At 49.9% G+C, this 143174-nt stretch overlaps 2 protein-coding genes across 4 annotated transcripts in view; both read left to right on the plus strand.

Annotated features, from left to right (window-relative positions):
* The first annotated feature begins 10964 nt into the window (after nucleotides 1–10964).
* Nucleotides 10965–115671, plus strand: SCARF2 (scavenger receptor class F member 2). The gene is made up of 11 exons (XM_077835281.1): nucleotides 10965–11107; nucleotides 28934–28992; nucleotides 32946–33047; nucleotides 36974–37493; nucleotides 37722–37940; nucleotides 40497–40625; nucleotides 56276–56379; nucleotides 62629–62746; nucleotides 93904–94025; nucleotides 113158–113310; nucleotides 114437–115671. Exons 1-11 carry the CDS (start codon nucleotides 10965–10967, stop codon nucleotides 115669–115671), a joined length of 2904 nt encoding a protein of 967 aa, XP_077691407.1.
* A 23941-nt stretch (nucleotides 115672–139612) lies between these two features.
* The window catches only part of LOC144275525 (protein DGCR6-like), a 10553-nt gene continuing 6991 nt past the window's right edge, over nucleotides 139613–143174 (plus strand). Inside the window, exons 1-3 of one of the 3 annotated variants that reach the window (XM_077834858.1) lie at nucleotides 139613–139810; nucleotides 140205–140365; nucleotides 141065–141165. In XM_077834858.1, coding sequence (XP_077690984.1) covers nucleotides 139695–139810; nucleotides 140205–140365; nucleotides 141065–141165 — 378 coding nt within the window. In that variant the 5' untranslated portion in view covers nucleotides 139613–139694. Of the gene's footprint in view, nucleotides 140366–141064; nucleotides 141166–143174 lie in introns of all 3 variants that reach the window. The other 2 variants (XM_077834857.1, XM_077834856.1) reach the window with 2 other exon arrangements.

Genomic DNA, 143174 nt, shown 5'->3' on the forward strand with positions numbered 1-143174 from the left:
GAAGAGACTGCATCCTGGAAGTCACCATCCAAGGACACCGAGCGACACTGCAATTCAGTGCAATCTGTTACCTGCATTTCCTGCTGATACTCAGTGTCTCTCTACAACCCCCAGGTCTTCTGGTGGTAACAAAAAATCAGCTTCCCCTACAAATTTTGCCTTCAAGTCTGTCTGCCCACAGCTAACAGTGGGTCTTTGGACCTGGGTAGACCCTTCTAGCGTGAGGCAGTGCTCATCTCCAGGGAATCCCGGGCACTGGTGAGAGGTCAGATGGGGCCATACTCAAGACTGACCCTCAATCTACCTGTCAATAACAAGACTATGGGGATGTTTTAGAGAAAAATAATGCAGCTACCCTACCCCCGCACCGGGACTACAACTGCCCCATAGATTTGCAGTCTGGGGCACAGGCCCTTTAGGGTCGAATCTACACAATGTCTGAACTAGAGCCAGCTACCCTACATATGTACCTCTTACCTCTGATCCCTGAACTGCTAGACCACGTATGGTCTTCTTGGCTATCTATGAAAATGGACCTGGAGGGTGTGTGTGTGGGTGGGGGGGGGGGCGGGGTTGTAGCTTGGGGCACATCTAGGCAGGGGATGAATGGAAGACCACCTTCCGAATCCATTACGATCACTTAGAGAACTTAGTGATGCCATCTGATCTTGTGAACACCCCTGCAACCTTCTAGCACTTTGTTTACGATGTGTTCTGGGACCTTTTGGACCAATATGTAGTCACCTATCGCGACAATACACTGTCAAACTGCATGCAGTGACTCAAGAGTGTGAGTACCACCCTCAGGGCAGACTATTAGGAGCCAGGGCACAAACACCAAATTGGTTGTGAATTCTATATGTGGATTTCATCCACCAGTTATCAAGTGTAAACTCCTCAGGCACTATAACAGCTAAACAGGGAGTCACAGACAGTCCTCCTTGGGTACTCCAGTCTATCTGGCTACCCAGGTGAGTTTACCTTTGTAATAGATGGTCTCTTACACCAAGAATCACAGAAATATTCAGGTTATTCCCAGTCCTAAAGGATCAGTCACTTACCACAGGTCAATCACACCTTAGATCTCACACCAAAGACAATGCTTGTTGCTAATTCTATAATAAACTATCTGAAGATTTATTAACTAGGGAAAGGAAATGAGAGTTATGTGCAAGGTTAAAGCAGGTAAACATCCACACACAAATGAGTTACAATCTTTAGTTTCAAAAGGTAAGAGAAGTTTCTATAATAAGCAAGCTCTATATATCTGTTTGCCAGAAGCTGGGAATGGGCGATAGGGGATGGATTACTTGATTGATTGTTCTGTTCATTCCTTGTGGGGTACCTGGCATTGGCCACTGACAGAAGACAGGATACTGGGATATAGGGATCTTTGGTCTGACCCAGTCTGGCTGTTATGTTCTTAGGTTGGCTGACTGAAAACCTGTTTTTCACCTCAGCTGAAACAGACCTTATGACCATAATTTTCAGTGTATATAGATCACTCCTCGCAAACCAGGCTTGCATGTCTTTCACAATGATACTGTGACCCCCTGGCTTTTATGTGAGACCTCCAATCACACTCTTTAGTGAACTAGAATGTACCTACCAGCTACAGAATATCTCTGTAACCCCTAAGAACTCCTCGGTGCCCCTTGCCATGTGGCACTAAGAGATGCCTGGGCCCACCTCCAGATAATGTCTGGCTCATGCCCTGAAGCAGGCGGACTTAAAGCCCTGATCCATTTGTACGTTGGGTCTAGCATGTGAATGTGGATTACCTAGCTTTTGACTGGCTCACAAGGCTTATGTGCACGCTGTCACAGGACCACCAGCTTTGCAGCATCCTGCAGCTCAGCAGCATGGCCACCAGGGGGAGGCAGTGCTACGTTCCTGTTACAGATCTCGGGCATCCTTCATGCCTGCTAGAGGCGAGCTGGGGCTATGCGGGGCGGGGGAGGTCACTAGCCCCAGAGCTGCCTGCTGGGCCCAGGCCTTCTGTACTGGGAACCTGCCCTCAGTCCTGCCTTCCTCCCTCAACACAGGCCTGCTGGCTGCACTAGCACATCGCCCCGCCCGTCCTCTGCCGGTTCTCCCACCAAGCTCCTGGACGCTGGCCTGGCACGCGTGCATGCGTGCATGTGCATGTTAAGTGTGCATGTTTCTGTCCTGGGAGTGGGGATCTGCAGCAGGGTTTGGCACATCACATGAGGAGAACAGACTAGGTATGAGGATGGGTCTCAGCTGGATACACCCATCCAGACTCACTCAGGCATGAATCCAAGCCTTCACCACAGGGACCATAAATCCCCCTCCTCCTCCTCAATACAGCATCCCCAGTGACTTCTCTGAACCCTCAGCAATTAGCCAGTGTCAATTGCTGGGGACTACCTGGTGGTCTAGCCAGTGGGCCATATGAGGACTAGCCAGAGGGGCCCTGCTCTCTCTGGCTGAGGTCCATTCTGCACAGTCCTGCAAGAGGCTCAGACCCTGTGGGAACCTCCACTCTGCAGGAATCGGACAGCGTACCAACTCCAAGCAGCCCAAATGTACTCCGGAGCCCATGGGGGAGAGACGCAGCAGGGCAAGCCTAGCCCTGAGCCCTCAGTAACCAAAGTAGAAATTAACCTGCCTCTTCATGTTAATATCTACTGAGCCATGAACACAGGGGAGCTGTATGCATGGCCCTGGGCTGGGGTGATTGGTGATTAGGGTGTGGAGAGGAACCTAGTAAATCACAGCTTCTTTTCAAACTCTTTAAGACAGAAATACTCCCAAGAGGTGCTGGTGCTGCCTCTTGGGCCCATCTGTGGTAAGCATGCCCTGTGGGTGCAGTGAAAGCTGGTGGCAGATTATAACTGGATGTAAATCTTGCCAGGGTCCTGATCTCCTGACAGGGAAGTGGAGACCTGGTGCTAAATCGGGAAAGACTGAAAACCAGGGAGATCCAGCTTGACAATGAAGGGGTAGGGGGAGAATCAAAAAGAGAAAAGAAGGGCAAACTCCAGTGGCTTCTTGCCACAGAGCCGAGGTCCAGAGGACAGTGAGACAGGCCATTTCTGGGCTAACGCTCCAGGAGCTGAGATTCCCTGGACCCATATTCAAAGGGGATTAAGGATCCAGTAAATGCTGGGGCACAAATACAGCCACCCATGGCCCAAGGGAGTTTGCCTTCTAGTACAGAAAATAAAATGATCCAAAAAAAAAAAACTTCCCAGCCAGAGAAGAACTGGCTGAGCAGTTGTCTTTTGCTGACAGCAAGACACTGCCTGAGAATCACAGCACCGATGCTCCAAGCCACTGGCACTAGAAGGGATGGGGACGCAGGCTGGCAAGGAGACAAAAAGCAAGCGTGGAACCAGGAATAAAAGGAGCGTGATTCTGCTGCCCCAAAAGTCAGTGAAAAGCCCCATTGATTTTAATGGCAGCAGGAGCCTCCAACCCTGCATGACTGGTGCAATAGAAGGAAGGCAAGGAATGCAAGCAGCCCCCTGAAAAGGACTCCAGAAATAAGCCCTCTGCACAACAAGAATTCAATGGGGAGGAAGCAGCCAGTGGGACTTCAAAAGGGGCTGCTCAAAGAATGGGCAATAATGAAAACTCGGTACTGGAAACAGGATGGCAGAAAGGCAGTCAGATACAGGGCCAGGCTGTCAGGGAAATGAGTTCATTCCCTCTTGCTGAGCAGAAGCAAGGGTCAGGGCCCTGCAGGGCAGCTTCCCATTGGAGCAGAAAATCAGGGACGCAGTGTCTGGGTATATTCTTAGGACAACTTGTTTATTAAATGCTATAGACACCAGTCCTGGAACAGAGATGGTCACAAATGACTCGCATCTACTCCCTTCTTTCATGAATCTCAGCCCAACATCAGTGCCCAATCTGCCTCCAGAAGTGACTCTAGCTAGAAGGATTAAGGCAGAGAGCACACTCCCTTGCTGCCTGCCACAGCTCCCCAAACACACAACTAACATTAACACAGCATTTCTTCAACACCTGACCAGCACTCACACTCTGGGGGGAAAAAATGCATAACATTATGTGTAACAGCACCCCGTGGTTACTCCTGCATTACAGCCCCCAAAGGACCAGGGAATAAGAAGGGATTTCATGATCTTCAGGGAGGACGCAACATGGATGTTATAAAAGCAGCTACAAAACTAAACCGCTTTCAAAAATCTAGCTTTGGAATACAGACAAGGTTGGACAGTCAGGAAGCAACAAGAATTGGCCAGCAGAGTGGCACAATCAGGCCTAAATTTACTTATCCACAATGTATTGCTCATGTAAAATCCTGGAGCATTTGGGATGTAGCACAGGTCCGGAATGAAGCAAACACAGCACTGACTTCCACTTAGGGATAGCACTGACCCTGAGAGCTCTGTCTGGACACCTTAATGCCTGCTGTGATACAAGGTACAAAAATAAAGGGGGAAATCTCTGCAAATGTGTTGAAGCTAATAGAGCCATCAGCATTAAGCAGCAGCGAGTTTGCGACTGGTACCGAGATTGGGTGTTTCTATTCACCCTGCCATCTACCTAAGAACAAGGGGGCACTAAATTAAATTGAAAGTCAGCACATTTAAAATGGCCCTGTTTTGTGCAGTGCACAATTAGCCTCTGGAACTCATTGCCACAAGATATCACTGAGTGCAAAAGTTCAGCAGGATTCAAAAAAGTATTGAGCATTGCTACTGATAAACATCTTTTATAAATAAGAGTTTGGGAAGGGATAGATGCCATCAAGCTTCAGGGCAGGAAACCACTTCTCACCGACGGGAGTTAGGGAGAAACTTTCCCTGTGGACAGGTTAGCCCATAACTGCAGGGTCTTGCACCTTCCTCTGAAGCAGATGGTGCTGGACAGGAGACTGGGCTAGATGGAAGTTGGGTCTGATCCGATCTGGGTATCATTTCTCTTGAATGCTGTGGTGCCTTGTTCAGTGGTCACAGATGACAGTCACGTCTTAGAGAGTGATTCTGCTCAGAATGATGGAATCCTGTCTGAGGTTTGTCAGGGCGTTTGTTGAAATTGGCAATATGGGCTTGGGGAATCATGGTCCCAAAGATGAACAGCACATAAATCTATTCAGAGATTTAAAGGCCAGAAGGGACCATTGTGATCATCTAGTCTGACTTCCTGCATAACACAGGCCAGAGAACCACCCAGAAATAACTCCTCCTCGAACTACAATGTATCTATTAGAAAAACATCCAATCTGGATTTTAAAATGGCCAGTCATCCACCACAACCCTTGGTAAATTGTTCCAATGGTTAATCACCCTCACTGTTAAAAATGTGTGCCATATTTTCAACCTGAATTTGTCTACCTTCAACTTCCAGCCATTGGATCTTGTTCTACCTTTGTCTGATTGAAGAGCCCATTATCAAATATTTGTTCCCTATAGAGGCACTTATAGAGTGTAACCAATGGTTTGTCAACACGGTGTTTTAGTCCACACCCGAAGGTTGTAAATGTAAATCCGTGTGGCCTAAACATGCACTAAAATTTCCATACTCACATCAATGTAGTCCCATTTCAGACAATCCTACATTAATCTGCACTGGGGAACTTTTTGTGCACACCAGCAGTGTTTGTACAGGCCAGTAAGTGTGCAACACACTAGTGCAAATTAAAATGTACACCCCTCTGATATGGACTAAAGCAGTGGTACTCAACCAGGGGTCCAGGGCAGCCGCGAGCAGGTTTCAGGGGGTCTGCCAAACAAAGCCAGCATTAGACTCGCTGGGGCCCAGAACCATAGGCACCGACTTCCTCTCTACACGGGGGGTGCTCAACGCCTCCTTTGCCCCAGCCCCACCCCCACTCCCCCCTTCCCCCAAGCCTCCACCCCACCCCTTCCCACCCCCACTCCACCCCTGCTCTACCTCTTCCCTGCCTCTTTCTGCACCCTCCCCTGAGTATGCCCTGTCCTTGCTCCTCCCCCTCTCTCCCAGTGCCTCCTGCATGCCATGAAACAGCTGATTGCGGCAGGTGGGAGGTGCTGGGAAGGAGGGGGAAGAGTTGATTGGCAGGGTCGCCTGCAGGCAAGAGGTGCTGGGGGGAAATATGGAGCTGGCTGCCAGTGGGTGCTAAGAACTGGCTAATTTTTTTCAGTGTCTATGCCCAGGGCAGAAACCTGAAGCCCCACCACATGGGGCTGAAGCCTGGGGCTCCGAGCCCAGGGGGCTGTGGAGTTTTTATAGCATGTCAGGGGCGGGTCAGAAAGAAAAAGGTTGAGAACCCCGGACTAAAGCACCATGTAGGTGTGTGCCCAAGGCACCCCGAGTCTTCTCTTTGTTAAGCTCAATAGATTGCGCCCCTGGAGTCTGTCACTAGTTGGCAGGTTTTCTAACCCTTTCATCCTTCTCATGGCTCTTCTCTGAACCCTCTCCAAAATAGCAACCTCCATCTTCAATTGTTGGCACCAGAACTGGACACAGTTTTCCAGCAGCAGTCACACCAGTGCCAAATACAGAGGTAAAATAGCCTCTCTGCTCCTACTTGAAATTCCCATTTATACAACCAAGGATCACATTAGCTCATGTTCAGTTAATTATCCACAGTAACCCTCAAGTCTTTTCAAACTCACTGCGTCCCAGGATAGAGTCCCCCATTCAGTAAGTATGGCCTACATTCTTTGTTCTGTCATCTGCAAACATTATCAATTATGATTTTATGTTTTCTTCCAGTTCATTGATAAAAATGTTAAGGAGTGTAGGGCCAAGAACTGAACCCTGCAGGACCCCACTAGAAGTACACCCTCTTGACGATGATTCTCCATTTACAATTACACCCTGAGACCTGTCCATTAGTTTTTAATCCATGTGTGCCATGTTATTTTTGTGTTACTCTAGTTTTTTAATCAAAATGTTGTGCGGTACCTAGTCAAATGCCTTACAGAAATCTAAGTATATTATATAAACATTATTACTTTTATCAACCAAATTTATCATTTGCTCCATTATTTTGCCCAGGATAGATATCAGGCTGACAGGCCTAGAGTTACCCAGGTCAACCCATTTACACTTTTTAAATATTGGCACAATGTTAGTTTTCTTCCAGTCTTCTGGAACTTCCCCAGTGCTCCAGGAGTTATTGAAAATCAACATTAACAGTCCAGTGAACACCTCAGCCAGCTCTTTTAAAACTCTTAGATGCAAGTTATTTGGACCTGCTGATTAAAGAGTACCTAACTTTAGTAGTTGCTCTTTAATATCTTCCTGAGTTAAAATCAGCCAATTGAGAACATTAGTCAAGAAATAACAGATACCCATATGAAACAAATCAACAATTCAAAGTTTCTGAGTGTGACTGCAGATGAAACAAAAGACAGTGGGGGGAAAGGAATGCATAATCATTTTGATTTAGATACTTGCACCACAATATACTCAGAGAGAACTTGTCCCAGGTAACAGAAAGCCATGGTGTGCCTTGCAGAGACACAGCAGAGAAGATATTGCCTGAGCTGCAAACTTTTGGAACTGATGATCTCAATGTATTTTTGGATTTGGGCTTTGATGGAGCTAGTGCAAAGAGCAGATGATTTTCCTGGAGCTCAGGCACTCATTTTCTGTAAGGCCCCAATTTTGGTCTATGTCCAAGTCAGTGTCTAAAATTAGTTATTAGTAAATCTAGTGAGGCTCCTGCAATTCATAACTGTTGGAGTACAATTGAAAAAGAACAACATTCAGCCAAAACGTGATCTGTCTGGGACATCATGTTGAAGGCCCACACATTCACTGGGAGTCAATGGGTTGATCAGCATGCCAGCACTATTTTCCACCACCGTTATCCCCATAGTTTGGATACTGCAGAGGAGGCCAAAGGTCAAAACGCTCCAGGAGATGCAAATATTCTCCTTCATGTTTTACAACAGAGAATTTACCATTTCCCTTGGGATTCTGGAGGCACCTTTGCATGAGGAAGTGTCAGCACTGCACTGCAGAGTACCACGATGGACGTTTTTGCCAGCCACGACCAACGATCAGACTGAAAAGGTGAAGCGATGTTTCCAAGATTGGCAGCCGAAGCATGATGAATTCAACAAACTCTGCAAAAGCCAAACAAAAGGGAAGGGATGCTGGCCAAGAGCTTTCAGTATCCATGTTGTCAAGTGACACCACCACCAGCAGAGTTTGCTCCTCTGAAGTCTGGGCTGCCACATTACAGAAGGTCCCTGTTTCTTCCATTTGTGCTCTACACAGCTAAATAACAAATCTGGAGCTTGTAGTAAAACTTTGCTTTGCTGCCTATTTATTTCAACAAATACAACTACAGTGACCTTGGAAAATGACTTAGCTACTATATACTATATTAACCTGATGACAAACATCAGGAGTAAAATCTGGCCCCACTGACATCAATATGAGTTCAGTTCAGCCAGGATTTCCACCCAAGTCTCCACTGACTACCAAACTCAGCATGACCCAATATTCTTTTGAAGCATCCAAAGGTCATTAAGAATACTGACTACTCTGCCTGTGACTGCAGCGACTAGGGGATGTTCTTTTTCCGCCCTTGCTTGCCCGAAAAACTACTGCTGCACCACAGTGAGTAAAGTCTGGTTGGCCATGTCAGATCTAGGAAAAAAGGTGTGTTTTAACATGTGTTAGCTAACACATAATTAAAATACTAATGCAGACAAGGCAAACTATACTGTTAGCACTTTAGCTGGTCAAGGAAACCTCCCTGTTAAGCCTAAAATTTGAACAGGTGCTTGAAAACTTACCCTTTCCCCCCCCTAGGGAGGACAAAATTCATTGCTCTGAAGGCAAGAAGGAATCATTTTGATTGTCCAGTCTGACTTGTCTAGGTATAGCACAGGACAGAAAATTTCACCCAGTAATGTTTGCATCAAGCCAATAACCTCTGTCAGAGCTATGACAGATCTTTTAGAAAGACTTCCAGCCTTGATTTAAAGAGTTCAGGTAATGGAACAACTTCCTTATGGATTACCAATGGTTAATGACCCTCACTCTGAAAAACATGCCCCTTATGTCTAATCTGAATTTCTCTAGCTTCAGCTTCCATCCATTGGATCGCACTGTGCCTTTTTCTGGTAGATTAAATAGCAGTCTGCTCTCAGAAATCTATTCCCCAGATAGGTATGGATAGACCGTGACCAAGTCACCTTCTCTTGGCTAAACTAAGCAGATCCAGCAGGAGTAAAGAGGTTACTTTACCTCTGTATTTGGCACTGGTGTGACCACTGCTGGAATCCTGTGCCCAGTTCTGGTGCCCACATTTTAAGAAGGATATTAATACATTGGAGGGATTCAGAGAAGAGCCACAAGAATGATTAAAAAACATGACCTATAGTGAAAGGCTCATACAGCTCCATCTATTTAGCTTAACAAAGAGAACACTAGGGGATGACTGGATCACAGTCTGTAAGTACGTAGCTGGGGAACAAACATTTAATGGTGGGCTCTTCAGTGGAGCTGGAATAGTTATAACATGATCCAAAAGTGGGAAGTTGAATCATAGAATATCAGGGTTGGAAGGGACCTCAGGAGGTCATCGAGTCCAACCCCCTGCTCAAAGCAGGACCAACTCCAACTATAAGGCATATCTTTTTAAAGGTGAGAATAATTAACCACTGGAACAATTTATCAAGGTTTGGTGGATTCTCCCTTGCTGACTATTTTAAATCAAGACAGGCTGCTTTTTCTAAAAGCTCTGCTCTGGGAATTATTGTGAGGAAGTTCTATGGCCTGCGTTTTAGTGGAAGTCATACTAGATGATCAGAACTGTCCCTTCCGTGAGCTTCTTTCATCTCTCACTAGAAGACAGGTTTGCCAGCCCTCGAGGCCGTTTTCTGAACCCTTTCCAATTTTTCAACATCCTTTTCTGAAGTGTGGACCCCAACACTGAATGAGGCTTCCCCGCTGAGACATCCAAGGAGTGTGTTTGCCCTTTGTCATGTTCAGAGTCCACTTTCCAGGGTACAGTCCCGCTTTGTAGAGCTTCGCTTTGATGTTTGGTCTGTCGGCATGCCTGGAAAGAGCTGGCTGGCTCTCTGCGATTCATCCTCTCTCACAAAGATGCAGCTAATGTGGACAGCTCATTTGAATGTTGTCTTGCCCCCCCCCCCCGATCTGCGGCTGGCAGTGACCCCCCAAGTCTGTTCTCCAGCCTCATCTCCTAGACAAAGCGCCTTTCCCCCCCTCTCTGAACTTGAACCTCTCCGTGGGCTCCCCCTTGCTATCGGGTCCCAGCTGCCTTTGCTTTTCCACCCCTTCAGGACGGGCTACAGCTAACCTGACAGGCCATCTCCGCTCCTCTCCCTCACAGCTGCTGCAAGAGCCGTCTCCTCCGCAGCAACGGACCGGCCGCCGCCCTGTCTCTCCCCCCAACACGCTTCGGACATGGGCTGCGACCTGCCTCGCCCCAGTCTGGCTCGCTCGGGCTGTGGTGAGGCTGGGAAAGGCCGGGTCATTCTGGAAGGCACCGGGCAAATCCCGCACACCAGCGAGGTCGGACCGTGCCCTCCGCACCCCCTTCGCCTGCTAGCGAGGAATCGCAGCCCCCAGGGACAGCCCCCTCCTCCCAAGAGACCCTACAATAACCAACGCCCGCGGTGCCTCCGAGGGAGAAGAGCTCGGAAGGGGCCAGGGCCGTGGCGGGGGCGAGGAGCTGCAGCCCGGCCGGGCACTGGGCGGGGAGGCCCCGGGGCGGGCAGAAGGCGGCGGCTCCGCGTCCCCCAGAGCCTGGCCCGGGATCAGGGGAACCAATGTGGAATTTCCTGGCTGGCCGGGCGCCCTCCTGCTGCTGCCGAGAGGGGCGCGGAGGAGGCGGCGGCGGGGCAGCTCGGCTCTCGCACTGCAGCTTCCGGCCGGGACCCCGCAGGCAGCCGCCGCCGGGGAGCCAGGGCTGCCGCGCTCGGGCCGGAGAGCGGACCGAGCTGCCCCGCCCAGGAGCCGCCGGGCTGCAGCAGCCCGGCGCCCGAGCGAAGGAGACGCCGATGGAGGCGCCCGGGGGCCCGGCCGCCGGGCTCCGGGGGCTGCCTCCGCCCGGGCGGGCTGGAGCGCTGCTGCTGCTGCTGCTGAGCTGGGGAGCTGCCCAGGAGCTGCGTCCCGGCGGGAGGAACGTGTGCGGAGCAAGCGGGTAGGAGCGGCCGCGGCCCCACCGCCCCCTGCCCGGCCGCGGGAACCCGCCACCCGGGACTCGCTGCCCCGGGAGAGAGCTGCCTCTGCCTGCCTCCTCCCGCTGGAGAGGGGCTCTGCGATTCCCACCCCCCGAGAGGGGCTGCTGGGGGCGAGGGTCCCGCTGGCCCTGCGATCCCCCCCCCACGAGAGGGGCTGCTGGGGGCGAGGGTCCCGCTGGCCCTGCGATTCCCACCCCCCGAGAGGGGCTGCTGGGGGCGAGGGTCCCGCTGGCCCTGCGATTCCCACCCCCCGAGAGGGGCTGCTGGGGGCGAGGGTCCCGCTGGCTCTGCGATTCCCACCCCCCGAGAGGGGCTGCTGGGGGCGAGGGTCCCGCTGGCCCTGCGATCCCCCCCCCCCACGAGAGGGGCTGCTGGGGGCGAGGGTCCCGCTGGCCCTGCGATTCCCACCCCCCGAGAAGGGCTGCTGGGGGCGAGGGTCCCGCTGGCCCTGCGATTCCCACCCCCCGAGAGGGGCTGCTGGGGGCGAGGGTCCCGCTGGCCCTGCGATTCCCACCCCCCGAGAAGGGCTGCTGGGGGCGAGGGTCCCGCTGGCCCTGCGATTCCCACCCCCCGAGAGGGGCTGCTGGGGGCGAGGGTCCCGCTGGCCCTGCGATTCCCACCCCCCGAGAGGGGCTGCTGGGGGCGAGGGTCCCGCTGGCTCTGCGATTCCCACCCCCGAGAGGGGCTGCTGGGGGCGAGGGTCCCGCTGGCCCTGCGATCCCCCCCACGAGAGGGGCTGCTGGGGGCGAGGGTCCCGCTGGCCCTGCGATCCCCGCCCCCCGAGAGGGGCTGCTGGGGGGCGAGGGTCCCGCTGGCCCTGCCCTAGCCCCCCGGATTTGGGCTGCTGGGGGCGCTCCCAATGCTGGGCGAAGCGGCAAAAGCTGCTGGAGTGCCCGTTCTGGCTGGGGGCATTGGCCCCTCCAAAGGAGGTTTTGGGTGGCTGGGGTCCCGCCTGGGATACGGAGACGGGGCAGTTCTAGCTAACGGTCCCCGGCCGGCCGGCATGGGTCGGACCCGCGGCACCTGGTAGGGCAGGGTCTGTGCACTCCTACATCTATGCACAGCTGCCCCCGGAACCACTTGGGTCCGGGGGACCGGTGCGGGGGTGTCACCTGAATCGGCCCCACTGCCACGATCGGGCTGGCCGAGCTTGTAACTTTAGTCGCACGTTTCTCGGCAACCCTGTCTGGAGTGCCAGCTCAGAGCTCCGCATGCCTTTGGCTTCCCCTCCCTCCTTCCAGCGAGCGCCGCTTTCTGGAGAATTAACCCCGTCGTGGTCTACTGCTCTCGGGATGCTGCAGCTCCCTCTTCCCCCTGCCAAGCCCGAACCCCACCAGCACCCGTGGGCCGCTCTCCCCAGCCCCTGGAGCGCAGGGCCGGCCCCAGGGCTGGCATTTCTGGGGAGATCCCGTACAGCAGGTGTGCCCCCTGCCTCGAGGTTCCGAGGGAAAACACGCAGCCCAAGTGTAACCTAAAACCCAGTGGAAAGGAGGCTCCATCTGCTTTAGATTTAAACTCTTGCAAACAAACCCTCCTAGACAAGAGGACTTTCCAATTCTGTGGAATTTCTGCACCCCCCCCCCCATGGAAGCGTCTAGTCTTTTTTTTTTTTTTTGCAAGACAAAGTCCCTTTTGTGTGGTACTGCGGGGCGGTGGGGTCTGACACCACCGTGCTCGGGTAGGGGGCTAGTCAGGGGCTGGGGTGTAGCACGATGAGCTGGGGCCCATGTGACCCAGTAGGCTGTCTGTGGGAAGGAGAGCAATTGTGCGTGTGTAAAATTAAAAAAAAAAAAAACAGAAAAAACAAAAAAGGGTCACCAGAGCTGGTGAGGAGCTCATCCTGCCCTGCCCCTGCTTGCCGTGCGTGTACATGGTGATTGGTGACTCCTGGCGCGGAGGAGACAGTCTCCTCTCTGGGGTCACTGGCCCACTCTTGGGCAGGGGCTGGATGGGGGGCGTTGGGAGTTAGCTCGCCCGTGGGCTGGAGCGGTACAGAATCAAGGAGATGTTAATGTTGGCTCCAAACGTCCTGACTCTCCTAGTCACTAGACGAGCTGCGCTGGAGCCCACGGGGGCTGGCAAGCAGGGGGTTGGCGCTGGTTCCCCTTCAGCTGCCTCACCAGAGCGTCTGACTCCTCTAGCAAGGCCCAGGAAGTCCAGGGAGTTGCTAGAGTCCCTGCCTCGCTCTCCAAACAGCTGCTTAGAGGCCACCACTTCCTCCCATTTGATCGTATCCCTGACGCTGCAGATTGTTTTCACAAGCCCAACTGCTCCACAGCACTGGATTTGAAGCAAGGTCTCATTTTCAGCATGCGGCTGGAGTGGGAGAAGGGAAGGGGGTCAGAAGAACTGCCAACAAACCAGACTTTCAAGCAGCAGGTTGGTTTGTGGGGCAGGAGCTGAGACCTGCTCTTTGCGGGAGGGAAGAGCCCCTTTCTTTTCTAGCCCCTGGCCCATGCTGGGGGTGGGCTGCTACCTCGGGACAGAGCATATATTCACCTTTTGTATCGTGGCTTGTGAGGTCAAATGAGTCCACAAGCTATGACAGGAACAACACACAACTTTCATGGGCTCTCAAGGGGCTTGGATAATGGGCTCATTGAGCAAAACTTCCCAGCTCCAGTGCCCTCTCCTCAAATTACAGGCCGCATTTTCTAGTGAGACAGTTTATGAACCAGAACAGGCATCAGAATCCCAGCCATGTGCTCACTTAGGAGTTGGCCTTCTTGCTGCAGGGGGAATAGAGAGTATCTCTCTCATTGCTATTTAGGGGGGAAACCCTCCAATTTTCTGAAAAACCTACTGAGTATCCCCTCCATCCCCCCAACCTCCCTTCAGCCACCTTCATTCCAAAAATGCAACAAGAGCCAGCAGAGAGACCATGGCCAGGCTGGACGACACTCCCCACCCCCCTTGTGTTTTTCAGAGGCACTCAAAGGGAGGGACTTGCCTGGAGCCTGGTTCCAGGTGCAGCAATAGCCATATTGTTACAAAGAACCAGTGCTTGAGAAGTGGAAACAAAATCCCTGCTCCGGAGCAGGCCAGAACTGAGGGAGCCCTGCCTGGCACCTCCCCACTCTCTGTAGGGAGGCCACGTCTCACCTGGTGCCCTCACCATCGAAGTCAACTATATTCCACAGGATGCCTTGAACTTGACCCTTCCCCTCCTTAGTGCCTTATTCTGGTTCTGCCTCCTGGTGGGCAGTGGAGGCAGGAGGGAAGGTGGATGGGTAGATGTCTCATTTCCTGGTCTTTACAGTGCGGATAACCACTGGAAGCTCTTCTGGGCAAGACCTGTTTATTGCAGAGTCTGTGAAGTGCCTGGTGCAGGGGGCCACAATCTCAGCTGGAGTTTCTAGGAGCTACCTAATAGAAACAATAAATACAGTAGGCAGGTTGGGTGGGAGTGTGGGGGCGGCACCCTGGGAAAGGGACAGCTAGTAAATAGTCATTCTATTCAACCTTCTAAAACCCCTCCCCCATGTTCTGCCCCGATCGCCCACTAACCCCCTGTCCTGCATACCCAGTTCCAGTGCCTTGTTCCCACCCCCAGCCATCCCCCTCTAGGCTGCTGTCCCCCCACCTAGTCTACCCGAGAGGGACTTGATTTGTACACTTTTAAAATCTACTCATCCTGATGTCAGAGGCACTTAGAAAACCCAGTGAAGGAGGCATACATTTCATGGGAGGTTCCCACCCCATGCACTGTGGTGGTTACTAGGGGAGTTCCTCCAGGACTGGCCTGGGTACCCATCTTATTCAATGTTGTTAGTAATGATATTGGTACAAAAAGTAGGAGTGTGACAATGAAATTTGCTAATGACATGAAGTTCAGCATCGTCAATACAGAGGAGGATGGGCACGTTATACAGGAACATCTGGATGATCTTGAAGACTGGAGTGACAGAAATGGAATGAAATTCAATAGTACAAAGTGCAAGGTCAACCACTTAGGGTCTAATATGAATTTCTGCTACCAGCTGGGGGCTCATCATTTGGAAGTGACAGAGGAGGAGAGAGACCCGGGTGTGTGAGTCGATCACAGGATGACTCTGAGCTACCAATGTGATGCAGCTGTGAAAAAAAGCAAATGCAGTCCTAGGTTGTATCAAGGCATTTCAAGCAGAGATATTGAAGTATTAATGCCATTGTACGAGGAGCTGGTAAGACCTCACCTGGAACACTGTGTACACTTCTGGTCATCCGTGTTCCATTCCACATTAGGTGTGTGCACCGCGAGCACAGTCACTGGAAATTTTTCCCTCAGTGGTACCCGGCAGGTTGGCTCTAGCGCCCTCTGGTGCTGCGCGCTCATGCGCCGGTATAAGGGGTCTGGCTGACTCCACATCCTCTCAGTTCCTTCTTACCGCCCGTGACAGTCACTGGAACTGTTCTTGTTTTGGCTGTACTGGGTGGTCTTTGTTTTACTCTATTCTCTCTGTTTTCATTCTAGCCCAGTTCTTTATTTCTTACGTGGACTATTGTTAGTTGGTTATACATAGTTAGTTGGTGCTTCTTGCTGTGTTAGCGAAGTTTCATCTGTTCCCAGTACTGGGGCATGCCTTGGTCTTTGGGCTTCAAGCCCTGAGCCTTCTGTGTCAAGGCCATGCCCGTGGGTGACCCACTCTCCAGTTAAAGTGCTTGCGTGAGACCCATATCGGGGATCACTGTCAGATCTGCTGTCCGTTCACACTGTGTATAAAGAAAGGCCCGGAGGCCAGGTTGAAGTTCCTGCTGATGGAGGTGGTGCGCCGACCCTCTTTGGAGCCGAGCCGGTCGGACTCAGCACCGAGTCCCTCGGTGGCAGTGTGGAGTGCTCCTCCCGCTGTGAGAGACTCTCAGCACTGTTCCCCATCGCTGGTGCTGAGAAGAAGCAGCTGGCCAAGAGGTGGCATTCCCCGACTCTAAGGAAGGCCAAACACGGGGAGTGCAGGGGAGTGCGACCTAAATTGGCCACTCCTCCGACCTGCTCCGCAGGCAGCACCATTGATTCCATCCTGTACGTAGGCTCCGTTGAGTCCGGTCCCCATCATTAGCACCGGAGGGACAGCGCAGCACCAGTGTAATTGCAGTGCTGTGCTCCCTGGAGGCATTTAGGGCAGCCAGAGACTTGCTGGCACGGTTGGTACCGTTGTTGCCAGCAGTACACGAGCTGTCACTGGCGGTGCTGGTGGGTAGAAGGGCGAAAGTGCCCCGTGGCCTCAAACCTCGGGCTGGAAGTGGAGGTGGTCAAAGCGTCCTCCCACAGCTTGGTCAATGTATTGACCGCGGAGGCCCCGTCTAAGGTGATTCTACCTCTCAATGAGGCCAGCATGGGACCAGTTAAAGCCCTGTGGCAAACCCCATCCTCCTTGCCTCCCACTTCAAAGAGGGCCAAAAAGAAGTACTTTGTTCCCTCCCAGGGGTATGAGTACTTGTATTCCTCTCCAGACCAGGGCTGCAAGGAGCAACCCCCTAAGGCAAAGGATTCAAAGAAACTAGGCCTCTTTGGAAGAAAGGTTTATTCTCCATGGGCTTTACCAACCAGCTGGCATTGCCAGGGAGGTACGATTTCATGGTCTGGGACTTTGTCAAAATTCAAGGACTTGCTTCCCCAAGAGTCCAGGCAGGAGTTCTCCACTCTGGTGGAGCAGGGGAAGTCTGTAGCCAGGGCTTCCTTGCAAGCCATGCTGGATGCAACAGACTCAGTGGCCAGACCCAGGGTCTCTGCAGTGGCCACGCGCAGGTGCTCTTGGCTTCAGTGCTCAGGCTTGCTGACGGAGGTCCAGCCATCCCTTCATGATCTTCTGTTTGAAGGTGCTTTGCTCTTCTCAGAGCAAACGTATGCAAAGCTCCATGGCCCAAAGGACTCCAGAGCCAGCCTCAAGTCCCTGGGTCTCTACGCCCTGGCGCTTTGAGGAAGCACTTCAGGCCCCAGCACTCCACCCATTTCTTGGCTCTACCACCCCCCAGGCAACTGCCCCCGTCTGCCTCAGCATCGCTACCCAGCCCGCCCAGATACTGGGGGGCAGTTAAGCAGAACTTTTGATGGGACACCCAAGGGCATTATGCCAGTTGCTGTGTCACTGGATCCTGTCTCCTTGTTGTTTTCAGACCGCCTGTCCCACTTCAGCTCAGCACAGTCTCATATCACTACAGACCACTGGGTGCTGAGCACTGTGGAAAGGGGTTATACAGTCCAGTATATTTCCACTCCTCCCCTCCATCCTCTCTCCCTGTCCCTCTTCAGGCACTCATCTCATGAGCAGCTGCTAGCCCAGGAGGTGCCAGCCCTCCTCTGAGGGGGAGCCATGGAGAAGGTTCCTCAGGACTTAAGAGAGAAGGGGTTTTACTACTGCTATTTCCTAATTCCAAGGGTGCTCTCTGACCTATTGTAGATCTGCGATGCCTCAACAGATACCTCAAAAAGCTGAAGTTCCACATGGTCTCCCTGGCCTCCATCTTTCCCTCCCTGCATCCAGGGGACTGCTATGTTGCCCTCAATTAGAGAGAAGCTTATTTCCACATCTCACTTTTCCAAGGCTGCAGAAGCGTTCTCAGGTTTGCTGTAGACCAGACTCGCTACCAATTTGCGGTTCTCCCGTTTGGCCTGTCGGCAGCCCTACACGTTTTTGCGAAATGCATGGAGGTAGTGGCGGCCTTCCTGAGAAGATGAGGGGTCCAAGTCTACCCAGACCTCGACGACTGGCTGGTCAAAGGCCGGTCTGAGGCCCAGGTGGAGGCTAATATCCACCTCATACAGCCAACCTTTTGAGCACTGGGCCTGCTTATAAACAAACAGAACTCTGCCCTGGCCCATGTGCAGAGGATAGAGTTTATTGGAGCAGTGTTCAATTACTCCCAGGCCAGGGTCTTCTTCCCAGAAGCCCACTTCCAGACAATGGCATCATCGACAGCGCAGGTCAAGGCCCACCCGGTCACGATGGCCTGTTTTTGCCTCAAATTGTAAGGTCACATGGCCGCGGGCACATATGTAGTGCAGTACGCCTCAGACCCCTTCAAGTTTGCCTGGCCTCAGTGTACTCGCCAAGCCGCCACCACCTGGACTTGGTGCTCATAGCACCTGCCCCAGTCCTTGCCTACCTCAACTGGTGGAGGGACCCTCTGTCAGTCCTTTCAGGCATCCCCTTCTCCCGGCTCCAGCCCTCATTATCCATAGTCTCGGATGTGTCAGAACTAGGATGGGGGGCTCACCTGGGGCCTGTCAGGTGTTCTTACCCCACATTGTGAACAAGAACATGCTAGTGCTCACGGACAACACAGCAGACATGTTCTACCTCAACAGGCAAGGAGGGGCTTGCTCTTCCTGTGTCAGGATGCTATCCACTTGTGGAGGTTTTGCATAAAGCACTGGATCCACCTCATAAAGCACTTTTGCATAAAGCACTTGATCCACCTTTTCAGCTTCCGGGAGCACCGAACGAGCTGGCAGATCATCCAGCAGGTCTTTCTCCAGTCACCACGAGTGGTCCCTCCACCCCAATGTAGTAAGGGTTATTTTCCAGTGATTGGGAACTCCCCACGTAGACTTGTTTGTGACCAAACAGAACAGGAAACATTCCTAATTTTGCTCCTGCGAGGCCACAGCCCAGGCTCACTCTCAAACATTTTCCTGGTCCTTTGGACACGGCACCTGTTCTACGCCTTCCCTTCCATTCCTCTTATGCGCAAGGTCCTGCTGAAGATCAAGCGGGACAGAGCACAGGTCATTCTCATAGCCCCAGCCTGGCCGCACCAGCACTGGTTCGCCACACCGCTAGGTCTTTCACTAGCGACTCTGATGCTGCTCCCTCTCCTCCTGGACCTGATCTCACAGGACCATAGTCAAACACTCCACCACCCTCTACCTGACAGCTTGGAAGCTCCAGGATTAAATCCCGAGAATCTGGCCTGTTTCGAGCAAGTCCACCAGGTGCTGCTACCTAGCAGGAACCCCTCTACCAGAGCTAAATACCTGTCCAAGCAGAAGAGTTTTTCCATTTGGTCTTCCCAGCAAGGTCTCTCACCTGCCTGGCTGTCACTGCAGACCGTTCTTGAGTATTTGCTACATCTGAAATAGCAAGGGCTGGCAATGTCTTCAGTTAAAATACACCTGGCCATGCACCATGGTGGATGGCTGATCGGTTTTTTTACATTAGATGTCTGTTCGTTTTATCAAGGGCCTAGAAAGACTATACCCTCGGATTTGGGAGCCCAGTCCCCCATGGGACCTAAACCTGGTCTTGTCAAAACTCACAGGGCCCTCTTTGAGCCACTGGCAACATGCCCCTTGTTTTACCTTTCTTGGAAGATGTCCTTTCTAGTGGCTGTCACTTTGGCCAGGCAGGTCTCAGAGATCTAGACCCTTACATCAGAACCCCTGTACATGGTCTTCTTTAAGAGCAAGGTACAGCTCTGCCCTCACCCCATGTTCCTCCCAAGGTGGTTTTGCAGTTTCACAATAATCAGACTATTTTTCTGCTGGTTTTCTTCCCAAAACCGCACGTGAGCAGGGAGAAGCAATGTCTCCACACACCAGATGTTAGATGCGTCCTTGCTTTCTATATTGAGAGGACAAGACCGTTCTACAGATCCACGCAGCTCTTTGTGGTGGAAGCGGACAGGATGAGAAACCTATTTCAGCTCAAGAGGGTTCATCCTGTATCACATTGTGCATCTGCACATGCTACAAGCAGGCGTGTGTTCCTCCACTGACTATACTGACTGCCCAGTCTATGAGAGCGCAAGCTTCCTCAGCAGTGTTCCTGGTCCAGATCCTGATCCAGGACATCTGCAGAGGGGTGACTTAGTCGTTGGTACATGTTTTCTTCCCACAACACCATCACCCAGCAAGCTAGAGATGACACTGAGTTTGGTCGAGCCGTGTTGCAATCAGCATGTCCATGAACTCTGATCTCAGCTCCTATGACACTGCTTGGGAGTCACCTAACGTGGAATGGACATGAGCAAGCACTTGAGGAAGAAAAAACGAGGTTGCTTATGGTCGGGGGGTGGCTCAGCAGCCCTGGGGCTCACTTCCAGTATATGTCTTATGTTCCTAAAGCTCATGCTTCAAGGTTTCAGCCAGCGACCAGAAGAGGTCAGGAAGGGATTCTGTCCCCCTCCCCATGTATTCTGTGGGTTTTTTAAAATCTCTTTCCTCTGAAGCATCAGGAATGGCCATGGCTGGAAAAGGGACATAGGATGGGAAGGGCCGGGTCTCTGAGGTGGTACTGAGCATTCTCTCTCAGGTGCTTGGCTGGCTGGTTCTTGCCCAAGGTCTAAGTGATCACCATCTGTGGGGCCAGGCAGGAATTTTCCCCCAGGTCTGATTGGCAGTGACCTTGGGGGTGGGGTGTGGGGGGGTGCCACTTGTCAAGATTCTCTCAATCATTTCCCTGCCATTGTAGGGATCTCAGCACTGGTGCACCTCAGTCCCCCCATTCTCTGCCTGTGGCACATACCAGTCTGCTCTCCTGTGTACTGTGATACTTTGGTCTCATTTCAGTTGTTTGGGTTAGTGTGTGGGTGCTGGGTGGGGCTGGTGATCCGTGCTATACAGGAGGTCAGACTGGAAGATGTGGTGGGCCCTTCTGGCCTTTAACTTTGTGACTCCGAGGCTATGCACATGGCATGATAAAACCGGGTCTCACCTGGTCAGGAGATGCCATGCTGTTATCCTGTACAGTGCACAGGCCTGCTCTACGCTACACAGTTAGGTCGACATAAGCTGCCTCATGTTGACCAAATTGTGTCAGTGTGCACACTACAGCCTTGACCCGCTGATGCCAGTGACCTATGACACTGACATCATAATTCCACCTCCGCCAGAGGCATAGCGCTTATGTTGGTCTAGTTAGGGCCACGCAGTGTCCATGTTGACACTGCATTCCTTACATGGGCTGTTGGCTGTCTTTCAGCTCCATGCTGGCTGCTACCCAAAGGCTCCCTGTTCAGGGAGCCGAGAAGCCCGGGTACCCCCCACCCTGCGCTCCTGGCTGGGAGGCGAGAAGCCAAGAGCCCAGAAGGGCAGCTGGGCTCCCGGTGGGGAACAGCACGGAGCTGAGAGCCCTGGGTCTCAGCCCCCCCCCTTCCCCCCCCCGCAACCCCTACTGCCCCTCTTCAGTTGGTGGAAGTGCTCCTGGTGAGGACGTGCACCACTGACAGAAGGACAGTAATATGGACATTCCCTAACATAGGCCTGTAGTGTAGACCTGCCCTAGGCCTCTACATTCCCTTCACTTGTTACTCTTTGGTGTTTAGCAGAGGTCCTGTCCACTTCTGCTCATTAGGGTGCCATAGCATCTTTATCGGCTGTATCAAGGCAGTGGCTGCGAGAGTGTTCGCTCTGTTAACCAAGTGCTCCTTCCATATGTCCGTAAGTTGCTTATTGATATCTTGGATCCTATGATGCTTTGTTGTTTTCTTTTTCTGAAAAGGAAAATAATGTTGTTTGTAAACCCCCTGTGCCTTTTCCTCAGAGTCGGGATATTAAACCTGGCCTATCCGAATTCTACCTGGACTGGAGTAATCACATTCTGCATCCCTAAATTCCTTCTGCAGTTTTAACTAGAGTCTTCCACAGCCTTCTGAATTCCCTGCCTCCTCTCTTGTGTAGCGCTGCAGTGCACTATGTGCAGGCCCACATTTCCGCCACAGGGGTGGCTGCGTTTCAGTGGTGGGTGAGCGATCCCTGGATAAATTATATAGTTTGTATATTGCTTTAAGTTAATGAAACCTTTTGAGGTAGCAGGCACGACATAAATGTAAAATGTTCCTTCATCTACTCCTTAGGGTTAGAACTTCTCCCTTAGCTGGGGTTTTCTGGAGCATTGTCTTTGAAGTGGGTGATCCTACAGTGGTAGGAACTAGCTCTAGTTTTGTACTAGCATTAGAGTCCAATTTTCATTATAACAAAACAAGATTAATTTTGGGGAAATGCAACTAATAATTGGGAGCCAGAGGGTAGTGGAAATTAATCCCAAACCTCAAATCCTCCATGGGAGGGAGACAGCTGGAGTGACTGCATGCAGCAAGTTCAACACCATCCAGGGGGTATTGTTTTCCAAATAGAAGGGGGCATAATGAGGAGATAGTCAGACTATCAGGATAATCCTCTTCTCAGACTGGATCAGCGCCTGCCTGGGGTCGTGATGGGGATCCTGTCATTTGGATCCAGCCTGGTTTGGCAATCCAAATTATAGAAAACTTTTCACCTTCTCTTCTGCACACACTTCCATGGGAGCCCTGCATTCCCCTCACTGAAGGAGTAACCTCCTGGATATGGCTACATCTGCTCCCCATAGAAGTGGAGGGTCAAATTGGTCCACACCAGTTAGCCTCTCTTGAAGACCAGGAAAACGGGCTGAAATGATAACTAAAAGTAGAATTACAAAACATCTGCATGACCATGATATGACAAAGATTAATCTGAACAGTTTCTGCAAAGGAAAATCCTGCCTCACTAATCTATGAGGGTAATAGATTTGCAAAAATGATGTAGTTACTTAGGGCCTTGAGTGACCCTGGTACTGAGGTGCAGCATCACAGTGCCTAACTTTTAGGCACCTAGAAAATCACAGGAACACACTACAATTCACAAAGCCTGAGCTCCTATACAATGAATGGGGGAGAGAGGTGCCTTAGGGCTAGACTATAATAGAAGCACTACACCGATGCAGAGTGTGTCCAGAAATGGATGATAAATATGATCAGAGGCTGGGAGAGACTTCTGTATGAAAGGTGAGTGAAAAGCAACTACCCTGCTGCAAGCAGAGACAGTTTGATCCTGAAAAGGAAGAAGAGCCAGAAACTCCATGAAGTCCATTCAGTTCTTCACTATTGCTGTTCATTTTTAGATTCTACAGTGATGGGTGGCAGGGTAGAACCCTACGGGACTGACATAAATGATTGTGAGTGCCTAGTTAGAGAGGAGATGAATAAGAGGGCACATATTGGGGGTATATGAAATAATGAAAGACCTTGAGATAGTAAATCCAGACAAGGGGATGTCCAATGAAATTGAAAGGCAACAAATTTAACACTGACAAGGAAATACTCTCTTACACCGAGCATTATTGACCATTGGAACTCACCACCACAAGATGCTGCTAAGGCCAAGAGCTGAGCAGGAATCAAAAGCAGATTAACATTAATATTGGTAGTGCAAACATTCACTGAGTTCCCCTATGGCCAGTATTGCTCATTAGGGGTTTACTGCCCTTTCCTCTAAAGCAGCTGGTACTGGCGTCTGTCAGAGACAGGCCACTGGACTAGACAGGACACTGTCTGATCCAGTCTGGCAATGTGTTCCTGTGTGTCTACCTCTGCCACTGTCCTGCCTATCCCACAATTAACTCCTCCAGCAGCAATGGAGGCTTGAATATGTGCCTCGAATTCTGCTGCACATGGTGCTTTGACAATTGGAGCAGGAGAGAAGCTGGCACAGGTCACATCAGATTCCTGCTGCTACTGTGGAGATGCTGGCACCAAGGAGTCGAATCCAACAAGTAAAGTCCATGCAACGTTAATGATGAGCTATTAAGAACTGATGCTAGACTGGAGTTGGTTTATTCTTCACTGCCTTTGCCTTGTATGAGGTGTAAACTGCTACAGATCTAGCCCAGAAGGGGTCTTTGAGCTGCATTAAAACAAGCTGTCCAGGTCCTGATGTTTTGCTGTGAGCTGCAGAACTTCCTCTGCTGGCCATGAGGGATTCAGTGTTTGCTGGAGCTCATTCCAGGCCCTGCACTGGTGTGCTCTGTGTGTGGAGGGAGTGGGGGGGGGTGGGGTGGGGGGGGCAGGGGGTCCTGTGGTTTAGTTGCTGCATTTGAAAGAGACAGACTTAGAACTGACTTGACATTTTCCTCTCAAAATATTTTTAACTGAAAAAAATGAAAACAGTTTTTTGTTTGTTCGTTTTGATAAAAATGTTCAGTTTTTGGTAAAATTTTGGGGGTTTGGAAACTGAAAATATTTTCTGTTGAAAAAATGAAAAATGATTCATGGAGAATTTAGAAAAAAATGCATTTAATAAGTATTTCCTTTGAGAAAAAATTTCAGACCCGCTCTAGAGAGGCTCCTGGTGCCACTAGAGACTGTGCTTCTTCCCACCTCCAAACTAGGGCAAAGAGGAAAGAGGGGAGACAGACACTTCCCAGTTGGCTTTAAATCATCACAGCAATATATTTCTGTTCTGTATTTGGGGGCTTCTCTCGGACACTTAAGGTCTGACCTTCCCCTCCTATGTATGCAGCTGTGCATGAAAAAAGTGTTGCATCCAACATGGGGGAACTCTATATTAGACCTTGCCTTGACGGATAAAGAGGAATTGATCACAGAACTGAAAACTAACGGCAGCTTAGATAGAAGCGATAATGACTTCAGCACATTTTTAATGTGCAAACAGAATAAAGTCCAGATCAATGATGTATGCTTTAAAAGGGCCTATTTCACAAAGCTGAAAACAATTATAAGCCAGATCATCAGGGAGGAAGAATTTAATCAGAAAAACGTGAATGATATTTGAGAATTGTTTACGATCACTTGATTAGATGCCCAAGAGCCTCAATTGAGGAAGAAGGCCATATTGGTTAAAAATGGCCTGGTTAGGAGGGGGAGTGAAGGCAGGTGTGTGTGTGTGTGTGTGTGTGTGTAAACAAATGGAAGAATGGAGAAGCTGAGAGTAATGAATATAGATCAGAAGCTAGGAATTGTAAAAAATTGATAACGGAGGCAAAGGGACACACAGAGAAATTATGGCCAACAGAGTTAAGGATGATAAGAAGGAATTTTTAAAGTATATTAGGAACAAAAAGAATCCTGAAAATGGTATTGGTCCATTACTAGATGGAAATGGCAGAATCATCAATAAAAAGCAGAAAAGGCAGAAGTGTCCATTAAATATTTCCGTTCTGTATTTGGGGAAAACACAGATGATGTAATCCTACCATATGGTAACACTCTTTCTGGTCCACAAATGTCTCAGGAGTATGGGGTTGGTCCTGCTTTGAGCAGCGGGTTGGACTAGATGACCTCCTGAGGTCCCTTTCAACCCTGATATTCTATGAACTACTAAAATTAAACTTTTCAGATCAGTAGGTCCAGTTAACTTGCATCCAAGAGTTTTAAAACAGCTGGCTGAGGAGCTCGCTCAACCTTTAATTTTGATTTTCACTAAGTCTGGAAGCACCAGGGAAGTTCCAGAAGACTGGAAGAAAGCTCAGTTGTGCCATTGTTTAAAAAGGTCACAGGATGACCCAAGTATTATAGGCCTGTTGGTCTGATGTTGATCCCATGATAAGATAATGGAGGGAGTGTCGCAGGACTCAATTAAAGATTTCAAGGAGGGTAATATAATTCATGCCAATCAACATGGCTTTATAGAAAATATATCTTGTCACACTGTCTTGGTATCTCTTTTTAATGAGATTACAAATTTGGTTGATAAAGGTAATCATGTAGATGTAATGTACTTAGACTTCTGTAAGACATTTGACTTGGTACCACATGACATTTTGATTAAAAAAACTAGAAAGATATAAAATAAGCATAGCACACATTAAATTGATTAAACTCAGGCTAATTGACAGGTCTCAAAATGTAATTGTAAATGGGGAATTGTCATCAGATGGGTATGTTTCTAGTGCGGTCCCGCAGCAATCGATTCTTGGCCCTACACTATTTAACATTTTTATTAATGACCTAGAAGTAGACAACATAATTACTGATTAAGTTTGCAAATGACACAAAAATTGGGGTAAAAAATGAAGAGCACAGGTCACTGATACAGAGCAGTCTGGGTCACTTGGTCAGCTAGGTGCAAGCAAACAATATGCATTTTAATATGCCTATATGTAACTGTATACATCTAGGAACTAAGAACATAGGCTGTACTTACAGGTTGGGGGACTTTATCCTGGGAAGCAGTGACTCTGAAAAAGATTTGGGACTCATAGCAGATAATCAGCTGATCATGAGCTCCCAGTGTGACGGTGTGACCAAACAGGCTAATGTAATACTGGGATGCGTAAACAAGGAAATCTCCAGTATGAGTGGAGAGGTTATTTTGCCACTGTATTTGGCACTGATGCAACCACTGCTGGAATACTGTGTTCAGTTCTGGTGTCCACAGTTTAAGAAGGAGGTTGAAAAATTGGAGAGGGTTTAGAGAAGAGTCACGAGAATGAGTAAAGGATTAGAAAACCTGCCTTATTGTGACAGACTCAAGGAGCTCAATCTGTTTAACAAAGAGAAGGTTAAGGGGTGACTTGATCACTGTCTATAAGTACCTATATGGGGAACAAATATTTAATAATGGGTTCTTCAACCTAGCAGAGCAAGGTATAACACAAGCCAATACTAGGAAGCTAAAGCTAAACAAATTCAGACTGGAAAGAAAGTGTACATTTTTAACAGTGAGAGTAATTAACCACTGGAAAAATTCACCAAGGGTCGTGGTGGATTCTCCGTCACTGATGATTTCCAACTGTGTCTCTTTCACACACACGCACAGTGTATGAGAGCTGTGACAAGGCTGCCAAATGTGTGTCACAGGAGAGGTCTCGGACATGGTCTGCAGAACAGAACTTTGCCTGAGAGAGAAACAGATGAGTAACTGCCCTGTGTGTCTCAGAAGGGGAAGCTCCAGCTACTCCAGTCTAGTGCTTAGAAGAGCAGCTGGGCTACTTTGAAATGGCCTGGCTTGTTCAGCTTCTAGATGCCAAGTTTGGTTAGGGAGGCTGCTCCCTTGTAGCTGCTTGCAGCTCCCACGTGCCCTTGAAGACTTGTACAGAGGCTAGAAGCAGTGAGAGGTCAATGCTCCCGGGGCAGTTTCTGTAACAACAAGTGGAAGCTGCAAGTGACGTTTGGGCCACAGCAGGAGATGAGTTTAGTCCAGTCTTATCTTGGTAACGAAGGCCTGGGTCACTGTCTCATGGTCTAACAGAAAATGACTGATCCCTCTCACTATGTATGGACTCAGAGGGTATGTCTACATTGCAATAAAACACCCAAGGCTGGCACAGGTCAGCTGACTTGGGCTTGCAGAGCTCGGCCTGTGGGGCTATCAAGTTGCAGTGAACACATTTGGGCTCAGACTGGATCCCAGACTCTGAGACTCTGCAAGGTGGGGAGGGTCTCAGAGCCTGGGCTCCAGCCCGAGCCCCGACCTCTATGCTGCAAATTTATAGCTCCACAGCCCAAGCCCTGTGAGCACAAGTCAGCTGGCATGAGCCAGCTGCAAGTGTGTTGTTGTAGTGTAGACATACCCAGAGTGCTCTCTCCACTGCAGCTGGTCTCCACCATGGCTCTAGCTTCAGACCTGTGTGACAGACAGCAGGGAGGGATGTTTGGCTGACCGGAGCTGGTCAAGAAATAGAAGGATTGTATGGATCTGGGCCAGGTGAAGACATTTTGGCTCCGTATGTTCCACAAAGCTCCAATTTTTCATTTTTTTGCAATTTTTTGTAGAAAAAATGTATTTCATTTTCAAAAGGGAGGATGCTGAAAATGAGATGTTTTTGGCTAACTCGGTCACATGCTTTCTAAACAATCAAAACAGGCCATGCAGAAAAATGGAAAAGCACCCCCCATTTCATTGGGCCAGGCATCAGGTGGCATTTCTTCTGAAGTTTCCATTGAATATTTTTCAAAATGGAGATTTTTGAAGAAATGAAACCGTCGTTGTAACTCCATTTTCAAATCGGAAATGTGGATGACAAAGATTTCCTGTGAAGAATGTGGACCCTCTGTTGCTGGTATCCTCTCCAGCTCTTCCCGCTTCTTCCCCCAACCTAGCATCACTTCAGGCTTGTCTGGATTGGCCATTTGCCAGCTCACACACCAGCAGGTCCCTATCTTATGCTGACACATGATGGTTAGTTTCGCTGCACCAGCTGGGCCAGGTGTGACCGAGATATGGGTGTGAGTGGTGGTAGCATATTGAAGGTATCATCCCTTGCTTATCCTCCGACCACCCGCGTACGATACATCTACACTGCAAAGAAAAACTCTGTGGAACAAGTCGCAGAGCCCAGGTCAACTGATGCGAGGGAGGGTGTGGAAGCTCCTTTCCTGGAGGTTTTAAAAGGAGGCTGGATAGCCATCTGTCTTAGATGGTTTAGACCCAACAAATCCTGCATCTTGGCAGGAGGTTAGACTAGATGACTCTTGCAGTCCCTTCTAATCCTAGGGTTCTATGATACAGGCTCACGGGGCTTGTGCTGTGGGGCTAAAATTAGCAGTGTGGCCATTCCTGCTTGGGCTGGAGCCTGGCGTCTGGAGCCTGGGGTCTGAAATCTGGGGAGGGTCTCAGAGCCTGGGCCCCAGCTCAAGCGGGAATGTGTCCACACTGCTCTTTTTAGCCCCATAAGGTGAGCCCGCGTCAGTTGACTCAGGGTCTGAGACTCCCTGCAGCTGCATTCTTTTGTTTGGGTTGCATTGTAGCTGTCAGCACCCTGCACTGGACAGCCCTTGAGGAAAAGGAGAATTGCCCCAAAGTATTCTCCAAGGGGTGGGGGGAGCGGAGCAGCCCACGAGTGAGTGCCCCAGCCCCGGTGTCAGCCAGGACTTGCAGTCACTGGCTGCAGATATTTGCCTTCCTCTCAAACAGGCCTGCCCGCTGGGTTTTAAAGTGGAGCCCTGGGTCTTCCTGACTCACTTCAAGTCCTTGGGGTGGGGTGGCTCTCTCAGAGCTGTGGCCCAACACGCAGGAGAGCGAGCTCTCTCCAGAGGAAGGGGAAACCTTTGGCAGAGGGACCGAGGTACGTGAGAATTGTAACCGGACCTTTGTGTTTTCCTTTGTGCAGCTTCTCTGGGTCTCTGTGCTGCCCAGGATGGAGGCAACAAGGAGACGAGTGTTTGATAGGTAAGCACCAGCATCCCTTCTTTAGACACTGCTTCTTCCTCCTTCCTCAGAGCCACCTCTCCTCCCGTCCCTGAAGGGCTTTCCCAGCCCCCTTGTATCTGAGTTTGGCTTCCCCAGAGCCTGCCTTGCTCAGAGCTCTGTGACTAGGGGGTTCCTTTGGGAGGGTCCTGCCTTTCCTTCCTCGGTCAAAGCTAGCCCTGGGGGCGAGGCAGGGACCAGCAGCGAAACAGTGGATGTCTGCAGGACAGTGGGCATATCCCCAAACTTCTGTTCACTTGGTAAAGTGGCATTGCAACCGATGGACTGGAGCTGGGCTTCCCTCAGAAAGTTAGTCACGTCCCTTCCCAGCACGGTGCCAGCTGCCTCCAGGAGACAGCAAAGTGCAGACGTCAGTTCCACAAGCAGTGTCTGGCTTCACCTGCGAGAGGGGGTCCCGAGCATTAGTCCCTGCCCTTCCACCCAGATTTCGGGTCTCCTCGCTGTTACTGCTGACAGCCGTTTACATCCACCATAAAGCCTTGTGAAGCTGAGCAAAGAGAGCCATGTACACTCAGGGGAAGAAGCCCACGCAGTTTGTCCTGCATGAGTCGTTTTGCAGTCTTCCTCATTTTGGGTCCTTGTCACACACTAGGTTCCTCATTTGGGCCTTGGCTGGAGAATGAAACTCAGCTTCTGGGTTGGTCACTTACTCTCTATGCTGGGGTTGAGGGGTACTTTGAGGGCAGCCGTTTCTGCCCCTCAGACGCCTCCCACGACTCTGTATTGGCCTGTGTTTGGATAGTCATGGGAGTAGATTGATGGGTTTCAGAGTGTACTGCCCAGCCCCCATGAAGAGATGATGTAACTACCAGAGGCCTCATCTCTGAGGGAGGGAAGAGAAAGAGAAGTGAAGGAGGGGGTACGGAGACAGGGGGCTGGAAAGAAAAGGGAGGCCGCATATATGGAACATGAAGAGCTTCAGTGGACGTTGCTACAGCTCCAGTGCCAGACGTTCGGCCTGAGCGTGTCTGCAGTGAGTGGAAGAAGCAAGTGATGGGGATTTGGGGCTCTGTTGTGGACACTCACTGAAGTCCCCAGTGGAAGGGAAGGTCGTAACTTAAGGCACGTCCTAGATATGGCAGGATAATAGTGCGTATTCCACAGCATGCTCTTCATTTCTGCAAGGAGAGCTCTGGCCGGGGCTGCTCCAGGGTAGGGTCATCTGAAGGTACTGTTACAATCAATCGGTTATTGTCGGTGGTTCAAAGCTCCCCTGGGGGCTGAAGCTCAGCTTTCAGTGCCTCTGTCTCTAGAGAGCTTTGTTGAGTTCAGGTCTGCAAGAGTGAGTGTGTGGGGATTGAGAATTCTTGGACCCTGGATTCCCAGAGCGCAGCTGTGAAACTTTGGGAGGCTATTTTTGGATTCCTGTAAAACTTCCCGCAGTTCCAGCTGGCCCCAGTATCCCTGACTTCCTGTTGTGTGGTATTGCTCTGCGCTGCTCAGCGGCTGCGTGTTCGTGCTGGAGGAAAGGCTTCCTGCCTATGTGTGTTCTGTGCACGGCCTCGCTTGAATGCAACATTCAGTCTGAGCGTGTATCACATAAGTCCAGGGAATTCAGAGATAACGGTTCCCGCAGGAAAATTAAGTGAGCTCCTTTGCATCTCCTGCATATACGAAGGTAACAATATAACAAACAAATACCTCAAGGTTTGCATTTAACACTAATTATGATACTTTGCATGGGTGTAGTGCCTTTTATCTGACACTCTCAAAATGCTTCATGAGGTGGGGGATAAATTAACCTCTTAGCATCTCCATCTGGAAGCCTCTCTCAAGGTCTCACACCAGTCGGGGTCAATCAGGAAGGCAATCCAGGTTTCCTCAGCCCCAGGCCTCTTCTCACCACTAGACTCCAAGCCTCCCTCAGTCTGGTTTGTCTAATCTAGCTGTCTCTTTGAGGGCTTTCAGAATCCATCACCATAGCATCTGGGAGCTTCCCAGGTAAGATGGACTGTATGGAGTCCCCTGCTCTTCTCCCTTCCCTGGGTGAGGAGGCTCTTCTGGTGACTGCCAGCACTTTACCTACAGCTCTCGTGGGCTTCGGCTGGGGCTTGTGAGCTGCGATGTGCACAGCTGTTGATCATGGGTGCAGATGCGGTCGCTGAGGTAGCTGGAACCTGGCCTTTTGCTGGCTTTACAGATCAGGACCGAGGCTGTGGACTGGGAACCAGTGGAAGGAACTGAGTACAAGGGAGATGTGCTCACGGGCCCAGCAGCCTGGCCCACTGAAGGGCTGCTACCCTGTGTTCAGGCTGCAGCTCTTGCATTTCATCCACGCTCAGCTCAGTGCACAGCTTGCAGCAGTAATGCAGCCTGGAGGTGACCACCGCACGGATCCATGCGGAAGGGAGGACGGAGGTGCCTCGCGAAGGCACACCTGGACTAGAGAGCACCATGGAGTCATGCTGGCCCTTTCTGTGAGTGCGGGTCAGCTGCTCCTGGATCAGTGAGGTTCCACCCCATGGGTGGAACACTGCAGGGATGCTGGTGGGGGCAGGCGAGGCTCCAGTCATGTCACCTTGGGAGAACAGGAGCCAGGAACAGCATCAAGCACTGGGCAGGATACCTGTGCTGCTCCCAGCCGGAGCTCTCCTCAGCCTCGGGCTAGCCCTGGGCAGTGCCATTGCCCCCTTGTAGTGGGGCAGCCAACACGCTGCTGCTGGCTGCAAGGACAGAGGAGGAGCTTCCCCTAGAGCAGAAGGGTCAGAGCCAGCTCAGGCAGGGAGCTGTCTCCAGCAGAGGATACGGAGAGCCTTTTGTGAACCTTGCTGGCTTTGCTGGACCCAAGTGGCTGAGGAGAGTGTCTGACCCATGCCCTGCCCCCTGTGCCAGGCCCCAGCCTAATCCATGTGGTGTGCTGTGCCCGGGGCGATGGAAGCTCCATGAGATGTGATGCCTCCTGGAGGTCAGTGCCTGTGACAGAGGAGGCAGGCACCCTTTTCCTCCTCTCCCTGTGATCCTCCCAGGGGGCCTGGCCGAGTCATCTGGCTCCATGCTGCCAGGCGCTGCCTTAGCTGTGTCGGCCAGAGGCTGCCTGGCACTCCCAAGGCCTGGAGACTGGCATCCCCTCATCCCCTGAAGATGGCCGGCTGATGCTGCTTTTGACTACTGTGTTCATTTAGGTTTGTAACAGGATTGACCCTAGCTGCCATGTTCTATCCAGGGTTTTGCAGGAGACTGCCGTCCTTCCCCTCTTGCAGCACCCTTGGCCTGTCGTTCGCCCAGAGCCAGTGCAGGGCCTCCCTGTCAGTGAGGCATCTCCCCCTCCGCTCCCCAGGCAGACCTCCTGCCAGATCCCAGAGTGTCATGGCACCCACTTTTGCCAGCCAAACCCTTGCTGTGGGGTTTAGTGTGGCACCCAGAGTCCTGTGAGACTGCCGTTGCCCAACTCCAGGGCAAGAAGAGGCTAAGGGGAAGCAGCCTCCTTCTCTTAGACCAGCACTGCACTGAGGGTGACCAGATAGCAAGTGTGAACAATCGGGATGAGGTGGGCGGGTCATAGATGCCTATATAAGAAAAAGCCCCAAATATCAGGACTGTTCCTATAAAATTGGGACATCTGGTCACCCTGACCGCACCAGACTGGACTCTTGTCTTCTCCCACCCTGGTGACCTTGATCTTCCACCCAAAGCACCTTATCAGATGTCCAGAAGGCAGCAGTTCGCGGAGCACCAAGGCACCAGTTGCTCTTCTGCCGCTGCCTCCTGGCTCCATCCAGGATCCCCCCCTCCACCCGGGGACATGCACTGGTTTCCCAAGGGTTGCTGGGGAGGAGAGTGGTGGTGCTGCCTAGTGCCTACTCTCCTAGACTGCTGGAGAACTTCCTCCCTTCCCTTCTCTAGCAGGGAGTGCTCAGCCCTGGCTTTGCCTTTCCCTGCCCTGTCACTGTACGTCTCTCCCTTTCTCTTGGCAGCCGTGTGCGAGGGGAATTTCACCTGTAAGGAGAACGAGGTGTGCGTGAGACCCAGTGAGTGCCGCTGCCGCCATGGATACTTCGGGGCCAACTGTGACACCAGTGAGTATCGGGCATCTGTTGGAGCTGGGCGTCAGCAGCTCTGACCTCTGTCCTGGCACCATCCCATAGTGGAGTGACACAGCCCCGCCTAGCTTGGGTTAGTGCATAAGCTGTAAAGTCAGTGAGTGCAAAAGCTCTGCTCCGGCAGTATTGGTGATAAAAGCAGACAGGGAGTGCAGGGTTAACTCACCCCCCTGCACATGCCCTCTGAGTGTTTGAGGTGATATTGGCCCTTTTGCATGTTGTGCTCTTTCGTTTAGAAATTGCACTTGGGATAGATGCCTGCTGACCTCTTTGCTTGGGACTTGCCCAGGCTTGGGCATTACAGGCTGCAAATTGTTCTGTTTGCTCCATGGCTGGAAGCTGACATTTTCTAGCTGGATTGCATCTTCTAAAGAGAAGCATGGAGCAGGGCAGCCTCTTTGCACTCTGGGAGCCCACACTGGGTCCTACAAGGGCCATACTGGTGAATGGGTGGCAGCACGCTGCTCCAACTGCTTACTTATACATGCTTCACCAAGTTACAAACACGAGGCTGGAGCCTCCAGGGAGTCAGACAGGGCAAGTTCTGGGTCTGAGTGCCCAGGAGTGATCACCCCTACAAACTCATTCCAGGAGTTGTGGGCGAAAGGGGTGGCAGGGCTAGATGTAGCAGTTGGACAAAGCTTCCCCCTTTCAAAATCCTTGTTCCCGCTCCAGCAGGGCCACTTCATAGAATCATAGAATATCAGGTGTTGGAAGGGACCTCAGGAGGTCATCTAGTCCAACCCCTTGCTCAAAGCAGGACCAATCCCCAACTAAATCATCCCAGCCAGGGCTTTGTCAAGCCTGACCTTAAAAACTTCTAGGGAAGGAGATTCCACCGCCTCCCTCGGTAACGCATTCCAGTGTTTCACCACCCTCATAGTGAAAAAGTTTTTCCTAATATCCAACCTAAATCTCCCCCACTGCAACTTGAGACCATTACTCCTTGTTCTGTCATCTGCTACCACTGAGAACAGTCTAGATCCGTCCTCTTTGGAACCCCCTTTCAGGTAGTTGAAAGCAGCTATCAAATCCCCCTCATTCTTCTCTTCTGAAGACTAAACATCCCCAGTTCCCTGAGCCTGTCCTCCTAAGTCATGTGTTCCAGTCCCCTAATCATTTTTGTTGCCCTCCGCTGGACGTTTTCCAATTTTTTCAAATCCTTCTTGTAGTGTGGGGCCCAAAACTGGACACAGTACTCCAGATGAGGCCTCACCAATGTCGAATAGAGGGGAACGATCACGTCCCTCGATCTGCTGGCAATGCCCCTACTTATACATCCCAAAATGCCATTGGCCTTCTTGGCAACAAGGGCACACTGTTGACTCATATCCAACTTCTCGTCTACTGTAACCCCTACGTCCTTTTCTGCAGAATTGCTGCCGACCCTTTTGGTCCCTAGTCTGTAGCGGTGCATGGGATTCTTCCGTCCTAAGTGCAGGACTCTGCACTTGTCCTTGTTGAACCTCATCAGATTTCCTTTGGCCCAATCCTCCAATTTGTCTAGGTCCCTCTGTATCCTATCCCTACCCTCCAGCGTATCTACCACTCCTCCCAGTTTAGTGTCATCTGCAAACTTGCTGAGGGTGCAATCCACACCCTCCTCCAGATCATTTATGAAGATATTGAACAAAACCGGCCCCAGGACCGACCCCTGGGGCACTTCCCGAGGTGCAGGCTCACCACAGTGTTTTGCAAATCTTCAGAACTGTATTTTTCCCCAAACCAATCTGTTTGACCCTTCGCACAGCAGGCTCACCTCCTCTAGTCGCCCTAGCTTCGTGGCAGGGAAGCACTGAGTACAGAATGCAAATCACCCAGACTCTCTTTGAAACTGACAGTGCTCTCTAAGTGAACAACAGAGCAGCAGCAAAGTATTCCTCGCAGGCAGAAGTGATGCAGGCTTTCCCCCAAATTCCCTGCCCCCCATCTCCTTCAGGCTGGCACCAGGAATGGAAAGTTTCAAGCCACAAGGGGGATTTCTGGGAAAGCAAACCTAGACGTTCTGCTGGCTGCTGAATAACGACAAGCTTCTCTCTTTCCTTGTCCGTACCCCAGATAGAGCACAAGAGGGAGGCATTAGCTGACCCTGTTGGCCCCCCACAGCCTCTTGGGGTCCTCGTTTCATTTACCTGCTGCCAGGGCTTAGCAAAGTGCAAAGCCTCACGCTCTGCAGTGAGATGCCCGGCACTTCTAGGGAAATGGTTGGGGCCGAAACATTTTTTGTTCATTTCGTGTGGCCAGGAAAGTGACGCTGACTAATGGTCCCGTCTTCCTCCACAGATCAGCTTCTGCTGGATTAGCAGTCAGTCTGTTCGTGCCACTAACTTAAATAGGCTTTGATTCCTCCTTACTCCGGTTATCCCTGTGGAGCCAGCCCAGCCCAGGCCAGGCCAGAGAAGAGGCAGCTGGAGTCTGTTCTGGCTTACGCATCATCAGTAGCATTGTTAACTGTGTTTGGATTGCATGGGCTAAAGTGTGCTCCCATTAAGGGTACAGCAATTAAACATCTGTGGCTGGCCCAGGTCAGTTGACTTGGGCTTGCGGGGGTCAGGCTGTGGGGCTGTAATACTGCTGTGTAGACATTCAGGCTTGGGCTGGAACGTCGCAAGGTGGAGGGGTCCCAGAGCCCGGCATTTATAAAGAGCCTAGAGGGGCCAGTCACTGCAGCGTTCATTTATTGCTTCCTGGGGGAGAGGAGGAGTTGTGTGTCAATCAGAACCCTGAACCAGTGGAAAAGTCCACGTGTCTCATAACCAGCCTATCCTGACTCGTTCCTGGTGATGGCCCCAGTGCTTAATCTGTGCCAGGGCTTGGCAGTTCAGAGCCTCGGCACCTCTGGGCTCGCCACATCAGTTATGAAAGTAAAAAAATTACTTGAGTCTCGGCACCTCTTTCATTACAAATTAAGCACTGGCCGGCTCCTGTAGCTAAGGAATGGTGAACGCACCAGACCTCTCTCCCTGAGCCTATCCAGATTCTGCTGCCTCCTTGTCTAGGCAGGAGGCCTCCTCCTCACCCCTGGGCAGCTGGGGATCAGACTCTGTGTCAGTCATAGGGAAAGGTGTGTTTGATTGATTGACCAGAGATTGCTTTTGTTATGAAGCTACATGTGCAGGATGAAGCAGCTAAGGATAAGGACAGAAGTCATGCAATAGAACAAACACGTTCACCTAAATAGTAACAAACTTCTACCAAGGAGAAGAGGCACTTTGCAGTGGGAAAGCCAGGAGAAGAGGGGAGTGAGAGGCCTGTCCTGAGCTCAGCCAGATGGCTCTTGCAATTGTTGCCTCTGGAAGCTGCATCAGGGCTGGCTCCCAGCCCCTTTCCCTGGGACCTGCCCAGGCCTGTGTGTTACAGGGTGCTTTTAGGGGGTTCTGCTGAAAATTGCTTGGCTTTCTCTTTGGTTAGAAGCTGACATTGTTTCCAAATGGAGACAGCTAGAGATGCTGGCACGGCTACTGCGTTCTTGTCTCCCTGGCCCCCTCGTCTTGGAATCGCATGTTCTGTGGCAGCAGGAACGGCAGCACTGGCAGTGGGTGCTATAGACTCCTGCAGGACCTGCTGGGTCGCTTCACCTGCCGGGGCAGATCAATGTGCAGACAGAGAGCCTGTGTGAGATGTGCTGGGGAAATGTGCCTGTGAATGATGCTTGGCTGCTGTTGCTGACTGCATGCAAGTGCCCTGCACTGCTCTTGGCGCAGAACCGGGGCTATACAGACCCACAGTCAGCAGATGAGTGTGCTGGGCAGGGCTCCTTTAAACTTGGGTTTGGAGCTGCAGACCTCTAAGGAGCTGCAGCTGGAACGTAAGCTGACAGGATGATGGTAGGAGGGGCCTGGTGACCGACCAAGGGACGTGGTGGCTGCTTAGTAAGTGCTGGTGTGTTGCTTGTTTTGCAGAATGTCCCCGCCAGTTCTGGGGTCCAGACTGCAAGGAAATGTGCAGCTGCCACCCCAATGGCCAGTGTGAGGATGTCACGGGCCACTGCACATGCAACCCCAATCGCTGGGGGCCCAAGTGTGAGAACGCCTGTCTCTGCAAGCATGGCAAATGTGACCAGAAGACGGGCAAGTGTACCTGTGAGCCCAACTGGTGGGGTCCCCAGTGCTCCAGCTCGTGTTACTGCAGTCTCAACTCCCAGTGTGACCAGCAGACGGGGACGTGCATCTGCCAGCCCGGCTGGTGGGGCCGGGGCTGCAACAACCAGTGCGTCTGCAACAACTCGCCATGCGAGCAGTTCACTGGGCGCTGCCAGTGCCGGGAGCGAATGTTTGGCCCGCGCTGCGACCGCTACTGTCAGTGCTACAAGGGGAAATGTAACCAGGTGGATGGTACCTGCACCTGTGAGCCGGGATATCGGGGCAAGTACTGCCGGGAGCCCTGCCCAGCGGGCTTCTACGGACAAGGCTGCAGGAGGCGGTAAGTGTGCAGGGCCTTGGGCAGGTTCAGGACCCCATGCTGCACTGGGCCCTGCCCGCCCGGTGTTCTTGCAAGTTGAAGACAGTCCCTGTTTCATCTGTCTTGTGCAGTCACTGCTTGGTCCAACAGCTGAGTCCTGCCCATGATGGGGCGGGAGGGAGGGGTGAGCGTGGGGGTGTTCAAATGATTGCTCACGTTCTGGGTTGTGCTCCCTGTTGGCATCCGTAGGTGTGGGCAGTGCAAAGGGCTGCAGCCCTGCACCATCGCGGACGGCCGCTGCCTGGCATGTGAAGCTGGCTGGAATGGCACCAAGTGTGATCAGGCCTGCTTGTCAGGCTTCTACGGAGACGGCTGCGAGAAAATCTGCCCCCTGTGCAAAGATGGCCACACCTGCAACCACATCAATGGCAAGTGCTCGCACTGCAATCCCGGCTGGATTGGAGACAGGTGAGTGGAGGCTGGGAGGCTGCTTTGTGAGGAACCAGGCTGCAAGCTCCTGTGCTTTTCCACTGGCCAAGGCAACTGAGGCTGTGCAGGACATTTGTGGCACTACCTGCATTAGACCTGTGGTCCCCTGACTCCTGTCCTTTGCCCACTAGACAATGCTGCCTTCCTCTGAATACCATTTAAAGCCTTCTTCTGGGATTGGCACTCCCCTCCTTCTGGGGCATCAAACATGCTGGTGCTTTGCATAGCGCTCGGTCAACATGCCCCAGTCTTGCCACGGAGCCACCCTGCTGGAAGCTCTGGCCAATCACAGACTGACATTGTCCTGGCCAGTCAGAGCATTCTGGCCCCAGTCTGCTTCCTCTAAGGTCAGGAAGTGCAAAATGCTTCCCCCAGTCCCTGAAAGCCACCAACCTCACCAGCCTGCACCCTGCTCCCGGGTGTGAGCTGATGGGATGCAGCACCCAAGGGAGAAGCATCTCGCGCTATGGGAGCACATGGTACAGGATGCAGCATCTGAGCCCAGTACAATGGAAACACATCACAAAAACCAAACCTGTTGCTCACCGGGTGTTCCTCATTCACTGGGGCCTGGCCTAATCCAGCCATAGCGCCTCTGACGGACCAAGAGAGAGAATGGCAGCCCCCTCCTCCATGCCCAGAAGCTGCCTGCAGAGGACAGAGCTGTGGCCTCTTGCCATGCATTGCAGAGGCTGTGGTGAGCTCTGCCCAGCCCTGGTGGCTCTGGCTACTCCAGGGCACTGCTCACCCCAGGGACCCCTGCTCTGTCAAGTCACTCCCTACCCCAGCCCACTGAAATGTGCCCAGTGCTTGCTGCTCCGCTGGAGCAGGCGGCCCGTGCGGCCAGCTCCCTGGGGATGCTCAGACGGACCCTTTCTTTCTACTCCATGTTGTCAGCTCTGGAATTCACTGCGGGTTTGTAAGCCCAGCAAATGGGAGAAGCGTTAGCAGGAAGACAAGCCGTGTTTCGCTGGGCTGTTGTCTAACCGAATGGGTCACTGTCTCATCAGGTTGGCAGGATATCCTGTCCCACCTCTAATCCAGGCAGAAAGTGCCATCCAAGCAGCTCCTGCTCTGTGTTCTCTCCAGAGGAATTTATGGCTGGGCCTGGGCTCCAGCTAGAAGCCAGTCTCAGAGCAGAGTATGGGCAGTGGCTGGTGGGGACGTCCTGGGGTGCTGGTCTCAGAGCATAGTGTTGCCGGCACCCAGTGCCGAGAGGCTGAACAACAGCTTGAGTTGGTTCATTACCCGGTGTGCTGCACCCAATAATCACAACGGGGTGGAGAAGCAGAAAAGTTTATTTGAAGCTTCAAAAAGGTACAGGGAGATTTGAATCTCAAATCCTGTACAACAGAGCAGGAAGTTACACAGGCTTTTATACATCCTTTTTCCCAGCATACTTATCCAATAGCAAGCTGCTCCAAGTATCCATATAGCCAGCCAATCCAGTTCCCAGCTAGTTCCCTGATTCTCTGTATCATTTGTTAAATTATACATAAAGCTGCTTTATTCAGCATTGTTCTTCCATATCTTCCCTGTTTGGCCTTGCTTAGTTTCAGGCAGTCTGACTCTGCAACATACTGTTGCAGATTCTCAGCATAACTGCTGCGAGTGCCTCCAGGCAGGAGGTGGGGGGGGGGGGTCCAAGGACACCGGGGCCTAGTGCGAGGGGGCTTCATCGACACTCGTGGTCTTCCATCCCCTCGAGTTACCTAGTGGCCATGCCCCAGTGTTCCCAACAATAGTGTGGGCAGTGGCTGGGGGGATGTCCCTGGGGGCCGGTCTCAGAGCAGAGCATGGGCAGGGAATGATGGGGAGAGGTATCGCAGGCAGATCATGGTTAGTGAGGTGAAGAGAAGGAGAGTGTCCCAGGATGGTGCCGAAGGCTCTGCCGACTCCTGTCTGTGCTGTGTGGTCTCGGGAGGTGCCTCTTTGCTGCAATCACAGCTTCACCTACCAGATAGGCCGTAATCCAGTAGCAAGAGTGCCAGGCCAGCACTAAAGCTGCCTCCCCCAATGGCTACGGGTCCCACCAGCAATCATGGCACCTGCACTCGCGATCTGGAGCTCTCAGAGCGTTTGCGGCGGCCCTGTGGTTTGAATCCCAGCTAGGGCCTCACACGGGCAGCACTGTGAGCTGTGGTTGACGTAGGCTGCTGCTTTCCCAGGAGGCCTAGAAAGAGCCCAATGTGCTGAGAGAGGCAGCAGAATCTTTCCTTTTGCTTCCTACATACCTCACAAACATTGTGAGCAATACGTGACTGAGCCCGGCACTCCCTTCATGGAGCTAAGGGTCAATTGGCTGAGGTGGAAAATGGCCTGGCAGCTCCCAGCAGCTAAACCCAGTCCTTCTGTATTGGGGACAGGGAGGGACCATGCAAGGGCAGTGGCTTTGCAGCACTCAAACGCATTTGTCTGCAGAGTCCAGCAGCTGCACCAGGCTGCCTGACCCTGCCAGCGTGGCTATGCCAGCTCTCAGGGCATGGTCTCCTCTGGTGCCTGCCCTGTAACCTGCTCCTTTTGGCCCTTTCCTAGGTGTGAAACCAAGTGTCGCAACGGGACATATGGCGAGAATTGTGCCTTTGTGTGCAGTGACTGCTTCAACGGGGAGTGCCACTTTGAGACGGGCAGATGCCTCTGCCGGGCAGGCTCTCACGGCACCTAGTAAGTGACTCTTGCGTCTTGCACTCTGTGCGGCTGGTGTGCTGGGTGTGTGGGCTGCTCCGGCCACTGCAGACCTGTCTGGATAAACACACATGGATTTGGGCACATGGGGGGGGCTGTCTCTGACATCCCCAGGAGAGGAGGCTGTGGGGAAGAGCCCAGAGGAGTATGACAGTGACCGGTGCTTAATTTGTAATGAAAGAGGTGCCAGGGCTCAAGCCATTTACTTTCGTAACTGACGTGGCAAACCCAGAGGTGCCGGGTCTATGAACTGCCAAGTCCAGCGGTGCTGGGGCTCAGCCTTAGCAAGCCCTGGCACAAATTAAGCCTTGACGGTGTCCCCTAAATACTCCCTTTGAAGCCTGCAGAATACACTGTGTGTGGAGGAGGGTGCCTTTTGATTGGAAGCACAACTCCCTCCAGGGGGAGCTAATTGATTACTGTTCGTTTTGTACTAGCTGGGGTGGCAGGTGAGGGGGGCTTTGCATGTGTCAGAACAAATGAACCCACAGTGTATCAGTGCAAAGTTATTCTTATTTCTTCATTCCTTGCTTCCATCTGCTTGAACCCCATCAATGAATTATCTGGGCTTGTTTCCTATTTTCAGTTGCAGACAGAGCACTATACTTTTCCATTTTCACAAACCACCCTTTCCAGGCTGCTCGGTGTTCATCTAGATACTCAAGCAGAATTTGCTGTAGAATATACATGGATTTTATGTGATATTTTCTTTTTGTTGTTACGCTGGTTTTCACTGTGAGATCCTTGACTTTAGCAAAGCTTTTGACACGGTCTCCCACAGTATTCTTGCCAGCAAGTTAAAGACGTATGGGCTGGATGAATGGACTATAAGGTGGATAGAAAATTGGCTAGATTGTCGGGCTCAACGGGTAGTGATCAATGGCTGCATGTCTAGTTGGCAGCCAGTATCCAGTGGAGTGCCCCAAGGGTCAGTCCTCGGGCCGGTTTTGTTCAATATCTTCATTAATGATCTGGAGGATGGTGTGGATTGCACCCTCAGAAAGTTTGCAGATGACACTAAACTGGGAGGAGAGGTAGATATACTGGAGGGTAGGGATAGGATACAGAGGGACCTAGACAAATGAGAGGATTGGGCCAAAAGAAATCTGATGAGGTTCAACAAGGACAAGTGCAGAGTCCTGCACTTAGGACGGAAGAGTCCCATGCACTGCTACAGACTAGGGACCGAATGGCTCGGCAGCAGTTCTGCAGAAAAGGACGTAGGGTTTACAGTGGACGAGAAGCTGGATATGAGTCAACAGTGTGCCGTTGTTGCCAAGAAGGCCATTGGCATTTTGGGATGGGTACGTAGGGGCATTGCCAGCAGATCGAGGGACGTGATCTATTTGACATTGGTGAGGCCTCATCTGCAGTACCGTGTCCAGTTTTGGGCCCCACGCTACAAGAAGGATGTGGAAAAATTGGAAAGAGTCCAGCGGAGGGCAACAAAGATGATTAGAGGACTGGAACATATGACTTATGAGGAAAGGCTGAGGGAACTGGGATTGTTTAGTCTGTGGAAGAGAAGAATGAGGGGGGATTTGATAGCTGCTTTCAACTACCTGAAAGGGGGTTTCAAAGAGGATGGATCTAGACTGTTCTGAGTGGTAGCTGATGACAGAACAAGGAGTAATGGTCTCAAATTGCAGTGTGGGAGGTTTAGGTTGGATATTAGAAAAAACTTTTTCACTAGGAGGGTGGTGAAACACTGGAATGCGTTACCGAGGGAGGTGGTGGAATCTCCTTTCCTAGAAGTTTTTAAGGTCAGGCTTGACAAAGCCCTGGCTGGGATGATTTAGTCCTGCTTTGAGCAGGGGGTTGGACTAGATGACCTCCTGAGGTCCCTTCCAACCCTGATATTCTATGATTCTATGAAGTGGCCCTGCTGGAGCGGGAACAAGGATTTTGAAAGGGGGAATCTTTGTCCAACTGCTACATGATATTCTATGATCCCAAAATAGAGGGACTAACTGAATACAATTCTTAATACAAGAGAGTAATTGCAAGTAAAGCAATATCTTACTTTCCAAACCCCTGTCACCTGCCACCATTCCAGAGACAACTCAGTATTGTTGCGCATTCATTATCACCTTTTGTACACCTTGGAATATTTGCTTGTAAATGGATGACTCGGAAAAGGCCTGGAGTACACCAGTGCCACTTTTGTTCCACCCAGTCCAGGGAAGGTGGGGCTTTTTGTGATTTTCACCAATCAAAAACCAGCCAAAGACAAAACCAACAACACAAACCCACTGAGAAAGTCAGCGACAAAGCAAATAAACAAGCAGAACTCTCAGAAGGTATTTGAAATGGAACAGAAAACACATCATGTGTTATTCATGTCACACGCACGTTCATCCCTCAGACATAAACAGGCACACCTCGTTCAACACGAAAAACCTGCTGTGCTGTGAGGAAAACACAAAAAGCCTAGAATCCGCGTGTGTAATTAGATCAAGCCAAATTTCTGCTGACACAATGACAGTGGTGTCATGAATCTGCCAGGTCCCACCCAAAGCACCTTGAATTGCTTAGGGAAGCCTCTCTGTAGAGCCCTTTGTTGTGGAAAATGTCCACTGTGGTTTTGCTCAAAGTCCTTCTGGTGGTAACTGGCTGATAATATAGAGACATGCTCTTCCTGAGAGTTCAACCAAGAGTCACTGGAAAATTTTCTTGTCCAGTTAAGCAGCCGGGAGGCTGACGGTGATTGTAGAAGCAGGTGTGAACTTCCACAATCTGCTTTAGGAGAGTGTTGGTTGTTTTTTCAGTGCACGGAGTGGTTCCAGCTCAGGATGATTGAACCTGATCATTCTCTCCTCCCGTTTGTTATTTTTCCATTATCAGCCCTTATGGTGGATATAACAGCCTTGGGAACAATTCATGGTCACCAATCTTTGCTAATAGTGATTCTCTGCATGTTTTAACTGTCGGCAGTAAGTGCTCTAGCCAAGGATCCTAGGGTAGGTTTCATCCAAGCCTGAAGATTAGCTGGAAATTCAGGTCTCTCTTTCAATTAATTGGTAAGATCTCTGTCTTGGAGAGGCTTATCTTGAACCCTAAGAGCGTTCCCTCTTCCTGTATGAGAGCAAATAGTGTTTGGAGGGAGGAGTATGTATTGTGCATAACAGGGAGGGAGAAAAGCCGCCATATTCCTCGTTCTGATGGGAAGAAGGATTTAGTTGTTATGCAAATGACACAAACATTAGGTGAGTGGTAAATATTGAAGAGGACTGGTCAGTGATAATTGGGATCACTTGGTAAAGTGGGCACAAGCAAACAATACACGTTTTAGTACAACTAAATATAAATATATATATCTAGGAACAAAAAATATAGGATAAAAGATTTAGAAAACCTGACCTATGAGGAAAGGTTACAACAACTGGGCATGTTTAGTCTGGAGAAAAGAAGACTGAGGGCAGACCCGATAACAGTCTTCAGAGCCGTTACTTACAGGATGGGGGACTCTATCCCTGGAAACAGTGACTCTGAAAGATTTGGGGATCATGGTTAAGGCTACATTTTAGTCTCAGGTATTTTTAGTAAAAGTCATGGACAGGTCATGGGGAGTAAAAAACAGTTCACGGCCCGTGACTTGTTCATGACTTTTACTATATACCCCTAATTAAAACTTGGGCTGGGGCACTGTGGGTGCTCTGGGGTGGAGGGTCGGGGGTGCTGCAGGTGCTGTGGAATGTAGCCCGGGACCCTTGCTGGTGCTGGGAGGGGGGTCAGGCAGTGGCTTGTGGCCCGGTGTCCCTGCTGGTGCTCGGGGTGGGAGGGGCAGGCAGCACATGAGAACCGCAGCTAATGGGAACTGCAGGGGCAATGCCTGTGGGTAGAGGCAGCGCATGGAGCCCCCCTGGCTGCTCCATCTAGGAGCTGCAGGAACATGCCGGTGGGAGCCGGGGAACCCCCCCCGCCGCCGCAGTAAGCACTGCCACACACCTCAACCCCCTGCCCCAGCCCTGAGCCCGCTCCCACACACCCAAACTGCTGCTGCTGGCCCTGAGGTTTGACGTGATTTGTTTTTGACAAATCCATGCAGGCTATTCCTTATAAGCCTATTATCCTTTAGTTTTTTTACAAATTGATTGTTTTATAATTTTCCCAGTATCTTTCCAGGTATGAAAGTAAAGTTGGCTGGTCCATAATTCTCTGAGTTCTCTTTGTTCCCTTTTTTAAAGATAGGGACTATGTTTGCCTTTCTCCAGTCCTCTGGGACCTCACCCATCCTCCATGAGTTCTTGAAGATGGTTGCTAACAGTTTCAACATTGCGTCAGCTAGTTCCTGAATTTCATCAGGCCCCGCCAACTTGAATACATCTAACTTATCTAAATATTCTCTAACCTGTTCTTTCCCTATTTCAGCTTGTGTTCCTTCCCCCTTGTTAATATTAATTATGTGGGGTATATGTTGACCTTTAACCTTTTTAGTGAAGACTGAAGCAAAATAGGCATTAAACACCTCAGCTGTCTTCATGTCATTAGTTATTAGCTCACCTTCCCTGCTAAGTAGAGGACCTACACTTTCCTTTTGTCTTTCTCCTGCTCCTAATGTATTTAAAGGGAGAAAGGAGTCCTTGAGAGCTGGCTGTATTTTAAAGAATCCTTATTGAAGTTACAGGGACAAACCATCCCGATGTGTAGAAAGAATAGTAAATATGGTAGGCGACCAGCTTGGCTTAACAGTGAAATCCTTGCGGATCTTAAACACAAAAAAGAAGCTTACAAGAAGTGGGAGATTGGACAAATGACCAGGGAAGAGTATAAAAATATTGCTCGGGCATGCAGGAGTGAAATCAGGAAGGCCAAATCACACTTGGAGTTGCAGCTAGCAAGAGATGTTAAGAGTAACAAGAAGGGTTTCTTCAGGTATGTTAGCAACAAGAAGAAAGTCAAGGAAAGTGTGGGCCCCTTACTGAATGAGGGAGGTAACCTAGTGACAGAGGATATGGAAAAAGCTAATGTACTCAATGCTTTTTTTGCTTCTGTCTTCACGAACAAGGTCAGCTCCCAGACTACTGCACTGGGCAGCACAGAATGGGAGGTGACCAGCCCTTTTGTGGAGAAAGAAGTGGTTCGGGACTATTTAGAAAAGCTGGACGAGCACAAGTCCATGGGGCCGGATGTGCTGCATCCGAGTGCTAAAAGAGTTGGCGGATGTGATTGCAGAGCCATTGGCCATTATATTTGAAAACTCATGGCGATCGGGGGAGGTCTCGGACGACTGGAAAAAGGCTAATGTAGTGCCCATCTTTTAAAAAAGGAAGGAGGAGGATCCTGGGAACTACAGGCCAGTCAGCCTCACCTCAGTCCCTGGAAAAATCATGGAGCAGGTCCTCAAGGAATCAATTCTGAAGCACTTAGAGGAGAGGAAAGAGATCAGGAACAGTCAGCATGGATTCACCAAGGGCAAGTCATGCCTGACTAATCTAATTGCCTTCTATGACGAGATAACTGGCTCTGTGGATGAGGGGAAAGCAGTAGATGTGTTATTCCTTGACTTTAGCAAAGCTTTTGACATGGTCTCCCACAGTATTCTTGTCAGCAAGTTAAAGAAGTATGGGTTGGATGAATGGACTATAAGGTGGATAGAAAGCTGGCTAGATTGTTGGGCTCAACGGGTAGTGATCAATGGCTCCATGTCTAGTTGGCAGCCAGTAGCTAGTGGAGTGCCCCAAGGGTTGGTCCTGAGGCCGGTTTTGTTCAATATCTTCATTAATGATCTGGAGGATGGTGTGGATTGCACCCTCAGAAAGTTTGCAGATGACACTAAACTGGGAGGAGAGGTAGATACGCTGGAGGGTAAGGATAGGATACAGAGGGACCTAGACAAATTAGAGGATTGGGCCTAAAGAAATCTGATGAGGTTCAACAAGGACAAGTGCAGAGTCCTGCACTTAGGATAGAAGAATCCCATGCACTGCTACAGACTAGGGACCGAATGGCTTGGCAGCAGTTCTCCAGAAAAGGACCTAGGGGTTACAGTGGACAAGAAGCTGGATATGAGTCAACAGTGTGCCCTTGTTGCCAAGAAGGCCAATGGCATTTTGGGATGTATAAGTAGGGACATTGCCAGCAGATCGAGGGACGTGATCGTTCCCCTCTATTTGACATTGGTGAGGCCTCATCTGGAGTACTGTGTCCAGTTTTGGGCCCCACACTACAAGAAGGATTTGAAAAAATTGGAAAAAGTCCAGCGGAGGGCAACAAAAATGATTAGGGGACTGGAACACATGACTTAGGAGGACAGGCTGAGGGAACTGGGATTGTTTAGTCTGTGGAAGAGAAGAATGAGGGGAGATTTGATAGCTGCTTTCAACTACCTGAAAGGGGGTTCCAAAGAGGATGAGTCTAGACTGTTCTGAGTGGTAGCTGATGACAGAACAAGGAGTAATGGTCTCAAGTTGCAGTGGGGGAGGTTTAGGTTGGATATTAGGAAAATCTTTTTCACTATGAGGGTGGTGAAACACTGGAATGCGTTACCTAGGGAGGTGGTGGAATCTCCTTCCTTAGAGGTTTTTAAGGTCAGGCTTGACAAAGCCCTGGCTGGGATGATTTAGTTGGGGATTGGTCCTGCTTTGAGCAGGGGGTTAGACTAGATGACCTCCTGAGGTCCCTTCTAACCCTGATATTCTATGATTCTGTGAAAGAACCCCTTCTTCTTACTTTTTATGTCCTTTGCAGGTGTAGCTCATTTTGTGTCTTTGTCTTTCTGATTTTGTCCCTGTATACTTGTGCTGTTCTTTTCCTCCTTTGCAATTCATCCATGGTTCCAGTTTTTGTAGGATTCCTTTTAGATTTTCAGGTTATTAAAGAGCTCCTGATGAAGCCATATTGACCTCTTACTATTCTTCCTATCCTTCCTTTGTATTGGGATAGTTTGTAGTTCTGTCTTTAGTATTGTCTCCTTGAGAAACTGCCAGCTCTCCCAAACTTCTTTATCCCATAGATTCTCTTCCTATTGGACCTTACCTACCAGTTCTCTGAGTTTGTTAACTGGCTTTTTTGAAGTCCGTTGTTCTTATTCTGCTGCTCTCACTCCTTCCTTTCCTTAGAATCACCTTCATGTTTGCAACCAATTCCTCTCTGTTGGTCAGAATCAAGTGTAAAATGGCTGTCCCCCTCATTACGTCCTCCACTTTCTGAGACAAAAAATTGTCCCCAATGCATTCCAAGCACTTACTGGAAATGTTGTGTTTTGCCATGTTACTTTTCCAGTAGATGTCTGGGTAGTTAAAGTTCACCATTACTACCAGGTTCTTGTGTTTTGGATATTATTTGTTCTAGAAATGCCTCATCGACCTCCTCTTCCAGATTTGGGGGTCTAGAGCAGACCCTTCCCATGACATCACCCCAGTTTTTCCCCGCTTTTATCTTTACCCAGATACTTTCAACTGGTCTTCCTCCCACCTCCTTCTGGACCTCAGAACACATGTATATATTCTTGACATATAATGCAGTACCACCCCCCTTTTTCCTTGCCTATCCTTCTTGAAGAAGATATACCCCTCTATACCAATATCCTAATTATGAGATTTATCCTACCACATCTTTGTGACACAGTTATGTCATAATTAGCTTATGTACCCATACGTCTAGTTCTTTCTGTTATCCCCCATACTACTTGCATTTTTGTATAGCAGAAATATACGATGTTGAGAAGTTTCCCCCACTGATTCTCCTCGTGATGTTCCTATGAGCCTCTTGTAATTTTCCATGTCCCCGCCCCGCTGCCCCAATATTTAGCTCTCTCTTTTGTCACCTGCCCCCTTTGAAAGTAATTTACAACACACCTCAGTAGGTTGGCAAGTCTGTGTGTGAAGATGCTCTTCCCCTTTTTGGTCTGGGGAATGATTAAACAATTAGAAAACCTGCCTTACAGTGATAGACTCAAGGAGCTCAATCTATTTAGCTTAACAAAGAGAAGGTTAAGGGGTGACTTGACCACAGTCTATAATTACCTGCATGGGGAACAAATATTTACTAATGGGCTCTTCAATCCAGCAGCTAAAGGTCTAACACAATCCAATGGCTGGAAACTGAAGCTAGACAAATTCAGACTGGAAATAAAGCATATATTTTAACCCATTGGAACAATTTACTAAGGTCGTGGTAGAGTCTCCATTACTGACAATTTTTAAATCAAGACTGGATGTTTTTCTAAAAGATCTGCTCTAAGTAGGCTGACCAGATAGCAAGTGTGAAAAATTGGGATGGGGGTGGAGGGTAATAGGAAAAAGCCCCAAATATCAGACCTGTCCCTATAAAATCAGGACATCTGGTCACCCTTGCTCTAGGCCTTATTGTGGGGACATTCTCTGGCCTGTATTATACAGGAGGTCAGACTAGACGATCACAATGGGTGCCTTGGAATCTATGCCAGGAGAGCCAGTGCTGACTTTGCTTTAGATTGGAGCAAGTCCAACCCGGGTGGAACCTAAAATTCAAAAATTTGGAGGTAATTTTTTTTTCAATTTTTTTAAAGGGGTGGGTTTGTTTTTACTTATTTGAAATTTGATACTCAAAAAAGTAATCTGAAATTTCCAGTTTTGAAATATTTGTTTTGAGGGTTTTGTTTACCCTCCAACCCCACGCCACCATTGTGAACATACAGTCTCTCCCTTTTTCCCCCCTCTGCTTTTCCTTTTCTTTGCCTTCCTTTTTTCCATTTTCCCACTGGAAAAGGGGGCAAAAGGGAGAAACAACAAACTGAGAAACCAAAAGAGTCCTGAAAAGGTTCTCTCCTTCCCTGCTAAAACTGGCCCAGGCAGTGCTTTCCATTCAATCTAGCTGCGTGAATGACTTGCGTGTCTTGTGTTCACCCCCTCGATTGAGTTCTGTTGTGCAGTGCAACTCTATCGCGCAGGCTGCTGCCTGCCCAGTAAGCAAAAAACTGGGGCAAGGTTAGAATTTCACGCTTTTCCTAGAGATTTTGTTTTTCACAGCAGATGATCATTCTCATGTGTAAGATGGGTGTTGTGACCATTTGTCTTGCTTACCGAGCTCACTGCATCTCCAGCCGCACCTGTAGTGAAATCACTTGTTTGTTTCAACTCTTCATTTTCCAGAATCCCCTTCAGTGATTGATGGACCTGGTAATTGGAGGGAAACTTGCTGTCTAACTAGTCACTGCCTGCTTCGCCACTGTGCTTTGCTTCCTCAGAACCACACAGCTGTGATTAACTCTGGACAGCCAGGTCGCCAATGCTAAGTGCCTCTTGTTGGCCTTTATTAAACAGAGTTGTTTGTGTATGTGTCTCCCTCCAAGGGTCTTATCAGTCAGATTGGGAGATTTACTACTAAACTGAGAAATAGCAGCCAGGATAGAAACAATCTCTCCTTATCATCACGGCAGCTGCCAGAGATCAGGGGCAAAAGCTGATGAACTGCCTCCAACCCCAGTGGAGGTTTGTGGGCCATTGTCTCCTCCTGAAGTAGGGGATGGGGCTGGTGGGAAGTTGCTGAAGGCCTGGCACAGATCAGTGGGCGCACATGCACGCACACCTATGCTGCAGCTTCGCAATTCTGATTCTCTTGACGTCTGAGGTGTGTGGTCCGATCTTGGGGCTGGGGCTAAGACGCTCATGGCTTCCCAGATGTCCTGCTGGGGCCTGCATTCCCTTGTGTCCTGTGGAAACTGTGCTAGCAGTGGGAGAGAGCTGTGCTTCCGCTTCCAAGAAGGGCTTTGATGGTTTCCTTAGGGAGCTGGAAAGCAGCTCTGTGATTGGCCAACTGAGTCCAGCAGGGGGTGCTGGAGCATCCCTTTTACAAATTGCACCATGTGGTTCCAACCCTGGCTGCAGAAGGTCAAGGCCAGAGTCACATGTCGGACGCATGGCTCCTGGCAGGGAGGGCTTTGCGGGGTGCCAGATGTTTGTTGACTCAGAGGTGCTGTCAGGCCTTTTGCTGCTGCTTCTTTTTTCAGTGGAAGGAAAGGGGAAAACAGTGATGTTTTTGTGCCAATACCCCCTGCAGTGTCACCCATCCCTAGGGTTCAGGCCACAAAATCATGAGATTGGCTTAAAAATCAGATGATTTTAAAACATGGTTTTGGTTTGTTTATTGTCTTCTGGTCTTCTGGTCTTAAGCCTGGAGGATTCACATTTCCTAGCTTTCTTCCTGACCCCCAAATACTAGAAGTGTGCTTTCTGTAAGTGGAAACTGAGAGTCTCCCATAATCACCTGACTCCAGAAGCTGGGGCTTTAAGCAAAGCACCAGCTATGACGATGATCCTGTTAACAACATGAGAGTTGGTGACACTGCCAGAGCCTTGTAGGGAAGCGCATTGGGCTCAGTCAGACGTGCTCCTCCTGGTGTAGCCACATTGTGGGGGCCCCATTTCCCTAGTGTACTCAGACAGGTGCAGGCTGCTCAGGGAGGCATGGGACACAGCGTTCACAAGCCAGGGGGTTTGTGTACACACGCTGCAGAGACTTGGTCTGTGTCGTAAAGCCAAAAGGAACAAAAGTCTCTCCTAGCTGTACAGGTCCAGGCTACACTCACTTTCATGTGATGGGGTAAAAGCAGCTTAGCCGGATTTTCCCCTTCACCTCTTGTGAACAGAGATGGCCGGGTCCTTTTTCACCTTTCACTATGCTGATGGCTGGAAAGCAGGGTGGTATCATGTGTCAGGTGGAGTTCCGTGCTGCTGACCCTTCCACACCAACATATGCTCTGTTTATGAGTGAAGAGCTAGTTTTCTTGCTGCTGTGCAGACTCACCTGGGATCTGACCCTCATGGGCTGGGTTTTCTTTGACATTACCCCTGGAGTGTAGGCCCTTCTAATTATAAAAGCATCTTAGACCTGTGTTTCCAGTTATGCCGAGCTGATGTTCTGTGCGCTTGTGTCACATGGAGGACTCTGGTAGCTGAACGAACACCCTGACTCCATAAGAGCCATCCCATCCAGAAGGCTTTGTCAGCAGTTTAAACCCCTGCAGATGGGTTAAATATAACTTTGGTCAGAAGTTACTCATTGCCCCGATTAACTTCAAAAAGGGACTTGGCTTCACTTTGCTCAGGATAGAAAACTTTGTGGTAACTTTCCCAAACAGCATGTGGGAATTTCTCTGTAGGGCACCCGGTGATGTCAGTGAGGAGTAAACCTGTATTTACTTCTGACAGTAACATTAAAGAAATACCAGTAATTACAAGAAGGGAAGTGAGCCGAAGAACAGCTGGAGACTGTTCCACCATCACGATCCCCCTGGAACTGAAAAGCAGAAACTTAGGTAAAGGGTGACACCAAGGTTACTGCAGGGGTCCCTCAGCCTCGCCTGTTGCAACAGTTCCACTGTGTATAAATAATTAAAGAGTCCTTGGAGCAGGGGGACTAGACCCGAGGTCTCCCAACTCCCACACGGTGCCATAACCAACAGACTACAGAGTCATTTGCTCTCTGGTCCGGTGAATGGTTAAGTATAGAGTGAAACAGTTTCAACAGGCAAGATGGGGGCAGGCCCACATCAGCCTATCCCATGGCCCACTGGCTAGAGCTGAGAGACCTTTCTCCCCTCAGAGAGAGGGGGGAGTCCCAGGTAACCCCTGTAACCACTGTGCACCACTCCTCCTCTGGCCCCTCCATGTGAAGTAACTCGTTCTCCCCAGAAACACCTTTGGCGCCTGCCTCCTGGAGAGGGGGCCAGGCTGTGATTGCTATAGTGGGAGGCACCTCATGGCAGCCCATACTTAGGCGCCAGTCTCTGTGAGGGGGCAGGGCTTAGCACACACCCCGCCCATTGACTAGTTTAGCTTAGTCCTGCCATGAGTGCAGGGGACTGGACGAGATGACCTCTCGTGGTCACTATGATTTTATGATCTATGATCTTCCTCACAAGTAATTCAAGGGTGTGTAGTAGTTGGGGATGGGATCCCGTTAGCAGAATGGCTAATTGGAGCTGGCACTTTGGCCTCACTGTGGCCCCAATTGAGCAATCACCAAACCAAGTACAAAGGCAGAAGTATGCTGAGAATGGGTTGACTTGTCCCATTGACTTCAATGTGATTCCTTATATGTTTAATTGTGTGGCTGGAGACATAACTAAGGGGAGGCATTGGCCATCTCAACAGATGATAAAGCCAACACTGGGTCTCCCCACCAGATTTTATCAGCCAAGGAGCCCTAGGTCCAGCCCACATGTTGTGGCCCCAGCTCCCTGAATACCCCCAGAGCTTTAGTGAGCACTCCAGGAACTTGGACATACAGAAACTGAACATTCACAATGAAGGATCAGGCGAGGCATTTCCAGCAGAGATAGGGAAGTATTAATACCATTGTACAAAGCACCGGTAAGACCTCACCTGAAATACTCTTTACATCTCTGGTCACCTGTGTTCAAGAACAATGAATCCAAACTGGAACAGGTGCAGAGAAGAGCTACTACGATGATGAAGGGAGTGGAGGGCCTGGGTTACGAGAGGAGACTGGAAGAGCTTTGTTTTTATTTAGCCTAGCAAAATGAAGGCTGAGAAGGGACCTGACTGCTCCCTGTAAATACGTCAGGAGGATAAACACCAGGAGGAGAGAAGAGCTATTGAAGTTAAGGACAGTGTTGGCACAAGAACAAACGGCGATAAACCAGCCAGGGACAAATTCAAGCTGGAAATTAGAAGAAGGTTTCTCACCATCAGAGAGGTGAGGATCTGGAACAGCCTCCAATAGAAGTTGTGGGGCAAACATCTTACTTGATTTAAGCGAGAGCTGGACAAATTTATGAGTGGGATTGTATCATGGGGTTGCTTGTGATGGTGGGGGGCACGGCTCATCAGCCCTGGGGCTCGCTTCCAGTACATGCCTTATTATGTTCCTAAAGCTCATGCTTCAGGGTTTCAGCCAGCAACCAGCAGGGTCCAGGAAGGGATTCTGCCTTCCCCCCCTCCCCCCCCCGCAGTGTATTCTGGGTTTGTTGTCTTCTATTTCCTTCCTCTGAAACAGTGGTTGTCAATCTATTGACCATTGTGGGCTGCATATGCAGGTCTCTGTGTGTTATGTGGGCCACATCCACACAACATATATGCTATCTGTATATCTACCAAAAAATCATGGTTCGTGTGTGTTCCACAGCAGCACTACGATTCAGACTGACCTGCTACCTTTTGTTTCAACACTGGCAAATTTCTGCGGCGCAGCTGGGCTGAACGTCTGGAAAGCGCAGCTTGGAGCCTGGGAGCCCAGCTAGGGACTGCCCCCCAGCCCCTCCGTAGACTGCCCCTCCAGTCAGGCAATGCCCCTCTTCACCCAACCCCGCAGGGACTATCCCCCCAGCATCCAGAAACCCAACACTGAACTGGTTCATATGTCTGCCCTGCAGAGACAGGGTGCCTTGTCCCGGGCAGAATGTCCCCCACCCAGAGACTACCCCCATGCACCCAGCCCCCCATCTAGAGTCTGTCCCCCATGCACCAGCAGCACCCCTCTCCACAGCCCCCTGCACATACCTTCCTGCGTCCCCCTCACCCCAGCCCCCTGTGCCCCTCTGCCTGTGCCCCCCCTTGGCCCTTGTCCCCTGTACCCCTTCTCCACACCCACTGGTCTCCTACTTCAGCTGCACATCGCTCAGCTGTGCAGCCCACCCCGTTGTGATACCCCCTGCTGGGGGGCTGGTGACGCGTAGAGTGAGGCAGGGATCTGCGTGAGCTCCATTCTCTCAGCACATGCGGTCATGATCAGCAGTGGCAGTAACCAGCACATTCATGCATCTGCAGGGGATGAATAAACTGGGAGCTATTCAGACCCCAGTGAGCAGAGATGAGGAGCCCAGTGGGGCCATTGAGAATGGAGAGGAATAACAAAGTGGGATTAGTTCTGGAGAAATGTGAGCAATCTCCCATGAAACACATGGGTGGGAACAGAGAGCAGCAAGCAGGGAGTTGCAGACAGGGCTCGTGTGATTTGGGGCTGCACAGTGCGGTGGAGGTTGGCTGTGTGGGGGCATACAGGGTGCTCTGAGAGGATAATAGTAAGAGAGGAGAGTGAGAAAGGGAAAGTTTAGGCCAAATCCCAGAGCACACTTTGTGTCATCAGCAGGGATCCTAGAAATCTGTTTGCTGCAGAATTTGCATTTTTACAGAGAACCTTTAGTTTCTACCTTTTGTGAAAAAATAAATACATATATTAACTATTAACCAAATTTTAATGAAAGTACCAGTGTCACTTATTCAATGTGCGCAACCTCCCCCTCTTGTGTTTGATTTTTGAATGCCCGTTAAATTTACATCGCTAAACAGACTCCAATAAACTGTTTCCGGCGTATAGAGGTTACTCAATGGCATATAGGGGGTTCGTGTTTTAATGCATCTCAAATTTCACTTCATCTTCCAGGACTAACTCAGAAAGTGAGTTATGTTAATATAAAAGGAATTTTCACTTTATTTTTTGTGCATTTAAAACAAATTTCTGAAAACATAGAATACAGACGTAGAAGTATTTGGAATCCGGAAGAAATACAAATTGCAATTCTATTAATTTTATTTTATTATAATGATTGGTGGCACTGGTAGGCTTCGAACTTGCTTAAAAATTGTAACTATATCAATAAAACATTGTGTTCAGCTGATACTGTATATATTGTGGCTAGGAAAACTAATGTTCAGCATTTCATTTTCATCATGGAAAAACAGATTTTTATATTTTTTTATCTGAGAATTTTGGTTTTTTTATCACGGAAAACTAGGATCCCCGGTCATCATAACCTGGCCTCCTGCGGGACGTGATGGCATCCCAGTGCGAACAGGCAGGACCAAGCATTGGGAAACACCCTGAGGGACCATGCAGCCCCAAGCCCTGCAGAGTGATGCTTTTTCTCTTATTTCTGGCTCATTGCCCACTCTGCCCTTCCAGCACCAGCGACTGGTCTAGGAGAGCCCTAGCCCAGGAGAGCCCCATCATCTCCCGCTAGAGGGAGGCACATGGTTGCTGCAGGCTGGAGTGGCAATGGAATCTACCTGCCAATGCCCCAGCTCCTGTCTGCTCCTTCCCAGGGCAGATGGTGTCCTGGCCCCTGGGACAGCACAGGGAGCCTTGGGTGCTCTGGGTGCTGATGTCATCATGGACTGCTGTAGGAAGTGTGAGGCCACGGCACAGCTTTTGGCAGATAAATGCCAGATGTTAAGGCCTGTTGGGTTGTGGACTATGGGCTTGGCCCATGCCGGCGATTGTGTCAGGAGCTGGGATCTCAGTCCAGGCCTGTATCCCCATTCCTCATTTACCCTGGGCCATTCCTTCACTGGCCCCCAGGGTGGGTGCCACAGAAGTTACCAGGGCTTTCCCATCTGTAACCCCCATGGCTGTGGCCCTCTGCTCCCCTGCCCCAGGCTGCTGGCAGATGCTTGTGTGTCTGGCCAGTGGTGACCATACAGCTCCTCCCTCTGTCCCTTCCAGCCCGCAGCTCAAGCCTGGAATGGGGAGTGGGGGAATGGCTGGGGCTCCTGGGACATGTCTCTTGTCGCTTGAGCCACCAGAATGTGACAGTTTCCTCCCAGCACAGCTCCACCCCCAGTCGGAGATCCAGGGCAGGTGTTGCAGCTCCAGGGGCCCTGGGGTCTGAATCCACAGAGAGGGCTGTGGGGAGCCCAGTGGGGGGCTCAGAATCGCTGATGTGGGACTCTCTCTCTCCTCTCCAGCTGTAACCTGACATGCCCAGCTGGTCAGTACGGAGTCAACTGCGCGAAGTCCTGCAGCTGCCATGATGACACATGTGACCCCCTGACTGGAGCCTGCCACATGGGTGAGTGCAGCAGTTGTGTCTGGGTGTGGAGTCGGATGGGGAGGGGGCAGGGCCCCTTTCTGCTATATTATCTAGAAAATAGGAGCTGTGGGGGTGGGGCTTTCAGCTGTCCTGGGCTTCTCTCCCCAGGCACTCCAGCCCCCCTTACCCACTGCACCCAATCCTGTTGCTAAGAGGAGCCAGGCCCACTTGCCCCACGCATAATTGAGATGCTCCCCAACTCTTCCTACACCTGCTGTCCAGGAGAGTGCCCCCTCCCCCTGCACTGGTTGGCTTGGATCAGGTAGGTTCTCCCAGCACCAGATGAGCACTACACGCGCATCTTAGAGCCACAGCCTGACCTCTGGCACACTTCCGGTACGGGGCCTTCAGTCTCTCTCCTGTGCAGACGTCAGGGCTCATCGTCCAGGTTCCATAACCAGAGGATGGCCACTGTGTCAAGGGAGTCTAGACATTGTGGGCTGCTCTCCAGATGTCAGGTTGGGCACCTTCCACCACGTGATTTATTGTTTGCAAAGCTGCCCCACCGTCACCGTGTGGGAAGGAAACCAGGACAAGCTGGTGCATGGATGCTGCAGCTCTGGTCGAGCCAGAGAGGCTCCTGTTGAGCCTGATCCAGAATCTGCAATCAGGCGGACAAGGGAGCAGGGTAAATTCTTGAATGCATTTAGTGTGTTAGACTTGCTTTCCCACTGATGGTCCTACTCTGTTAGGACCAGCAGCAGTGAAGATGTTGTTATCAGCCCAGGCTGCTGGGGTGCATGCAGTGACCATAGCAATAGGATGTTTTCATGTAGGGAACAGTCTAATTGCATTGTGTATGAACAGTATGGATTAAGCCTGGCTTTGCAGCAACTTCTCCCCAATTGTTCCACCATTGTCCAGAGATCTCAAGCCACAGCACTCTGTTGTTCTGGTCCTGGGCGCACTATCAGACATGCACAGAGCTCTGCTGATGTCCCTCAATCCCGACCTCAATCCTAGGCCAGTTCTGTTCCCTCCCACACACGCAACTCTTCAATACCTCTCAGTCCGAGCCCTGGCTCTACTGTGATTGAAATGACCAGTCATGCCAGACTCTGGTGGTATTGTAGCATGAACTCAGACCTATGGGGGTTCATCCTCGCGAGGCAAGGAAGTGGTGTTTTACTGACACGTGTTTAACAGCGGAGCTGTGGGACATGCTGCCGAGTGGTCAGTGCAGGTGTGGACCCAATGCAGTGAGCCCTGCTTTGATCCACAGCTAGTGGGCATGATGCTGACCGCGCCATGTCTGTGTCTGGCTGGCTGGCAGAATTGTGTCACCTGACCTGCCTGTTACAAATCAGCTTTAAACCCTATTTAATTGTCTAGTGAAAGGGTGACCAAAAATGAAAACCAAATGCATGAGCTCAGCCTGGCAATTCATATACCCCTCTCCCGCACCATGGAGATAGCAGCTCTATTTGCTGTCTCCCACCGGGGACTCTGTTCAGTCCAGTGGTTGGCACAGACCATCCCATCTGGAATTTGCACAGAGCAGTTCCTTGCACAGGGAGGGGAAGCTGGAGAATCCTCATTTTGGTCACCTGGGCCCTCTGGCTCTAGCTCCCTGCTCTGATCTGCTTTTCTGTCTCCCTCAAGCCCCATGTGGGAGTCCCTTTGGAGCCTGAAAGAAGCCACAGTTGGACTGAGCCCTGCTGGGCCAGAAGGCTCCAGATCTCACTTTTGCTCAGGCACAGGGACCCCCGGAGGATGATGAGAGATGCCATGCTCCAAAGGATAGTGACCAAGAAGACTGGCTGAGCTGCCTTGCAAGCAACACTGGGGAACCCGAGACAAGAGATCAAGATGGCCATGGGTTGAGCAGGATCAGAACCCACTCTGAACACCGGCAGAGAGAAGTGTTAGAGCAGGAGCAGTGCACCATTACGCACAGAGTGTCAGGGATCTGCTAGCTCGAGGGGTTGTGATACATTCTGCCTCCCCTGCACCAGTTGCTGGGAGATTCCTCTCTTTCTGCATAGCCCCAGCCCCAATGTAAGGGCCATGACTGGAGAATTGCTGCTCTCCCACTCTTCCCTGCAGCTGGAAAGGCCCCTTGGGAGCCAGCAGTGGAACTGGCTCCACCTTCATCCTCCTTCCTCCCCAGCAGGGTCCACACAAAGTGAGGTGAGGCCTTCCCCAGGAATCAGGCCCACCACATCACAGCCAAGCCCAGTAGCAGCCACTAGATAGGAGAGTATTCTGTGGTGTTAGGAAGTGAAATGCATGGAACGCTCCAACTGAAATCCTGCAGGGCCAGGAAATTCCAGTCCGTACAGTACAGACAGCAACGCCAGCCTCATTGCACCTTGGGAGCACTGCTCATTCCTGCATCTCTGGTTACACAGATGGTTTAAAATTATTCATCTTCCTGTGGGACCCATGAAATGTGCCAGATGCTTTCTCTCCAATGCCACCTGTCTCCTTTCTCCCTTTCATCTCAAAGCTCATTGGACCTGCCGTCTGCAACTGCTGATTGGAGTTCTTCTCCTCCAATGCCATCTTAGACCCTTTCCAATCCAGCATCCTCCCTCTGTACACCACTGAAACAGCTCTCACCAGAATGTCCTCTCCCTGGCCAAGCCCAGAGCCAGTACTCCATCCCCCTCAACCTGCCACCTTCCATGCCTTCAACCCTGCTGTTCTTCTTGGAATGGAGCGCACTTCGGGTTCTGAGCCTCTTTCCTCTCCCAGGTCCCCTCCTCCCTTTCTCATCACTCTGTCAGTGTTTCAGATGGAGGATCCTCTTCTTACCTGATCATCTTCTTTTACAGAGGGTCCCCCAGAGCTCTTTGTTGTTGCCTCCCCTTCTCCCTTTAACCTTGTCTGCACAATATCATTCAAAACCACACGTTGACTATTTTCTTCCTGCTGACAACCCCCAAATCTTAGGGGCAGCCCTATGAACTCTCAGGGAAGACTGGGTAGGAGCAGGGAGGTGACATGTAGTTTAGATGAGACCATGACTGAACACCACATCCAGTTCTGGTGTCAAAATTCAAAAATATGTTGACAAAATGCAGAGGATTCAGAGATGAGCCACAAGAATGATTCAAGATCTGGAAAACCTGCCTTATAGTGAGAGATGCAAGGAGATCACTGTATATACATTAATAAAGAGCAGGTTAAGAGTTATCACAGTCTACAAGTGCCCACAGGGGGAAAAGATTTCCGATAGTAGATGGCTCTAAATCTGCAGCTCCAGAGAACTTTCATCCCAGAGTTTTATAAGAGCTGGCTGAGGAGTGTGCTGTACCATTAATGTTGATTTTCAAAAGTCTTGAAATAGTGGAGATGTTTCAGAAGACTGGAAGAAAGTGAATGGTGTGCTAATTTCAAAAAAGATAAATGACCCATATAATTATAGGCTTGTTAGCCTGACATCAATCCTGGGCAAGATAATGGAGCAGCTGCCACAGAACTCGATTAATAACTAAAGGGGAGTAATGTAATTAATGCCAATCAGCATGGGTTTATGGAAAATAGATGCTGTCAGGGACAATGGGTCTTGAACACTGGTACACTGGGCTCTTAAGAGCCAATAAGTTCTGATCTGTCACTTTGTGTCCTCTTAATGATCCCCAGAACTACAAGCCCAGCACTGATGGAGAACTCCAGTTCTGGGATCTGACTGGTGGAACTCCTGCAGTCTCAATTAGTCCCCTGCTCTATTTAAATCAAGCAGAGGAACAGGAAGTTGTCTGTACAATGAGGTTTCTCCTATTTAGGATGCCCCCACACCCCGAGCTACCTGCTCCTACTGCCTGACTCTGGTCTCTTGGTAACATGACCCTGCCTGTCTCACGACACCTGATTCTCTATCTACCCTCTGGCCTGTCTTGGACTCCGATCTCCTGGTGTACACTTAGCCTGGCCCTGATTCGTGTGGCTTCCACTAGCTCAGACCACCCACAAGCTGGTCGTGCCACAAGCTAACTTGAGATTTTCTTTGGATGAGATTACAGCTTTGGTTGAAATAGTGTTGACGTAATATATTTAGGCTTCTGTAAGGTGTTTGACTCGGTGCTACATGACATTTCAATTAAAAAACTAGAGCGATATAAAATTAATATGGCACACATTAAATGGATTAAAAACTGGCTAGCTGGTATGTCTCAAAAGGTTACTGCAAATGGGGAATTGTCATTGAATGGATGTGTTTCCAGTGGAGTGCCACAAGGATCAGTTCTTGCCCCTAAGCTATTTAGCATCTTTATCAGTGCTCTGGAAGAAAACTTAAAATCCTCTTGGATAAAGTTTGCAGATGAGACAAACTGGGGGAGAGGTAAATAACAAAAAGGATAGGTCACTGATTCAGAGCACTATGGATCAATTGGTAAACTGGGTGCAAGCAAACAATATGCATTTTAATATGGATAAATGTAAATGTATACATGTAGGAACAAAGAACATAGGCCACACATACAGGATGAGGGATTCTAGCCTGGGAAGCAGTTACTCTGAAAAACATTTGGGGGATGGATTGGGTGGTTAATCAGCTGAACATGAGCTCCCAATGGACGCTGTGGTCAAAAGAGCTAACGCGATCCTAGGATGTATAAACAGGGGGGTCTCCATTAGGAGTAGAGAAGTTATTTTACCTCTTGGTTTGGTACTGGTGGGACCCCTGCTGGAATAGCATGGCCAGGTTGGGTTCCCACAATCCAAACAGGCTGTTGATAATTGGAGAGGATTTTGAGAAGAGGCCCGAGAATGATTAAAGGATTAGAAAACCTGTCTTAAAGTGATTGAACTTTTTGATCAACTTGAGTTTATCTATTTAGCTTAACAAAGAGAAGGCTCAGGGGTGATTTGATCACAGTCTGTAGTTATCTACATGGGGAACAAATATTTAATAATGGGCTCTTCAGTCTAGCAGAGAAAGGCCCAACACGATCCAGTGGCTGGAAGTTGAAGCTAGACAAATTCAGACTGGAAATAGGTTGTTCATTAACAGTGAGAGTTAACATTATTAACAGTGAGAGTCATTAACCACTGGAACCATTTACCAAGGGTTGTGGTGGATTCTCCATTGTTGACCATTTTTCAATCAAGATTGGATGTTTCTTCTAAAAGCTCTGTTCTACGAATTATTGTGGGGCAGGTCTCTGGCCTGTGTGATACAGGAGGTCAGATGAGATGATTGTAAGGGATCCTTCTGGCCTTGGAATCTATGAGCAATCTGTGTGACAAAGGCAGAACAAGATCTAATTGGTGGGAGCTGCAGCTAGAGAATTTCAGACTAGAAATAAGGGACACATTTTTAACAGTGAGGATAATTAACCACTGAACAACTCACCTAGGGGTGCGGTGGATTCTCTGTCACTTGGAATCTTTAACACTGGGATTCTCAAAGGGACATAAAGGCCTGAATTACAATGGGTATTGGGCATCTAACTTTCTGAGGATCCTTTGAAAATCCCAGTCAAAATCAAGATTGGGTGCCTCTTTCTAAGAGATCTGCTCTGGCAGATCTCTGGGTGCAGAAATTCTCTGGCCTGTGTTATAGCAGAGGTCAGACTAGATGATCACAATGGTGCCCTTGGGTTTAAAATTTATTAATTGTGCGTTTTTGCCAATTTGCCCCACTCACATCCAGTCAAACTGATGCTGGCTCATTGCTTTGGCCATGTCACTCCTCTTTTTGCATCCCTCCGTTGGTTCCACTGTATCAAACACCAACTGCCGGGCTTCACTTTCAGGGCCCTTCATGGCCATCCCCACCTACGTATCATCTCTCAGATGCTATTGACGCTGACTCTGCTCCGCCAGTGACACCAGCCCCAGGGCTCACCGTGGGGCAGAGGGGCAGCCCTGGGGCCTACCGTGGGGCAGAGGGGCAGCTCAGAAACTGTCACCCCCAAAGGGGAGAGATTTTATCATGGACTTTTCAGTGAGCACCGAGGTGTTCAGCCTCATCGAGACACATGGGACTGACACACTCCCTGCCCCTAATGATCTAAACAGCAACCTGACATGGCCAGGCAGAGAGCTCAGGACTCTGCTTGGCGGGGACTCAGGTGATTGGACTCAGTGAGGGTGTCTGAGCCGCCTGTGTTGAGGCGTTTGGTGGGGAGGGGCAGGAAACGGGAGGTGCCTTCCCTCCCTCTTTCCCCACTCCAACTAGCCAGCCCATAGGATCTGGGACAGGCCTGGGATGAGCGACTGGCTCTCTACCCGTCCCCAGGGCAGTGTGTTAATGGAGTGCCTTGGGTGTCTTTTCAGAGGCCAATCAACGGATGGGGGTGATTGCAGCAGGGGCCCTGCTGGCTTTGCTGCTCATCCTGCTCCTCTCGCTGCTCTGCTGCTGCTGTGTCTGTCGCAAGAAGGAGGAAGCTCAGGGGTAAGTGTCTGTGCCTTTGCCTCACCAGTGAGAGCCCAGTGCACGGCCTTCCTGGAGCCGCTGCCGTCCATCCTGGAGCTGCCGGGCTCCTTGCTGCTGGCCTTAGGCACTGACCATCCCACCAGGTCCCCCAGCTCTGATTGCTGGGGGAGAGTCTGGTCCCATGTGGTTCCATGGGACACGCTGCGGGGGCCTGCCACTGGGGCTGGGGGAAAACAGCCACTGAACCTATCCAAGGGAGCAACATGTTCTTTTCAGATGGAATCTGCCATGGCAATGTTCAGGTTTTGGATGGAAAAATTTTTGGGGAAAAATTTAAAATTTCCTTCAAGTTTTGGAAACCATCCATAGCCTGAGAACTCCCCTCCCCTGGGAGACACTATCCTAGATTCTCCCCCCATCCCCCCAGGAGGCTATCCTAGAATAATCTCCCCCCAGGAGAGAGAGCCTAGAATTTCCTCTCCCCAGCCCCTGCCCTCTCCCAGCACCCTCCAGCTCAGACTGGCAAAGGTCATGCACTCCTTACAAACTGAGCAGCAGCCAGCTTCGGGGATGGCTTAAGGTATGTCTACTCTGGAGCTGGAAGTGCCATTCCCCGCAGAGTAGCCGTGGCAGAGCTAGCAGCGGGAGGGGCAAGCTGTCCTGAGTACATACCAAGGGTCTTAGACAGGATCACACCCGGCCAGCTAGTCCCCCCGCCCGCCGCTCATCCAGGTGTGGCTATCCTCTGCTTTTAGGGCTGGCTCGGTCAGGAAAGAGGTGGCCTAATTGGAGAGATTCCAGAGGAGAGCGACAAAAACATTCAAATGTTTACAAAACCTGACGCAGGTGGAAAGGTTAAAAAATGGGGCATGTTTAGTAGTGAAAGAAGAAGGAGGAGAAGGACCTTGGAGTATTGGTTGATCACAGGATGACTATGAGCCGCCAATGTGATATCGCCGTGAAAAAAGCTAATGCGGTCTCGGGATGCATTAGGCAAGGTATTTCCAGTAGAGATAAGGAGGTTTTAGTACCGTTATACAAGGCACTGGTGAGACCTCACCTGGAATACGGGGTGCAGTTCTGGTCTCCCATGTTTAGGAAGGATGAATTCAAACTGGAACTGGTACAGAGAAGGGCTACTGGGATGATCCAAGGAATGGAAAACCTGCCTTATGAAAGGAGACTCAAGGAGCTTGGCTTGTTTAGCCTAACCAAAAGAAGGTTGAGGGGAGATATGATTGCTCTCTATAAATATATCAGAGGGATAAATACCGGAGAGGGAGAGGAATTCTTTAAGCTCAATACCAATGTGGACACAAGAACAAATGAATATAAACTGGCCATCGGGAAGTTTAGACTTGAAACTAGACGAAGGTTTCTAACCATCAGAGGAGTGAAGTTTTGGAATAGCCTTCCAAGGGAAGCAGTGGGGGCAAAAGATCTATCTGGCTTTAAGATTAAACTTGATAAGTTTATGGAGGAGATGGTATGATGGGATAATATGATTTTGGCAATTAATTGATCTTTAAATATTCATGGTAAATAGGCCCAATGGCCTGTGATGGGATGTTAGATGGGGTGGGATCTGAGTTACTACAGAGAATTCTTTCCTGGGTATCTGGCTGTTGAATCTTGCCCATATGCTCAGGGTTCAGCTGATTGCCATATTTGGGGTTGGGAAGGAATTTTCCTCCAGGGCAGATTGGAAGAGGTCCTGGGGTTTTTCACCTTCCTCTGTAGCATGGGGCACGGGTCACTTGCTGGAGGATTCTCTGAAGTCTTTAAACCACGATTTGAGGACTTCAATAGCTAAGACATTGGTGAGAGGTTTATCGCAGGAGTGGGCCGGTGAGAATCTGTGGCCTGCATTGTGCAGGAGGTCAGACTAGATGATCATAATGGTCCCTTCTGACCTTAATATCTATGAATCTAAGAAGACTGATGTTGGGAGGCTGACAACAGTCTTCAAACGTGTTAAGGGCTGCTATAAAGAGGATGATGATTGATTGTTGTCTGTCCCCTGACGGCAGGACAAGAAGTAATGGGCTTCATCTGCAGTGAGGGAGATTTAGGTTCGATATTAGGAAATCTTGTCTAACTAAAGGGATAGTTCAGCTCTTGAGCAGGTTCCCAAGGGAGGGTGTGGAATCCCGTCATTGGAGGATTTTAAGACCAGCTTGGACAAACACCCGTCAGAGATGGTCTAGGGTTATTTGGTCTTGCCTCAGCCCTTGTTGCCTCTGTGTCCTTGGGAGCAGCTGCTGGGCCAGCTGTACTCATGGCCCCATTAGCAAGCACCCTGATACCTCTTCTTGTGCAGCAGGCTTGTGCCCCACAGTGCCAGACTCTGACAGGCAAGTTTAAATCCCCACCCTGAACATCACCTCCCTGCAGGGTCACCATTTATCTTGCTGCCTGAAAAGGAAAAGTGGCAAAGAGCCAGTCCTGCTGGAGTGCAGTCTGGGAGCCTGCCCAGCCACCATGTCCTCACTGCTGTACTGAGGTATCTGTGCCCCTGAGTGGGGGGCAGGTCCTGAGCCCCCTCCTCTACTGCCCTGGCCCCTGGGATCTCCAGGGGAAAACGCTGCACTCAGCATGGCCGTAGCAATGCTGTGTGCACATGACCTCAGCCTCTGCTCCTCCCACCATCCCCTGGATGGCTCATAATCCTTTCCAGCATGGGCCCAGCCATGCACTGTGTACTGCCAATCAGCCTCTTGCCCCTGACCCCAAGGGGAAGCCTGACCCCCTTATGCCTGCAGGAGCTCAATGGATATTCCAGCCACTGAGGTTGGTGGGTTCAGCATTCAGGCCAGGCTCTGCCAGAGGTCGGGCTGCAACCAGAGCCCCGTGTGCCTGTGTTACCCTTCAGTCTCTAGTCACAGCTCTTAGCTCAGTCTCTCATTTTATTTACACAGTAGATCATCGAGCAATTCTTATTGCCACTCTGGATACACATGTAGCACCCACCCTGGGCGTGTGCTGCTCAGTGTACACCAGACAGGCAGAAACATGGGAGAAACAGCATGTGTCCGACTGTTAAAGAGCATGTTCAGAGATGGATGGTCTTGTGGTCAAAGCGCAGCACTGGGGATCAGGGGTTGTGGGGGCTAAGCCTGCGCTCAGCACTTACTCTGTGACCTTAGACGGGTCTCATCCAGTGTTGTAGTGGTTTAAAAAAAAAAAGTGAGTAAATGAACCTAAACTAAACTCCACTTTCCAAGAAAGAGAAGTGGATAAACTGTTTACCCTCGTCTATGCTACCAGTCTCATCGCTGCTCTGTGTCTCAGCAGACTGAGGGGAAGTCCCTGCAGGGACATGATACGGCACCATGCAATAGTGGTTGTAAAGTGCTTTGAGATCCTCCCTCTACAAGTGCTCTCAGCCTCTGGCTCATGCCCCTAGGCCAAGGGGGCATTTGGGGGCAGGAAGAGGAAAATGCAGCATTAACCAGACCAAGGTGTTTCCCGACATGTTGGAAATGGCGCCTTGCCCATCATCCAAGGAATCAAGGAGGTGAGTGTGCCCTTGCCTTAGATCTCCCACAAAGCAGCCACCTGTAGAGGGCACAGAACCCTATCAATGAGAAATCTACATGATGGGGACTGCGCTGCATGATTGCCAAATGCTGGGAGATCAGTCAAGAGGCCCATTCACACAGGGAGAAGAGAGCTGGCATAGGAGCTCGTTAATCTGGCGGACAAGGCAGAATGGGCTCCGATGGCTGGGAGCTAATGCTAGGCAAATTCAGAATAGAAACACGGCACCGATTTTTAACAGTGAGGGGAAGTAGCCATTGGAACAATTTATCCAAGGACATGGGGGATTGCCTATAACTGGGAGCCCTTCAGTCAGGACTGGGGGTCTCTTTCTAAAGATCTGCTCTGGCTCAACTAGAGGTTATTGGGCTAGACGCAGGAATCCCTGGGTGGGTTCTCTGCCCTGTAAACCCAGGAGGTCAGACTAGATCAGGATGGGTACTTATGGCCTTGGAATCTGTGAATCCATAACAAAAATCCAACTTGAATGGGAGCACTTTTGCTCAGCCAGGACCCTAGCCCCTCACCCCTCCTCCTCATTCCATTCTGCTCAGATGGGTCTCTCGCCCCCCTACCTCTCTCCTCCCCTCTGCTGCTCAGCCAGGGCCCCCACTTGGTGCACTCCCACCCATTTCTACAGTAATGCTGGTTAAAATCAATGTAAAAAGTTTCACAGCAAGGGAGTGCATTTTCCCTCATTCTCTGCAATGAGTGAACTACTTTTGCAGACACTTTCCAAACATTTTCGACCTCAGACACAGACTGAGCCTGGAAATTTCAACCAAAAAGGTGAAGATTTCTGAAAACTCTGGGTAATTGCAAACAGGTTTTTAGTAATGGCCACTCTTAGCAGCCTTCAATCCCCTGGCTTGGGCCCAACCCCCAGGGCTTTGCCATCTGCCAGTGCAGCTGTCCTCCAGTGCAGGGTGACGAGGGGGTGCAGCCACCTCTGGGCAGAAAGTCCATCTAACAATGCACTGCAAAGAGGCCCTGGAGTCAGGGAAAGCACTGCCAAGCAGAAGCTCAGGGAAATGTAGATTGGAAGAACATAGTTACTGCCATAGAATTGGACAAGACACCAGGGTCAAACTTGTGCTGTTACAAAGGCCATGAAATCTTTGATGCCCACAAGGGATCAGGTCTGAACCTCCCCAGCTGGCATAGCAGCAGAGTGACGCTGATGTGGAGAAAAGTGTACGACCTGTGGAGTAACTGGTCCCATTACGCCCTCAGCTTCCCCAGGTCTTCCTGACTAAGTACTGGCCTCCTGACTTGATAGCTGCCCCAGTACCACCCACGTGGGCAGATGGGCTCAGCCTTGGGCACCTAGCCCCAGCGCTGCTCATGCGTCTACTGCCAAACTGTTCTTTTCTCCCCAAGCCGGGAATCACACCTGCCGGCTGCTGTGCCCAGACGGTGACTGCAAGGCTGCGTGAAAGTGAAAAGGAAACAGACGCCACTGGGACTGGGACCAAACAGCTCACTGAGAGAAAAATTAAAAGAGGGTCAAAATGTCTGGCTGTTTGGGGGAAATGGACATGTTGGGTAGCTCAGTAGAGCACTGGCCCACTTGTAGCGAGAGACTGCAATGGCCTATATGTGATGACAGGGCATGGGCAGTCATGCCTAATGGCTAGAGCAGGAATCATGCCTGGTGGTTGCAGCAGGAGTTCAGAGCCAGGAACCAGAGTCAAGGGTCAGAGCTGGAGTCAGAAACCAGAGTCAAGCTGGGGTCAGAGCTGGAGCCAGGAGGAAGCAGGGCTGGAACAGAGTGGAGCAGGACAAGAATAAGGCTGGAGCAAGGCTAGGAACAAGGCAGGCACAGGAGCAATCGCAGCTGCAGGGTTAATTGATGACCAGTCAGCAACCTGCTGCTGCTGAGTTCAGAAGCAGGTCTACTGGTTCCCTCCTGCCAATCAAGCAGGCTGGTCAATCAGACTGTCCTACCACAACCCAGCTGGCTAGTCCTCAGGCTCAGCTAAAGAATATCACTCCTGATGGTATCCTCCTCTCAAGGAGTCCTTCCAAGGGCCCTCTGCCCAGGCTTCTCTGGATGAACTCAGCGGAGGTCCCACAGTAGATCTGGTCTTTGGATATTCTCTACTAGCTCGCATCGTCAGGACCATTGCATTCCCAATCCACTAAGTAATGAAGCTTACCCTGCCCTCTCTGGGAGTCCAGAATCTGTTGGACTAGGTGTTCCTTTTGTCCTGGTACTGTTATGGGTGGCAGTGGCGTGTGGACCAACCAGGAAATGGGTTTTGCACATAAGGTTTTAGGAGGGAGAGGTGGAATACTGGGTGGGTTTTCATTGACTCCAGTAGTTGCAGTTTGAATGTCACTGGGTTGATTTTCTCCAAGATCTTGAATGGACCTATGTATTGGCAGTCTAACTTGACTGACAGTCATGTTAACCTGAGGATTCTGGTTGACAGCCAGACCCTGTCCCTGGTGGCCCTGACTGGCATAGCACTTGTAGGTCTCTGGCAGCTTCCAGCTGCTCCCTGAGCTCCTGCTGATGAGTGACTAGATCTGCCACTGCAGGGACCAAGGAAACTATGGGTAATGCTGGGTGGAAACATGGGTGGAAGCCAAAGTTGGTGTAGAACAGTCTGTGTTGGGTAGAGGTATGGCCCAACTTGTTATAGGCAAATTCTACAAAAGGCAGCAGGGAGACCCAGTCATCCTGTTGACAATTTAGGAAGCAACAGCGGTACTCGTAGCAGTGTTAGGCACCTGCAACCCAGGCAATCGCAGAAGGTCCCAAAGCAGCTGGAGAGCCCCCTGAAAGCACGGTCCAGTCCATGAGGACCTTCCATTGGCCTGCTTGACAGCTGCTCCATCCTGCTCCCCAATGGGGGCTCTGATTGAAGGACAACCCCGCTACCTGGCTCTAGCTCCGCTCCTGGTGGCTCCAGCACCTGCACTCCCCTTCTCAGTCCCAGCTACAGCAGTTCCCATGCTGACCCGCCTCTGCGTGCTCCACCCAATCTCCCCGCTGGGTGAGGGAAAGGGACTGCCTAGCAGCCAGGGAGCACAAGGGCCAGAGCTAAGAGGAGCCCAGGGCCAGCTGGACCCAGGTAGCAGGGCCACCTTTACAGCAGAGCCCCCAATGGGAACAGGAAGGAACAGCTGATTCCTGGTGGGCCAAACAAAAGGCCTTTGCCGGTGGCTATGGTACCTGTGCTCCCCTGCCAGATGGCCCCTTTCCCTCCCCTGCAGGGCATTCTCTGAGCCAGCAGGTGCCAGTGCTGGACTCAGGAAGGAGTGTGGGATGCTCAGAGGTGGGTCAGTGCAGGAAACTTGCAGTCCAGAACTGGGCAGGGGAGTGCAGGGGCTGGAGGGGCTGGGAGGTTGAGGTGGACTCAGAGGTGGAGTCAGAGCTGAGTAGCAGAGCTGCCTGGACATTGGAGACCCCAGCTGGAGGCACAGGGAAAGGATGGGCTCTAGGGGGAGTCACTCCCTGCTTCCCCAGACCTCACCCAGCTCCGCCACTACTCCCATCTTCCTCCCACTCCCAAGTAGGGGCCCCAGAATTGAGCTTTTCAGGGGGCACCTGTGGGACAAATGCCAAAACTGGGAGGTACTGCTCTGGGATCTGATTTACCCATTCTGTCTGTCCATAGTGTGTGGATGGTATGCTGATGAGATAAGAAGTGCTATGCTTAGGAGCTTAAAAAACTGATGCCAGAAGTGCGCAATAAATCGTCTTGATCTGACACAATGGCAGTTGGAAGTCCATGGAGCCAGAAGACATGTTCTAGAAGAGGTGGACTGTCTCTGAGGTGGTTGGTACTGTGCAGGAAGGAACAAAAAGTGCCATCTTGATCAACCACTGTGCACTACTGAGAACGAGGCAGATCCATAGTGAAGTCCAGAGACACGGTGGACCAGGACTAGGACAGGTTGGGCAGTGGCTGGAGAAGGCTGAGTGGCTTCACATGTGTGTTTCTGATTCAGGAGCAAAGGTCACAAAAGCTAATGTATTTCTTGACAAAGTGCTTACCCAGCCACCAGAAGGTCCATAAAACTAAGCTCCACGTTTTAGTTTGGCAAAAGTGACCATTGAGAGGTGCATTGTGGCAGAGTTTCTGGACTTTGCGTCAAGGTAGACCATCAGGGACATAAATGTGTTCCCCATGGTAGAGGAAATCTGAGCCGGGCTGAGTATTTGCATTGTCCAAAGCCTGGTCGATCTGGGTAGCAAATGGGTCATGAGGCAGCCGGGACCAAATGATGGACATTAGGCTCTCTCCAGTGTTCCATTGACAAAATGTGTTGGTTTAAGGACTCAGAAGAGGTTCTGTGTGAGATCTGATGTAATCATCTTTGAGGGACAAGGCATTCACCTTTCCATTTCTAGCACCTGGGCAGTAAGTCATGACAAACTCAAATTGGGCAAAAAATAGTGACCAACAGATCTGACACTGATTTACATTTTGAGCCATACAGAAATATTCCAAGTGCTTGTGGTCAGTAGGGACCTGAACCAGGCTCCTTCCAGGAGGTGGCGCCACTCTTCAATGGTTGCCTTGATCACCAGTAGCTTCTTATCCCAAATGTTGTAGTTCCTTTCTGCCAGGGTTAACTTTTGTGAATAAAAGGCATGTGGGTGGAGCTGATTGTGTGACCCATTTGTTGCTACAGTACTGCTCCAATGGTGAAATTTGATATATTGGCCTCCAGAGTAAATGGCTGGGTGGGATCTGTATGGACAAAGATGGGAGCCATGGTAAAAGCTCTCTTTAGTTGGTCAAAGGTGAATTGAGCCTCAGGAGACCAGACAAATCATTCTCCCTTCTGGAAGAGCACCCTCATAGGGGCTACCAGGTGGGAAAAACCCTTGATAAAATGCTGGCAAAACTGAGGAACCATTGCACATCCCTCGGAGCTGCCCACTTGGAGATGGCAGATACCTTACATGAATCCATAGTCAGCCCTTTGGGGAAAATGGTGTACCCTAAGAACTTGATTGTGCTCTTGTTAAATTCAAACTTCTCTAGTTAAGCATAAAGGTGGTTCTGGTGGAGCCCTTCCAAGACCCAGGTCACATATTGGTCACGAAGGACTTGGGTCTCAGAGAAGATATCATCAAGGTAGATCACAACGATCTGGTCCAAGATGTCTCTAAAAATATCTTTGATTAAATGTTGGAACATCATTGGGGCAATGCACAATCCAAAGGGCATTACCAAGTACTCAAAGTGTGCGTACTGGGCCTGGAAGGCAGTCTTCCACTCATCCTATTCCCAAATACGGACAAGGTTATAAGCTCCATAGAGGTCCAGATTCGTAAAGATCTTAGCAGAGTGAACTGTCTCAAGAGCAGTAAAAGGGTATCAATTCCAGATGGTTACCTTATTCAAGGCTCGATAGTCCACGCAGTAGAGGCTCCAAAATTGACTAGTGCTTCTTGACTGGCCAGCATGGCAGGGTGCCATAGTCAAAGTGGAAGCTGGAGGGGTGTTGGCTGCTGGTTGGACACTGCAAACGCCCTGGTGGACAGGTGTGGGCTCTGCAAGGCCAAATGAGGGGAGGAAAACTGGCCCAGCTTAGATCCCTCTTTCAGAGCTGGGGCATTTCCTGATTGAGGTGTGGGTCAGGCCTTACATGGACAGGATGAAGCAAAATGCTCAGGTTGTCCAACAAACAGACAGAGGTCTTCTGTCCGGCATTGAGCCTACTCCCCTTTGGAGAGGTGGGTCTGGGCCATATCAACCTGCATGGGTTTGGACTGCAGTGTGGGCACGTGAGACTGACTGGTCAGGGCGATCAAAATTGGCATGGCTCAGAGTATCATCTACCTTTCTTGGTGGCATTTGGGTTAGGTGGTTTTTAACTTTAATGCACAGATCAATAAAAGCGACTAGGCCAGCCATAGGCTCTATCCTGCTGCTGTGAGGGAGCAAAGAGGGAACTAGCAGCTCCTTTCCAACTGAAATAGCTATGGAAAAAATCTCCCTGCAGTGTGGCTGCATCTCATACTGTCGACTGCTACAGGAAGCTTCCATTTGGCAGTAGTGCCAATTAAATTCCAAAACTGTACATCTGGTTTGGAGAACGTGTGGTCTGCATCTAATTACTGTGCAGATAAAAGAAGCCACTTCACAAACACAGACTCATTGTCAGAAGTATTTCTTGGGAAAAGTCTCAAAATAGTTTTCTTCGTCCATAGTTTGTTGGGCTCGCTGGCTCTTTGTGGCTGTGCTGGCACATTGCAGGATGGGGTTAGCTCTGGAAAGCATTGCCGGCTGCTTCCCCAGTGCAGAGCTTGAGGAGGGACTGGCAGCACCCCTGCTAGCAGCAGTGGAATGGCAGAATCTCTTCACAGTGAGTGGGGCCAGTTCAGGTTGTGGCTAATTCTAAACTTTGGCAGGTTTGCCCCATGTTCTGTGCAAAATCCTAGATCAGTGGTCCCCAAACTTTTTATCTTGTGCCCCTCCTTACCTCTGTCCATCTCCCACTGCCCTGCCAGCCAGGAGCGGGGGACTCAGAGAGGAGTAAGGGGGCCCAGCCTGGGGGCAGGAGCAGCTGAGGCTGGTAGCCAGGGCCCCAGGCACAGGGCCGGCAGATGCAGCCAAGAGCAGAGCCCTGGGCACAGGGCCAAGAGCAGAGCCCCAACGTGGGGCTGGCAGCCATGAGCAGATCCTCAAGTGTGGGGTCAGCAGCCGGGGTGCAGCGCCAGCAGCCAATCCCCGGGACCAGGGCCAGGACGGGGCCAGGAGCGGAGCTGAGTGGCGCTCTCTCCCCGCCCTCTGTGGGGGCTGGCCCAGGCCCCAACCACACCCCCCCCAAACATTCCTCCTTGCCTCCAAGAGGCACGCTCCACAGACTGGGGACCTCTGTCCTAGATGAATATGGAGTGTCACTGTTTAGCACCCTCTAGTGACAGCATGGTAGCATGACAACATATCACAAGGCAATCAACTGTGGGAGGGCTAGAGGGAACTCTAGTGAGCACACAGCCTGTCTTCTGTGCTTCCCTTTCTAGGTGTCTCCTTGACTCTTCAGCCTATTCACATCACAGCATTATTATGGTTATTTCTTTATACTCCCTTAGCACCTGGAAGTCCCAGCCATGGAGCAGGGCTAGGTGCAGTACAAACGCAGAACTAACTGAACTACCTATAGCCATGCTAGAGAACACTAGCCAAGGCCTGTTTTGCTTAAACCCAGTTGCGGGAGCCACACAACAAGGCTGCATCAGGCAGAAAAAACAGCAACTAACCTTCCCATAACTGTTGTTCTTCAAGGTGTGTTGCACATTCCACTGTAGGTCTGTGCATGCCTTGAGCACAGCCATCAGACATTTTTCCCTCAGTGGTACCCATTGGGTCAGCTCTGGCGCCTTCTGGGGCCGCGCACTTATAGCCCCAGTATAACGGGCTCAACCGACCCCACACCCACTTAGTTCCTTCTTTCCGGCCAACTCCAGAAGAGGGGTAGGAGATTGGGTCGTGGAACAGACATGTGCAACAGATCTTGAAGAACAACAGTCACGGAAAGGTTAGTAACTATTTTTTCTTCTTCAAGTGATTGCACGTGTCCATTCCATGGTAGGTGACTCCCAAGCAGTAGCATAGGAGGTGGGATCAAAGTTCATGGACATGCTGACTGTAAAACAGCTTGACTGAAACTGGCATCATCCCTAGCTTGTTGAGTAATGGCGTAATGAATAGAAAACTTATGAATCAATGACCAAATTGCGGTTCTGCAAATGTCCTGGATAGGGGCCTGCATCAGGAATGCTGCTGCTGATGCTTGTGCCCTTGTGGAGTGGGCAGTCAGGATAGCTGGTGGCAGACCATCCACCTGCTCATAACATGTGTGAATGCACAATGAGATCCAAGATGAAATTGTCTCAGCAGAGACGGGAAGGCCTTTCATCCTGTCAGCTACCACTACAAAGAGTTGGGTGGATCTACGGAACAGCTTGGTCCTCTCTATGTAGAACACTGGGGCACATCTAATGTCCAGAATGTGAAGATGTTGCTCCTCCCTATTCGTGTGTGGCTTTGGGTAGAAAACTGGCAGGAAGATTGCCTGATTACTATGAAATGGAGAAAACACCTTTGGAAGGAAGGCAGGGTGAGGATGCAGCTGCACCTTACCCTTAAAGAAGACCGTGCATGGGGGTTCCAACATGAGGGTGTGGATCTCTGAGACCCCTTCTGGCTGAAGTAATGGCCACCAAGAAGGCCACCTTCCATGAAAGGTATGATAATGGGCACATTGCCAGCAGCTCAAATGTGGGACCCATACATTTTGATAAGACCATGGAGGGACAGGTTCTCGTATTTGGGGGTATAGTCTTTCTAGGCCCTTGAGGAAGTGGATGGGCTTCTCATGTGAAAAAACGGACCGATTATCCACCGGGGGATGGAATGCTGAAATCGCTGCAGGGTTGACCTTAATTGATGAAATCACTAAACCCTGCTGTTTCAGGGGTAACAAATACTCAAGAACGCCCTGCAGAGATGACTGCGTGGGTGAGACTCTGCACTGGGAAGCCCATTTCATTTGGAGAGGTATGTAGCCCTGGTTGAGGGATTCCTGCTACCTAATAAGACTTGGCGAACCTGCTCCAAGCAGGCCAGCTCTGCATTATTTAGCCATGGAACTCCCAGGCCATCAGGTGGAGGGTGCCGAGATTTGGATGGAGCAGTCAGCTGTGGTCCTGGAAGATCAGGTCTTAAAGTAGAGGTAGTAAAATCAGTCACTATGGAAAGGCCTAGCAGTGTGGCAAGCCAGTGCTGATAATGCCAAGCTGGTGCTATGAGAATGACCCTCGCCTGATCCTGCTTGATTTTCAGTAGAACCTTGTGCATGAGCGGGATGGGAGGAGAGCGTAGAGCAGGTGCACTGTCCATAGGAGCAAGAAGGCATCTGTGAGCGAACCTGGGCTGTGGCCACGCAGTGGTGACACTTTCTGTTGTGTCTGGTTGCGAATAGGTCTATCCGGGGAGCCCCCCCGCTTCTAGAAAAAGTCCCTCATGATTTCCGGGTGAAGGGACCGCTTGAAAGACCTGCTGAGGCAATCTGCCAGCTCATTTTGTGTTCCTGGAACATGAGAAGCCTCGAGGTGGATTGAGTGGGCTAAGCAGAACTCCCAAAAGATAATTGCTTCCTGACATAGTGGGAAGAGCGAGCCCCTCCCTGACCCAAAAGTCTCAGACAAAAGCAGGCTGTTGTAATGGGTGGTCCTTGAGGTGTATTCTCAGAGACGTCATCATCTGAAGCCAGCCTCCTGGGAGGAAGGCTCTGGCCTGGGTGGAGTCAAGCACTGCACTGATAATCTCTATCCTCTGCACTAGAGTGAGAATAGACTTCTGTGCACGTATTAACAGGCCCAGGGCCTGGAAAGTCAACTGAATGAGATGGATGCTGGTCTCTACTTGAGCCCTGAACCGGTCTTTGACTAGCCAGTCATCCAGATACGGGTAGACTTGCACCCTCCATCTTCTCAGGAAGGCCACCACTACACCATGCAGTTTGTGAACCCCCAGGGGGCCCCAACAGGCTGAACAGGAGTACCGTGAATTAGTAATGCACTGGGTTCACAATGAACCCGAGGAACCTTATGGGGCCCTGGAATATCGAATGTGAAAGTAGGTGTCTCTTATATTAAGGGTGGTGTACCAGTCCCCAGGATCCAGGGAAGGAATAATGGAAGCCAGGGAGACCACACGGAAATTCAGTTTCTTGAGGTAGCTGTTGAGCAGGCGCAGGTCTAGAATAGGTCTGAGACTACTCTTGGCTTTTGGAATTAGGAAATAGCAGGAATAAAACCCCTCCCCTATTAAATCCTGTAGAACATCTTCCACGGCTTCCCACCCAGAGGAGAGCTTGCACCTCCTGGACTAGAAGTTGCTTGTGAGAGATGGGGAGGGAGAGTGGGGGTGGATAAAAATAAATTGGAGTGTATAACCCGCTTCCACTGTGCTCAGCATCTAGTGGTCTGTGGTGATATGGGACCACACCATGATGAAGTGGGACAGGTGGTCCAAAAATAAAGGGGAAACAGGATCCGGCAACACAGGAACTGGTATAACGTCCACGAGCGTCCCATCAAAAGGTCTGCTCAGAGCCCCCTGGATGTCTGGGCGGGACAGATGTTGCCGCTGAGGTAGACGGGTGGTTGTCGGTGTCTAAAACCCCTGCTCCCTTTCCTTTGCAGGTTGTGACGGGACAGTGCGGTGGAGAAACAGGTGGGCTCCTGAGGCCTGTAGTACTTCCTCAAAGTCATTGGGGTATACAATCCCAGGGACTTGAGGGTCACTCTGGAGTCCTTTAGCCCATGGAGCTTCACATTCATGTGCTCCAAGAGCAAAACCCCTTTGAAGGGGAGGTCCTGAAGGGTTTGCTGGACCTCAAGTAGGAGACCGGAGGACTGTAGCCGTGAGCTCCTATGCACGGCCATCGCAGAGGCCATGGACCTGGCTGCTGAATCTGCTGCATCCAGGGCAGCTTGCAAGGAGCCCTAGCTATTGACTTCCCCTCCTCCACCAGTGAGGAGAAGTCCTGCCTTGTCTCTTGGGAAAGCAAGTCTTTGAACTTCATATTGAAGTCCCACATATTGAAGTCGTATCTGCCCAGCAGCAGTCCCATGGTAGAGTAAACTTCTCTACTGAAAAGGTCCAGTTTCTTGAACTCTTTTGCTTTAGGAGTCACCCCTTGCAGGCTCTGCCTCTCCCTTTTATTGGCCACGGACACCACCAGACACCCAAGGGAGGAGAATGTATAGGAACTCATAACCTTGGGCAGGCACAAAGTACTTCTTCTTGGCCCTTTTTGAGATGGGGGTATGGAAGTCAGGAGTTTGCCAGAGGGCTTTCACTGGGTCCATAATGCCATCAGTGAGAGGTAGGGCTACTTTTCATAGGGCTGCTGCAGTCACAATGCCAACTAGGCTATGGGAGGAGTCCTTCACTACCTCCGCCTGTAAGCCTGAGTTGGAGACCACTCTCTTCAGCAGCTCCCGGCGGGCCTTGTGGTCGTCTTGAGGAGATGACATGCCTGCCCCTGACACAGTGTCATCTGAGGAGGAGAAGGCCTGCACTGGCAGAGGGCTCCGCTCCTCCTCCCCTTCTGCACCAACAGGATTCCACAGATCTGGATCCTGAAGCTCAGCACTGGCCTCGGTACCAGAGTCTGGATCAGGGGTTGCCTGATGTGATGAAGGAACCCTTCTATCGGAGGCCATTGAACATCTTGAATGGGGCCCTGACATCAGGGGAAACCCCCATGAGTTCCAAAATGGCCACTGGCATAGGCCAGTGACCATTCAGCCGAGCGCTCAATAGTACTACTATGCCAGGGTCCACAACAGCTAATGCCTCAGCTCTTAGAGTGCTGTGAATAAGTGGGAATCTTAGCTTCCATTTTAAAAATATATGTTTCTAGCCCTCTGGTTTGAGGTCTTCCTGGGGAGATGCACCCAATGAGTAGTGATGGGAAACTGCACCTCTACTGCTGGACCCATCACTTATGGAGTCCCACAAGGATCAATTCTCATTCTGTTCCTTTTCAACATCAGCATGCAACCGCTAGGTGAAACTGGTCAGACAACATGGACTCAAGGGCCAGCAACATGCAGATGACAGACAGCTCTACCTCTCCTTCGCCACACACAACTACACCACTATCACCAAGATGGCCCAATGCTTGGCTGAGATCCCCTTTTGGAAGAAGAACAGCAGGTTGAAGGTGAATCCGAATGAGACAGAGGTGATGCTGGTGGGCTGAGGGAAGCATTTTGAAGAGCTTGCAGCTACAGTGTAGTCTCTGTTATTTGAAGATACACAGCCACAATTGGTCAATTCAGTCCATACTCGCTGATGCTGAGCTCTCACATAGCTGCACCCACAAGTAAAGCTTTCTATCATCTCCACTTGGCTACGAAACTCCATCCCATTCTGGCGGACGAAGACCTGGCCTCAGTTATTCATGTCTTCGTCGCCTCTCGGCTGGACTACAGCAACGGGCTATACCAGGGCATGAAGCCTTCAGCACTTGAGAAACTCCAGGTAGTTCAGGACACTGCACTCCTTAGCAACACAGGCTTCTGGGAGCACATCAAACCTGTCATTGCCTTCCTACACTGGCTCCCCAGAGAATTTCAGATCCAGTTCAGGATCCCAGTCCTTATTTTCAAAGGGACCAGGGTTTCTAAAAGATCATGTAAAGCTCTGGGACAAAGACCATGGTAAACAACTCTACTCCTCTGATATACTCTCAACAATATGAGTAAAGCTTGTCTGTGTGGGGGCCAGGACCTTCTCTGGGGTCAAGTCAAGACTCTGGAATGAACTCCCTGAGTGTGATGGGATGGATTAGGCCCTGAGGCCTCTGGATGGAGGCCTTGTGGCCCTGCCACATCTTGCCCCAGGAAAGAGCAGTAGAGAGGTCATCCAAGCTTCCTAGAGTGGCTGTGTGGGAAGCAGCCAGTCAGGGCCCAGCATGCTAGTATAAGGGTATGTCTACACTACGAAATTAGGTCGAATTTATAGAAGTTGTTTTTTTAGAAATCGGTTTTATATATTCAAGTGTGTGTGTCCCCACAGAAAATGGTCTAAGTGCATTAAGTGCATTAACTCGGTGGAGTGCTTCCACAGTACCGAGGCTAGAGTCGACTTCTGGAGTGTTGCACTGTGGGTAGCTATCCCACAGTTCCCGCAGTCTCCGCTGCCCATTGGAATTCTGGGTTGAGATCCCAATGCCTGATGGGGCTAAAACATTGCCGCGGGTGGTTCTGGGTACATATCGTCAGGCCCCGTTCCCTCCCTCCCTCCATGAAAGCAAGGGCAGACAATCGTTTCGCGCCTTTTTTCCTGAGTTACCTGTGCAGATGCCATACCACAGCAAGCATGGAGCCCGCTCAGGTAACCGTCACCGTATGTCTCCTGGGTGCTGGCAGATGCGGTACTGCATTGCTACACAGTAGCAGCAACCCCTTGCCTTGTGGCAGTAGACGGTGCAATAGGACTGGTAGCTGTCATCGTCATGTCCGAGGTGCTCCTGGCTGCGTCAGCCTGGAGCGCCTGGACAGACATGGGCGCAGGGACTAAATTTGGACTGACTTGATCAAGTCATTCTCTTTAGTCCTGCAGTCTGTCCTATTGAACCATCTTATGGTGAGCAGGCAGCCGATATGGATTGCTAGCAGTCGTATTGTACCATCTTCTGCCGAGCAGCCCTGAGATGTGGATGGCATGCAGTCCTTCTGCACCGTCTGCTGCCAGCCAAAGATGTAAAAGGTAGATGGAGTGTATCAAAACAAGAAATAGACCAGATTTGTTTTGTACTCATTTGCTTCCCCTCCTCCCCCATCTAGGGGACTCATTCCTCTAGGTCACACTGCAGTCACTCACAGGGAAGGTGCAGCGAGGTAAATCTAGCCACGTATCAATCAGAGGCCAGACTAACCTCCTTGTTCCAATAAGAACAATAACTTAGGTGCACCATTTCTTATTGGAACCCTCCGTGAAGTCCTGCCTGAAATACTCCTTGATGTAAAGCCACCCCCTTTGTTGATTTTAGCTCCCTGAAGCCAACCCTGTAAGCCGTGTCGTCAGTTGCCCCTCCCTCCATCAGAGCAACGGCAGATAATCGTTCCACGCCTTTTTTCTGAGCGGACGCCATACCAAGGCAAGCATGGAGGCCGCTCAGCTCACTTTGGCAATTAGGAGCACATTAAACACCACACGCGTTATCCAGCAGTATATGCAGCACCAGAATCTGGCAGAGCAATACCGGGCGAGTAGGCGACATCAGCACGGTCGCGTGAGTGATCAGGACATGAACACAGATTTCTCTGAAAGCATGGGCCCTGCCAATGCATGCATCATGGTGCGGGTTCATGCTGTGGAACGCCGATTCTGGGCTCGGGAAACAAGCACAGACTGGTGGGACCGCATAGTGTTGCAGGTCTGGGACGATTCCCAGTGACTGCGAAACTTTCGCATGCGTAAGGGCACTTTCATGGAACTTTGTGACTTGCTTTCCCCTGCCCTGAAGCGCATGAATACCAAGATGAGAGCAGCCCTCACACCGGTCAGTTGGGAATCAATTTGGAGTGGGCAAATCTACTGTGGGGGCTGCTGTGATGCAAGTAGCCCACGCAATCAAAGATCTGCTGATATCAAGGGTAGTGACCCTGGGAAATGTGCAGGTCATAGTGGATGGCTTTGCTGCAATGGGATTTCCTAACTGTGGTGGGGCCATAGACGGAACCCATATCCCTATCTTGGCACCGGAGCACCAAGCCGGCAAGTACATAAACCGCAAGGGGTACTTTTCAATAGTGCTGCAAGCTCTGGTGGATCACAAGGGACGTTTCACCAACATCAACGTGGGATGGCCGGGAAAGGTACATGATGCTCGCATCTTCAGGAACTCTGGTCTGTTTCAAAAGCTGCAGGAAGGGACTTTATTCCCAGACCAGAAAATAACTGTTGGGGATGTTGAAATGCCTATAGTTATCCTTGGGGACCCAGCCTACCCCTTAATGCCATGGCTCATGAAGCCGTACACAGGCAGCCTGGACAGTAGTCAGGAGCTGTTCAACTACAGGCTGAGCAAGTGCAGAATGGTGGTAGAATGTGCATTTGGACGTTTAAAGGCGCGCTGGCGCAGTTTACTGACTCGCTTAGACCTCAGCGAAACCAATATTCCCACTGTTATTACTGCTTGCTGTGTGCTCCACAATATCTGTGAAAGTAAGGGGGAGACATTTATGGCAGGGTGGGAGGTTGAGGCAAATCGCCTGGCTGCTGGTTACGCGCAGCCAGACACCAGGGCGGTTAGAAGAGCACAGGAGGGCGCAGTATGCATCAGAGAAGCTTTGAAAACCAGTTTCATGACTGGCCAGGCTACGGTGTGAAAGTTCTTTGTTTCTCCTTGATGAAACCCCCCGCCTCTTGGTTCTCTCTACTTCCCTGTAAGCTAACCACCCTCCCCTCCTCCCTTCGATCACCGCTTGCAGAGGCAATAAAGTCATTGTTGCTTCACATTCATGCATTCTTTATTCATTCATCACACAAATAGGGGGATGACTACCAAGGTAGCCCAGGAGGGGTGGTGGAGGAGGGAAGGAAAATGCCACACAGCACTTTAAGCACAGCACTTTAAAAGTTTACAACTTTAAAATTTATTGAATGCCAGCCTTCTTTTCTTTGGGCAATCCTCTGTGGCGGAGTGGCTGGTTGGTCGGTGGGGCCCCCCACCCACTGCGTTCTTGGGCGTCTGGGTGTGGAGGCTATGGAACTTGGGAGGAGGGCGGTTGGTTACACAGGGGCTGTAGTGGCAGTCTGTGCTCCAGCTGCCTTTGCTGCAGCTCAGCCATACACTGGAGCATACTGGTTTGATCCTCCAGCAGCCTCAGCATTGAATCCTGCCTCCTCTCATCACGCTGCCACCACATTTGAGCTTCAGCCCTGTCTTCAGCCCGCCACTTACTCTCTTCAGCCCGCCACCTCTCCTCCCGGTCATTTTGTGCTTTCGTGCACTCTGACATTATTTGCCTCCACGCATTCGTCTGTGCTCTGTCAGTGTGGGAGGACAGCTTGAGCTCAGAGAACATTTCATCACGAGTGTGTTTTTTTTTCTTTCTAATCTTCACTAGCCTCTGGGAAGGAGAAGATCCTGTGATCATTGAAACACATGCAGCTGGTGGAGGAAAAAAAAAAGGGACAGCAGTATTTAAAAAGACACATTTTATAAAACAGTGGCTACAGTCTTTCAGGGTAAACCTTGCTGTTAACATTACATACATAGCAGATGTGCTTTCGTTACAAGGTCGCATTTTGCCTCCCCCCACCATGTGGCTACCCCCTCAACCCTCCCCCCTCCCCGTGGCTAACAGTGGGGAACATTTCTGTTCAGCCTCAGGCAAACAGCCCAGCAGGTACGGGCTCCTCTGAGTGTCCCCTGAAGAAAAGCACCCTATTTCAACCAGGTGACCATGAATGATATCTCACTCTCCTGAGGATAACACAGAGAGATAAAGAACGGATGTTGTCTGAACGCCAGCAAACACACTGCAATGCTTTGTTGTACAGTGATTCCCGAGTACGTGTTACTGGCCTGGAGTGGTAAAGTGTCCTACCATGAAGGATGCAATAAGGCTGCCCTCCCCAGAAACCTTTTGCAAAGGCTTTGGGAGTACATCCAGGAGAGCCGTGAATGCCAGGGCAAATTAATCCTTTCACATGCTTGCTTTTAAACCATGTATAGTATTTTAAAAGGTACACTCACCGGAGGTCCCTTCTCCACCTGCTGGGTCCAGGAGGCAGCCTTGGGTGGGTTCGGGGGGTACTGGCTCCAGGTCCAGGGTGAGAAACAGTTCCTGGCTGTCGGGCAAACTGGTTTCTCTGCTTGCTTGCTGTGAGCTATCTACAACCTCATCATCATCATCATCATCTTCTTCGTCCCCAAAACCTGCTTCCGTGTTGCCTCCATCTCCATTGAAGGAGTCAAACAACACGGCTGGGGTAGTGGTGGCTGAACCCCCCAAAATGGCATGCAGCTTATCATAGAAGCGGCATGCTTGGGGCTCTGACCCGGAGCGGCCGTTCGCCCCTCTGGTTTTCTGGTAGGCTTGCCTCAGCTCCTTAAGTTTCACATGGCACTGCTTCGGATCCCTGTTATGGCCTCTGTCCTTCATGCCCTGGGAGATTTTGACAAAGGTTTTGGCATTTCAAAAACTGGAACGGAGTTCTGATAGCACGGATTCCTTTCCCCATACAGCGATCAGATCCCGTACCTCCCGTTCAGTCCATGCTGGAGCTCTTTTGCGATTCTGGGACTCCATCATGGTCACCTGCAGCTTGCCACGCTGGCCAAACAGGAAATGAGATTCAAAAGTTCGCAGTTCTTTTCCTGTCTACCTGGCCAGTGCATCTGAGTTGAGAGTGCTGTCCAGAGCGGTCACAATGGAGCACTCTGGGATAGCTCCCGGAGGCCAATACCGTTGAATTGTGTCCACAGTACCCCAAATTTGACCCGGCAAGGCCGATTTAAGCGCTAATCCACTTGTCAGGGGTGGAGTACGGAAATCGATTTTAAGAGCCCTTTAAGTCGAAATAAAGGGCTTCATCGTGTGGACGGGTGCAGGTTTACATCGATTTAACGCTGCTAAATTCGACCTAAAGTCTTAGTGTAGACCAGGGCTAAGAAGAGCTGCAAGGCAAGAGTGAGTTCAGTACCTTTCTAGACCTGGAGGAAAGTGGAGGGTGTGCCCAGCTGGCTGAGAGAGCTACAGGACCTTGGACATAGCAGTGCTGGCAGAGGCTGAGGGGAATGTGAAAGAGCTCCAGGCTGGCTGCTGAGACTCCACCAGGACAAGACCCTCAGGTAAGGCCATGAAGGGTTTGCTGGACCTCAAGTGAGAGACCGGAGGACTGTAGCCACGAGCTCCTATGCACGGCCTTCACGGAGGCCCTCAGGTAAGGGTGAAGAAATGTGCTAGGGCAATGGGAAAGTGGCCCAGGGAATTGTAGCAGCAATGTAGTTTATTTAAAGAAACATGGCGAATGGCTGCTATCTATAGGGTCCCTGGTCTGGGTCCCAGAGCAGAGTGTGGGCTCAGGTCCTTCCCCCCCATCCCCCAGCCACTGGGAAAGTGGTCTGATCGTTGAGATACTCCAGAAGGGGAACTGAACTGTAGTGGCCCAGTTGGAGAGCTGCAGCCAGAAAGGCCTGAGAGGGCGAAGACATTGTCTCCAGAGGGACAGCTTGAGAGAGATGTTACAGAGGGCACTGAGAGTGGCCCCTGTTGGACTTGTTAGTTTGCTTTTACCTCCGGCTGAGTCACCGAAGACCCACCACAAACAGAGAGAGAGCACATGCACACGGCCAGGGGGAATTCACCCATTACACTCAGGACCATCACAAACATCACCACTTTCTGCTCCATGTGCAAAGTGCATTTCTTTGGCTTTGCCTTCTTTAGCATCTACACAGAGCAACAGTATACTTATAATAATAACAATTAATAAAAGGAGACAACCTACCAAAGCAAGACACTCCACTGGAACTGCTTCTCCGTCTGTGGAGAGGATGAGAAAACAAACAACATGGAACAGATCTATTAGTTACGTTGCTTAATGTATTACTGGAAGATGCTCAGATGCTATGGTGATGGACATGGTACAAAACCTATATAGAACATAACAGCCCTCATGGCTGCAGAGGTAAGTGTCAAGCTTTCTGGAGTGGCTGGAGAGTGAGTACCAACCTGTTAAGAAGCAGGGCACAGACCCCAAATTGGCTGTGAGTTCTGTACTTAGATTTCACCAACCTAATATGAACTGTGAACTCGAGCATTATAACAGCCTTAACATGGAGTCACAGACAGTCCCATTGGGTACTCTGATCTGGCTACCCAGGTAAGCTTGCCTTTGTGATAGCTGGTCCCTTATACCAAAAATCACAACAATATTCAGGTTTCACAGTAGCAGCCGTGTTAGTCTGTATCCGTAAAAAGAAAAGGAGTACTTGTGGCACCTTAGAGACTAACAAATTTATTAGAGCATAAGCTTTTGTGAGCTACAGCTGACTTCAACAGATGCATACAGTGGAAAATATAGTGGGGAGATTTTATATACACAGAGAACATGAAACAATGGGTGTTACCATACAGACTGTAACAACAGTGATCAGGAAAGGTGAGCTATTACCAGCAGGAGAGCGGGGGGGGGGGGGGGGACCTTTTGTAGTGATAATCAAGGTGGGCCATTTCCAGCACTTTACAAGAACAGTAGGAGGGGAAATAAACAAGGGGAAATAGTTTTACTTTGTGTAATGACACATCCACTCTCAGTCTTTATTCAAGCCTAAGTTAATTGTATCCAGTTTGCAAATTAATTCCAATTCAGCAGTCTCTCGCTGGAGTCTGTTTTTAGTTTATTTGTTGAAGAATTGCCACTTTAGGACTGTAATCGAGTGACCAAAGAGATTGAAGTGTTCTCCGAATGGTTTTTGAATGTTATAATTCTTGACGTCTGATTTGTGTCCATTTATTCTTTTATGTAGAGACTGTCCAGTTTGGCCAATGTACATGGCAGAGGGGCATTGCTGGCACATGATGGCATATATCACATTGGTAGATGCGCAGGTGAACGAGCCTCTGATAGTGTGGCTGATGTGATTAGGCCCTATGATGTGGTCCCCTGAATAGATATGTGGACACAGTTGGCAAGGGGCTTTGTTGCAAGGATAGGTTTCTGGGTTAGTGTTTTTGTTGTGTGGTGTATGGCTGCTGGTGAGTATTTGCTTCAGGCTGGGGGGCTGTCTGTAGGCAAGGACTGGCCTGTCTCCCAAGATCTGTGAGAGTGATGGGTCATCCTTCAGGATAGGTTGTAGAACCTTGATGATGCGATGGAGAGGTTTTAGTTGGGAGCTGAAGGTGACGGCTAGTGGTGTTCTGTTATTTTCTTCGTTGGGCCTGTCCTGTAGTAGGTAACTTCTGGATACTCTTCTGTCTGTGTCAATCTGTTTCTTCACTTCAGCAGGTGGGTATTGTAGTTGTAAGAATGCTTGATAAAGATCTTGTAGGTGTTTGTCTCTGGGGGTTGGAGCAAATGCGGTTGTATCATAGAGCTTGGCTGTAGACAATGGATCGTGTGGTGTGGTCTGGATGAAAGCTGGAGGCAAGTAGGTAAGTATAGCGGTCAGTAGGTTTCTGGTATAGGGTGGTGTTTATGTGACCATCACTTATTAGCACTGTAGTGTCCAGGAAGTGGATCTCTTGTGTGGACTGGTCCAGGCTGAGGTTGATGGTTACTCCCAGTCCCAAAGGACTGGTCGATTACCCCAGGTCAATTGCACTTTAGATCTCACACCAAAAGACAATGATTGTAGCCAATCCTATAATAAATTATCTAAAGATTTATCAGCTGAGAAAAAGAAATGAGTCATTTGCAACGTTAAAGCAGATAAACATACACCCACACCCACAGGTGAGTTACAGTCTTAGCTTCCAAAAGTTGATAGGAGCTGCTGTAATATGCAAGCTTTATATGTCTTTTAGGGCTAACCCAGACTAAGCAGCTGGGAATCCCTTGCTTATGCTTAGAAATCTTGTCCTCCCAAAGTCATAGAGACAGTTTCTTCTTGTCAGGGATTTCCCCCCGCCCCTCCCCCCCAACCCTCCCAAAGCTGAAGCTGATGGGACGAGTTCATGCTCTTGTTTCCTCTTCATGGGTAATGGAGAGGAGGAATGCAGTTAACAAAGTCTTTGTTCTTTGATGTTTCACAATGGTTCATTTGGTTTCTGGGCCTTCTTGGTGGGCAGGACCTAACACCTTGTGTAGGAAACCAGCATTGTACATTGATTAATGCTTCTTTCCTGTTTGATGACTTACACAATGACAGAGGATGAGAATGCGAACATGTAATGTCATGTTATAACAAAGGCTATAGATGTTGTGAGATTAATACACATAAAGCCTAAACACCAAGCACATGTGTATAACTGTAATACACAGGTGAGCCTGAGCGGCTCCAGGGGTGTGTTTGTCATTGTTCAGTTGAGGCCTAGGGGCCCTGGTGTGAGCTAGCACCTGGTCCGCCAGCATCACAGTGAGCTTGAAAGCATGATTCCTGAAGACTCAGAAACCAGAAGCAAAGAAACAGAGCCACCGTTTATTACTTTTAAAAATCTCATTATTTGGGGGCCTGACTCATGATTTTTGAACACTTGTGGTCAGTGATGCTGATGGCTGCAGCAAGCTGTTCTCCTGGAATTGCCAGGTACCTTATGGTTCCTAAGGTGCTTTGAACATCATGCCGGCCCTGCCCGGCACTGATTCATAAATTACAGAGTCAGAGGGACCGTTGTGATCACCTAGTCTGACCTCCCCATAACACAGGGTGTGGGAAATTTTTCACACCTGAGCCATTCTTTTTAGGTGGCAAATCTGAGGAACTGTCCCAGATTGAGGGGTCAATGGAGGAGGTTTTGGAACAAATCAATAAATGAATAAGTCACCAGGACCAGATAGTATTCACCCAGGAATTCTGAAGGAACTCAGATACGAAATTGCAGAACTAACAACTGTGGTATGTACACTATTGCTTAAATCAGCTTCTGTACCAGATGACTGGACGATAGCTAATGTAACACCAGTTTTTAAAAAAGGCTCCAGAGACAATCCTGTCAGTTACAGGCCAGTAAACCTAACTTCAGTACCAGGCAAATTGATTGAAACTATAGTAAAGAACAGAATTATGCTATGTAGAGGAAGAGTCAGCATGGCTTTTATTATGCCCCAGCCTTTGTTAACCTGAGTAGAGATTCCACAGACACTTCAGCCAGTGCTTTATCTAAACTTTACTGGTTTAGATAAAGCACTGAAACAAGTTTATTAACTGGAGAAAGATGGATTATAAATAATAAAACCATAAACGTCAGAATTGGTTACAAAAGAAATTGAAGATAAACATGAAAGCTATTGCAAAAGTCTCTCTGGTGACTTCAGAAAGATTGGAAGGGCCTCAGTCCATAGTCAAAATACTCTATTTAGTTATAAATCCACAATCCAGAGAACTGGAGCAGGAATGAGGCAAAATGGAGATGTCTCGGGTGTCTTTTATATCCTCTAGTATGTTCATGAAAATTTACTGTCCCAAACAAAGCCCACAGCCCCTGCATATGGAAAGTTACTGACAAAGATGGAGTCCGAGGTCACATGTCCACATCCCACGCCCTTACATGTTTTGCTGAATCACAGGAGTGACCATTGGCTCTTGTCTGTCGGAGGCATCCTCAGGAAGAGCTATCTAGAGAGTTGACAGGTTTCAGACTGGTAGCTGTGGTAGTCTGTATCAGCAAAAACAACGAGGAATCCTTGTGGAACCTTAGAGACTAACAAATTTATTTGGGCATAAGCTTTTGTGGGCTAAAACCTAGTTCATCAGAGAGTTGATTCTTCTTAATGGCCCATCAAGCTTAAATAGTCCAGTCACAAAAGGCTGGCGAGACTGGATGTAAATTACCTTGTGGGTGTCACCCCAAGAGTAAACACATTTGAGATACAAATACATAGCCAATACTCATAACTTCAGATATAGTTATGATACATGGATTTAACCAGGATAATCATACTTGACAGAGTGTAACTTTTCCATTGACACCTTACATGATATACTTGTATCATAATTTAGTTCAATTGTACAACAGGGATAGCAACAATGATTTACATGGTCATCTTCAATCATACAGCATCGGACACAAGATTCATGGTAAAACTGTGAGTTTGCAACACTGCCTCTTCCCTCAGTTTGGAAGCAAGTTCATTATCTGCAGTGTTTTTACTGTTGTATTTGTTAGATTTGCTGTTCACTCAGCTTGGACACCAAAACTAGACTGGTTGGCTTCACTTTGTGGGTCTCCTGCAGGAGTCCCATATTGTTGGGTTTGGATTGCAAACACTTTAGGGCAGGGGTCAGCAACCTTTCAGAAGTGGTGTGCCGAGTCTTAATTTATTCACTTTAATTTAAGGTTTCACGTGCCAGTAATACAGTTTAACGTTTCTTAGAAGGTCTCTCTCTATAAGTCTATATATTATATAACTAAACTATTGTCATTTGTAAAGTAAACAAGGTTTTCAAAATGTTTAAGAAGCTTCATTTAAAATTAAATTAAAATGCTGATCTTACACCGCCGGCCCGCTCAGCCTGCTGCCAGCCTGGGGTTCCATTCACCTAGGCCGGCAGCAGGCTGAGCGGGGCTAGTGGCCGGGACCCCAGGCCGGCAGTGGGCTGAGCGGCTCAGCCTGCTGCTGGTCTGGGGTTCCATCCGCCGGCTCCTGCCAGCCAGGGTCCCGGATGCCAGCCCCGCTCAACCTGCTGCCGGTCTGGGATCCCGGCCCTGCCCACATAGAGTGGGCACCTACCTTCTCCCTGGTTCTAGCCCATTCTCTTCCTCTCTCTTTGCATTGAGCTGAGGGTGGGAGTGCACTGAGCACAGGGCTGGGGGTGAAGGAGCAGGCTGGGGCTTGGGGTGCAGGATCTGGCCAGGAGTTAGAATGAGGGAGGGGGCTCAGGGTTGGGGCAGGAGGTTTGGGTGTGGAGTACTTACCTAGGCAGCTCCCATTTGGTGCAAGGGGTGCAGGTGGGAATGTGTGGGGGGTGCAGGAGCTCCCATTTGGTGCTCAGGGTGGGGGTGGGAATGTGGGGGGTGCAAGAGTCAGGGTATGGGGTGTGGGGGGGCTGGGTTTGTGTGGGGGGTGTAGGAGTCAGGGGAGGGCTGGGGGCATGTGAGGAGGGTGCAGGAGTTGGGGTGGGGGGGCTGGGTATGTGTGTGGGGTGCTGGAGTCAGGGCTGGGAGGGTGTGAGGGCGGTGCAGGGGTCAGGGCAGAGGGCTGGGAGTGTGTGGGGGGATGCAGGGGTCAGGGCAGAGGGCTGGGAGGGTGTGAGGGGAGTGCAGGGGTCAGGGCAGAGGGCTGGGGGCACATGAGGAGGGTGCAGGAGTCAGGGCATGGGGTGTGGGGGGGCTGGGTATGTGTGGGGGTGCTGGAGTCAGGGCTGGGTGGGTGTGGGGGTGCAGGGGTCAGGGCAGAGGGCTGGGAGGGTGTGAGGGGAGTGCAGGGGTCAGGGCAGAGGGCTGGGAGGGTATGTGGGGGATGCAGGGGTCAGGACAGACGGCTGGGGGCACATGAGGAGGGTGCAGGAGTCAGGGCATGGGGTGTGGGGGGGCTGGGTATGTGTGGGGGTGCTGGAGTCAGGGCTGGGTGGGTGTGGGGGGTGCAGGGGTCAGGGCAGAGGGCTGGGAGGGTGTGAGGGGAGTGCAGGGGTCAGGGCAGAGGGCTGGGAGGGTATGTGGGGGATGCAGGGGTCAGGACAGACGGCTGGGGGCACATGAGGAGGGTGCAGGAGTCAGGGCATGGGGTGTGGGGGGGCTGGGTATTTGTGGGGGTGCTGGAGTCAGGGCTGGGTGGGTGTGGGGGGTGCAGGGGTCAGGGCAGAGGCCTGGGAGTGTGTGGGGGGGTGCAGGGGTCAGGACAGGGCTGGGGGCACGTGAGGAGGGTGCAGGAGTCAGGGCATGGGGTGTGGGGGGGCTGGGTATGTGTGGGGGTGCTGGAGTCAGGGCTGGGTGGGTGTGGGGGGGTTCAGGGGTCAGGGCAGAGGGCTGGGGGTGTGGGCTGGGGTCATGGGGGTGCTCCCAGCCCCCTGCCCTGAGCGGCTCATGGCAGGGGGCTGGGGGGGATATGCCCTGATTCCACCCTCCTTCCCCAAGGCCCTATCCCCACCTCTTCTCCGCCTCCTCCCTGAGCAGCAAGCGTGCTGTGGCTCCGCTTCTCCCCGCAAGGGCCAACAGCTGATAGCAGCGGCAGGGAGGGAGAGGAGGAGGGGCAGGAACCCAGCACACGATGAGGGGCAGGGGGAGCTTGCCTGCCCTGCAGCAGCAGCCGGCAGGACCAAGCTTTTTCACCCTGCTCCGGGGACGAGGAGAAGAGTGAGCCGGGGCGGGCAGGATTTTTCATGGCACGCTGCTGCCTGCCGGGGTCCTGGCCTGGGTTCACCAGTGGGCTGAGCGGGGCCAGCGGCTGGGACCCGGCAGGCAGCAGCATGCCATTAAAAATCGGCTCACGTGCCGTCTTTGGCATGCGTGCCATAGGTTGCCAACCCCTGCTTTAGGGAAACCCTTGCCTGCCCACCCACCTGCCCAGAATACCCTTCCCCCCTAAAATCCATATTTTATAACATTTTTATTAGTGTGACAGATCTGAGATCTTGGAAGCATGGACCGGTATATTGAGATGTGCACCAGGCTTATTCATAAACATGTATATCTCTAAGAGTTCTTTGTGTCTTTGGGAACTAGGAATTGTATTCTACCTCCATGGGGACAGGTTACAGAGCTTCATGGAGGAACTAAAATCAGTATGGGGAGGGGTTATTAGTGCAAATGCCCGGACAGGTGAACAGCTCCAGAGAAGTCCCACCCCAGCCTCTGGGGGAATTGCGTAGACTGGATCAGATCCAGCAGACAAAGAACAGGCCCTCATTTGGTTCCTCAAATTGACAGGAGATTGCAACCCTGGTGGAAGGGTTGAAAGGCCTGGAACCTGCCAGGGTCTCCATGTGGAAGACTGGTGACACCTGGGAAGCTGGCATTCATGTAGACTGTGTATTGTGCTATGATGGGGATCCTCTGCAATGGTTTTGTCCTAAATAAAAGTGCTGTGCTCTGTGAAAGCTGGTTGCTCATTGGTAACCCTGTTTTAGTCCCAGGGAGAGGACACCTGCTTGGATAGTCACTGTGAATTGCATGGGGACTGCAGCTTAAAACCCCAATGTGAAGGTCCTTACCCATAGAGAGATGACAGGTGGAGGCCTGAGATGTAAAGTGGGGCCCATGAGTAGACCATAGACGGGGGCAGAGTGCAGCTAACCCCAGAACTGTGACATAGAGGATAAAAGGGTTTTCTACACAAAATCAGACTGTAGGATGATGGTGATTTATTACTGCTATAGTGCCTAGAAGGGACTGGGGCCCCTTGGGGTTGGACTCTGTACACACAAGTAAAATAAATACAGTCTTTTCCCCCTGGGAGCTCATAGCATGAGCCATGGCCTGGCCAAGTGTCTCATTATGGGGTGCAATCCAGACCAGTAAGGGGCTGTGCCTCATAATACTTTGCAGCTCACAAACAGCCTAACAACATGCAGGTCACACCCTGAATGTCTGAGCATAGCTGGAGCCCTGGGCCAACAAATCTGGCCCCAGCAGCCTGTCAGCCACACTCTAGTCACAGTGACTTCCACCAGCCTCAGTTACTACTAGCAGGGTGACCCCAACACACTCTAAATCCTGAATTTTCTCCAAAACATGTGCTCTGCACTGTCCAACCCTTTCCTGGACAGTTCAGATATTAAAGGTCTGTTGCCCTTGTAAGGGGTCAAGATTCAATGGCTTGCTACTCTAACAGGAGTGACAAAACAGTTCAGTTTAAACACAACACTGGATTATTTCCATTAAAAATAAAACAAGTTGGTTTTAAGTGGGTACAGGTATAAGGTATTAAAAGTCAGAAATGGTTACAAGAGAAATAAAGATAAAATGCTTCCTAGTAGCTAAAACTTAACAAGCTAGATTTGGTTCAAGATAAAATCCTTACCCAGGGTCCTAGCAACATGGCTTGCCAAATTCTCAGGCATAGGTGGTGCTAGCCCATTGGGGCCCCTAAGCAGGAATATTCCCCCTAATAATAATTAATAAATAAAAAGCAAATAGGGGGGGGGGGGGCCTTGAGCTGCTTGGGGCCCTAACAATTGCTTCATTTGCTTATGCCTTGCACCAGCTGTGTTCTCCGGCCAGGATCTCTTCCCAAAGTCAAAAGGCTGTTTCCTTTGTCTTTTTAGGTGAAAGAGAGAGAGGACATGTGGTGTTTTGCTCCTCACTTTTATAGTCCAGTCACCCCTTGAAATGGATTTTCCTGAGGGTTACTCCTAGATAATGTTCATTCCAGTTGTGAGGACAGAGACATGGAGTCTAGTGGTGAAAGAGGTTCCATGTTGTTTGTTAAAATGCTGATGGATCTGTTCTTGCCCTGATTCGTTGCCAAAGAATGGCCACTTAACAGGTGATTGCCAGTCAACTTTGATGACACCTGGCTAGAGATGTCAACTTGTCCTTCATCTTTGAGAAACTGGCTTACCCCCACCCCAGACTTGTCTGATAAAGGCATTATAGTTATAATTTCAGTTTGTTTATAGTGCTTAATATGTATTTTGTACACACATTACACAACAATATTGATGATCAGTGGGTCATTGGTTTTTAAATGATACTTCACAAGACATATTTTGTACAAAGATTATTACAATAGTGTGTAGGGTGTGAATACAGGGGTGCTTTCGAGAAGCAGCTCTCCGGATGATGCAGCTGAGGCAGAGTCAGTGCAGTAATAAGAAATTCGATTACCTGCCATTGTCGCTTTGAATGGGATTGGTGAGCCCAGCCTGGATTGTAGCATAGAGGCTGGAGGCCTACTGTGAGGTCAGGAACGGTGGATAATGAGAGGGGACATGGTGGCAGAGAGAAACAAGTGGGAAGAGATTTCCTATAACCCCCAGCAGGCTGGCCTCTGAGGATACAGGTACCAGCACCATTAACAAGCTTTGTAGAGGCCAGTAAATTACTGAGCCTCAGGTACCCGGCAGGTCAGAATCGCACTCAGGAATAGATTTACTGCCCCAAGGGCAGGGCTGAGCTGCGGCAAGCGCAGATGCCGACACACGTGACTCACTGTCCAGCCCCAGGCTGCTCATGGCCAAGATCGTAAGCCCATGCCTAGTCTGGCACCTTGCTGGCAGACTGCTCCCCCTGGGGACCCTGCACCAGGCTGAGGTGGTGCTGTGCCCATGTTCCCATTCTGCTCAGCTCTCTGGAGACCTAGGGTCTTCTCTGGACAAATTAACCCACCTTCACCATGCAGTTAGCTTTGGGGCTCCCAGCATTCGCTCTATGCCCAGGCGTGGCCCATCTAAAATGTCTCCAGCGACTCGCTTGTAATGAGGCCCCGGCATGTATCTGTTGTGCTCCCTGTACGTAGCCCTGCAGGCCTGGCGCAGCGGCACCTACTTATGCTCTGCCAGCTCTCTGACTGATGCACGGTATTTTCTTACAGTGCGAACCAGGACCCAGCAGCAAGCAAGAAATCGCCAGGGCGCTTGTGTGGCCGGTTCAGTCGAATTAGCATGAAACTCCCCCGAATTCCTCTGCATCGCCAGAAACTGCCTAAAGTTGTCGGTAAGGTGGTAGGGCTCATTAACTGCTCTGGTGTGTATTTTCCAGCCCCTAACCCAGCTGTGGAAGGAGCAGAAGGCTCTAACCTAGACAACACACTATCCCACAAGGCTAGCAACAAGAAAATCAACAGCCAAGGGGCCCTCGGCAATCAACAACCAAGTATCCATCTCAACTCTATTGCCTGCTGCTCATCGTACACCCACCCTGTGCTGCACAGGAAACTTCACTGTCCTGCTGCAAGGACCTATTGACCCCCTGACGCCAGCTGCCATGGGGCCCAAATGTGGAATGTGTGCCCTTCTAAACCTAGATTATGCTGTAGTTGCTGTTGTGATGTCTGAATGCATGGTATGTATATGTTGAAGGAGGTGTAATGTGTGTTTGTTGTGTTGCAATGGATAAACTGATTGGGTTGTATGTGGTGTTGGATGTAAGGTATGCATGTGCGATGTTGTACGGTTGTGTTGTGCTGTGTATGGTTGTGTGTGTTTCAGAGTATTCCCCTTCTGTACTCTGTGCAAAGTCCCTGCACCTCTGTTTCAGTCTGTAGAAAAGAGTGCAGGGCTATGTGTTGCAATGAGAGCAGTGAGTTTTGCAGTGGGGCTGGAGAGCTGTGTGTACAGGGCTGTGAAGAGTGGGATTGCAGGGCTGTGTGTATCAATGAGAGCAGTGAGTTTTGCAGTGGGGTTGCAGGGCTATGTGTAGCAATGAGAGCAGTGAGTTTTGCGGTGGGGCTGGAGAGCTGTTTGTACAGGGCTGTGAGGAGTGGGATTGCAGGGCTATGTGTAGCCATGAGAGCAGTGAGTTTTGCAATGGGGTTGCAGGGCTGTGTGGAGCAGTGAATATTGCAGTGGGGTTGCAGGACCGTTTAGAGCAGTGAGTTTTGCAGTGGGATTGCAGGGTCGAGTGTAGCAGTGAGCAGTGGGATTGCAGGACCATGTGGCGCAGTGAGCTTTGCATTTGGTTGCAGGGCTGTGTACAGCAATGTGGGGAGTTTTCAACAAGTCTTTAGTTTCTTCTTTGAGGTTGCTTGCTGATGCCTTAGCTGTTCTCCGTCCTGGCTCATGTTGTTGCTGGTGGGTTAAAACCTTCCTGCTGCCACAGTGTGGTGGTTCATTTATGAATCTCCTGCTGTTTCCATTGTGTGTCATGTGTGATGTGGTGGGAGACGCAAAGAAGTGCAAATTGTACATTGGAATGTGCTGTTCTTTGACAATAGTGAGGTCTTGTTTAGAATTCAAATTCTCCAAATACAGACTGGGCTGTTAGAGAAACACCTTGTTCATGTTAAAGATGAAGATCCTGCTCAGCCACACAGAGGGTGGAGGTGGAAGAAGCTCTGCTCTGGGTGTCCATGCAGGGCTTACCCAACCAAAATCTGGAGCAGGAGAGATGGCAGTATCTGCACACCCATCATCCAGTGTGCAAGAATCATGAGATGGACTTAAAAACCACAGGATTTTTTAAAATAAATGTTTATTTGCCTTCTGGTGTTTGAGCCTTGAAGGGTCACGTTTTTCTCCACAACCCTGACAGCTTTCACATTACACCTTGCTGATGGAACATGTGTATAATGAGCGATGCAAAGTGTATGTGCCCAGACACTATCCTAGCTGCCAAGTTTTGGGCAGCTTCATGTGACACTTAGTGCAAATTATTCAGTGATCTTTGCACTGCTCCTTGTACCCATGTTCCAGTAGCAAGGTGTAATGTGAAAGCTGCCACGGCTGAGGAGAACATGTGGCATTAATCTTTGTTAATGCAAGGTGAGATTCCCCTGTAATCACCTGACTCCAGAGCTAGGGCTTTTAGGAAAACACCGACTATTATGAGATTTGCAATAAAATTGTGATAGCAGGTAGCATTGCTAAAGGCACCTAGAACCTCCAGTTACTCCAGTGCCCCCAGGAACTGCCATCACACATTGCAGGAACCCCAGCACCCACCCAACTGCCCACCAGTTACCCCACAGATTCCCCCACCTGCAAACCCATGCACTCACCTACCCCAGCCTCTCCCAGAGGCCCCAGCACCAACCCATCTATCCCCCTGCGATCCTCTCCAGAACCCACTCACCTGCTCCAACCACAGCTGCCACAATCTGTGCAACTCAAGGCCATGTCCCTGTCACTGTCTGGAAGTGTATGGTCACATGCAAATTATTTGGAAGTCTGCCAAAGAGCTCACTGAATAATTTGCACTAAGTGTCCCATGGAGCTGCCCGCAGCTAGGGTAGCATCTGGGCGCAACAACCGGCTGTTCGCACACATCCCTGTGGTGGGAACGCCGTTCTGGACCTTTGCACTGTTTCTTGTATCCCTGTTCCACCCTGGAACCTCCTTTAAAGGGGCATATTTCTTATCATCCCCCTGCTGTACAAAGGAGCTAGAGTGCAGCGGGAATAGGCTGGCTGGGAGGTGATGCCATGGCAGTCTTACCTGCAATGCATTTGGGTTGGTTTGTAATAACTGAGTGATTGCCCCTGTGCTGTAGTTGGGGTATAACTTCCTCCCCTGGCCCCGCATTGCAAAAGAACTGAGCTGTCCCATTCCCATCCCATCCTCAGTTCCCCCAAAGCCCAGGGCACTCAGGTGCCAGCTCTTAATAAGAGCCGGCGGCATGTGAACCTTGCTGCTCCCCTCCAATGCAGGCGGCTGTGCCGATTGCTGTTCCCCTGAGATGCTGTGTTCTCGCGGTGTAGCTCAAGCTCTGGGGCTGTGGCTGGGAGCCAAGGGAACCAAAGTAGGACCGTTACTCCTGAAACGATAACAAATGCTGTGTTTATGGGAGCGAGTGGAGCAGGCCTTTCTGGAAGAGAGGCGGCTCCGCTGGGGAAGGATGAATGGAGCTGTGTGCGCTTCCTGGAGCAGGCTGCAAATCAGATGTTTGTGTAAACAGGGAGACAGAGGGAGAATTCCCCTTGGGCCCTGGCTGTATGAAAGGCTGCTTCTTATGGCTGAGCGTCACTCTCCTATTCTGCAGGTATTGCCCCAGGCTGACTAGAACGGCTCCTCCCGACCTGTCAAGGGCAGAGTCCCCACTATCTTTTTGGATGGACCTCAGAGGCTAGTGGTCTTTAATTATCTGAGCTGCAATGCACTGTTACAGGAAGCTTCCTGTGCCCTACAGCATGGCTGGCTCCTCAGGGCCTGCAGAGCAAAAGGCCAAGGAGCCATGATCGGCTCTCTCACACGCCCTCCCGCTAAGGCGAGGGGAAGGCAGGCAGCCGCAGAAACTGTTTGTGTTGCCAGGGGGCTGTTAGTTCATTGGAATGAAATGCTTTGGTCACAGGCTGCTCTGTTTGCCTTGGCTCGCAGACCTTGCCATGTGGTCGTCTTCTTATCCTGGCTTTGGAGTGGGCTGGAGGCCGATCCCCCCCACAGCTCCTCAGCAGGATGAAGGGGAAGTGCCAGGAGTAGAAGTGCAGCCTGTCGGGAGGATGGGCAAACCCGCCCTCCCATTTGGGAATCTGGCTTCAGCCCCTCGAGGAACTGGGCAGAAGCACAAATTTAGTCTGAGGCTTGGGAGCTCCGGGAGAGGCTGGGCACTAAACCAGCCCTGGCTCCCGAACCCCACTGGGATTTTGAACACAGCCCAAGCAATGCCAGTTTGTGGGCCTGCAGGATCCAGTTGTGCCTCTTGCCAGATCCAGCTTCGTGCTGTTCTTCATCCACATGAGCGGAGAAGGGCAGAGCCTGTGTCAGTCAGGGAAAGGCCGAGGGTCTGATCCGAGCTGTCTGTAGCCATTTGCACCTATGCACAGGAGTGCAAAGCACTTCTATTGTGGTGCAGTAACATTTTACTTCTACTCTGCATGGGAGTGAATGAGTCCACAGGGCCCAGCCAGAGAAAATACAGTGATTCTAGTAGGGCAGGAGCTAGTGAACAGGAGCAGCGAACAGGAGGTTTCTGAGTTAGTTCTCCAGGTGAAGGAGGCAAGACGACGGGACCCTTGGAGTGAGTTTGTTGTCTGCGAGTTTGCTTGCCACGGGCCTGCTTGATTGAGGTTTATAGTGTGATCTGTCTGGGGGGCTGTGTGCTGAGCCTAGTGCTCTGCTAGGCTCGGCTGAGAGCTTCCTGACCAGGCTCTAGCCTGCTTCCTTTGATCCCCTTTAAGATCCCGACAAAGGGGTGGGGCTCATTGAGGGAGAACAAGGATTTAAAAAGCCAGCTCCTAAGCGAGCAGAGGAGCTAGCAAATAGGAGCAGCAAACAGTGGAGTTTTGCAGGGGTGTTTAGAGATGGAACATAGGAGCCAGATTTGCCTAACAAACATTCTCTAAACTTAGGCCAATAGCCCCGGCCCTCCAAAGAAACACACACAGAGAACTAACAAACAAACAACCAAAAACCCTGCAGGAGTAAAGAGAATGCAGACAGAAGTCCAGCAGCAGAGTGGGGGCCATGCAGGTTATTGCACTGAATGCAGTATGTAGGATTGCCTGCCTTGTGGGCCGGTGGCATAGGTGTGTGTTCAGTGTAAGCAGCACCTGGCCCTCAGAGACACAGTATGGGCTCTGGAGACCAGAGTGACTAAACTGGAGGCAGAGAGGTACATAGAGGAGACTTTCCAGGACACAGCACCCCCAGTCTGACAGCCTCTGTGCTGCAGAGCAGGATGAAAGTCTCAGGGAAAGAGAATAGTTGGGATCCTCCTTCCAGATGATGTCATGGTATCCTCTTGCACTGAGACTACCTCTCTGGGGGGAGACCCCAATTATTAGGAAGAGACAGGTAATAGTAATGGGGGATTTGATCATTAGAAATATAGATAGATGGCATTGCACAGCTACAGACTAAGGACCGAATGGCTAGGCAGCAGTTCTGCGGAAAAGGACCTAGGGGTGACAGTGGACGAGAAGCTGGATATGAGCTAGCAGTGTGCCCTTGTAGCCAAGAAGGCCAATGGCATTTTGGGATGTATAAGTAGGGGCATAGCGAGCAGATCGAGGGAGGTGATCGTCCCCCTCTATTCGACATTGGTGAGGCCTCATCTGGAGTACTGTGTCCAGTTTTGGGCCCCACACTACAAGAAGGATGTGGAGAAATTGGAGAGAGTCCAGCAAAGGGCAACAAAAATGATTAGGGGTCTGGAACACATGACTTATGAGGAGAGGCTGAGGGAACTGGGATTGTTTAGTCTGCAGAAGAGAAGAATGAGGGGGGATTTGATAGCTGCTTTCAACTACCTGAGAGGTGGTTCCAGAGAGGATGGTTCTAGACTATTCTCAGTGGTGGAAGAGGACAGGACAAGGAGTAATGGTCTCAAGTTGCAGTGGGGGAGGTTTAGGTTGGATATTAGGAAAAACTTTTTCACTAGGAGGGTGGTGAAACACTGGAATGCGTTGCCTAGGGAGGTGGTGGAATCTCCTTCCTTAGAAGTTTTTAAGGTCAGGCTTGACAAAGCCCTGGCTGGGAGGATTTAATTGGGTATGGGTCCTGCTTTTGAGCAGGGGGTTGGACTAGATGACCTCCTGAGGTCCCTTCCAACCCTGATATTCTATGATTCTATGATTGTGATGACCAGGAGAACCGCCTGCTGAATTGCCTACCGGGTGTGAAGGTTGCAGATCTCTCAAGATATCTAGACAGACATATGTGAGGTACTGGGGAGGAGCCGATGGTCGTAGTACATATAGGTACCAATGACATAAGGAAAGGTAGGAGAGAGGTCCTGGAGGACAATTGTAGATTGCTAGGTAAGAGATTAAAGTCCAGGACCCCCATGGTAGCATTCTCTGAAATTCTTCTGGTTCCATGTGCAGGGCAAGTTAGTCTGGCAGAACTGCAGGGTCTCAATGCGTGGATGAGATGATGGTGTAGGGAGGAGGGCGTTAGGAACTGGGGACCTTTGGGGAAAGGAGGATGGGCCCCTTTGAAACCAAGTAGAATCAGATTGCTGGCATGTCAAATTAAAAAGGTCATAGAGGTTTTAAACTAAGGGCTGGGTGAAAGCCGAGAGTGTGAAGGAGCACACTGTTCAGAGAGAGACATCCCTTAGGGGAGGATCTATTAACAGATTCTCTATATCCCAGTAAGGAGGAGAGGATGGAAGTTGATAAAGTACTGGTAGGAACTGAAGAGAGACAAGTCAAACAAAAAAGAGTCCCATTGAATTATATCACAAGAAGGCAAACAACTAAATATTGATCAATTTTGTAAGTGCTTGTATGCAAATGCAAGAAGTCTAAATACTAAGATGGGTGAACTTGGTATTAAATGAGGATATTAATATAATAGGCATCACAGAAACTTGGTGGAACAATTATAATCAATGAGACATGGTAATACCAGGGTACAAAATATAAAGGAATGATAGAGTAGGTTATGCTGATGGGTGAGTGGCACTGTATGTGAAAGAAAGCAGAGCTAAATATAGTAAAAATCTTAAATGAATCAAACAGTACCATAGAATTGCTGTGGACAGAAATTCCATGCTTGAATAATAAAAGTATAGCAGTAGGAATATACTACTGACCACCTGACCAGGATGGTGATGGTGACTGTGAAATGCTCAGGGACATTAGAGAGGCTACAAAACCAGAAAACCCAATAATAATGGGGGATTTCAACTATCCCCTTATTGACTGGGTACATGTCACCTCAGGACAAGATGCACAGATAAAATTTCTAGACACCATTCATGACTGTTTATTGAAGCAGCTAGTCCTGGAACCCACAAGGGGAGAGGCAATTCTTGATTTAGTCCTAAATGAAACACAGGATCTGGTCCAAGAGGTGAATATATCTGAACCACTCAGTAATAGCAACCATAATGTAATTACATTTAACATCCTTGTGCGGGGGGGGAAATACCAAATAAACCCATGAGAGTAGGACTGAACTTCAAAAAGGGGAACTACACCAAAATGAGGAGGCTAGTTAAACAGAAATTAAAAGGAACAGTCACGCGAGTGAAATGCCTGCAAGTTGCACGGAAACTTTTTAAAAATACCACAGTAGAGGCTCAAACTAAATATATACCCCAAATAAAAAAAACAGTAAGAGGACCAAAAAAATGCCACCATGGCTAAACAGAGTAAAATAGGTAGTTAGAGACAAAAAGACATCTTAAAAATTGGAAGTCAAATCCCACTGAGGAAAATAGAAAGGAGCATAAACTCTGGCAAGTAAAGTGTAAATGTATAATTAGACAGGCCAAAAAAGAATGTGAAGAGCAACTAGCAAAAGACACAAAAACTAACAGCATCAGAAGCAGGAGGTTTGCCAAGCAACCAGTGGGGCCACCAGATGATTGAGGTGCTAATGGGGCACTGAAGACAAGGCCATTGTGGAGAAGCTAAATGAATTCTTTGCATCCACCCTCACTACAGAAGAGGTGAGGGAGATTCCAACACCTGAGCCACTCCTTTAGATGACCAGTCTGAGGAACTGTCCTAGATTGAGGTGTCATTAGAGGAGGTTTTGGAACAAATTGATAAATTCAACAGTAATAAGTCACCAGGACCAGGTGGTATTCACTCAAGAATTCTAAAGAAACTCAAATTTGAAATTGCAGAACCACTAACTGGCATGTAACCTATCACTTAAATCAGCCTGTGTACCGGAGGATAGTTAATGTAATACCAATTTTTAAAATAGGCTTCAGAAGTGATCCTAGCAATTACAAGCTGTCAGGGTTCCTTCCCCACTCTGAACTCTAGGGTACAGATACGGGGACCCGCATGAAAGACCCCCTAAGCTTATTCTTACCAGCTTAGGTTAAAAACTGCCCCAAGGTACAAACTTTGCTTTGACCTTGAACAGTATGCTGCCATCACCAAGCGTTTTAAACAAAGAACAGGGAAAGAGACCACTTGGAGATGTCTTCCCCCCAAAATATTCCCCCAAGCCCCACACACCCCCTTTCCTGGGGAGGCTTGAGAATAGTATCCTAACCAACTGGTTACAAAATCAGCGAAGACCCAAACCCCTGAATCTTGGAACAATGGAAAAATCAGTCCGGTTCTTAAAAGAAGGATTTTATTAAAAAAAAAAAAAAAAGGGTAAAAATCACCTCAGTAAAATCAGGATGGAAAATACAGGATATTCAGATTCAAAACACAGAGGATCCCCCTCTGGGCAAAACCTTAAAGTTACAGAAAACAGGAATAAACCCCCCTCTTAACACAGGGAAAATTCACATAAAACAAAAGATAAACTAATCCGCCTTGCCTGGCTTACCTATACTGGTTAAGGTCAGGCTTGACAAAGCTCTGGCTGGGATGATTTAATTGGTGATTGGTCCTGCTTTGAGCAGGGGGTTGGACTAGATGACCTCCTGAGGTCCCTTCCAACCCTGATATTCTATGATTCTATGATTTGGTTGCAATATTGGAGACTTGGATTAGGATGGGTTGGAGAAGATGGATTTCTCTCTGGCCTCTCTCAGTCCCAAGAGAGAACAACCACGTAAACAAAGAGCACAAACGAAAGCCTCCCCTCCCCCGGATTTGAAAGTATCTTGTCCCCTTATTGGTCCTTTAGGTCAGGTGCCAGCCAGGTTAGCTGAGCTTCTTAACCCTTTACAGGTAACAGGATGTTGCCTCTAGCCAGGAGGGATTTTATAACACTATATACAGAAAGGTGGTTACCCTTCCCTTTATATTTATGACACAAGCCAATGAGTACTAACTAAAGTACCAGACAAATTGCTTGAAACTATAGTAAAGAACAGAATTATCAGACACATAGATGAACACAATATGTTGGGGAAGAGTCAGCACAGCTTTTGTACAGGAAATCATGCCTCACCAATCTATTAGAATTCTTTGAGGATGTCAACAAACATGTAGACAACAGCAATCCAGTGGATGTAGTGTACTTAGACTTTCTGAAAGCCTTTGACAAGGTCCTTCACCAAAGGCTCTTAAGCAAAGTTAGCTGTCATGGGATAAGAGGTAAGGTTCTCATAGATCAGTGTATAAGCAATAGGGGAAAAAGGATAGGAATAAACAGTCAGTTTTCACCAGGAGAGAGGAAAATAGAGGGATCCCTCAAGGAGCTATACTGGGACCAATGCTGTTCAACATATTTGTAAATGATCTGGAAAAGGGACAAAGTTTGCAGATGATGCAAAATTACTCAAGATAATTAAGTGCAAAGCAGATTATAAAGAGTTACAAAGGGATCTCACAAAATTGGGTGACTGGGCAAAAAATGGCAGATGAAATTCAGTGTTGATAAAAGTAAATACACGCAGGAACTTATACACAACTATACATACAAAGTGATGGGGTCTAAATTAGCTATTACCACTCAAGAAAGAGATTTTGGAGTCACTGTGGGTAGTTCTCTGAAAACATCCACTCAATGTGCAGCAATAATGAAAAAAGCTAACAGAATGTTAGGAGCCATTAGGAAAGGGAGTGATAATAAGACAGAAGATATCATAATGCCACTATATAAATCCACGATATGCCCACATCTTGAATACTGCATGCAGTTCTGGTCACCCCATCTCAAAAAAGACATATTAGAATCGGAAAAGTACAGAGAAGGTAAACACAAATGATGAGGGAGCTGGAACAGCTTCCATCTGAGGAGAGATTAAAAAGACTGGGTCTGGTCAGCTTAGAAAAGAGACGACTGGGGGGGATATGGTAGAGGCCTTAAAACCATGACTGGTGTGGAGAAAGGAAATAAGCAAGTGTTAGTTACCCTTCACATAACACAAGAACCAGGGATCACCCAATGACATTAATAGGCAGCAGGTTTAAAACAAACATGAGGAAGTACTTCTTCACAGAACACACAGTCAACCTGTAGAACTTCTTGTAAAGGGATGTTGTGAAAGCCAAAAGTATAACTAGGGTTAAAAAAAATTAGATAGGTTCATGGAGAATAGGTCCATTAACCAAGATGGTCAGGGAGGCAACCCCATGCTCTGGGTGTCCCTAAACCTCTGATTGCCAGAAGCTGGGTCCTCACTTGATAAATGCCCTGTTCTGGTCATTCCTCCAAAGTGTCTGGCACTGGCTACTGTTAGAAGATGGGATACTGGGTTCTGTTGACCATTGGTCTGACCCAGTAGGGCCAGGCTTATCTTCGTATGCTAGAATAAGCCCCTCATCTGCTCTCCCCAACATTGTGTCTGCCCTCTCTTTTGGGTGTTTCCAGAGGATAGGCTAAAACCTAAACCTAAAACATGCTTCAGGCCATGAGCTGCCAACCACTGATAGGGCATTTCCTCTCTGCACATGCTATTCCAGAATTGTTGGTAGAGGGTTCTTACCCCTCCCTCTGGACAGCTGGGTGTGGCCACGTTAGAAGATAGGACACTGGACGAGGTGGAACCTTGCTGTGACCTGAGCTGGCAGGGCCTGTGTTCCTATGACAGTCCATGACAGACATTACCACTTCAGTGCAGGATCACAGATGAAAAAGCTATGCAAGACCATCCAGTCTGCCTGCTGGGGGTCTGAATAGGTGTTATTTAGCAAAGACCTCTTTGTGTTCTGTATAGAAATTAGAGATGGAAAAGAATTCCTAAACCCAGGCCAGAAGAGTCCCTACTGGCCTTCTCTAGAGTCTTGTCCAGGGTAATTTGAAGGTCCTATGTGAATGCATCAGTTTACATGGAGTTCCCATTTCAGGTGCAGGTCAGTGCTGGGAGCGCACAGGACTTTGCAGGGGCCTTAGAATTAAAACAAACACTATTCAGAGTAACAGCCATGTTAGTCTGTATTCGCAAAAAGAAAAGGAGTACTTGTGGCACCTTAGAGACGAACCAATTTATTTGAGCATAAGCTTTCGTGCATTCGATGAAGTGAGCTGTAGCTCACGAAAGCTTATGCTTAAATAAATTGCTTAGTCTCTAAGGTGCCACAAGTACTCCTTTTCTTTTTACAAATACTATTCAAACCCCAAGAAATGCAGTGACAGGTGCACATCTGAATGTGAGGCACCCAGCCTAACTCTGCCCTCGGCCCCAGGGGGATTGTCTGGTGACTTGTGCTACAAGTGCAGTCATAACCCCGCCTTGCTTGGGTTTCTAGTATTTGTGTGTTTTTCCTGTTCTTGGAAGGTAACGTGCTCACCCTACTGCTCTGTGCCAGCAACCACAGCCAAGTTGTTGTGTGAGAATTTCCTCAGGGTTTTTTTTTTTTTTTTAAATGGTCGTCAGTCCTGCTGAAAAGAAGCCCTTCTCCTGCAGCCCTAGGAACTCAGCGGCCCATGGAGGTCCAAAGGTAGGCAATGCCTGTGGGTCTGCTGGCCTGGCACAGTCCCTTGTGGCATGCAGTCCTTGTGCTGCAGATCTCCTGTCTGCAAAAAGGGAGTCTCAGTCCTGCAAATCTCTGTAGGTCCTGAGGATCAGGGCTCCTGTCTTACAGAGCTGAGGACGTGTAAGAAGCAATTTCCTTCCCATTGATCTTTAAATGTTCCATGCAAGTCCCCTGCTCTCTACAGGGTCTGTGTGTGTGTCTAGGGGAATGCACGGGTTACAGAAGGGAGGAGGGTCTGAGATATGTGCAGGGGTACAGGAAGGAGGAGGAGTTTAGGGTGTGTGCAGGGGAATGTACAGGAGGGAGAGGGAACTGGGGCATACACTGCAGTTGCTCTTTATTGCTTTAGGTGATACAAAGCAGTGTGCACCCAGTGGTGAGCTGGAGCCGGTTGTTAAATTTAGAAGCCCTTTTAGAACTGGTTGTTCTGCGAGGGACAACCGGTTCTAAAAGGGTTTCTAAATTTAACAACCAGCCAAAAGTGGCGCCTTAGGCGCTGACTCCATGGGTGTTCTGGGGCTGGAGCACCCACGGGGAAAATTTGGTGAGTGCAGCGGCAGCTCCCCGCCCTGCCCCGCCCCCAGCCCCAGCTCACCTCCGCTCCGCCTCCTCCCGTGAACTCGCCACTCTGCTCTGCTTCTCTGCCCCCCCCCCCCCAGCTTCCCACGAATCAGCTGTTCATGCGGGAAGCTGGGGCGGGCTGAGAAGCAGGCGGCAGCTTCGCACTCAGGCCCAGGGAGGCAGAGATGAGCTGAGGCGGGGGGGCGCGAGGAAGGTATTCCCCACGCCGCAGCAGGTAACCCGGGGGGACAGGCGGGGGCGCACAGGGGAACCGCTCCCCGCCCCAGCTCACCTCCACCTCCCTGGACCTGAGGGCGAAGCCGCTGCCTGCTTCTCAGCCCTCCCTGGCTTCCCATGCGAACAGCTGATTCGCGGGAAGCCGGGGGGGGGGGGGTGGAGAAGCAGAGCGGGGCGGCGCATTCAGGGGCAAGGCGGAGGCGGAGCGGAGGTGAGCTGGGGCCAGGCGCGGGGCGGGGAGCTGGGGCCAGGCGCGGGGCAGGGAGCTGCCGGTGAGTGCTCTGCACCCACCAGATTTTCCCCCTGGGTGCTCCAGCCCCGGAGCACCCAGGAAGTCGGTGCCTAAGGTGCCACTTTTGATGTGATCAGTGGGGGGAGCAGCCGCTCCGCCTGCTCCCCCCGTAGCTATGCTCCCCCACCCCTAGGAGCCAGAGGGACCTGCCGGATTCTTCCTGGGAGCTGCCCCAGGTAAGCACCGCCAGGACTCCCCACCTCTCCCCCCAGCAGGTCCCTCTGGCTCTTAAGGGTGGGGTGGGCACCCACTACGGTGGCTCACGAGACCCTCCTGCCTGGTTCTGGGGGCAGTCAGGGGACAGGGGACAGGGGAGAGGGGTGGATGGGGCAGGGGTCCGGGGGGGGCATGAAGGAATGCAGGGGGTTGGATGGGGCAGGAGTCCCGGGGAGCGGGGATGGGCAACAACCCCCTCGTGGGGTGAGGAGGGAACCGGTTGTTAAGATTTTTGGCAGCTCATCACTGTGTGCACCCACTGACATGGTCTTATGCTATGGCTGCATCATGCTGCTCCAGAGTGGGGTGAGCAGCCAGAGCGTACTAGTGAGTCTGGCCCTGGAAGTTACAATAAATACGACCTGAGATTGACATTTCAGATAATCACATCATTAAAAATAAACCCTAGCGACAGTCTCTGGAAGTTTCTTGTTTCATGGATGAAATTTTACAATAAAATAACCCAAGGAACTTCCCAGGAAAAAAAAATCCATTAAGAGGAGTTAAGGCTGAGAGCCCATGTCAGTAAGACAGGGTAATATACATTGCAGGGATATTGCGATAATCCTCAAAACAAGCCTTATAAACCCAGGAAAATAAAAACTCCAAATATTTTAAGATAAGCAAGGCACAGTGATGGCCAGTTGCTGGTCAGAAAGGGTAAGTATTTGCTCCAGAAAACGTTGAACAGAAACTAGAAAGTGAGAGACGGAGCAGAACCGTTTACAAAGTGAAATGCACTTTGGGTTTCTCTAGCCTGGGTTTGTCTAGCAAGACATGTGCCAATGTGCTTTTAAACACTGCTCAGCACTTAGTGTAGACAAAGAGAGAGTGATGTATAAAAATGTGTTACGTGGTTGTGTTCAATCCTGGGGTCTCCTCAATAATACACAACCCTAACTACAACCTCAGCAAATAGTGCTGTGAGATGTGCAGAGTCCAGGTTCCACTGGGCTCCATGTTTGTGGGGGGAGCGTGATGTCATCACTAAGAATCATGCCATGCTGTGGAGGGGACTAATGTGTGGTGTGTAGCGGGTTTCCTTAGCTGGTGAAGTTCTGTGGGAAGAGGTGGTGTGTCGCTGCTGGTGGAAATGTACCATGAGGCCATTAGGGTCTGTCCCACAGCTTACCGTTACCTTGCTTCTACAGGTTTCACTTGTATGTTGCACTTACTGAACCTTCATCCTGGCTGTACAAAGTGTTTGTTTATGTGACTTCCTAGGGTTCTGATATGGTGAATGTAGGAGGGTTTGGGGGGGAGGCATGGAAGAGGGACAAGGATGCCCGTTTCATCCCCTGTGGTGAAGAGATATGGCAATAGGAGGAATGTCTGAGGTGCAGGGGAAGGTGAGACAGTGTGGTGGGGAGTCTGGCAGGTTAGTCTCTACCCTCTTTAACTCCCGGAGAATGCCAAGTGCCACAGCTGCTCCACAAAAGTAGCCAGAGGTCCTCAGAGCACAGGAGCCTCACCTAAAGCTTCACAGCCCCTGCACAGGGGCCTGTAGCTCCAATGTCGAGGGAACCCCAGCTGCAACTCCTCATCTCAACCACGGTTTGTGGCATAAAATGTCTTCTCACAGCTCGACAGGGTACCACAGTGTAGCTGAACCAAGCAGTGAGCGCACCCCATCTGAACACCTTTGGCTTAGCGAAAGATGGCCTGAGCTGGAGAGCGTAAGTTCAAATCCCACCTCTTCACTGTTGGAATCTCTGGAGGAGCATGCAAAATTTTCAGGCCGTGAGCCCAGCTGCGTAAGATCCTGACCCTTGGGAACCACAGCGGCCTTTCCCCCCTGTGCTGCCCTTTCAAGATAAGTACCACCAGGGACTGTCTCAGAAACCTCGGAACTGCTGATTTGAGAAAACTCACCTAGTTCAGTCTAGACCATGCTGTCAGCAGCTGCTGCCAGAAGAAAGGTTTCTGGGGCCTCTGTGTGTATCTGCTCTGTGGTGGGGTCTTTTGCTACATAACCAAATAGCACCAGCCCCAAGACACACTACTCAGCACGTGTTTATTTCAAAAATAGGCATCACGCCTCGGGCTAGTTGGGGTCTGGCTTGGTTTGGTGCTCCTCTGTTCCCGGCAGCTGCTCACAAACGCTCCCTCTCACCGGCTGGGCTTCATTTCCCTGTTGAAATCTCTGGACATTTAAACAACGATGAAGGGAGAATTTCATTCTGTCACTTCCTGGGACTGAGCAGGGGGAAAGGAATGATCTGAAAACAGCTGGGAGCTAAGAATACTCAGCTCTGCGGGCCAGCTGTTGCTCAACACTAGCCCTCTGGAGTCCATCCCAGCCTTCCCCTCCGTGGGCCTGGCTCTGCTTGGAGGCAGGGCCGGCTCCAGGCACCAGCGAAGGAAGCAGGTGCCTGGGGCGGGCAACAGAAAGGGGCGGCACTCCATCCGTCATCAGGGCGGCATGTCCGGGTCTTTGGTGGCGGGCCCTGCAATCTCTTCCTCTTCGGTGGCACTTTGGCGGCAGCTCAACCAGGCTTGGTTTTGGTTTTTTTTTCCTTCACCGCTTGGGGCGGCAAAAAAGCTGGAGCTGGCCCTGCTTGGAGGAGACTGGCTTCTGCATGGGCAGCATCCTTCAGCTTTGAGGATGTTTCAGTTGTGAGCAAGTCTCTGCTCACCCAGCCACTGGGAAAGTTGTTTCGCATCCCGGAGTCATCCCGCAGCCATGCAGCCTGCTAGGCCGATCCAATGGGGCTCTCTGGGACTTTGCCACAGATACATCTTCATTCCCCGCGGGGTAGGGCCACACTACTGCTGGCTTTTCCGTGTGCAGCGAGGAATGTGAAGAGTGGGCAGACGCTGGGCTGCCCTCTGCTCAAAGGGAGCCTCCTGCGTGCAAGAGCAGGAAGCTCAAGTCAGTGCCACGTTGGACCACGCATCAAAAGAGCAGCTGGGGCAAGGATCTGCCTTTGCCTTCGCTTCCAGTCCCGATGCTGGGCTGGCCTGGCCTCTGTGCAGCCTCCTCACAGGCAATGTCAGAGTTCAGTTGGGATGGCCTCTCCTGGCCCGAACACCTATGACTCCATGAGCAGCAAGGGAAATCCCAGCACACCTTTCCTCTCATTGCCCTGCCTGTGCCCCAGAAAACCTACCCTGCCTAGGAAATCAGCAATACTTGGCATTAAAATACAGGAAGTATTCAACATCCAATGCACTTTCCTCCCCCTGAACACACCTCTCTGTACACACTGATATCCTCTCCCTGGGCCTGTACTGCCCTCCCATCTCCAGACTCAACCCTGGTGCCTTCCTCGTCATGCGGAAATGTGCCAAACTCCGCTTTGTGTCCTTACTCCTTTGGCATGTCCCACCTGAAGATCTTAAAGTGCTCTGTAAACATTCATTCAGTCTCACAACACCCCCTCCCACGTCCACGTGAGGACTGTAAAGTAAGAAATATATAGCGATCACGTCACTTGCCACTAAAATGCAGCCACCTCAGGAGCGGGACTCGGCAGCTATGTTACACTACACAGCCATCTGGGAGAGGAAATGAAGGTGAATACCACAGCCCAATTGCTACTACAGGGGAAATTTACAGAGGCCGGGTGGAATGCCTGAGTAGGAACTTGGCCAGGACCCTGGGCATAGCACCCTGGCTCTTACTGGAGTCTGAATGGGGTCACAGCCATTCATTCTCTATATTTTGCAAACTTATGCCTGCAATTTTTATGCCCAAAAACTGAGAGTACAAAAAGGGAGGCCAGGGTGAAAGCTTAGCCCCATCAAAGTCAGTGGCAGTTTTGCCAATGCTTTAATGGGACCAGGAGTTCTGAAATCTGCCCAAAGTGCCATGGGATCTTTAAAGAGAGCACCTTAGCACTCCTTAGCCTTGCACTGGTCCCATATTTAGGCAAGGGCACCCCCTACCTATTCCCAAGACCTAGCTGTTCCCATTCATGTACTTACCCAGGCTGATCCTTTAGCATTTGAGAGCTGATGGTGCAAAGCGCTCTGGCTGAGTATGTGGCAGGGAATACCATTTCAGGCTGAATCTGGAAGCTTTGCCGGGCGGTATTGTCCCCCTGTGTTTGCCACATGGATGATATTCAGGTGAAACCTCTAGCACTGCCTGGGAACTATGGCAGGAAAAACCATATATCACAGCTGGCCCCTTGCCTCAGGCGAGTGGGGAAGCCGCAGTGCTGCTGTACTCTAAGCAGGAATTCAGTCTGTGTTTAGTGAGTGAACCTCCAGCAGCGTGGAAGGAGCCCATAGGAAGTGGCCAGCTTTCTCCCAGCCACTGTCAGCCTATGATTTATCTGAAAGTCACCCAGAGCCAGATGTGTGAGCCAAACAACTACAGAAAACGCTGTTCCCTGGGGGTTTGTTCTGCACAGGAACCTCCTGTTCTGGAGCTGGCACTGCATAGCCTGCCGGCTCACTCCCAAGGCAGGGCCATTGTCTCTCTGCCGTGCACTTTCAATCAATGAGCCAGCTGCTCGCAGGTTGCACCCTAGTGAGCTGCTTTCTACAGCCATTCTCTCTTCAGAGAGGAGGTGTGAGCCTTGCTCTCACGCACTGTTCAGCTGCTTCAGAGGAAGAGGCAAGAACCCCTGCAGTTGGCAATTACGGGTACACTGTCCCCAGGGAGAGTTCCTCCTGACCCCATCAGTTAGGGCTAGGTTACTTTTATCATATCTCATCTTATTTGTCTTCTTCAAACAATCCCCATCATTTTAATCTTTCCTTATCCGGATTTTTTTCCAGGCCTCTAATCATTCTTGTCTCTGAACCTCCTCTATTGCTGCAATAGCCTTTTAGAGCTGCGTTGTCTGGAGTGGAGCACAGCATTCCACAGGAGAGCGTACCATTGAATATCTATACTGGCATGCCGAGATCTTCAGTTTTATCCTCTGTGCCAGTCCTTACGCATTTGGTTTGTTTTCTTGGTTGCTCTTGCAAGTGGAGCAGAGATCTCCACAACAATGCCCAGGTCTTCTTTATTTGGTGATGGTGTGTCCAGTTTTGGTGCCCACAATTAAAGAAGGAGGTTGATAAATTGGAGAGGGTTCAGAGAAGAGCCATGAGAATGATTAAAGGATTAGAAACCATGTCGTATAACGATAGCCTCAAAGAGCTCAATCTGTTTTGCTTAATGAAGAGAAGGTTAAGGGCCGACTTGATCATAGTCTATAAGTACCTCCATGGGGAACAAATATTTAATAATGGGCTCTTCAGTCTAGCTGAGAAAGGTCTAACGTTATCCAGTTACTGGAAGGTGAAACTAAACAAATTCAGACTGAAAATAAGGTGTAAATTTTTAACTATGAGAGCAGTTAACCATTGGAACAATTTACCAAGGCTGTGGTGGATTCTCCATCAGGGTCAATTTTTAAATCAAGATTGGATGCTTTTCTAAATGATTTGCTCTAGGAATTACTTCGGGGAAGTTCTCTGGCCTGGGTCATACAGTAGGTCAGACTAGATGACCACAATAGTCCCTTCTGGCCTTGGAATCTGTGAATCAAGGACCCAGTGAGGTGTATGAGTGGTCTGAATTATTTCTCTGGATGTATATTACCTTGCATTTCAATACATATTTGGTAAAAATATTCAAATGAATAAAATATTGTTCTGGTTTGAATTATGTAAAAAGGAAACAACTTCAACATTTTGAAAATTTTCACATAATTGTTTCTCTTCTTTTTGATCAGCTCTAGCCATTGTCCATACTCCAGAAAATCATTAACACCAGGCCTGTGTCTGGCTCCAACCCAGTGGTGTCCAGTGTAGCTCAGTACCAAAAGTACATTCTGCAGATAGTTACAGCAGTTTCATTTCCCTGTGTCAAACGGCAGCTTGTTCTTCCCTCGCTATTCCAAGTGGGGGGAAAGGGTATGCATTTTAATAGCATAATATACAGGGCTTCACTATATATAATGCAGCGAGCATTCAATATATAAATTTATTAACATCATTAATATCCACAATTGTTCTCTCATGACTAACACAAATAGTGTTTAATTCGCAAATTTTGCCATCACCCTTCTTCCCCTCCCCATTCCCAGACCATTAATAAAACTATTAAATAACACAGGGCCTAGTATGGAGCCTTGCCACACCTACGCTAAACCACTTAGGTTGAAAACTGATGGTTTATTCCTACTCTTTGCTCTCTGTCTTTAGACTAGTTTCTGATCCATGACGATATTTCACCTTGCAACTCATGACAACTTAGTTGCTTTAAAACTTTCACATGAGAGACTTTGTCAAAGGCTTTTTGAAAGCCCCGATAATTATGTCAGCAGGTTCTCCCTTTACCAGCTATTTTAGTGACACATTCAAAACATTGTAATAGATTGGGGAGGTATGAGTTTCCATTTTAGAAACCATCCTGGTTAGTTCAGATCATCGAGATGTTTTACTATTTTATTATTAATTATTATTTCAACCAATTTCCTGGTATGTAGCCCCTATTGGAAGTGCTAGGATGGCTCTGGATGGGCACTCTCTGGAAATTGAACTGGCTGTCCGGAAGTGGGAGTCTCTCTCCCCGCCAAGGTTGTACAAGGAAGATTGGAGTACACATGGGAGGTGATGTGAGAGTGCTGCTCTAAACTCTCCGCTCTCTCCCATTGCAGTGGCTCACCATGACCTGGAGAACACCATGAACTGCAGTTTCATTGAGCCACCGTCTGTAGTGGAGCAACCATCTCCCTCCTGGTCCTCCCGGGGCTCCTTCTCCTCCTTTGACACCACCGATGAGGGACCAGTGTACTGTGTACCCCATGAGGGTGAGTGGACATTGGGCAGGGTGGGCAGAGCCAGGAGCCTGATGGTGCTGCTGGATAGGATGATCCCCACTGCTAATCAGTCTGGGCTCTCCAGCTCTGGGTTGTTCCCCTGCCACGACAGCCCCTGTGATGCAGGGGGGTTACATGCCTTCACAAGGGGGGAGTGATACAGAATGTCTGTCAGTGCACACTGGGATTGGCACCAGCCCACCCATCCGTCGAAAGACAGCCCTGCCCAACAGATGGGAGCTCAGCAGAGATGCTGCCCCGCCTGCCCCCAGTTGCACTCTTTCCTCCTCCGTCTCGTTGACGTCTCAGAGGCACGCTGCCAAGGCTCATCCTGCAGGTTCCTCTGCTCGTGAAGCTGTCCAAAGTGCGTGCAATGCTTTGTGTGGTTCTCCCAAGCCAATGGGATGATTCTTTTTCCTTCAGAAATAAAGCAACCAAACCAACACCCCGACAACGCCAAAGCAGCTCTAAAATAAAAGCCATGGTTATTTTAGCAACCAAGAGAACAAATGTCTCTGCTCAGAATGGACACTGTACCTGCAGATCCTCATTCTGGGACACTGGGCCCAGGACTCCTGGATGCCGCACCAACCTTTAGGAGGGCCAAGCACTTCACCTCGTGGCAATCCATTTCTCAGCAGGCTCTTGTCCCAGAAACATGATTTTCTTGGACCCTAGTTGTAGGTTGTCAGCCTCCAGCATGTGGCCTTGTTATTGTACTGAGGGGTTTTGAGCTGTGTTCTGGCTGCTCCATTTCCCTAGGCTGTCTGACCAACCCCTTCAAGAGAGCCAACCCCAACATACAAACGAGGCTGCTCTGCTCTGAGGGGGTGTCTGGTGGGGATGGTATTGCAGGCCCATGTGAGGGGGTGGGTTTAAGGCCTATGGGACAATGGATGTGTGTGGGTATATAACAGGACTATGGGAAGGGGTAAAGATCCACAGGGCAGTGAATAGCAGGGACAGAAGGCCCATGGGGATAGTATAAAGCATTGCCTGATTATAGCTTGTGTCCCAATCCTTTTCTCCCGTCCCTTTGCTGTGGGGCCCTCATGCCCCATCCTGTCTCCTGTGCACCATGGCACAGTGTAATGTATCTGTGCTTTCTCTTTTGCAGAGGGTGTGGGTGAAAGCAAAGAGAGAGGCCCTGCCTGCAGTCTGGTGGAGAAGCTGGCACCCCCAATCAGCGCAGAGGAGGCTGGAGAGTACACCTTCTTGAAAGAGACGGGCTCCGTCAAGGCCTTCCAAACAGACAGCAGCGAAACTCCCCTGCTCAAATCCTCTGACAGCGAAAGGTCGTCCTGTGGCTCTGGCTCCACAAGCGGAGCCCTCTATGCCAAAATCGCCCGCCTCTCCAAGCAGTCCAAGGACGAAGATGAAAATACAATGGACGCCAAAAGCCCTGGAGTGAATGGTAAATCCCCCTCCCCAGAGAGAACCAAGCCCCCTCCCCCTGATCCCTCCACAAAGCCTAAAGTGTCCTGGATTCATGGGAAGTACAACTCCAACCAGTCCAACTCACTACCCGCTCCTAGCAGGTCCCCCGAGAGAGCGGCTATGCAGCCTGATTGCGCCGAGCACACTCAGGCCAAGAGAAAGAGAAGCCCGAGTGAGACCTCGGCTGGCCTCCATGGGAAAGCTGACGATAAGGGCAGCGCGAGGAGCAAAGAGAAGGCGCAGAAACATCTGAAAGAGCTCAGCTTCCCAGAGGGCAAAGCCTCCTTCTCTGGGGAGCCCCAGTCACCATCCAAGCCCAAGCAGAAGACCAAGGCCAGTTCGGAGCAGATGGAGAACATCAATGGGGCCGTCCAAAATGCTCTGAAAAAAATGGGAAACTACCACCCAGACAGGAAAGGAGGAGAAGGCAAGGAAGTCCCCCGGAGCCCCAGTCACAGCAAGCCACGCTCTGAGGCCGTCCACCCCCATTTGTCTTCAGAGGCAGCCACTTTACTGGCTGCTCAACTGAAGGAAAAGACTCAAAGCCTCAACAAGGGCGATGGCAGCACCCGGCAAAATGGGGTGAGCCCTTTGCAGCCCCAGAGGGAGAAGCCCACCCCTCCGCAAAAAGCCAAGCGCTCTGTGGCCACCAGCAGCAGCCAGAAATCCAGCAAGCCTGTGCTGCCAACCTCCCCCAACCTGCAGAAACTGATCAGCCCCGTGTCGGAGACCACGGTCAATGAGGCCAAAAGGGCAGAGAAGCAAAATTCCAGCAGCAGCAGCCAGGACCACGCATCCCTGGGTGACCAGACCAGCAAAAAAACACCCATTAAAAAGCCCCCTAGGAAGAAGAGCAGAGAAGCCACCTTGGAGCAGCCCAAAGCAGCCATAATGCCCCCTCAGACAGTGCAGTAGAGGAGACCCGTGGGCCCCAGGTGCTGGCCTGGTACTGCACCAGACAAGTGTTGGCGGGCAGAGGAAGCCTCTCTGCTCTCAGCAAGTCTGCAGGAAGGGTCAGTGGAAATGGAGGTCTGAACTGGGAAGTGAGCTCTGGAGAAGCCTCCGAGCCATCTCTGTCCTGCACTGGGGCCTCGGACTCTTTGCCCATCACAGACGCCCTCCTCCAAGCTGCGCTGTGCCCTTTGCCGTGTATCTTATCCTCATGGGGGCTGGAGCAGCGGGCATCCCATGTTTCTTTTGCAGGGAGAAGGACCGCATGGAGCTCCTCTGATGTGGAAGGGTTGGCAGGGTTGCACTGGCCTGCCCTGAGTTCGGGGGGCTGCATGAGACTCTGAGAAGGGCCCTTGTCCTTTTGTATCAGTATTATTGGTTGCATAAGCAGTGCTTGTTTACTAGAAATCCCCGTGTTGTATTCTGCAGTAACGGATTAGCTTGCTTCTTGTATCCTAGTCCGGTCTGTCACATTCACATTGGCGAATAGCAGCCAGAGGCCAAGGCTCTTGCTCCGTGTATTAGAAGGGTAAACAAGGCCTGTGCCAGTCTTCCCTTGTTGCTAGCCATGTGCCTAAGGCCAAGGGCCCCTGTGTTGTCCATCCTCAAGGTGGCTGTGGCAGAGAGGAGTCGGCTGTGGAGCCTGCGTGATCCAGAGCAGTGGAGCACTGGGACCAGCGGTGCTCACTGTCTTGGGTTTAGTTTGTGTTTCTTCCTTGCCATTTAGCTTTTTAATCTTCTGAAGATGTAAACTCCCCCGGGCGTCACCTTCCTCTGCAGGCACGCTGCTTTGGTCAGTGTGGGGTCGAGCTGGTTTCGACTGATGCCCCCTCCGGTGTCTGAGGATGTTGCTGCTGGTGGTGGCTGTGAAGAAAGTACTATTTATGGCCTGACGCCTGGACGCCATTCAGAAAGGCTGTCCTGGTTAAGGGGGTCCAATCCACTGGAGTTGTGTGGCGTGATTGGTACGACAGAATTTGGCACATCTGCAGAAAGCTTTCCTAATAAAAGTGTATTTCTTCTCTACCCTTGGTACTCTCTCCTCCCGTGCCCTCTGCCGATCATTGCCTGCTGCCTGGCTGCATTAAGGCTCCCACCGGCCTCCTTTTGTTTTATTTTAATGTTTAGGGTGTGAGCACCCTATCCTGGGACCCAGCCCTCCTCCCTCTGGAGGGGACATGGAGTTCCTTGCAGATTACAGGGAGGAGGCACACACCTTCAGAAGAGACCTTAAAATCCAAACATCTCAATGACACAAACCAAGTCCCCGCCTGGCACCCCTGTGCAGGACACTCTGTATTAAATGGCTGCCCTCTCCCACCCCTGAGGTGGCTCCTTTTCAGCGAGGCACAGCTTTGGGAATGGTATCATAAGCTATTAGCATTATCATTCATTTCCTCGGTCACCTCAGCCTCAGGGCCTCTGAGCTGGTTGGATTGAACCGAAGCTACTTCTCTGCCTACTCAGCCCATGGCCTAGCCACTGATAAGTCCTTTATATACAAAACAAGCACCATATTGAAAAGAGGAAGCAAATAAAAGGGAAATGGAGCTGGCCCTGTATTGCCAGCCTAAAGCTTCCAAAGTTATGAGCGGGACCCGAAAAATTCATGCAAGCCAGAATTTTCAAATGAGCTAAGCAGGTAGGTGCCCGAATCTCTCTGGTGGTTACAGGCAGTATAGCCATGTCTGACAAAGCCCCTCTTTGGGGCCCCAGCGGGGATGGAATCCTGGACCTCTGGATGTAAAATCATAAAACTACCCTCTCACCTGAAAACCAGCTGTACTGAACACTAGCTTACAACTATAAACTGTCTAACTGCAAGAAAAACCAGATGGCTGAGCAGTCTAGGTGGACATGCTAGGGTTGTCTAGGTGAGGTGGGAGTGAAGGAACGGAGGGCACTTTGCCTGTGCACCCCCATAACAGCTTCCGTATCTGCCGTGAGGAACCGTAGGGCACCTGCGTGAGCCAGACAGGCGCTGCTAGCTAGCACCAATCAAGGCTCAAGAGGCACAGGCACACCTGACGTGGAGCACCCACAGTGACGCTACTTGAAGAAGAACCAGCCATTAGCCAGAACAGAATTGCAAAGTCAGAAACCTCTATATGAAGTATAGCCACCAGAGGGCGACACAGCCACACTGTTAGCATGCGTTGCCCAAGCACATAGAATTTGGCTACATTCCTTCTGACAGGCAGTGTGGCAAAGTAGATGAGATGTGGGACTGTTATATTAGAGGCTTGTGTTCCATTTTCATCGCTGCCATTAGTGACATTGGGCAAGTGCTTGTTTTCTTAGCTGGAAAATAGATGAGCTATCATTATCTCCCCTCAGACAGCAGTATGAGGCCTTGGTTAAGAAGAAGCAGAGCAGATATATTATCAGCTGGCCATGGAAGAACTAGGGCTAGCTCTCATGTTCTCCTGACTTGTATCTCACCACATCTGCCCCTAGGCAACCAGGCATTCACTCATGCTGTGTTTCCCCCATATTATTGATGGTAGGAGCTTTTCATGAGAGCTCCTGCAGCAGGGGCCAGAATCACACCATTGCAAGATTTAGCAATTCTGTGAAGCCCTCCTGAGATGCGGTGGGAAGGCTGTAGCCCTTGTGTAAGAGCAGCAGTGAAGGGAAGCAGATGAGCCACAAAGGTGTGAGCTGGGCTAGGTTGGTGGGCTTGCATTAGCTTCTGTGGGCCTTTCAGAATATCACCAAGCCAGCAGAGCCTGCACTAGCCCCCACGACCCTCGGATAACTGGGGAGGCAGTGGACACAAACTGTGCTTTCCATCTTCAAGAGACTCCTAGGCTGGCTCCCTCGGCAGGCCCCTTTCAAACTGGTTTAATTCACCCCTTGCACCGGAGGACAGTGAGGCTAGCCAGAAGGCCCACAGGACCTAAGGACCAGATTGGTAAAGGTATAAAGTGCCTGAAGATGCTTTTGAACACATAATGGGATTTGCAGAAGTGCCTAAGTGCCTAATTCACATTGATTTTAACAGGCATTATGCTAGGCACTGCTGGCCATCTCACTGTCTAGCAACAGCTTTAGGAGCCTAAATACCTTGAAACATCCCGCCCTTACAGCTTGCTCCACAAAGAGGACAGCGACATTGCAAGGCCCAGTTCCTAGGCACCCTGCACAACACCAAGTTAAGGCACCTAGGCATTGTAGGGGGCGAGTGAGGTGCCCAAGAGAGGGATTCACAGAAGCAGGCAAGCTGAGCAGGGAGCCACTTGAACTAGCCTGTAGGAAATGGAAAGGAGAGGGGCAGAGCCTTGGGTCCAGATCCACAGAGATATTTAGGGTGTGCCTACACTGCAGTTAGAAACCCTGAGGCTGGGCCATGCCAGCTGACTCGGGGTCGCAGGGCTGTTGAATTGCAGCGTAGATGTCTGGGCTTGGGCTGGAGCCCAGGATCCTGGGAGGTCCCAGGGGGCTACACTGCAGTTAAATGACCCAGTAGCCCAAGCCCACTGAGACTGAGTCAGCTGGCACAGATCAGCTGCAGGTGTCTAACTGCAGTGTAGACATACCCTTAGGCACCTGGTAGGCTGGAGGGAAGCAACGATCTCTGCTGAGGATGCTCAGCTTCAATCCTTCTCTGTGCCAAAGCCAGGTCAGCCTGTCCCGTAGCAGACAAAACCCAGACCCAGAAAGCGCGAGAGCGTCACCGAAATAGCACAGTGGTTGTTAGGACACTGGGGCACGGCGGGCTTGCTCCTGCCTACGTTCTCACCCACAAGCGGCTCGGAGACAGCCTGTGCAGTTTATTTACAGCGTTCTTTCCTGCCACCGTACAGCCTATGCAGCATTATAGCTCCAGTGCCACGGAGTGCCAGAGACAAGGTGGGGGAGAGAGCGCGTCTGGCTGTGGCTGTTCCCCTCTTTCACGTCCTTCTTGCGCTTTTGGTACCCTCTGGGCTAATGAGTTAATTACCCCTTTACCTCTCTCCAGCCAATGCCAAGCCATCAATGGGGCGCAGTTCCCATTGTGGGGTGTGCTCTGGGGTCCGATCTGTGTGTTGGCTCAGCGACTGCTGCCCAACTCTCTGTCACACACCTCCCCCCTCACCTGATACTCTCCCTCGCTTACCAGATGTGCCACCCTGTGGGGGGGTCTCGCTCCAGCCCTAGGGTGATCAGCTAAGTTGGCCACTCATTTCCCACCCACGGAACTCTCACGGGATACGATAGGCTGCCACCACAGCTCTGGTTTGGCCCATAAATCATCACACCATGGGGGGGGGTCGCTCTCCCTATCCTCTCCCTTTGTATCAGGCAGTGGATCGAGGACCCTCCACTCACCTCCCTGATTGCTCCAGACCTGGGATTCTTGTGACTCTCCAAAGAGAGCCTGCGCTGCTTCTCCTTGGGACTGCAGTGGGGTGAGGCACCTCCATGGGTCCCTCGACTGCTCCGAAGGAGCCTGGGGTGGCTTTCTCCACTGTCCCTGCTTCCTTAATGATTATCTGCTCCCCCTCAATACTTGGCTGACTCTCTTTTCCTCCCCTTTCACCTGAATTAGGCTCTATTATCTAGGGGTCTCTACATCTGCCCCCTCTGGTTTGGGGTTTTCCTTCCCATCAGGCTCCATTGCCTCCTCTTGGGTTTTCCGTTTCCCCACCGCCACCTTCTCCCTGCCACATTACAGTATTGCCACTCATGAATTTGATCGGGATACTTGGTGTTTCTCTTAAAGCTCTGCTCTTGGAGTGGAGTCCTCTGCTTGTAAAACCCCAGCTTCCACTACAAACAAAACTGACCAGCCAGCACTCGTGGTTGCAGAGACAAGTTGGAAAACATAACCCCTAAAGCAGAGGTTCTAAAACTTTTTTTTGCTGGGACCCCCTTAGAAAATATTTCAGGGTGTAATGACCCCCCCATACCATGCCACCCTTAGTTTTACGCTGCTGCTGATGGCAGCGCTGCCTTCAGAACTGGGCGACTGGCCAGCAGCTACCGCTCTCCAGCCCCCCAGCTCTGAAGGCAGCACAGACGTAAGGCTGGCAATACTACAACTCCCCTACAATAGGCTTGTGACCCCTTTTGGGTGGGGCCCACAGTTTGAGATACACTGCCCTAAAGGTTCAAAGACCACCCGGAAAATGTTCTTTCCCCACAATGTAATTGTTTTAAATCTTGTGATTTTTAAGCCAATCTCATGATTTTTGGTGAGCCTGACTCACGATTTTTGACCATTTGAGATTGGCAATACTGTAGATATGAGTAGCCCCCAGTAGAGACAGCGTCGAAAAGCATGAAAAGGAGAAAGGTGGTGAATGATGCTGGCAGATCCCCTATTTTGGTAGGGTTATAACAACAAAGGAATATAATTAAATGGAAGTTAGTCTGTATCACACCCAGACACTTCATATAGTTACAGCATACTTGATGGGTATAAAGTTATCATTATTTTAATGTTGTGGCTCCTAGGCTTTAATAAACAAAGTGAATAATAATTTAGCAGGGGACCCAGCTCTCTTCCAGTGCAGGCAGCTTGATTTTAGATCTATTAATAACAGAATATTTGTAACCGTCTTTGCAGAAGGGTCACTTATGGTAGGAAATTTAAGAATAAGTGAGCTCAAGATTTTAGAACAGTCTTGTAATGACATATGTTATAAGAAGTTCTGTCAAGTTTGGGTTTTTCTTAAGTATATAGATCATGCCTTGATCATTAGCTACTAATAATAAAGGTCAAACATTTAAAAAACATTGACTGGGATGCATATAAGCAGTCATCTGTAAGTAATTGATTAGTCTAGCATTGGGGGGGCGGGGTGCGGAAGGGGAGCAGAAAAATCAAAATTAACATTTTAAGGAGACTGAAAAATACTGAAAACTTTGCATAAAAGAATGGGAAGTGCATTTAAACCCCTCTTCTTCCACCGAGGACCAGTACATGCCATACTTATAAAGAAATCTGAAAAGGTCTTTAGGTGAAATAGAAGGATTATGAAAGGGAAATAAGGCTAATAGATAAAGAAAAGAGAAGGAAAAGAGTCAAATATGGGCTTTAAAAATACACACACAAAAAGTAAAATGTAAAACCAAGGAGATTGAAGAAAGCAGCAGGTTTTACACAAATCTTTACGCCTCCATCTATAAAGAGCCTATGGAGAAGAGTATGGAATACATTAATCAGGCCAACATACCAAAGTTAACTCAGGACCAGCTGATAGACCAGTAGAAAAAGAGAAGGTTCTGGAAGTGATTGAATCAATGCCAACAGGAAAATCCTCAGGATCAGATGGGATCCCAAGAGAGTTTTATAAGACGACATTGGATATTTCTGCAAACAAACTAGCCACTTTATTTAATGATTTTGTTAGAGAGTGAGGCAATTCCCCAATCAATTAAAGAGATGGAGTGAGTAGCAATACCAAAGCCACAAAAGGGCAAGCTACTATGTGACTTGTACAGTCCAATCTCATGTCTTAATGTAGACATGAAATTATTTTCAAAGACTGCTGACAGAAGACTAGAAGCTGTCCTTCCTCAGCTAATGCAAATTGATTATATACATAAGAAGCAGCACATATGTAATAGACAACAGACTAATAACATTAGACAAATCATAGGAATAAGTCATAATATGCAGAATAAAAGAGGTCTACTGCTGTCCTTGGACAGCGAGAAAGCCTTTCCTAAAGCAGACTGGCCTTTCCTAAAAACACCGCTGTCAGAGATGGGTTTTGAGAGGAATATGACAATGGCTATATGACTCTTCCACTGCTGGAATACAAATTTAAAGGGGCACACTCCAAAGAATTTCAGTTACAAGGAGGAACCAGACAAGGGCAGCTGGCACAAAAAATATATATTAGTGTAACAGCACAGCAGAAGTTACAGTTAATAAAACAGAACACAACATTGTGCTGTATGCAGATATGATGCTGGCAGCTACCAATCCAGTACAATGATTTACATTCGGAAAGAAGTTAATAAATTCAATGATATGCCAGGCTATGAAATGAATTACACTAAATATAACATTAAATATAGGGCAGGAGGAATCTATGATCAAAAAGCTTCAAAACACATTTGAGTCTGTGTATCCTTAGAGATCAATATTTCTCCTAACCTCAGATGGCGCTATGAAATTAATGTTCATCCTGTTATTTAAAAGTGAAAAAGGAGTTATCAGACTGCGAAAAAAGACGTTTGGCTTGGCTTGGCTGTGTAGCAGTGGTAAAAATGAATGGGTTGCCAAAAAGTCATTTTCTTTTTCAGGTCCTACCAAAAAGAACTCTAGAGGAAATTCAAACAAGAATTATTACATTTGTTTGAGACAATACCTCCCCATAAGTAAATAAGAAAACTCTCATGTGACCCATTCAGGAAGGGGAAATGGCAGTATCAAAGTTACTAGCATATTATTGAGCACCTCAGGGCAGATTACCAACAGCCTGGTGACCCCATAAACACTAGGTAAAAATCAAACAACAGGATTTAAAACATACAGACTTTTTACCTACAAGATTTAGACCAACACAAAAGGTGTCAGAAAAATACTTTGGATATGGAATCTGACCCAGCTGAAAAGTAGCTCCCTCCCCTCTCCACTTGCAACTATCAAACTCAATGAATTGCAACCTGGATTGCCTTGTCCATGATATGATGCAGGGCAGGAGACAGTGCACGCACATGTCAGACAGCTGTTCTGTAATGATGAGAGGATACACGTTTGATTTTTGAAGACTCATTTTGTTGTTAGTGGCCATGCCCTGCCCTTTTGTGCAGCTCAGGCAGGGCAGGACAGCACTAAGACAGGAGCATGATGCTAGGAGCAATTCAACAGGCCGCAATATCAGAGAGACCCTTGGCCATGGTGGTAGAAGGCCACCTAAAGAAGAGTCACTGGCAGCCTGAGGACAGCAAATAGTGAATGCCCCCCGCTCCCTGCCCCTGCCGCTTTTCTCTGAGAGGTATGGAGGCTCTGGCTGCTGCCTTGGGGCACGCCAGTGGCCCCCAAAGTCCACAAGCAATCTCCTGAAATCCTAAAGGGGGCTCTTGGCTTCCATCAAGCCATTGATTTGATGTTGGGCCTTCAAATAAAGTGTTTCCTCCATTGCTGTGTTCAAAAGCGGTGTGGGCTCCATCAGCCAGTCACCCAAAGCGCCTGGTCTAAGATGGTTTACAGTTATTCCTTCCTAAGTTCATCACCATAGCAACTTGTGACCTCATCAGAGTCTCCAGAGTTCATCCTCCTGTCATATTGTAGCCTAAACGAATGATAAAAACCAATAATAAATAATTTTTTCAACAGGCTTTGCCATTGGTGCTTGTGTTTTTAAATATCTCCACACAAAAATGTTATGAGTCAAACTAACACTGATTACCCACTTCACTTTCTATAAATAGTTTCAATACAAGAGCTACTGGTGAACTTTCATGAAGTCATTGACATACTGAGCCATATATCACACAAGAGTGTGATGCATTTTTACAAGTACTAATTTGTTTAGCCTCATGCATGTCAGTATTACTAGCCCTGTTTTACAGGTAAGGAAATAGGTGAAGAAAGTACGCTTGCTTAAGGTTGCTTAAGGAATCTCTGGAAGGCACCTGTCTTACTGTATGTCTGGTTCTGCATTCTTTAATCAAACTGTAAACTCTGTATATAATGGAAACCACTTCAAGCCGGGGGTGCTTCCACACCCCCAGTTACAGCACCTATGCCTGTGACCAGCATCCTCAAAAGTGACACAAAAGCAGCACCCGCATATTCTTTCCTTGCAAGTTTTAGCTAAGTTCCACTCAGCCCAGACAGCCCCTTTTCCTGGCCTGAACAAGAGATGCAGCCCCTGCCACGTCCTGCCAGTGTCGCTCTGTTAGAAACTCACCTGCAGCTGCTGCCCATTCACACCCTGCCCACTCACACACACATGCGTGCATCTTCTCAAGGCCTGGGATCCTTTAATGGTTTAGCATTCCCTCTAATCCTATACTTGGGTCTGAGAAGAATACACCTTGGTAGCCTGGTTCCAGCCAGCCAGCCAGCCAGTCGGGCATTTCCCAGTTAAAAGATTCCCCATTGTTCCCTTACGGTACTTTACGTCTCATCAGGAGTGGGGGCGGGGACGAGATAATATCAAATAGGTAAACTGAGGTGCCTATGATATTCATAACAATAACGCAGAGATCTCCCTCATTCTCCATAGGCAGAGGGAACAAGTTAGAGCAACCCCAACGCTATTCTAAGGCTGTTCTAATTCATGCTTGGAACATGGAATCAGGGAGATGTAATTGGCTCCCTGACAGTGTCTCCCCCAACACACACACACACACACACACACACACACACACACACACACACACACACACACACACACACACACACACACACACACACACACACACACACACACACACACACACACACTCTGGAAGCTGGGCACAGCAGAAGATCTGGTTCTATGCGTCAACATTAACTATTTCACTTCTGAGTTTCTTAGCAGAAAGATCCAGATAATGTGTTTTCCCTCCAATTACAAACTGCCTCCTGCACTGTGCTGATTGTTTGATTCCTTTTCATAGTTAATTCAACAAAAACTCTGTTGTTTAGTTCACTTGAAGCTGCCACAGGATTTCCAGTCTGCTGCACAAAGGAGCTGCAAATACCAGGAGAACCTGCCACCTTGCTGTGGAGTGCAGGGGCCTTGAGTATCACTGAGCCCCTGTCTGTGTGAGATTGGAAGGCGGGGGTAGGGGTGCAAACTTGCTGGCTGAGGCTTAGTCCAGTTGAGACAAGATGTTAGTAGGATGAGGCACTACCTGGAGATTTGGTAAGGGTTATAACAGCCACCCACTGATGAAGTGCATCCACCTTTTGCTCCATTGGCTCACATCCTGTGGCTCATGTTAGACCCAAGGGCTGCTTATAGCTGAGCACAGACAACTGCAATGTCTGGAATGCGTTGTCTCCTTTCTGCCTGGTGAGAAGGGTAGCTCATCTTCTTTCAAATGTACAGGCATCTCTACAATTACAATTACCCAGGCCTTTGTCATCTTATGATTAGACTCCTTCAACGCAAACAGCATGAAACCACCCAGAAGCCAAAGTTAAGTGCAGAAGGTGGCTACCCCATTACGCAGCTGTGATCCATGCAGAGAGCACATTACCCTGTGCTCCAGAATCTGGACTGGCTGCCTAGTGCCTTCTGCGTGGGATTTACAGAGTTGGTTTTAAGCTACAAAGTCCTAAGTGGTTTGGCCCTGATTACCAGGGATCCTAGTTTTCTGTGATAAAAAAGCCCCAAATTCTCTAAGTAAAAAACATAAAAATCCACATTTTTCCGCAATTAAAATGAAATGCTGAACTTTAGTTTGCCTAGCCTTCCAGAGCTGCTTGGCTGGAGAGCACCAGCCCAGCTCTGAAGGCAGCATCGCCACTAACAGCAGTGGAGAAGCAAGGGTGGCCATACCATACCGTGCCACCCTTACTTCTGTGCTGCTGCTGGAGGTGGAGCTGCTTTCAGAGCTGGGCACCCAGCCAGCAGCCGCCGCTCTCTGCTCTGCCTTCAGAGCTGGCGTAAACACTGAAGATTCTCTGTAAAAATGCAAATTCCGTACTTTTCTGCATTTTTAGGGTCCCTGCTGATTACCTGAGAGACCTGGCTCTCTCTGGAGCTGTTCAACCCCAGATGCAATCAGCACAGATACTTGAGCTGGAACCCCCTCAGCTGGCATGGATGGAGGCTGCTGGCAGGGCATTCTCTGAAAAGCGCCCTTGATCTGGAACATGCTCCTTCCTCAGTCTGACAGAGCCCAGACTTTTTAACCTTCCAGGTACATTGCAAAGCCCACCTTTGTTCTGAAGCTTTGGAGAGGGGGAGGTTTGAGACTTAGAGGATAATATGTTGCTAAGTAATTATGGGTGACCAGGACTGCGGTTTCTAGGGTTTATATATGAGCAGCTCATTTGTCTTTTTTGTTTCATTTATTTGTTAATTGCTGTATTTTATTACTATTAATGGTGTAGGGGTTAAGCTTTGTAAAGTATTTAGAATCTGGGATTGGTGTTCAAAATAATAAATCAATTAATACATAAAAAAACACGAGTTGTTTCTCAGGAAATGAAGTAAGAGTCTTTTGTTTGATGAACTGATGAAGCATTTGTGAAACAGAGACACGGCACGCAGGTGGTTCTCAGTAATCACATGACAATGCAATGCTTTGAGCAGCCGTCTTCACATGAAGATGCCGGAGCCAGGGGCTGATGTTCATGAAGTCACCTTTTCTATTGTTCACAAGTATTCGGACAACACCATTTAATTCACGAAAATGGTCAGAAATCACAAAGGCTTTGGGCGTTGGCACATTCCATACAGACAATGCAGAAGTCACTATTTGTTTTTCTTCTGTTTTAAAAGTTCTAATCATCCAGTAAGGAGAAGGAAACAATATCATGTGACTTAGATGACAATTCACACCTCACCTGTAATGGACCATTCAAAGTAAAACATCTCGTGGACTGAAAGTTGCTTGCATGCACTGTTCTGCCAACATTTATAGTGAATAGATTAATACAAATCAGGATATGTAAACAGATACCAGAGGCAGGATTCTTTGCAGTCCTGTAGAATATAGTGTAGAAAAGATATTTTGCCTAATATTTGCACTGATCTGCATTTGCCTCTCATACTCCAACCTGGGCTGCCGCAAAAGACACACACGGAGGCAGAGAATGACTGTCTGTGTCCCCACTCCTGATTTATATTCGAGTCTGTGCTCTCCTGGCTACAGCACAACATATAAAGCTCCTTTGCTTGTTTAGTCTGCATGGAAGTGCAAATCACAGCACTATGTCATCACTCCCCTAGCGTCTGGATTTCATTAGGAGCCACATGATCGGCTTGAGCTGCTGCTCACGCCTGGACCTCTCGCTCTCCAGAGTGCAAATATTCTGCACAGGACACAGAGGCAACAGAGCCTCACACACAACCCTGCCTGTGAGGCAGCGGTGAATGGACTCCTTGTCCTCGAGTGAAAATCAGCAGTGGTTCCCCGACTCCAGCCTCACTGCTGGTTGGATTTAGCTCCGAGACCTGCAGGAGCGAGTTTTGTACCTGGCAAAGGAGCAGAAGTGCAAAGGGACCGAGGCACTGGAGGCTCTGCTCTTCTGGGGGTGGGCAGGATTGGTAAGCCAATGGAGCTCTGCCAGTTTACACCAATAGAGAGTTGGGCCCACCGTGCTTACTGTTGTATTCTCAAAGAAACAGGGAGTCTCAGGTTTCAGGGAAATGTTTGCATTTAACTGTTACATCCACAGCATAACGAATGAAACAAGACATAGATTTCAGAGTAACAGCCGTGTTAGTCTGTATTCGCAAAAAGAAAAGGAGTACTTGTGGCACCTTAGAGACTAACCAATTTAATTGAGCATGAGCTTTCGTGAGCTACAGCTCACTTCATCAGATTAAATTGGTTAGTCTCTAAGGTGCCACAAGTATTCCTTTTCTTTTTACAAGACATAGAGAATCCCTACACCCTCTGAGCCTGATTCCCAGTTACACTGCGGCCCTTTTCTGCCACTCTGGAACTGTAAAGAGGCCTTAAAATGGGTGTAAACAACTCCCTGAGAATTCCTCCAGTAGTGCTGAGCCGGGATAGAGCTCAACAGTCGTCCCGGTCCCAGCCTCTGGCATAGCGGGGGTGAGCTGGGGATGTACGGGGTATGGCCAGTGGCTATTCTCTACTTCTCATGGACCACAGGACTATGGAAAGAAGAATGTAAGTTGGAGAAACCCCTGAGGTTGCTCTAACTTACACTGGGGGCTGGGCAGACACCCACACAGCCCACGAAAACAGGGAACATAAAGGTGGCTTGAACTCACTCTAACACCACCCCCACCTCCTTTGTCCCTCCTCATGCACAGGGCTGGGACAACTGAGAATAAGGCCTTGTGTAACATCGTGTTGCTCTAGCGTATTTCCTCCCACCTCTGCACTCTCTGTTAGAGACATGCAGCATCCTCAAGATGGCAGTATGCCACATTCCTTATTTTGAGGTGGGTGGGGAGCTGACTTACCCATCATTAAATCAAATAGGCCTTTTCATAACTCTTCCACTCGTAGCAGTGGCCTAAACACAAGGATCTCCCATGTCCAGACCTCAAAACCCAGCTCCTGAATCAGAACTAAAATGAATTTTATCCTGGCCATGCGTTCTTGTACCCTCCCATGGAGTCATTGTCTGGATTAAAGTCAGAAATCATTGTTGAACTCTTTGCCCGAGGATGTTGTGAAGGCCAAGACTATAACAGGGTTCAAAAAAGAACTAGATAAGTTCATGGAGGATAGGTCCATCAATGGCTATTAGCCAGGAAGGGTAGGGATGCTGTCCCTAGTCTCTGTTGCCAGAAGCTGGGAATGGGTGATAGGGGACGGATCACTTGATGATTACCTGTTCTGTTCATTCCCTCTGGGGCACCTGGCATTGGCCACTGTCGGAAGACAGGATACTGGGCTAGGTGGACCTTTGGTCTGACCCAGTATGGCTGTTCTTATGTTCTTGTGAGGGAGGACTCAGATGCAGGTTCAGATGGTGTTCAGCTCAGAGGCTCAGCTTTGTGAATCAAAGCATGAACTCATTGTCTGACAAATTTCTGATGACTCATTGCTCATTTTTGTAGGTCGAGTTCAGCCTTCCCAGGTGTGTAGTACTGGCAATATGGGACATGATATTCAATTCGTTAATCATCTAGGTCCACGATCAGCATCTTGTTTAATCTTTTCTATATGCACTTTATGCTGTTAAAGCACATTGTCCATGGATAGACAACTGCCCACAGATAAATTCTCTGCAGTTTGGCGGGGAAGCAGAGAGACTTCACAAGACAGAAGTAGAGTTGCAAGAGTTTCACCTGGAGCTCGAGACACAGTTGATCAGGGCCATTAGGATTTTTGGCAACTTTTCCAGTTCTTTGGAGGCTTTTTTCAAGAACGATGAAAAGACTATCTTTTAATTATTCTGGGATATTTTGGGGAAGCTCTTATGTGTTTGAATCCACAGTTTGTAAAGAATTTTTCAATGAAATTGCTCAAACCACTTCAACGGGGTATCCATAACATGCAGACTGCCTCATGTGTCCTTCCAAAGGTGGGCGGTGGTAACATTTCTGCTCAGTTGTTCAACAGGCGAGACAATGTTTGGGCAAATAACTCACTGCACAAAATGTGTTAAATTTGAACTATACCTGGGTGAGTCTCATGAGCAGTACTCTCTTAATCTTGGAGTTTGGGACAATGATGCAGTCTCTTAATATAGTATTGCTACCACTTTTGACCTGAGTGGCTATTCTTGCTCCCAGGTATAAGCTTCTTTCAGCCGGTACCCCCATCCCAGAACTAGTCTGGAGGCTTTTCCCAGGCTTCCAGGCTGCTATTTGGTTTTCTTTCTCAGCTTCTGCGCCTGGCTGTCCCTGTGTGTCTCTCCGTGTGTGCTCTCAGTTTCTGGTTGCACTTCAGGTTGTCTACACACACACACACACACACACACACACACCCACCCACCCCGGGTCAAACAATATCCACTGGGACCCTCCATCCTTATGGGGTTAGTTTCTAGGCAGACTCCATTATGCCTTGTTTTAGGTGGGCTCATTAACTGTCTCTATAGCTATTTTAAATGAAGGGCACGTTTATACTCAGCAGTTTCAATGAAGTTTTAATCCAACCCATTACAGCAAAGTTTAACTCAACCCATAATAATATCCAGGGTAGATAGTTCATTGCAGCTCTATGAAATGGAATAAGATTATCTTGTATTAGATTTCGCAGTGTGATAAAGTTCATTGAAGAGACCGTCTTGCTAAGACTCAGTCTTTGGTTACTCCATAATGTTTCCAAAACTGCTATACATACTGACACTGTCTTTCACACATAGTCTTCTGTTATTGGGCCAGACAGAAGCAGAAGGCATGAAAAAGCACTGACAATGTTGCTTTTTCCTGGGATATGTTCAATTGTATAACCACATGTATGAAATAGTCACCCCAGATGCTAGATTCCACAAGCTAACCTGGTAGATTTGCTAGGATTCAAGATGTGAATTAGGGGTTTATAATCAGCCACTAAAACAAATTTAATCCCCAAACATACATATTAAAATGTTATATGGCTCACACACAGTCAATTCCTCTTTGGTTTGGGAATAACATTGTTTCATAGTAGTTAGCAAAAAAATGAATTATGCCACAGATTTCTTGGACCCATTATTTTGCATTGGGAGCAACACTGCACGTAAACCACTTAATGATCAACACTGGTGCAAGACATGGATCTTTCATTAAAACATGTTTTAAAGAGCTCTGTCTGTTTCACCCCAACTCTCATATTTTGTGGCACTTCTCTAGCCTGTATTGTACAGGAGGTCAGACTAGCAGATCACAATGGTCCCTTCTAGCCTTGTAATTTAGGAACCTATACAACACCTTTTCTGATCCGTCATCAGTTCTGAAATGGTCACGTAGTTTGACATAAACTAAATTTTAAAAAAAATCACAATTTCTCGTGAAGGAATACAATTGTCTCACTTTTTCTAGTCTCAGGGCTCTAGGAATAACTTCCCTTTTCTTTGGGCCAAACTCAGTATCATTTGCTGTTACTAAATGTCTCAATATGTGTATTTCATTAACTCCAAACAGTTATTTCTATAACGTTTCAGTCCCCTTTATTGGGATCAATTACAAACTTTTCTTAACAGACAATTCATTGTTTTATGCACTGTTGTAGCCATGTTGGTCCCAGGCATTAGAGAGACAAGGTAGGTGAGGTAATATCTTTTATTAAACTAACTTCTGTTGGTGAGAAGACATGCTTCCGAGCTTACACAGAGCTGCTCTTCCTCCTCCTCCTCTTCTTCTTCTTTCTTTGTTCCCTGACCTGAAGAAGAGCTCTTACTATTGAGAATAAGGGGAGTACCACCACCACCTCTGGCTTCATGCTGCAGAGGGCCCAGTGCAGTAGGTGTTCTGTTCGGCTGCCTCTGAGCACACCTACAGGCCTGGGGCCCATGGATGGGGGAACACCCAGCTCGTGAATCATCCCACAGGTTAGACGTTCAACAGCTCGGCAGCGTCAGGACGAAAGTGGTTGTGTGCCTGCCCAGAAGAAGACATTGATGTTCCTTGGGGACTTTACCAGTGGAAACTGAGGTGTCTAGAGACTTTAGGGGCCTACAGGGTTAGGCAGCAGCTGAGCGGTGGTTTTGTGAATGCCAGGGGTGCCTAGATGCTGGACTTAAGCACCTAAAGGGGCAGTTAGTCACCTAAGTCCATTTGTGAATCCAGCCCCACGTCTCTAACATGCCTAATTCTTAGTTATTTGCAGTTTTGCTGTAGCTGTGTCGGTCCCAGGAGCTTAGAGAGACAAGGTGGGGGAGGTATTATCTGTTATTGGACCAACTTGTGTTGATGAGAGAGACAAGCGTTTGAGCCACACAGAGCTCTTCTTCAGGTCTAGGCGAAGACCTCTGTGTAAGCTCGAAGTCTCTCTCACCAGCAGAAGCTGGTCCAATAAAAGATATCACCTCCCATATCTTGTCTCTCTAATTCTTATCTATTCAGCCACATTGCCTTTCCAACTAAATGCATTATTCTGTCTCTCACTACTGCCAACCAATCCCCTCCTACAGCCAGGGATAGAGGCCAGGACTCCTGATCTCCAATATTTTACTGCTGTCTAGAAAACATTTTGGAATGCACTGGCAAAACGTGTGTCAAGTCCCCCTCTAGTGGTTGATTGACACAAGGATAGAATTCAGAGTAGCAGCCATGTTAGTCTGTATTCGCAAAAAGAAAAGGAGTACTTGTGGCACCTTAGAGACTAACAAATTTATTTGAGCATGAGCTTTCGTGAATGCATCCGATGAAGTGAGCTGTAGATCACGAAAGCTCATGCTCAAATAAATTTGTTAGTCTCTAAGGTGCCACAAGTACTCCTTTTCTTTTTACAAGGATAGAAGTTACTCACAGTTCAAGGGATAGATGTTGATGCTAGAGCTCTGAAAGTTCTGATGATGGCCAGTGTGGGTGGCTGCATGTGGGAGAATTTGTTTTTCCAACGTTCTTTTTAAAAATTAGTTTATTTAATCCAATCAGAAAATATCCTGTAAAATGGGTTTGTGAGTTAGCATTAGCTAGCACCCCTTCCTTGGGCCATGTCACATCGTTTGAGCCACCAACACTTCTCCACCAGGGCTGTCTAGTGTGCTGCTTGGTCCAGCCCAGACAGTTTACCTTGGACCATGTATTGAACCACGGCTGCTTGTGGCACCCAGTCCCCTCTGTCTGAGAGCCCCTCAGACCCCACATTTGGGACCATACCCCTCAGACTCCACATTTGGGACCATACCCATGATCATGGTACCCAGGCATGTTGCCTGCCAGCTTTCTCAACGCGTCCACTCACTTTGCATCCTGGGTAAACTCACGAACAGGGCCTGGGCAACCCCTTTACAGAGCTAGTATTAAAACAGTGGTTTTCAACCTTTTTTTCATTTGCAGACCCCTAAAAAATTTCAAATGGAGGTGTAGATCCCTTTGGAAATCTCAGACATAGTCTGCAGACCCCCAGGGGTCCATGGACCACAGGTTGAAAATTACTGTATTAAAAGGCTCAACTGACTTTTAGTTCTCTGGGCCTGTCTCCTAGCCCTTGTGGCAACTGACCTGTATGTACCCCATGTGTAACACTTCCCTCTTCCCACCCCACCATCCTGAAGTAGGGTCACACAGGAACAATCCCTGTAAGTACACGCTATACCCCAGGGTGGGCTGCTTTTCATGGGCCCTCTCTACATGCAGGAAATTTACACTGGGGTAACGTCATACATACAGTCACACTGGTGAAACCCCATCGTGGAGGCTGGCTGCACAGACCCAGTGTGAGGCTGACACGAGTAACACACCACAATCAGGGTTTCATCAGTACAGAATCTCTGCACTGCGTCAATTCCTTCCTGCACCGAGGGCCCATGCCACACAGTCAGGCCCCAATGGGAGGCAAAGCAAAAGTAAAAAAAGCAAAGCAAAGCAGAGTTTGCTTCATTTAATTACCCTAACGTATCCTGCTCCTTGCCAAGCTAAATATCTGTGGGCACCGTCAGTTCCCACAGTAAGACCAGCCTTTCCAAGATCCAGCCACTGAGCCCAGGAGAATTCAGAGTCCTGAGCCTGCCAGGCTAATTAGAAGAGCATGGGACACACATCTGGTAGCTATTGAGCGAGAAAAGCATTGGGAACAGAGGAAGCAAATATTTCCTGCAGCTCAAAGGAGGTGAATGTCCCACTTCAGAAAGAGGCCCTAAGGCAATGGCCTGTCCCATACACAGAGGCCCCACCATGCTGACCTTTCCCTCCACTGGCCCCTGGGGCACTAACCTGGCAACCAGGCACAAGCAGCAGCAGTCTCTCTCCCCCGGACCCCGCAGGAGTAGCAGCCTCTCCTGCCTCTTTCCTTGTACCATATGGGCCCTCAGGAACCAGCTTCTCCTGCCTAAGATGCAGGCCCCAGCATGCAGGTGTCCCCCTCCCACATTCGGACTCTGACGACTCCCCCTCGTATGCACCCAGAGGCCCTCAAGCCCCATCCCCACCCCACTGCGAGCTCAGGCACTTGAATCTCCATACTGCAGAAACATCACCAATGCCAATCACTGTGGCTCCCCCAAAACATACCTCTTTTTAGACTGCATGATCAATGAGCCCAATTCTGCCCTGCCTTTTGTGAGATCACTTACACCTGGACACAGTGGGGTAAATGCTACTAATCAGAAGGGGAACATTTGTTAGGCCTCTTTGCACTCCTTTGTAAACAACCACCCAAGATGCCAGACCCAGGATTGTTTGGGTGAAAGTCATGTACAAACACACACCCGTCTTGTCCTTTTGCCTTGTGAACTTGCATTCCCTCCGACACTTCTCCATGCTTCCACTTACACTCCAGGGCCCCTTTGCCAGACAGAGATCCCTCTGCTCCTCGCTAGGGTGCCAGCTCTCAAGAGCAAGAAGAGGCAGGTTCACTTTGCTGAAGTTCGAGCGCTGATGGTTGCACCAGAAGCCTTCCCGACATTCTTTCCGAAGGACACACAAGTTCTCTGGAATTGCTATAACTGATTGGGAAAGAATCCTACACAGTATCACCTAGGCTTGGCACCTTTGAAATGCAAAAACCCCGGCACCCGCACCACACACACAAGGCAAGCCTGCCGCAACCCCAACTCACAACCAGAAGGCAACTCCACAACCCCCCCTTCAACAGCTACTTACAGTATCTAGAGAAATGACACACACAGATAAGAATGATAACATTGCACGTCCCCTCACTATTGCATGACTCAAATTCTCTTTCACACACACACACATACACAGTGCGCTTGCATGTTGGTGGGCAGACAGCTGCTGCATGGGTGGCAGGTATCAAAGGCAGGGGAAGGCTAAGCCTACTCACACTGCCTGCGTGGCCCCACCCAAACTTCACCCCAGGCCTCCTCCTCTTCCCGCCACGGTCTGCTGCGGCTCTTCCTTCCCAGGTATCCGGGGCCCCGGCCAGTGGCGTCAGAACCGCGGGGGCCAGAGCCGGGCGGGGGCCAGCCGGAGCCGGGTTGGGGAGAGCTGCACGGGCAGCTGTGAGGAGCATGGGTGCCTCCACCTGCCCTGGGCAGGGGGCCCCCCGCACACACTTTTGGGAAGGCTCTGGTGCCCTTGCCCTGGGCTGGAGCTACTAGGGGCTGGCTTGCAGCCAGCGCTATGGAGCTGGGGGCCGTGCTGCCTGCCCATCCACCCACCGGGTGCTTCAGGGCTCGGGGGAGGTGGGGTTGGGGGCTGGCAGGGTGGGGCCACTGGGCTCCTGTGGGGGAAGGAGAGTGGGAGCAGTGGGACCCTAGGCAGAAGGGGCCGGCCAGCCAGCTAGGGGCTAGCCTCCCCAAGTCTGCGGTTCACCTGCCACCCATAATACTCACCAGCAGCCACACACCACACAACAAAAACACTAACCCAGGAACCTATCCTTGCAACAAAGCCCCTTGCCAACTGTGTCCACGTATCCATTCAGGGGACACCATCATAGGGCCTAATCACATCAGCCACACCATCAGAGGCTCGTTCACCTGCACATCTACCAATGTGATATATGCCATCATGTGCCAGCAGTGCCCCTCTGCCATGTACATTGGTCAAACTGGACAGTCTCTACATAAAAGAATAAATGGACACAAATCAGACGTCAAGAATTATAACATTCAAAAACCAGTCGGAGAACACTTCAATCTCTTTGGTCACTTGATTACAGACCTAAAAGTGGCAATTCTTCAACAAAAAAACTTCAGAAACAGACTCCAACGAGAGACTGCTGAATTGGAATTAATTTGCAAACTGGATACAATTAGCTTAGACTTGAATAGAGACTGGGAGTGGATGTGTCATTACACAAAGTAAAACTATTTCCCCACGTTTATTTCCTCCCCCCCGCACTGTTCCTCAGACATTCTTGTCAACTGCTGGAAATGGCCCACTTTGATTATCACTACAAAAGATCCCCCCCCTCCCCCCCGCTCTCCCGCTGGTAATAGCTCACCTTACCTGATCACTCTCGTTACAGTAAGAACTAAAGGAGTACTTGTGGCACCTTAGAGACTAACCAATTTATCTGAGCATGAGGTTAGTCTCTAAGGTGCCACAAGTACTCCTTTTCTTTTTGCAAATACAGACTAACACGGCTGTTACTCTGAAACCTCTCGTTACAGTGTGTAGGGTAACACCCATTGTTTCATGTTCTCTGTATATATAAATCTCCCCACTCTATTTTCCACTGCATGCATCCAATGAAGTGAGCTGTGGCTCACAAAAGCTTATGCTCAAATAAATTTGTTACTCTCTAAGGTGCCACAAGTACTCCTTTTCTTTTTGCAGATACAGACTAACACGGCTGCTACTCTGAAACCATAAGCTGCTGTATTTTCAACAGTTTTGATCTGTTATCGCTGAAACTGTAGAAATGGGAACATTGCAGCCTCTTTAGCGGGACACTGGAACTTTTAACATTAGATTTCCCAATGTATTGTGGCAACTGGCAAATCCATAAAAAACCAGCCAGGCCAGTTGAATACCAGCTAGATAGGTTTCAGAGTAACAGCCGTGTTAGTCTGTATTCGCAAAAAGAAAAGGAGTACTTGTGGCACCTTAGAGACTAACCAATTTATTTGAGCATGAGCTTTCGTGACCCTAGTCTCAGCACAAACAGCCATGGGATAAATCCCCAGATGCGGGGTTAGTACATTTCAGCTTCCCAAAAAGAAGATACTGCCAGAGGGGGGGTACCTGCAGTGGGGGTACTCACTGGAGGTGGGGGGCAGTGTCACTCCCTGTGATGGTGGCAGGGCACCTGCCCAGGACGCAGCAACAGCCCTCAGTCAGTGTGTCCCTGCAGGACCCCCTCCACAGGGCTGGGAGCTCGGGCCTGGGTGGGCAGGATCGGGCAGCTGTGGCTTGCTGGGGTATGAACCAATCAGCTGCAGATGCAGAGGAGGGACCAATCGGGAAGTGGACCAATCAGGGCTCTTTCTGAGGGGCAGCTTGTCTGCTCTGCAAAACCCCCGGAAGTTTCCTGTTATTTTTAAAATCTCCCAGACAGAGAAAGAAGGCTTAAAAAAGAAGCTATGTCCGGGAAAACCCAGATGTACAGTAACCCTACCCAGATGGACACACATGGGCTAGTGCGGAAATAGTGAGGATGCTGTAATGCGGGAGTGCCTTGCAGTGGGGGACCCTCACATCCCAGGCTAGGCTAAACCAATACTCAGCTCTGAGTGCCAATCACCCGGGCTAACTGTGCCTATGCAGCAGGCAGGAAGCATGTTGGGGACAGGCTTGAAAAAGAAGGGGCTGGATTGCAGGCAGGAGAAGGTGAGGCCAGGGCTAATATGTATCTCAGGGAATCTGTGACACTGCAGCAGTGACATATCAGGGTACGAGTTGGTGCAAACCTGAGGGCTACCCTAGCCTGAGCTAGGTCCAAGCTTCGTCCATACAATTACTGACCTGGATAAGGGGGGCCAAAGCCACACTCCTTCCCTGTGCTGAAATGGCACAATCACAGAAAGCTAAACCCTGGGTCAGAGACCTGAACATTAGATACCTAGTGCTGAGGTGCATTCAGTTTACATTTCTCAGCAAATTCCTCAACATCAGCAATCCTTGTCGATATTCGTACTGAAATCAGATCTGACATATTAAAATCATCAGCTCTACGGATGGTAACTGAGAACACAAATCTGAAACATTAAACAAAAAATAATTTGATTTTAGTTTTCTCTGGATTCAGGTTATGTCAATTTCATTAGGCAGGAAAAGCAAATGTTCAAGAAACAGCCTCAAAGGATTGCTTCTGTGCTCTCTGATTGTTTTTGTTTGTTGTTTTTGTTTGTTGGATGTCATAGTGTGACAGATTATTTGGTATCTGTCAATTGACATTTCATTTCACACAGAGAAGGGACATTGATCAGAGGAATTTTTAAAAGAAATATAATTACTTAAGAATTATTACAAGAAATATAATTTCTGGCACTTTAAGAGCCCAGAATACAAAAGAAAAGGTAAACAAGGTCACTGTGCAGATAGGCAGAAGCCTGGTGTATACACAACAGTTGCTCTGGTGTAGCTAACTTTTTTTAATATCACCCATGCACAAATTTTCTCCCATTGATGGCTCTCTAGACATCCATTGATAGAAGTTACTTTGCTTCTCAACCAGAACAACCCTGTTGCTGGGAGGCGAATGGGTTTTGTGGCAGTGTAGACACATCCCACTTGCAGTTTAACTAAATTAACCCAAGTAGTTTTCCCACTGTTGTCCCCAGTCACCACATGTCGTGAGACTGGTTCACAAGAGAGGTCAGTATGTACCAAGCTAGCTAACAGAGAACCTACCAGTAGATGGCTCTAAAGACTACACAGGATTTTTTTTCTAGGCCCAGAAATATTAGCATATTTCATGTTCCCAAATAGATGACAGTGCGTAGGGGAGGGGAAGGAGGGGAGCAAAGAGATAGCGTTGCCAGTTCTAGTTAGACATATTCCTGGAGGTTTCATCACATGACATAATATTTAATTGAATATTAATCTTTAATTCCTGGAAACTCCAGGGAAATCCTGGAGTATTGGCAATCCTAGGGGACAGTTGTGGGGGGGGGTACAATTGGCAGGTGCTGGAAGGAGTATTTGGGGGTGCTGGAGGGATGTGTGTGTGTACTGGGATGGGGGTATTTGCAGGGTGCTGGAGAGGGTACCTGTGGCCTTGTACTTGAGGTGGGGGGGCAGTGTCACACCACGTCACGGTGGCAGAGTGGTTGGTGCAGGGCCAGAATGCAGCACCTGCCTCTCAGTCAGCACCTCCCTGTGGGACTCTCCCCCTCCCCCGGCATGTTCCCAGACCCTGAATACATAGATTGGTCTAGTTTGAGGCTCCTTTTAAAGTGACTTTGGGCTATTAACGCACACAGGGGCTGGAACTAGGGGGGCTGGGGATGCTGCCGCTGCACCCCCTGGCTTGAAGTGGCTTCCATCATCTACAGGGTTTGCAGTTTGGGTCAATGGCTCCCAGCACCCCTCAATGCATTTACCAACCCTGACAGCCACAGAGATCCTGCCCCCCACCTCCCGAGAGCGCCCATGACCGCAGCCCCACAGCACGCAGGGTCCAGGCCACCCAGGAGCCTTCCGGGCAGCTCGGTACCCCGCACCCTGCGAACCTGCCCCTACAGCCCCCACCCGCCTGCCCAGAGCGCGCACGTTCCCCACGCACAGCCTCCCTCCATGCCCAGAGCGCGCACGTTCCCCACGCACAGCCTCCCTCCATGCCCAGAGCGCGCACGTTCCCCACGCACAGCCTCCCTCCATGCCCAGAGCGCGCACGGCCGCACACAAGCAGCCCAGTGTTGTCCCCGGAGCGTTCCCGCGGCGTCAGTCCGTCCGCCCTGCATGGAGCGCTGCGGGCCCGGGCTCGGCTACGAGGAGCCGGCGGAGCGGGCCCGGCAGCAGGAGCGGCACTACCAGCTGCTGTCCGAGCTGCAGGCGCTGGTGAAGGGGCTGCCCAGGTGAGGGGGGCGCCGGGCCTGAGCCCCCCGCCTCATGGACACCCGCTGTCGCGATCGGAAACCCCTCTCCCCGCCGCGCGTGTCGAGGCCAGTCCGGCCAGGCCCGCGGCTGAGCTCTCCTCTGGCCGCAGCCCGGGGGCGGGGCCGCGGGGGGCAGCGGCCCGGTAGCTGACCAGCCCCCGGGGGGAGGACCAGCCCCCTGTGCGGGAATGCAGCCTCACGCGCCCTCTGCTCTGCCCTCCGGCCGGGCCGCTCCCTGCGGGGAGCTCGCCCTGGTTTCCAGCACAGGGGACTCTCTAGGGGGCTGCCCCACACCCCGGCTTTCCGGACTCGCCCTGGGCGCTGTCCGCTCCACCCCCGACCCCGCACCCCTTTCCTTGCCCTTTCTCCGCAGCTCCTGCCAGCAGCGTTTATCGTACACCATCCTCAGTGACCTGGCGCTGGCACTTATAGATGGCACCGTCTTCGAGATCGTCCAGGGTCTGCTTGAGATCCAGCACCTGACGGAAAAAAACCTTTACAACCAACGGCTGAAGCTGCACAGTGAGCACCGCGGTGAGAGCCCCCGGTAGAGCTGAGCCACTGCCCAGCCCCGATCCCTCTCCCGCCTCCTTTCTAGGAAGCTGGTACTTGTAGTTCCTTTGCTTTGCAGTCTAGCTGCTCAGTTCTGGACACTGAGAGCAGGGGGAAGTCAGATTGTACAGAGATTAATAGCTGGGAAAACCCAGGGTCTTGCAGCCTGATCTCATGGGCTGGCAGCCCCAGTACAAGCATGAGTGGCCGTTTAGTAGATATAACCTCATTGAGTGTGTGCTTGTGGCAGGGATGTTGGGAGCAATGCTCCAGTCCTTGTCAGTGTATATGGCCATGCTGCAGAACCAATGTTCTTGTGCAGACTGAAGAATTAATATAATTCCTCAATGGAACGTGAGCTACGTTAGTGGCCACATTTTAAAGCACTTAGTCTTACTGTGGGTAGCAAAGAGACTTGAGAACTTATGGACCGAATTCTGCTATTCAAACACATTGATAAATACATTTGTGTGGTGGTTGATCTTCTGTACTTTTGCCTTTGGGTATCCACTCCTTGCCCCTGGAGATGCTCTGCTGCTGCTTGCAGTGGAATTATTGAAAGCAGAGTTCTCTGGAATAAGATATTTAACTTCCAAAGCCTAGCCTTCTGCTGTGAATAGGGGAAATGCCTTGCCTACTGTCATTCTGGATGGAGAGTCTAACTTTGTATTTGTTAATCAGTGCTCAAGCAAGAAATGTTCCACAGACACAAAGAGGCCCAGCAATCCTGCAAACCTCACAACCTGCCAGTTCTCAAAGCAGCTCAGCAGAGGGAGCTGGAGGTGAGGCTTTCATTAGCACTTTGTAGCTTGCAATTTGTAGCTGGTAGGAACAGCTCTAGCAACCTCGTTGCAGTACTGTCTGTCATTTGTAAAAAACAATGAAGCCACATTTAAATTTAGGGCACAAACATTGAAGCTGGTTCTGAAATCAGTCTGGAGACCTGATCTGATGATCGGAAAGGCCCTAACAAAGTTCTTTCCTCCCCATCTTCAGTCAGTAAGTAATGATGATCAAACCCTGTTGTGTGCTCTAGACTACCACTCCCACGGGCCTATCCTGAGAAATCACTAGAGGAGGTGAAAGGAATTGATTATTTGTGTACTGTGCACTTCTGGTGGCAGACTGCAGATGTAAATATGGTGGATCTGCTGTCAGGGCCGTCCCTAGGGGAGTGTGGGGCACAAGGCAGATTCATCTCTTCAGGGACTGACCGACTGCGCCGGCCAATCGCACCAGCCTGTGGGGCCCAGGATGGAAGTGGCGGATTCGTCTCCTCTGGGACCGACTATGCCAGCCAATCACACTGGCCTATGGGGCCCAGAGCAGTCGCCCCAATTCGCCCTACCCAAGGGATGGCTCTGACTGCTGTTAAGGCCTCCATACTAATCAGTGAAGTACAAGAAATACAATGCTGTGTGCTTCTGCTGCTACGCTCCTAAGAAATTAGAGCTGGCAAGGACCAAGCAGAGGCAGAGAGTCAGGTTAGGAATCTTGGTGTGCTTACTGACCATGCCCAATTCCCAGAATGCCTCCCGTGGGGTTGTTCCCTTGCTCAGGTTATGCCCTTATTTATCTCAGAAACCTTTTCTTGTGACATAGGACAGGGGTTCTCAACCTTTTTATTTCAGGCCACACCAACATGCTATAAAAATTCCACCTCCCGCCTGTGCCACAACAATGGTTTCCTGTATATTGAGTACATTAAAAACCAGGGGTGGCATTAGGGGGTAGCAAGCAGGGTCGGTCCTGGGGCTGGTTTTGTTCAATATCTTCATTAATGATCGGGAGGATGGCGTGGATTGCACCCTCAGAAAGTTTGCAGATAACACTAAACTGGGAGGAGAGGTAGATACGCTGGAGGGTAGGGATAGGATACAGAGGGACCTAGATAAATTAGAGGATTGGGCCAAAAGAAATCTGATGAAGTTCAACAAGGACAAGTGCAGAGTCCTGCACTTAGGACGGAAGAATCCCATGCACCGCTACAGACTAGGGACTGAGTGGCTAGGCAGCAGTTCTGCAGAAAAGGACCTAGGGGTTACAGTGGACGAGAAGCTGGATATGAGTCAACAGTGTGCCGTTGTTGCCAAGAAGGCCAGTGGCATTTTGGGCTGTATAAGTAGGGGCATTGTCAGCAGATTGAGGGATGTGATCGTTCCCCTCTATTCGACATTGGTGAGGCCTCATCTGGAGTACTGTGTCCAGTTTTGGGCCCCACACTACAAGAAGGATGTGGAAAAATTGGAAAGAGTCCAGCAGAGGGCAACAGAAATGGTTAGGGCACTGGAACACATGGCTTATGAGGAGAGGCTGAGGGAACTGGGATTGTTTAGTCTGTGGAAGAGAAGAATGAGGGGGGATTTGATAGCTGCTTTCAACTACCTGAAAGGGGGTTCCAAAGAGGATGGAGCTTGGCTGTTCTCAGTGGTGGCAGATGACAGAACGAGGAGTAAAGGTCTCAAGTTGCAGTGGGGGAGGTTTAGGCTGGATATTAGGAAAAACTTTTTCACTTTGAGGGTGGTGAAGCACTGGAATGCGTTACCTAGGGAGGTGGTGGAATCTCCTTCCTTAGAAGTTTTTAAGGTCAGGCTTGACAAAGCCCTGGCTGGGATGATTTAGTTGGTCCTGCTCTGAGCAGGGGGTGGGACTAGGTGACCTCCTGAGGTCCCTTCCAGCCCTGAGATTTTGTGGTTCAATTGCCTGGGGCCCACACCACAGAGGGGGCCCGCAAAGCTAAGTTGCTTGGGCTTCAGCTTTGGGTAACGGGGCTGGGACTTCCGCTTTCTGC

Source organism: Eretmochelys imbricata, chromosome 15 (genome assembly GCF_965152235.1).
Source record: "Eretmochelys imbricata isolate rEreImb1 chromosome 15, rEreImb1.hap1, whole genome shotgun sequence".
Lineage (NCBI taxonomy): Eukaryota > Metazoa > Chordata > Testudines > Cheloniidae > Eretmochelys > Eretmochelys imbricata.

Coding starts and splice junctions, on each gene's coding strand:
- SCARF2 (XM_077835281.1), top strand. CDS start 10,965: ATGGAGGCGCCCGGGGGCCCGGCCGCCGGGCTCCGGGGGCTGCCTCCG. Junction 37,941..40,496: donor CCCGGCTGGATTGGAGACAG/GTGAGTGGAGGC, acceptor GCCCTTTCCTAG/GTGTGAAACCAAGTGTCGCA. Junction 62,747..93,903: donor AAGAAGGAGGAAGCTCAGGG/GTAAGTGTCTGT, acceptor ATTTTCTTACAG/TGCGAACCAGGACCCAGCAG.